Source organism: Lithobates pipiens, unplaced genomic scaffold (genome assembly GCF_037356315.1).
Source record: "Lithobates pipiens isolate NorthernLeopardFrog02 unplaced genomic scaffold, aLitPip1_a1.2 Scaffold_27, whole genome shotgun sequence".
NCBI lineage: Eukaryota > Metazoa > Chordata > Amphibia > Anura > Ranidae > Lithobates > Lithobates pipiens.
In genome coordinates this window covers 131,625,644-131,769,822 of record NW_027507788.1, presented here as the reverse complement: position 1 = coordinate 131,769,822, position 144,179 = coordinate 131,625,644, and the positions used below count along the sequence as shown (strand labels likewise).

Sequence of the window (144,179 nt, the reverse complement as noted above, 5' to 3'; positions counted from 1 at the left end):
GGTTGTTATCCAGAACTCGGTTGATCAATTACCCTCCTGTCAGAGAACTCACATTGCTAATGCCCGTCTTCGTGCAGCAGTGGCTAATTCCTATTCCGCTAAAGCCAATGGACATGCGCCCCAACGAACACGATCGAGTTTGTTTCTGTCGGAGACCCTTTCGTTGCCCCAGCACTCCCTGTCCCCACTACCAGGGGTGTTGGGACCGGAACCAAGAGGCCACCCTCAGCATTTCGGACTCTGCTGTAAGGTACGTGACACTTCCTTTGTATATAAATACCCCACTGCTTGCTCCAGTAAAAGCTGAGGTAATATAAACATATTTGACGTCTGTGACTTGTTGTTTAAAAGGTGCTTGCAAAAGATGTCTGAACCCAGAGTGTCAGGTGGGTTGGAATGTTCCCAGAGTCATGGCAATGCAGATGAACAGGTAAATCCAAGCAGTCCTCAAGGGGGCCGTGCTACATATTTATATCTATATTTTATGTAAAAAAAGCAATTTTGGTGCACAAACACAAAATGAGCTCTGAGTTGGGCATTGTTAATACATTACAAGAGTTAATAAATACAACAGCAGAAAACTACCTAACACTGAAAATAGGTGACACATTTAAAGCTTTTACAGTTCATCAATTCAGATGTAAACAAACAGAATGACCCTAAAATAATTATTTTACTTTTGACGGAGACACTCCAGGGCCAATCAGCTGCAGTTATTTGCTTCATTAGCAATTACATGCGAGCGGCCGCAAATGGCATTAGCACCCTAATAGCATGTGTGCACAGTAGGCAAATTTAGTGGGGCTGCTGCTGTAGGCAGAGAAGCCAAGGTTCATTTGTTGAGAGTTAGGTTGGCAGAGCACCAAGCATAAAAGAAGGCAGACCAGCAGAGCTGCCTAAGGACCATGAATATGAGCCACCGGGGTATGGATACTAATGCAAGAAACTGCAAGATTGTCTAGAAAAAATATAACATTTTATTGGTAAAAATCACAACAATATAATGGAAAAGCAAACCATCATCACCAGTAAAAAAGACAACATTTTCTAATATTCACAAAAATTGCGCCAGGCGCCACACTCACGCGTAGACAGTTCAGACATATCCAATAAAGCTAACAATAGCAATAGACTGGGAGGAACAGTGTATACACAAGCCTACCTGCCATGACTCAGAGATATAGCAGTACGGCAAAGACAAGATCATAGGGAGTAAGGCCCAAGGACACATTGAACAAGTCAGCATGGGGCTAATATATTGTCCATAGATGCCGCAGTGCCAATATCAAGAGTCTCCGGGTGCATAAAAAGTCTAAGTGGGGAATGCACCACAGAGGTGGGGTACACTAAAACAATGTAAAACACTATGTAAAACAATTCAGGGGAGGATATCCCAAACAAGCTGAACAATGATGGCTATATTCCTAAGTGGATGGATCCCCATTGGACATTACTGATGCCACACATATCCAGTGGACTGGGCTGATGACCCACTATGAAGGGCTGTGATATTCCCATGGAGGAGAAATCCTCTGTGATAGGAATAAACCATGGAACAGTGTGCAAACTGGGCTATGCAGCAGATGATTCAAGTAGCAAACATAGTGTAAGCAGCAGATGGCGTGTAGATATGCAGCGTAGAATGCAGCACCTATTAGAGAAAGGAGCAGAGGATATAGGCAAAGTTAATGGCCAGTAGAGAAACCTGTAATAACAGTCTACATTCAGCCTCTACGCTCCGTGAGTGGATCACTTAAAAAACAGGCACCAAACATAGTCCTTGTCATCAGTGTGTTGCCAGTAGATCTAACCTGATGATGAGACGATCACATAGTATCAGGACGTGCTGTTCAGTGCCACTCCATGTGAGATGTCAGCAGAAGGTAACTGCACACTACTGTTTAGGATAGCCGTGCTCCATGCGTCTGTGTACTGGCCACGGTGTCAGGAGTCCCACCGTGGCTTCCCGGACAGATGGAAGAGGTGGGAGGCATGTCTGGAGATGTCTGGTGCAGACCAGTGGCATCAACGCGTTTCACAGGAGATCCAGCTTCTTCAGAGCGTAGCGCCCCCTAGCTGAAATGTGCTAAAATACACCCTTTAGCCCTAAACATACTTAAGGGGGAAAAAAAAAATAACAATTTTGAAAAGGTCAATAAATTTAAATAAGTATAGCTCTCAACATCCAATCAATCGTATTTGACAGATGTATGTGCGCATACAGTAAACCACCATTATAATTAAAGCAGAACTCTGGGCAAATTTTTTTTTCAATGTCCTTGTTGCTGATCTCCTACCTTCACCAAGTTTGCCATCCATGTTTTTCTGAGCTCTGTAGTTCCTCTGTATTAGGCTGCTGAACTTGCTGAAAAACCTTTATTGCCTGCTGACTTCCTGTTTGTAAGACTGCTGGCTTCTTTCCCTCTCCCCAGCTCAGCCAGCAGTCTGGCACGCCCCCTTGTAGTCCCCTGAAAGTCGAGCAAGGAGGAATCGGATATGTTGTGGGTGGAGGGTGTCTCACAGCCCCCCAGTCTGTGCCGCCCATGGAAGAGGTATCCTCCTTCTCCTCTCTCCTCCTCCGCCCTGCCAGCGATCTACTCTCACACCGCACCACCCCACCCGCTATCTCTGTGCAAAGTGGGGATTATTATTAGCAATCAGTTGTATGACACAGCGGGCATGTCAGGTATAGTATACAAGAACACTGCTCGCTGATGTCCCGCCTCCCTCTGGTACTGGCACAGTGTGCTGTCAATCACAATACTGGGACATCAGTGCTTGGTGTTCTTGTATACAATACCTGACACCGCGGGATATCCTCGCTGTGTCATACGACGATTGCTCATAATAATCCCCGCTCTGCATTGGTGATGGTCCCTGACAAGCTGCACTGGTGGGATAGACATGCTGCACTTGTGGTCCCTGACATTCAGCTCTGGTGGTCCCAGACATTTGGCTCAGGTGGTCCCAGACATTTGGCTTGGGTGGTCCCAGACATTTGGCTTGGGTGGTCCCACAATTGCCACTGGTGGTCCCTGACAATTGCCACTGGTGGTCCCTGACAATTGCCACTGGTGGTCCCTGACAATTGCCACTGGTGGTCCCTGACATTCGGCTCTGGTGGTCCCTGACATTTGGATCTGGTGGTCTGTGACATTCGGCACTGGTGGTAGTCCCTGACATACGGCACTGGTGGACACTTGACACGTTGCACTGGTTTGCAGTTATAAGGCTGTAACCTATCACACCGTGTGTTATGTATGGCTTGCTGGCTGCAGAAGGAGGGGTGTAATTTATGTTGAAGTGGGTGAATTTGCATGTACAAGCCTAGTGTACCTCCCACATTCACTCCCATTCCAAGGATTCATGGGAAATGTAGGTTGATTACATTTAGAGAGAAGAGGATATGATGCAATCACTGTTCTAACACCTCCTACCTGCCAGAAAAGATGATGCATTTTTTGAATCACAAAACTTACTTCCTGAAAATTCAATCAGACATATCTCTTAAACGGTAAGAAATTTCACATATTTAATAACTGTTTAGTGTTTTGTGTGTGTGGGTGTGTGTGTGTGTGTGGTACTAATGGAGGATTTTTCGAAAATCCCAGAGTTCTACTTTAAAGCGGGAGTCCGCCGGGACTCCGCGTTTTATTTTTTTAAAAGCCAGCAGCTACAAATACTGCAGCTGCTGACTTTTAAAATAGTGACACTTACCTGTCCAGCGCGCCCGCGATGTCGGCACCCGAAGCCGATCTCTAGATCGTCTCTCGGGTGCTGCCGCCGCCATCTTGGGTATGGGAATCAGGAAATGGAGCCTTTCGGCTTCATTTCCCGGTTCCCTACTGCGCATGCGCGAGTCGCGCTGCGCAATAAGGACGGTCCCCGCTGCCTCTGGGATCTGTGTGTTTCCCAGCAGGCAGCGGGGCACTTGCGGAAAGGGGCGGGCAATTGCGGAAAGGGGCATAATCTATGCCCCTTTCCACAGAGAGCTATCCCGGAAGTGGGTGCAGATACCTGTACAGGTATCTGCACCCCCCTCCCCCCTGAAAGGTGCCAATTGTGGAGCCGGAGGGGGGAGGGTTCCAATGAGCGGAAGGTCCACTTTAGGGTGGACCTCCGCTTTAAGGATGGGCCTTATCCAAAGGCCCGACCGCATTAACTTGGTAAATGCAAAAGGGTAGGTACAGAGAAAAGAAGAAAGAGAGGCATATCAGAAGGTCATCATTTAAGCCAAAAAGGGGACCCACTTAATCAGGAAAAACCTGTAGGTTCTATTCTTTGTTCAAGCCTACAGGTATAGGAGTATTTCATTTGTAAATTCAGAACTTTTCCTTCTCTAAAAGGATCCTATCAAAGTCTGTTACTTAATTAATTTGAGGGCATAAATGCTTTTCACTTTAAGTCCATTGGTACTTGCTTGATGGTATTGAAGGAAATGATGTGCTAGAGGGCTTTGTCGCCTCCCCCTGGCTTCTATAAACTCCTGGAGAGTTCTAGAACTTAGAGGGTGGAGGGGCAGTGGTTATGCCTGAATATCTATTTGGTCTCTTTCAATCTCTGGCTGAGGACGGCCCAGAAGGTGGAAAGATAGCCCTTGAGAAGTTTAGGTGTTTTTTTTTTTTTTTTGAGAAATCATACTTAGGTGGATGCAGCATCAGTCCAATGTTGCATCTGTCCCCCGACGGCTTTAAGGCTGGCCATACATTATACAATTTTCCTTTAGATTTACCAAATCCATATAAAACAAGGTCAAATGCAAACTCTTTCAATATGTGTGCAATCAGGGGGGCCCTTGCACTGCACAGTTGAAGGTAAATCTAAATAAAATTGAATAAGAAAATTGTATAATGTATGGCCAGCTTTAGGCTGAGAACTGAGCGATCAAAGACCACTGATCACTCCGTTCTCAGTGTCTTCTGAGCAGAGACCTGGTGACTGTCACTCACCGAATCTCTGCTCTGCCCCCTGTGCTAACTGAGGTGCTGGGCTGTGGAGGGAGCGGGAGTGGCTGGCTCGGGCTCTCCTTGGCTTGCTGAGAAGCTGAGCCGGGTGCCGGTTCGGGCATCTGGGTGGATCCCAACCATATGGTTGCAATCTTTCCCCAGCCTAGACCGACTCTGTGACGTCAGCCTAAAGCGGGCTTTAGCCCACTGTCTGCTGAAAACTGGTCACAGGTGTGCAGAACAAACTGCACTCCTGTGATCCACAGGAGAAGAACAGCCAAATGAAGTGTACTTCTCCTTTTAAGTATTTTGAAGCCTGGCCATGTGGGAGCAGCGTCCGGGGTCCAGTAGCCTTGGAGGGGACCCCTGTGCTGGGGGGCCTCTGCCTCCAGGCAGAAGGAGCCAGAGAGGAAGCCTCGCACCCTTTCAGCCTCAGCTAGGCTTAGCTGAGTCACCCTGGGAGCCATTGGGACCTGTCCAGCAAGAGGCTTGTTCAGCAGTCACCACATGAGATACATCTTTACAAGGGCCTGAGTGAGTAGCTTTAATTCTACAGTACTTCCCACAGCCTATAAGAGGAGAAGTGGCCAGGTGCAATACCCTGCTAGCCATCTACAAGGGACAGCTTAGAGCCATCAAAGCCCATACAGCTTCCCTGGAACTCTTGCTTGGGAATCCTAAAGAGAAGCCAGGTGCATGCATTATTCTACGGAGATAGATTGCCTGCATTCAGAAGTTGGAATTGTCTTTAACCAGTTGGGCTGTTCATTTTGTCCCACAGGAACATAGCCTTGTGATCTTTATAGAAGCCAGAGACAGTTTGTTTTCTCGAGTCAAGTTCAAATACAATTTTGGGCATCCCATTTCATCCCATCCCCATCTAATATTATTCCCCCAATAAACGTAAAACAAAACAAAGCCCTTGAACTGGTTCTTGTCTACTGAGTGCATGCTGAAAAGTTCTGGCAGTGCATATAAAGGGAAACCCAAAAATCCAGCGGCTCCTATGAGGAGTTGCACTACGCATGGATCACTGCTTAGTTTCCAATAGCCAAACATCCTCATTTGCAAGTGTGATTGGGACCTAGTACTGATTTAAAACTGACCTAGGATCTCAGTACACTTCACTTTTTTTACACCCATAACCTGCTCTAAGGTGCAAAATTCTAAAATAGGTTGCCGGAGGAGATATATATTTTAGTTTTTAAATATGATAGCTCTGGGCGTGTCAGCTTCATCCTTGACTGAGTATGTATTCCACTGACCTGGAACTAGTATATGCCTTTTAAAAAGATCATCCAAAAGTAATTTTTCAGTTTTTGGTGGATGCTGGCAATTCCTTATACCTCATAGGCGTTCTATTTGTGAGATATCTTCTCTGGGTTTCTGTGTCTGCACAACTGCGATGGTCATTATCAGAGTCTCCCACTCTTGCTGTTTGATTTTCTATTTGTTTTGGAGAATGCAACAGGAGTAGCTGGAACCAAACAAGATGGGCTGCAACACTCCAAACATCCAGGTTCCCCAAGTTGGGAATAATAGCAGTTGGAGCATCTAAAGATGACCATACACTAGTACATTTTCAAACAAACGTTTGTACGAACATTCATGTGAAAATTCATGTGAACATCAAAATTTCAGTACAATGAATGACTTGACAAATGTCATTTGAAAGTACTTCAACATTTTGTTTGGTTTTACCATTCAATTTTGGCATAAATGTACTTTCCCAAATGAAAACCACATACACTTAGAAATTTGTTTAAGAAAACATTTTCTTCCCACTCTTTTAGAATTTTCTCATCACTACAAACATTTATTTGTCCCCACTAATGATTACAAAATCAAATTAATGTCCTAAAATGAAAAATATTGAACAAAATTGTACAAGTATATGACCAGCTTAAAGCGGAGGTCCACCCTAAAATGGACCTCCGCTCATCGGAATCCCCCCCCCCCCTCCGGCGCCACAATCGGCACCTTTCAGGGGGGAGGGGGGTGCAGTTACCTGGATAATCCAGGTAACTGCACCCACTTCCGGGCTAGCTCTCTGCGGAACGGGGCGTACGTTATGCCCCGTTCCGCAAGCACCCGCCCCCTTCAGCAAGTGCCCCGCTGCCTGCTGGGAAACACACAGCTCCCAGAGGCAGCGGGGACCGTCCGGATTGCGCCGCGCGGCTCGCGCATGCGCAGTAGGGAACCGGGAAATGAAGCCGAAAGGCTCCATTTCCTGATTCCCATACCCAAGATGGCGGCGGGACCCGGCAGCCGAGCGAGCGATCGGCTTCGGGTGCCGACATCGCGGGCGCGCTGGACAGGTAAGTGTCACTATTTAAAAGTCAGCAGCTGCAGTATTTGTAGCTGCTGGCTTTTAAAAAAAAAAAAAAAAACGCGGAGTCCCGGTGGACTCCCGCTTTAAGACTTACCTGAAGCCAGGGTCTTCGCCTATAACTAAGATATTACTTTGGGATACACAGACCCTTCAAGTCTTGCAACAGTACAAGACCCTGCCACTATGAAAATGTAGGAGAAAATGACACAGGATTTGCATTAAGGCTTAATTTGATGTTCCAGACTATCGTTTCTAAGTGGAGCAAGCTGTATTTTTAGTTTTCTCTGGATTCTGTAGTCCTGGATTTGGGCCTGGATCTTGAAGGTTCCAAAGTGTATTGGGTAGGATGGAACCTTCAATCCTGTGTCTGGATTTTACTGGATGCCTGCAGCCTGTCTGAGTAGAGAATTGTACGGGGTCATTATATATTCAAGCCTGAAGATTGCAGGCTCAGTTTGGTGACAGCTTCCATATTGGAGACAGAAGGTCTCAACAAGGGGTCAGAGGTGCTCCCAGCCAGGAGACAGGAGGTCTTGTCCTAGGAGTCAGGTGGGCTCCTATAGGGGTGTCAGGATAACCCCTATCCAGAGGCCAGAAGTGGTCCACAAGTGGGGCTGCAAGGTGAGGCTGCATTGATAGGCACAGGTGAGGCTGCGTTGAGGGACACAGGTGAGGCTGAGTTGAGGAGCACAGGTGAGGCTGCACTGATACACACTGATAAAGTTGTTAATATTTATTTTTGTAACTTAAAGAGGAGTTTCCCTTAAAAAAAATTAAATAAAAGTCAGCAGCTACAAATACTGCAGCTGCTGACTTTTAATAACCGGGCACTTACCTGTCCCAGGGTCCAGCGATGTGGGGGAACGAAACCCCACTCGCCCCCCCTCCTCTCGGCGGTGACGGCATTGCAACTGTGGGCAACCGGCTGTGGCTTCACAGCCGGGCACCCACTGCGTATGCGCGAGCGGCGCCGTGCGCCGTGATTGGCCGCGCAATCATCTGGGACCTGTCAAGTGTCCCAGATGACTGACAGGAGGGAAGGGGCAGAGCTGAGCCCTTCCTGCACCAATGGGAAGTGACGTCAGGAGCCCAGACACTGAAGGAGGCAGACTGAGGGACCCCCTAGCAACAGGCATTTAGAGGTGAGTTAAAAAAAAATCCACTTTTTTTTTTTTTAGGAATTTTAAGAATTTTTTTTTTTGTGTTTGTGTGTGGAACACCACTTTAATTCTGCATAAAACTTTTAAGCGTCATTTCATGAGATAATTTATGAGCACGTGTTTAGGGGCGGGATAAGGGTTAGGTGGGGCAACTGGTGGCGAATAACCCTCAAGACCTAGCTAGTAGCTCAGGACTTGAAAATTTGAGCCCTGAAATAGATTATGTGAATAGCGGCAAGGAGGCTTAAAATCCAGAGTTCGTGCCACACAGTGTATATGTAGGATTACTGACCACTGAAAGTGGTTATTTACAGTTTGTAAGTCTGCACATGGGGTGCCTAAATCCAGATTGTGTACTTTTGTTACTATATTTATACAGATTATATATATATATATATATATATATATATATATAAATTGTAATTACTATATAGATTAACCAGTGCCTGTTGGCTGGTGTTTTCTAAGTACTGGCATGCTAGGTGAGCATCTGTAAATCTTTAAAGGAAATCTGAGAACCCAGATATAATGGAGCTGACCATGCTGGCATGGCTTTAAAACACCACTGGTTGGATGTCCTATAACATTTGATTAATAAAATCGATATTAATATCGATCTACAGAAATATTTCCACTCTTTATTTATTCCTATCTCCCATACCAAACTTGTTTTGCTACAATCTGTAGCTGAAGCTGGCCATAAATTAGTGTGTTTTTTTTTTTTCGTTCAACTAGCGGGTTGAATGAAATATTTGACCCAATTCACACCCCCACACCCCCCCCCCCCCACACACACACACACACATTTGAGATGGATGGGGGAATCCTCCCTGCTGTGTTATTGCATTTTGACAGCAGGGAGAGGTCCCCACTGTCAAAATACACCGATCAGCACTGCGGTGCTGATTAAGTGTCTTTTTTTCTAAGTGGGAGGTTGAACAGAAGTCAATCGGTAGATCAACTTCTGTTTAACCATGGTGGCCATACATGGATCGAAATTCGGTCAGTCCCTGCTGAACCAGGAGAAGTTCGATCCATGTATGGCTGGCTTTTGTCAACCTATTGTCACTGCTGTAGCACAATGTGAAGGGCACAGTTATTGTTTACACTATACTGTATGCTGCCCCCTCTCACCCAAAGAGGCTTTGTACTGTAGAAAACAATGTGCATATATTATACATAGGAATGGTTCAAAAGAAGATGTTAGAAAAACATTACTCGGAAGTGGCAGTTCATTTATGACATTCTGGTTGCACACTAATTTATTGTCCATTATCCCTTATTCCCTACCCCACATCTACCTTTTTGTTTTCTTTAATTACACCTTTTTAAGAATGAATATGAAGGAAGTGAATTTGTTTTTTTGAATAATAGATTGATGATGTTGCGCTGTCAAGTATCAATATATCAAGAAAGGTGAATAAAGTAAATATGTATAAATAAACATCCAATAGCATATAATATAAATACACATAGAATTGAATAGGTGCAAAAATAAATAGCAACAAAGTGACCACACTCGTGCCAACCAAAAAAATGTGAAGTAGTTAATATATAACACGATATAGTCCAAGTGCAGACAGTGTCAAATGAGGTGAAGGGATAGGTAAACCATCTCTTCCAACCAATAAATAAGGTAACTGGTGTCTATTCCTCATAGTTGTTGTGACACCTCAGTGCTCTCTAGCAGCTCACCTTACTGCTGTAAGGTAATAGCATTAGATAAATGGGTCTTTCTCTAGGGGTCCTGGTATCTCCGCCTGCCTCTAGAGGTGTAATACACACAGCCGGTGGATCTCTTGGATCAGGAAAAATTTCTTTATAGGAATCCTGGGAGTCCTAGCCGATAATCTCCTTGATATCTCCTCGGTAATAATATATAAGGAAGAAATCTCCAATAGTGTAGTATGTTTTTTTAAAAAGATTTATTAAAAAAAGGCAAATTTATTACTCACATTTGTTTGGTGAAAACAAACATAAAATCCACGAGCGCCAAGCTTGTCCTCCTGTGTCACTTCCTGAATGCCAGTCGCCAAATCCCCAGTTTTCAATCCCAGGGATCGGGCAACAGGCATAAGAGAAAAACCTATTCATCTAATGCTGTTACCTTACAGCAGTAAGGTGAACTGCTAAAGAGCACTGAGGTGTCACAACAACTATAAGGAATAGACACCAGTCGCCTTATTTATTGGTTGGAAGAGATGGTTTACCTATCCCTTCACCTCATTTGCCACTGCTGTGTCTGCACTTGGACTATATTGTGTTATATATGAATTACTTCATTTATTTGGTTGGCACGAGTGTGGTCACTTTGCACATTGTTGCTATTTATCTTTGCCCCTATTCAATTCTATGTGTATTTATATTATATGCTATTGGATGTTTTTTTATACATATTTACTTTATTCACCTTTCTTGATATATTGATACTTGACAGCGCAACATCATCCCTCTATTAGGCCCCTTTCACACATGTGGGCCGTATGTCCGTATTTCATCCATCCGTTCGCGAATGAAATCTGGACATACATGCATCCCTATGGGATAGCGGGTGTCTGCGGATGAACATCCGCAGACACCCGATATCACCCACCTCCGCTATTGTCCGATTCTGCAGACGGAGGAAAATCCTATTTTTCTATCCGTCTGCAGAGCGGATCGGATGAACATGGACAGACGGTCCGTGCTTATCCGATCCCCATAGAGGAGAGCGGAGAGCTGACAGGGCGGTCCTTGCACAGTGTGCCAGGACCGCCCTGTTATTCGCCGGCTCAGCGGGGACAACGGAGCGATCCCCACTGAGTGAGCGGATCATCACGGGATGGATCATTACTGATCCGTCCCGTGTGAAAGGGGCCTTATTCATTGCACATTTTTAGTCACAAATTTAGTAACTGGTGTCTGCAGCAGTTATGTTACATTATTTAAGTGTACAATGAATTTGGTTTTTACTTTCTATGTCCTCAAACTGATTTTTTTTATGCTATTTATTTGTAGTTTTTTTTTTTTTTTTTAAATCCATAAATAAAAAAGCCTTTGGGACAATGTGCATGTTTTATAAGGATTCAACCATATTTTCAGAGACAAATTTCAAAAAGTTTAAACGTATGAACTTTTAAAATGTTTTTTTTTTTTTCCGCTGTACATATTCATACAAAAGTAACTGTCAATATAATAGCGTATAGTACAAAGGCACATAAGTACTCCAATAAGGTTTAAGCTATTACAAAAAAATTATGTTAACAAGCATCCATAAAACAATAGGTGTACATTGACAAGTATTCCATTGTATACTCATTGCCTTCTTATCATCATATAGCAATTTTTTTTACTATTACAAGTACATTTAAAGCGGAGGTCCACCCTAAAGTGGACCTCCGCTCATCGGAACCCTCCCCCCCTCCGGCGCCACAATTGGCACCTTTCAGGGGGGAGGGGGGTGCAGATACCTGTACAGTACAGGTATCTGCACCCACTTCCGGGATAGCTCTCTGCGGAAAGGGGCGTATATTACGCCCCTTTCCGCAAGTGCCCGCCCCTTTCCGCAAGTGCCCCGCTGCCTGCTGGGAAACACACAGATCCCAGAGGCAGCGGGGACCGTCCTTATTGCGCAGCGCGATTCGCGCATGCGCAGTAGGGAACCGGGAAATGAAGCCGAAAGGCTCCATTTCCTGATTCCCATACCCAAGATGGCGGCGGCAGCACCCGAGAGACGATCTAGAGATCGGCTTCGGGTGCCGACATCGCGGGCGCGCTGGACAGGTAAGTGTCACTATTTTAAAAGTCAGCAGCTGCAGTATTTGTAGCTGCTGGCTTTTAAAAAAAAAAAAAAAAAAAAAAAAAACGCGGAGTCCCGGTGGACTCCCGCTTTAACATACTAAAACAATCCCTAAAAAAAAAAAAACTCTAAAAGTAACATCTTGGAGTGTCTTGCATCTAAGCTTCATCAATGCCCCCCGTTCCCAATTCTCATTTATGTGTCATCAATATGCTCGCCTATATTGGCAAACTTTTCATTACTGTGATCCTCAAAAGATTCACTGGATCTTTGATTTTGAAATGTTACTAAACCCACAACAGTAAAATCAGTCTGTATATGCAGTGAAGCATGCTTGTTACACTCTCTGTGGAACCTAAGGGGTTAATCCTCTGCATTGTGTAAAAAGGCTGTATGATCCTGTCTTCTCTGATCCTCCCCTTATTCCAAGGTTCCCAATCTACCTGCTGATAGAACAGAGCTTTAGGAACAAGCTACATATGCTCAGTTTGGTGTGTATTGCTAGAGAGGTTTTTTCTCTTGGAAGAGTGCATGTGATTAGCACAGGGCTAATCAGCACTGTCCAGACAGAGGGTCAGGGGTCCTACAGCTTCATAGGACAATCAGGGGATAATGAAAACTCCTCCTACAAGCTTTAATCAGACACTGGTAGAGGTCCCAAGACTGCTCTAACTGCTGATGAGAAAAGGTATTTAGCAGTTTATATTTAATAAAATAATTGCATTTCCATGTTCTGTGTAAGGTGGGAGACCAGACATAGTAAATGCTGGATCCTTTGTTTAGTAACACTTTAAGTAATTACACTGTCCTCTTCTGATATGTCCACTAATGTTTCATGGGAGTTCATCTAAACCAGATGTTTGTAATTTTTTTAAATCCTTCAAAATAGAACTATAGGCAACCTATTTTTATTTTTTTTATTTTGGCTAGAGTAAGGGAGAGTTATAACTCTTGTAAGGTTTATTTCCTGACAGACTCCATGGCAGCCAACGTGTGGGTTTAGTCCCGCCTCCATTACCCTATAGGACGATACTCCCATAAATCTTTGCTTCCTGCCAGAGGCCGTGTTCTTTTTATTTTTAATTTTTTTTTTGTCCTCCTCCAAAGGACCTAGCATGTGTCTTTTTGTACCCTGAAGACTTGCATTTTTTTCTGCGATGCGGACCGGCCGAGCGACTTGGAGTCGCATATTTCCAATAAGCTCTAGCTACTAGCGGAGTATGGAAAGGGGCATATGGAAGAGGCGCTGAAGAGGTGTATTCCTGGTCACTGACAGGTTAAACCGCATTTTAGTCGTGAGCCTAGCTACTAGCAGGTGACTATCGCCCCCCTCAGAAGTCCGGCATGTGTTTGGGGACCTACCTCGGCTGGTGTACGTATACAGGAGTGGTGAGCTTTATGTTTTCTTCCATGGCAGCCATTCTATGTTGTTTCTGTACCTGTTATTGTTTTCTGTGTTTTCCCCATACACCACTCGTGCGGTGTGTCTGGCAAGCTGGGCGGCTGGTTTCCTTGCGTTCCAGCCGCCCAGCTACTTCCTCGTTCGCCGCTCGGTCGTTCTGCGCATGCACGCGACCGGCGCAAGGACGAGGCTTGGTTCGCGCACTGCATTGCGGGCCTTGCGCATGCGCGCTAGCATTGTTATGGCGTTATTGATGACGTCATTTAGGCGGCAGTTTTAAAAACAGAGAACAGCTTGCAGAGCCTCTGGGATGCTTGTAAAGCCTGCAGTGCCATTCCTGAGTCCTGATTACTTCAGCAATAGGTATGTGTCTATGGGGGAAAGGACATTCTATCTGTTTTTTTTTCCCTAGCTGTTCTCTGTGTTTAATTGGGGCTATTTTATTCTAGCCCTGATGGATCCTTCCAGAATTTTGGATGCCTCGCCGCCTGCTAGTGGCCAGCCCTCTCGAAGCAGGTATTTTGTTCCTGGGTTACCTGCCGGGGGGGGGACAGTGGAACACTAGTGTATGTTCCGCTAACACAGTTGGTTTTTTCCTTTTCAGCCCTTCTAGGTCTACCCAAAGCCGGAGTTCTCACCGAGGAAGTGATTAGTCTAAGTCCCACCGCCGGCATTCCTCTTCCAGATCCAGACGTCATGATTCTCTTGCGAGAACTAGTCACCGTAGCCGGGAACCATCCCGCCCTTCCATGGCTTGCTCCAGTCATGCAGCTGAAGGATTATGTTGGGGGTGTAGGACGCATGTTCCTGCTGACAAATCCCTTTGTGATGCCTGCTATGTCAAGGCGACGGGTGAAAGGAGTGACTCTGACCAACAACTGAAGTCTCTGGTTGAGAAGTTAGTCAAGGACAGTTTAAAGAAATTTGAAGCCCCCCAGTTGTCTCCTATAGAGTCTCCAAGGTCTCCAGGGAGGGATGTTCAGGCCCAGGACACATGGGATTCCTCTTTGCCTAGCCATCCGTCTGCTGTCCTCTCAGATGGTGAATCTGAGGAAGAAGAGACTGGTTCTGGTTTTGACTTTTCCTTGCTCCCTCCTTTGGTCAAAGCCATCAAGGAAACGCTGAACTGGGAAGAGCCGGTAGTGGCTCCGGCGAAGCAAAGAACGTTTTTAAAAAAACTAAAGAAGGAGCGTATTAGCTTTCCTTTCCTCTCAGAGTTGGGGGAAGTGATCTCGGATGAGTGGAGCAAAGTAGAGAAAAAGAATTCTCTTCTATCCAAGATTCAGAGGCTTTACCTTTTCAAGGAGGAAGAAGTTAAACATTTGGAGTCTTCCCCTCTGGTAGACGCAGCAATAATGAGACTGGTCAGACACGTGACCCTTCCTCTAGAGGATACAGTCTCTTTTTAAGGATGCTCTGGATAGGAGAATTGATTGTGACCTGAAGAGGATCTACCTTACGGCTGGCATGGCCTGTAAATCAGCTCTGGCCTTAGCGGCTCTATCTAGAGCAATGGAAGTTTGGTCTGATAGTGTTGATGAGACACTTAGAAACGTCTCAGAAGACCTTGGCAAGGGTTCTCCCATTCAAGAACTGAGGCTGGCTTCGGCTTTCTTGGGGGGGCCTCGATTGACATTATCCAGCTGGTGGCTCGAGTTATGCTCTCCTCTGTAACTGCCAAGCGTGCCCTGTGGCTCCGTCCTTGGCTAGTTGATCCCGCTTCTAAGCAGGTTTGGTGCCGTATTCCCTTTGATGGTTCTTCCCTTTTCGGCAATAAGCTGGATAGTGCTATAACTCAGGCCACTGGGGGTAAGTCGGGGTTTCTCCCCCAGGATAGGCGTCTGCAGAGTCAAAGGAGATTGTTTCCAAGAAAGCAGGGTCAAGACCGTGCCAGGGAGGCACGCAGTTACAGGCCTGGATGGGAATTCTCCAGATCTTGGAGGTCCAGACAGACATCTACAAAAAAATCTGCAAAGGGCAGTTCGATGGGGGAAAAGGAGCCTACCAAGTCCTTTTGAGATCGGGCCCGCCCATACGGTCGGGGTAGGAGCTCGTTTGTTCCACTTTCGGCACGTCTGGGCAGCCTCGATCCAGGATTTTTAGACCGTCAGGATGGTCTCTTTTGGGCACACTTGGACGTTCAGCAGTGTCCCCAAACTCAAATCCCCACATCCATTCCAAGGTCAGAAGAAAAAAGGCAAATTCTGTTAGCCTACATAAAATCTTTGTTGGATCAAGGCACCGCTATTCCCATTCCAAACATCCAACGCGGCATGGGAATGTATTCCCCTCTTTTCTTGGTCCAGAAGAAGAACGGTGCATGGAGACCTGTAATAGACTTGACGCATCTAAATCGCTTCATAAGAAAGGAGAAGTTCAAGAAACTCTGTCCACGATCCAACAGTCAGTGCAGCCAGGGGACTGGCTTGTCTCAATAGATCTCAAAGACGCCTATTTCCACGTCCCGGTGGCAACAGAGTTCCAACAATTTCTTTGTTTCTCCATAGGCCAGCTTCATTTGCAGTTTACATGCCTTCCCTTCGGTGTCAACTTCTCCTCGTACATTCTCGAAGGTCCTGCTAGCAGTTGTGGCATTATTAAGAATCGGGAAAATCCGAATTCATCATTACCTGGACGATTTGCTTCTTCTGGCTCAGGACAGAGATTGTCTCTTGGAACACAGGGATCAGGTCATTGCAACCCTCAAGGAATTCGGGTGGCTCCTGAATTTGGAGAAAAGCCAGTTAGTTCCTGCGCAGTCTCTCGTGTTCCTTGGAGCTCTTTTCGACACGGCAAGAGGTACAATCTCTCTGCCCGAGGAGAAGGTTGCAGTAATGCGGGACAGGATTCGCCTGGCTCTTTCTTCTCATCTCAGTGCTCTTCATTGCCTAAAGATCATAGGCACCATGGTGTCCACCATACCGATGGTGAAGTGGGCACAATGGAGGATGCACCCCTTTCAGATGGGTTTCCTTCGCCAATGGTCGGGAGAGAAAGTCCAGTCCATTGATATCACTCAGACCATGAGAGGTTCCCTCCTCTGGTGGCTTCGTCAGGAGAACCTGCTGAATTGCCACTCCCTTCTTCCAATCAAATGGATCACAGTGACGTCAGATGCCAGCAACAAGGGTTGGGGGGCGCATTGTCTGTCAGAAGTGGCCCAGGGCATTTGGGACTTTCCCTCTGTGTCAAATGTTCTAGAATTACGTGCAGCCTTCCTAGCGTTGTTGGCTTTCCTGCATCTGATAGTGGGAACATCCGTAGTCCTCAGGCTGGACAATACGACTGCGGTAGCCTACATAAGGAAGCAAGGGGGCACCAGAAGTCTCTGCTGCGGGAAGTAGATCCAATCATGTGTTGGGCCCAGAAGAATCTGGCCAACTTAACGGCAGCCTATGTGCCTGGAGTTCTCAATGTCCAAGCGGACTTTCTCTCACGAGTCTACTTGGACAACAACGAGTGGGCCCTTCACGAAGATTTCTTTCAGTGGGTTCTAACCCTGGGGATTTCTCCAGCAGTGGATCTCTTCGCCTCCCATTACAACAGGAAGCTAACAAAGTTCTATTCGAAGTTCAAGGATCCGCAAGCCTACGGGATAGATGCCCTAACAGAGCAGTGGTGGTTCCACAAGGCATACGCCTTCCCTCCAATTCCAATTGTTTTTCAGTTTCTGAGGAGACTCAGATGGGAAGAAGTGGAGGTATTAGCAATAATTCCGCATTGGCCCAACAGGCCTTGGTTTCCTCTCCTATCTTTCCTCAGCTTCCGGGACCCGGTTCCTCTCCCATCCAGACGGGATCTGCTCTCCTAGGGCTCGATTCTCCATCCATGTCCAGCTCACCTACAGTTGAGGGCCTGGTTCTTGAGAGGGGAAGGCTGGAAGCACTAGGGTGTCCTAAGGAGGCCATTCCTACTCTCAAGTGCAAGGAGACGAAGCACTAATAAAGTATATGAATGCATCTGGGCTAAGTTTGTATCCTATATGTCCTCCAGAACTAATTCCTATGCATCACCTGCAGTTCAAGACGTCTTGGGTTTTCTGCAATTAGGCTTGGACTTGCCCTTGTCAGTTAGTTCCCTTCCTGTTCAAGTTTCTGCTATCTCCGCATTTACAGGGGTTTCGTGGGCCAAGCATGCCCTTATCCAACAGTTCTTCAAGGGCGCGGTGAGACTGAGATCCCAGAGGAAACCCAGGTTCCCTAAATGGGACCTATCATTAGTTCTGGACTTTTTTTCTCATTTTAATAAGTCTCTTTCCATCAGAGAACTCACCTTGAAAACTGCCTTTCTGGTGGCGGTCACCTCGGCAAAGGGGGTATCAGAGATCCAGGTTCTAGGAGTCAAAGAACCCTTTCTAACATTTTTCCCGGACAGAGTGGTACTAGTTCCAATGTTGGGGTCAAACCCTAAGGTCACCTCGGTTTTTCAAGACAATCAGGAAATCTCTCTGCCCACATTCAGGTCCTCGGGTTCCTCGGAGGTTCATCCGCTTGATGTTGGTCACTCATTAAAGCTATACTTGGAAGCTACAGCTCCATTCCGTCAGTCGGATTTCCTGTTCGTTCGGTTCTGTGGGAAGAACAAGGGCACCAGGGCATCAGTCAGATCAATTGCGGCATGGATAGTTCAAGCAATCCAGTGGGCATACAGAGAAAAGGGCTTGGCTCCCCCTCAGGCAGTAATGGTGCACTCAACCAGAAGTCTTTCTACCTCGTGGGCGGCCTCTCGCCATGTGGCTCCTGACGTTATATGCAGGGCGACTTCCTGGTCTTCAATACACACCTTTATGTCTCATTATTGTGTTGAGCCGGCGGCTCTATCCTCAGTTGACTTTGGTGTTAAAGTTTTGTCTATTGACGGTGTCAAATAAATCTTTGTTTATTCAGCATTTTGCCCACCCGGGTGTGTTTTGGCGAGTTATTTCCCACACATTGGCTGCCATGGAGTCTGTCAGGAAAACTAAAAATTTCTGTCAAAATACTTGCCGTCATTTTCCTTTCCTGATGGACTCCATGGCAGCAGGAGTTCCCTCCCAAATGGATGGAGTAGGATAGTTACCGAACACGGCCTCTGGCAGGGAGCAAAGATTTATGGGACTATCGTCCTATAGGGTAATGGAGGCGGGACTAAACCCACACGTTGGCTGCCATGGAGTCCATCAGGAAAGGAAAATTACGGTAAGTATTTTGACATAAATTTTCTGTTTTTTGCCATATGAGTCCCATTGGGGAGATTTCCCTTCACTTCCTGTCCAGTAGCCAAACAGGAAGTGAGAGGAAATCCCTGCAAATTATGGGAATTTCTTGGGGACCGCCAGGTTACCAGAACTAATATCCCCATTGGAAGATTTCCCCTCAATTACTTTTCTGGGGTCAGCCTGTAATTTGGGGATTTTCTTTTTCTTTTACTTTCAATGATAATGGTAAACAGGACAAATAGAGAGGGTATATCTCCCATCTGGGGCACGGACAACAATACAAACTGAGAGGTGTTCTAATCCCTCTCCACTCTAAAACTAAAAAATATACAGTATATACAGTGCATACGGAAGGTATTCACAGTGCTTCACTTTTTCCGGCATTTTGTTATGTTACAGCCTTATTCCAAAATGAATTAAATTCATAATTTTCCTCAAAATTCTACAAACAATATGAAATAATTAGAATGTGAAAGAAGTTTGTTTTAAATGTTTGCAAATTTATTTAAAATAAAAAAAATATGTACATAAGTATTCACAGCCTTTGCTCAATACTTTGTTGAAGCACCTTTGGCACCAATTACAGCCTCAAGTCTTTGAGAATGCTACTACAAGCTTGGCACACTTATTTTAGGCTTTTTCTGCCATTCTTCTTTGCTGGACCTCTTAAGCTCTATCAGGCTGGATCGGGAGCATCTGTGCACAGCCATTTTGAGATCTCTCCAGAGATGTTCAATTAGGTTCAGGTCTGGGCTCTGGCTAGGCGACAACATTTACAGAGATGTGCCATAGTCACTCCTTTGCTATCTTGTTTGTGTGCTTAGGGTCGTTGTCCTGTTAAAGAAGAATCTTCGCCCCAGTCTGAGGTGCAGAGCATTGTCTTCATCAAGGATGTCTCTGTACATTGCTGCATTCATCTTTCCCTCGAGCCTGACTAGTCTACCAGTTCCTGCCGCTGAAAACCGCCCCCACATCATGCTTCACTGTAGGGATGGTATTGACCAGGTGGTAAGCAGTGCCTGGTTTCCTCCAGACATGATGCTTGCCTGCCATTCAGGCCAAAGAGTTCAATCTTTGTTTCATCAGACTGTAGAATTTTGTTTCTCATGGTCTGAGAGTCCTTCAGGTACCTTTTGGAAAACTCCAGCTGGGCTGTCATGTGCTCTTTACTAAGAAGTGGCTCCCATCTGGCCACTCTACCATACATGCCTAATTGGTGGAGTGCTGCAGAGATGGTTGTTCTGGAAAGTTCTCCTCTCTCCACAAAGAAATGCTGGAGCTCTGTCAGAATAATCATCAGGTTCTTGGTCACCTCCCTGACTATGGCCCTTCTTCCCCGATCGCTCAGTTTGGCCGGATGGTCTGCTCTAGGAAGAGTCCGGGTCATTCCAAACTTCTTCCATTTATGGATGATGGAGGCCACTGTGTTCCTTAAGCCCCATACACACTATCAGATTGTCTGCAGACTTTTGTCTTCAGATTTACCAAAACCATGTAGTGGAAGGGCCTGCCTGATTGCATACACATTGAAACTCTTGAGGTTTGACCTCATATTATATGGTTTTGGTAAATCTGAAGACAAAAGTCTGCAGACAATCTGATAGTGTGTATGGGGCTTTAGACTTCATGGCTTGGTATGTGCTCTGGCATGCACTGTTAACTGTGGGACCTTATATAGACAGGTGTGCCTTTCCAAATCATGTCCAGTCAACTGAATTTACCACAGGTGGATTCCAATCAAGTTGCAGAAATATCTCAAGGATGATCAGTAGAAACAGGATACACCTGAGCTCAATTTTGAGTGTCATGGGAAAGGCTGTGAATACTTAGACCCCCTTCACACTGCGTTGGCCCATAGCGCTGGCGGCAAAATGCCTCTGTTTTTAGCTGCGTTTTAACCTTTGGATTTGCAGCTCAAAGGGTTAAAACCACCAGCAATGTGCTGCAATAGTGCAGTTTTCCCGCGGTATAGCCACGCTGCCCCATTGATGTCAATGGGGAGCAGCGGTGGAGGAGCTGTAAACACATCGCTCCTTCACTGCTCCAAAGAAGCTGCTGGCAGGACTGTTCCTGAGGCCCTGCCAGAGCACCTCCCTCAGGCTTTCACACTGGAGACAATGGAGCAGCTGTTTGAGGGCGGATTGCAGGCGCTATTTTTAACAATATAGCGCCCTCAGTGTGAAAGGGAATTTATGCACATGTCATTTTTTCATTTTTTTATTTTTAATAAAAAATTTTTGCAAACATTTAAAACAAACGTCTTTCACATTGTCATTATGGGGTGTTTTTTTGTAGAATTTGAAGAAAATAATAAATTTAATCCATTTGGGAATAAGGCTGTAACATAACAAAATGTGGAAAAAGTGAAGCACTGTGAAAACGTTCTGGATGCACTGTATAAATGTGCTTCATTTAAAAAAATGCTGCAGTTTAAAAGATTCAAGTGTTACTAAACCCAGGACCCTGTATTCACTATATTTGCTCTCTCACAGTACACATAACACGCAAATGCAATTATTTTAGTATATATAAACTGCTAAATACGTTTTCTCATCAGCAGTATATCGCAGTCTTGTGACTTCTCTCAGTGCCTGGTAAAATTTGTGAGTTGTGGAAAAAGTGAAGCACTGTGAATACTTTCCAGATGCACTGTAGTGTATAATGGAATAGCAGCAATAACAATTGTTTTCATGCCCAAATATACTAATAGGTCCTGTGCATATCCATTGTAGCAAGCTCCCTGCATAGAAAAAGAGTAATCAATACATTTTTTGATGGCATTGTTCATTTTCTTGTCCTCAATAACCCCCACTAGACACAATAAAGGATTAGTAAAATTTGGGAGTTCAAAATGATCTGCTGTCAACTCAGACACCTGTGATCACAGGGGTCAAATCTTGCTGCAAATCATATACAATAGGTAGGAAAAATGTATGAACTTTAGATTATACAGTACATATATAACATTACCTGCAATATCCAAAAGTGTGTTTTAACAAAATGTATTTACAGTTTAAAGTGGAGGGCCACCCTGAAAAAAGAGAATACATTAAAAATTTGAAAAAAATCATTAAAAAAAATGAAAAAAATTTATTTTTTTTTACTTACCAGAAATGCCTGTTGCTAGGCACATCATCCTAATCTGCCTCTGCCTCCTCCGCAGAGATCTTCTTTCTTCTCTCCTCCGTGCGGCGTCTTCTGGGTAATGGGTTGCGCTGTGTTCTGGGAACTGTGTGTCCCAGAACACAGCGTGTCCCATTCACAAAGCGCTGCGCGACTCACAAATGCGCAGTAGGAAACGGGCACTGCCTGTTTCCCTTACCCAAAATGGCGGGGCCGGAACCCGAGGCCGAGGGACGGGTCAGCCTCGGGCGGCCGACATCGCGGGCGCCCTGGACAGGTAAGTCTACTTATTAAAAGTCAGCAGCTACAGTGTTTGCAGCTGCTGACTTTTAAATGTATTTTTTCAAATTTTTTCGGCCCTCCTCTTTAAAGGGGTTGTAGAGGCTCGTGTTTTTTCACCTTAACGCATCCTATGCAGATTTATAGCAAAGCAGCCATTGGCTCCTGCCACTGTCAATCAAATCCAATGACTCAGGCGCCGTTGCAGGACCGATTCCTGCAATCGGCCTCTAAGGACTCCAAATGCTGGACTCAGGAATGCGGAGAGGAGCCACAAGAGTCGCTGAGGGACCCCAGAAATGGATGTTCGGGGGCACTCTGTGCAAAATGAGCTGCACAGTGGAGGTAAGTATGACATGTATGTTATTTAAAAAAAACTAAAAAAAAAAAAAAAAAAAAAAAAAAAAACGATTCTTTAGTATCACTTTAAGCTATTAAATAGATAAACCTGTTTTAGCACATAGTACTTCACCCTAAGTTTTACCGATACGTTCCCCTGGAACACAGTTTCATTCTAGGGCTGCTGTAAAACAAAACATATGCTGCCTGCTTTGTATTACTTTCTTAAATAGAACCTGTTAGAGCTAAAACAATGAAGCTGCAATGCTGACTTTTTTTGTTTTTAAGCGATTCAGGTTTCATAGCTGTCATTTAATCCTTCCTTCACTACTTAATCTGTCAAAGCTAAGCCAGTGACCCGGAACAAGTCCACAGCCACTAAAGGTCTAATCGGCCAGTGCACATACTTATTCCACACCAGTAAGTGATTAGGTAGTGTATACAGGTTTAGAATGACAGCCCTGGAGCCTGCACCTTTCACAAGGTATATTTTTATTGATTTTTTATAAAAGTATACAGCAGTTCAGTGCAACAGCACTGAAAAAAAACAAGCAGTAAAACATCTGAAATGGGGAAAAAGATAAGTAACCGGTGTGCTTTAGTAAACTAAACAAACCAACCAATAGCATTACATATAGAAGTAAAAGAGGAACAATCAGTCAGTATCCTTTACAGCATTGGTCTCCAAACTGCGGCCCTTTGCTAGCCTTTATCTAGCCCTTGGGGTACTATTCCTCCCACTGACCCCAACAAGGAGGCACTATTTCTTCCACTGATACCAATGATGGGATACTATTCCTCATACTATTAGGGGCAATACTCCTCCTTATACTGACCATGAACCGTGAGGCCATATTTATTCTCACTGATGCTGGGTCCGGGACATTTTCTGCCCACGCTGGCCACAATCCGGCCCTTCTAAAATCTGAAGGACAATAAACTGGTCCATTGTTTGAAAGGTTTGTGGACCCCTGCTTTACAGCAATATATGGATGAACTCATATGTGCATATAGGCCCAGGTTGATAGTGCAGGCAACGTATAAAACAGTAAGTATCTGAAGCCTCACAACAAGAGGGTGCTACCATGAATTGGAAAGCTTTGGAGAGGAGGGTTCAGCACATCAGAGATAAGCTATTGCTGAGCTACCCAGCCTGAAAATACATGTCTAGCAAGTCAAGCTGCATTGTCAGCGTTTTGGAGCATGCACCCTTAAAAAGAAGTAAGCAATTTATTCAGATTAAACGAGATCATGTGTTCTGGCATGAAAGAAGATACCTGAACCAGAGACTGCACAAAGGATACAATGGAATTTTACAAAAAAAAAGTAAATAAAAATCTATGTAACATTTTATAAAATATTTATTCCCTTTTTCATGTTGAAATTGTAATTATTAAACAAAAATAAAAAAAGTAACAGTATATTTTTTTAATGTGATAATACCACAAGCTTCAAGCAATTATCAAGTGGTGCCAGTGTTTAATAAAACTTGTTTTTATGTATAATTCTGCAAATTGGTTAGCTATATTGGCTCACAATATATGGAGGTTGTGCTTCCTCATTAGTATCGTAACACAAAGATTGTCCTTTGCCTTCACTACTTAATCAGTCAAAGCCGGTGTACTATCACATAGTGTCCCCCATCAGATAGTGTCCGCTGTGTACTGCGCATGCGCAGTATACAGGACACACAGATTCCGAAAATAGCCGAAGATGAACGGCGCCTGCGCCGTGAGTCCAGGTTCTAGCCCCACCATCCAAGTGGACATAGAGTTAGAATAAAAACAGCCGAGCACAGCGAGGCCCTGCCCAAAGCGTGGTGAGCGAAGCAAGCCCTATGTCCACTTGGATGGTGGGGCTTGCACCTCGACTCACGGCGCAGGCACCGTTCATCTTTCCGAATCTCCTTCTGCTCTGTACTGCGCAAGCGCTGTGCCTGCGCAGTTCGGGGTGGACACTATCCAATGGCCGGACGCTATATGGCAGAACACCAGCTCAGTGAACTGGAACTACTATAGGGCCACTTCCATTAAATTTGATTATACCATGCATACCTGCTATTGTCTACATTCTGACACAAACTAGCATTAGATAGGAGGCATACACAGATTACAGTGGACGGCAATTTGTGATATATTCAGAAAAAACGCTCCCAAAACTGGAAATAATGTAACAGTGACAGTGCAACCAGCTACATGTTTGCTTTCATTTTGTAAACTTTCCAAAAAAAAATGTACAACGAGAATATGATTGGATGCTATAGGTCACACCCTATTTTCCTGGCCTTTGGTTTTCATACATCAGTTGTCCCATGGACACTTAGTTCTAAATGCTGTTTTGGGTCTTCTGTTGATTCTTACTGCCGTAATTCAGTTCAGCTCCACCGGTAAGGAGAAGATCAATTCCGGTGCAGAATGTGGCTTCTGCTGCCAGGTAAAGTACAGCTTTTGCACACTCTTCCGCTGTGCCTATACGACCAAGTAACTGAAAGAAAAAAAAGATCAAAGGAATACAAGAATTGGGAGAGGAAAACAAATGTTAAGTCACAAATGCAGATTAGTGTAAGGTAAATCAAGGTAAGCAGGTATTGTGCAAGTCAGCTGATATTGTAAAAGACCAGGATTGATAGGCACAAACAGCATTATCTCTACATAAAGTATACTGGTGATTTTTCTTTTTAGTGGAAAGATACTGTACATATAAAAACCTGAAACACAGACAGTAAATAGTGATGGACAAACTTCCGACAGGACGTTTCGCGAACGTGGACCGCGAACGCGGCTGATAGTTCGCGAACCGGAACGTTCGCGGCGGGCCCCATTGACTTCAATGGGAGGCGAACTTCGCAAACTTACAGGTCAAATTTGCAGCCACAAAATAATTACTAGCTGTGCAAACATAGTCCCACCACATGGCCAATGACATAACACATGTATGAGGTGAATCTGGGATCGACAACTACAAGCATTCTTTTTTTTATATGGGAAATTGTTGTGACAATTCAGGACTGTGGAGCGCATGAAGGCAATGGAGGAGAGGGAAGGTCAGGGTAGGCAAAGAGGGTGCAGGAGATGATCACCAGCAGTGTGACATACAGCAATGACACCTGCACTGTGATAGAGTCATCTGACAACAGCACCGTGATAGAGAGCACTGACATCAGCAGCGTGACATAAAGCACTAACACCAGCACCGTGATATACAGCACTGACAGCAGCACCACGATAGAGAGCACTGACATCAGCAGCGTGACATACAGCAATGACACCTGCACCGTGATAGAGTCATCTGACAACAGCACCATGATAGACAGCACTGACATCAGCAGCGTGACATAAAGCACTAACACCAGCACCGTGACATACAGCACTGACAGCAGCACCGTGACATAAAGCACTAACACCAGCACCGTGATATACAGCACTGACAGCAGCACCGTGATAGAGAATACTGACATCAGCACCGTGATATACAGCACTGACACCTGCACCGTAAGCAGCCCCAGGAGGAAGTCAGCATAGCACAGGGATGGTGGGAGCCCCTCGTAATGAGCATAGCACAGGGATGGTGGGAGCCCCTCATAATGAGCATAGCACAGGGATGGTGGGAGCCCCTCATAATGAGCATAGCACAGGGATGGTGGGAGCCCCTCATAATAAGCAGCCCCAGGAGGATGTCAGCATAGCACATGGATGGTGGGAGCCCCTCATAATAAGCAGCCCCAGGAGGATGTCAGCAGAGCACAGGGATGGTGGGAGCCCCTCATAATAAGCAGCCCCAGGAGGATGTCAGCATAGCACAGGGATGGTGGGAGCCCCTCATAATATGCACAGCAGAGGTACAGCCCCAGGAGGATGTCAGCACAGCACAGGGATGGTGGGAGCCCCTCATAATAAGCAGCCCCAGTAGAAATATGACACCACTCAACCTCTTCAAAGAGGAGGGTACGGGCATATAGTACGGTGTGCTTTTTTTGGACAAGGAAGTGAGCCAAATGAAGAAAGAAGGTCTCACCCAGTAGTCCAGGGGTTCATTACTCTTTAGAGCGTCCACATCGGTCGTTAACCCGATGTAGTCGGACACCTGACGGTCTAGGCGTTCCCTGATGCTGGATCCGGATGACACCTGTCAATGGGTCGGCTGAAAGAATGACCTCATATCCGAAGTCACCAACACATCTTCAAACCGGCCTCTTCTTGCAGGCGCTGTTGGATTGGTACCCGCAATTCCTTCTCTGGGAGTGGGAATTGCTCCTCTGCCAGCGCACGCAAAGGCAGAATGCAGCATTTCTCGAAGCAAGGCCTGGAAGTGCTCCATTCTGCCAGCCCTCTGTGACGGCGGTAACATTTCCGCCATTTTGTGTTTGTACCGGGGGTCTAAGTACGTTGCCACCCAGTACTGGTCCTTGACCCTTATGCTTTTTATACGGGGGTCCCTATTAAAACACTGGAGCATGAAGGCCCCCATTTGCACTAAAGTGGAAGCGGTGTGGTGGCCTGGCTCCTGCTCATCATCCAGGATAATGTCGTCCTCTTCATTCTCCTCTCCCCATCCACGCACAACAGGGATCCCAGAAAGGTTTAAAGCATGCTCTTCTTGCTCCTCCTCATCCGCCCCGGCACCATCCTCCTCTGACTCCTCTTCAGACTCCTGTTGTTCACTTGTCTCAGATAGAGTAGCCCCCCTGGGAATTCATCCAGCATTGTGACTTCCTCATCTTCCCGCTCCTACTCCTCCACAGCTTGATCAATGACACGACGCAATGCATGCTCCATAAAGAAGGCATAAGGTACCATGTCACTGATGGCGCCATGGCTGCGACTGACCAGTTTGGTGATCTCCTCAAATGGGCGCATTAGTCTGCATGCATCGCGCATGAGCAGCCACTGGCGCGGTGAAAAAAACCCAGCTCCCCAGAACCTGTTCTGCCGCAGAGTTCATACAGGTAGACGTTAACTGCACGTTTCTGCTGGAGCAGCCTATCAAGCATATAGAAGGTTGAGTTCCATCGCGTCGGGCAATCGCAAATAAGACGTCTGACCGGCAGATTGTGTCGCCGCTGAATGTCAGCAAGGCGAGCCATGGCCGTGTAAGATCTTCTGAAATGGGCCGAGATTTTCCTTGCCTGCCGCAAGATGTCCTGGACCCCAGGGTATTTGACAAGGAATCGCTGCACGACCAAGTTTAAGACGTGTGCCATGCATGGCACGTGCGTGATTTTGCCCTGTTTCAATGCGCTAAGCAGATTGGCACCGTTGTCACACACCACTTTACCAACTGTCAAATTGAGCGGTGTTAGCCACTGATCTGCCTGTGAACGCAAAGCTGAAAGGAGTGCCGGGCCAGTGTGGCTCTTGGCTTCCAGGCACAACAGACGCAGCACGGCATGGCAACGTCTCACCTGGCATGTCGAATAGGTTCTGGGGAGCTTGGGCGGCTCAGCGGAAGAGACGCTAGCAGCGGAAAAGGAGGAGTCAGGGGAGGAGGATGGAGTAGGAGGAGGAGGAGAAGAAGAGTCAGGCCTGCATGCAATCCGTGGCGGTAAAACCAAATCTACACGGGTGCTACGGGTTACATGCTTGATGGCCGTCAGAAGGTTCACCCAGTGGGCAGTAAAAGTGATATACCTTCCCTGCCCGTGTTTGCTAGACCACGTGTCTGTAGTCAGATGTATCTTGGCACCGACACTGTGTGCCAGAGATACATTCACTTGCCGCTGAACATGGCCATATAGCTCTGGGATGCCCTTCTCTGAGAAATACTTCCTTCCTGGGACCTTCCATTGTGGTGTTCCAATGGCCACAAATTTGCGAAAGGCCTCCGAGTCCACCAGTTTATATGGCAGTAGTTGGTGGGCTATGAGTTCTGACAAGCCAGCCGTCAACCGTTGGGCAAGAGGGTTATCCGGTGTCATCATTTTTTTACGCTCGAACATTAGGCCCACGGAAGCCTGCCTTTTTGCAGAAAAACGTGAGCTTGGCGTGATGGTAGGTGGAGTGGAGGACAATTGTGAGGAGAGAGGAGAAGTAGAAGACGAGGCTGGACGGTGAGAGCCTGGAGTGTGGCTTTGTGTGTTCCGTTGCTCCCACTCGGCTCGGTGATGGCTGCTCATGTGCCTTCTTAAGGCGGTCGTCCCTAGGTGAGTGTTGGGCTTACCGCAACTAATGTGTTGACTGCAAAGATTGCAGATGGCAACGCTATTGTCAGCAGCGGACACGTTAAAAAAAAGCCCACACTGCGGAGCCATGTGCCGGTGTCCTGGGAGCGCCAGATATGACCGTACATGGTCGATGACTCGCTCCTGATACATTTGCAGTCTGCTTTGTCCCTCCTGTGCAATGTAAGTTATTCCTGCTTCTCCTCCCTATCTGCTGGTCCATATCTCCCTCTGAACTCCCCTCCTCTTCCTCTCTTGTGGGCACCCACGTGACATTACTAGACACGTCATCGTCGACGTCGACGTCACCTTCCCCACCGCTATAAGTAGAGATCTCGGAGTAGGCAGCAACACCGGGGACCAACCTCCTCCTTGGGCTGATCTGGGTACTGTCGTCAGACTGCTGAGTAGCGGTTGTTGCTACCTCCTCTTCCTGATCCAATACCAAGAGTGGCTGCGCATCAAAAATGTCTTGATATGGATCGGAAAATAATTCCTGTGACTCAAGTGGAAGGTATGTGGTGGTGGTGTTGTTGGTGGTAGTGTCTTTGGGGGTGCACATAGCAGAGAGTGAAGAAGAGGGTGCAGATCGAGAGGATGAGGAGGGTGAAGAAGAGTAAGGCTGAGTGAGCCACTCAACCAAGTCTGGTGCGTCCTTTAAAGTAATTGAACGCACCTTCTGCAACTTCCCACTTTGGCTCAAGCCTGTTGCTCCTGCCCTACCCCTACCACCCCTGTGGAAGGGCCTACCTCTTCCTCCACCTGTCATTTTTTAAATGACCCTGTGACAAAACTCTCAGTCCCTATACCGATGAAGGACTGCTGCAGTATAGGGCAGCGGTCAGCAGTAGTGCACCTCAACCCTATGTATTGTGGACCTATACCAGTCCTTATAGAATAGCAGACTGTACCTCACTCAACCCTATGTACTGTAGTACCCTATACCTTACCAGTCCTTATAAGGACCTTTGTGGAACAAGTAGGTTGTGTGTGACTGATTAGCAGACTGTACGTCAGTCCCTATACCGATGAAGGACTGCTGCAGTATAGGGCAGCGGTCAGCAGTAGTGCACCTCAACCCTATGTATTGTGGACCTATACCAGTCCTTATAGAATAGCAGACTGTACCTCACTCAACCCTATGTACTGTAGTACCCTATACCTTACCAGTCCTTATAAGGACCTTTGTGGAACAAGTAGGTTGTGTGTGAGTGATTAGCAGACTGCACGTCAGTCCCTATACCGATGAAGGACTGCTGCAGTATAGGGCAGCGGTCAGCAGTAGTGCACCTCAACCCTATGTATTGTGGACCTATACCAGTCCTTATAGAATGGCAGACTGTACCTCACTCAACCCTATGTACTGTAGCACCCTAGACAGACCAAGTTACCAGTCCTTATAAGGACCTTTGTGGAACAAGTAGGTTGTGTGTGAGTGATTAGCAGACTGCAGCAGAAGGGCAGCAGTCAAGTATAATATTCTTTCTATATTTGGAAGAAAGAATATTATACGTGCACAAGCCTATTACCATACCACTGATACCAGTCCTGAAAAGAACCTTTATGGACCTAATATAGTAACAGCTACTGATTAAACTGACCCTCACTGCCTCACACACTGCTTCCTGCCTGTCCCTATATAAACTAACAAAACAGGGGCTACTGGAACAATAACTGGAATAGCACTTTTGTGGACCTGATAGTAACAGCTAATGACTAAACTGACTGTCCCTACAGCAGACACACCGTCCTGTCCCTTTCTCTAAACTGACAAAAGACACTCAGGCTGCTGCAACAATCAGTAGCACAGCAAACCTATATCCTGAACTGTGAACTACACCTAACACCTATACCAGTCCTGAAAAGAACTTTTGTGTACCAAATAGCTAGCGATTTGGGTCACTGCAATCTCTCCCTGCTCCACACAGCAACCTCTCACTATAGTGACAGAAGAAAGAATGTAAAATGGCCGCGGGATCGGGTCTATTTATAAGTTAGGGGGAATGTCCAAGTGTCCATGTGCTATAATGTCTCAATTGGCTGTCCTGTACCCCATGATGGATGTGTCATCATAGGTCAAAGTTCTTTTACACAGTAAACACGGAAGTCCGCCGGGCGAACGGCGCCAATAGTCCACCAAACAGGCGGACCGCGAACAGCCGAAATTTGCTGCAAAACGACCGCCGGGCGAACCGTTTGGCCATCACTAACAGTAAACAGTGAACTACAGTTCTGTGCAACAACAGGGTTTGTTCATATATTAGGGACTGCTCACAAGTAAGAAGGCTGGCCAGAGGCTAGCCTGTATTTGTAGGAGGTATCTGGGGGTTATATCTCCCTTCACCTCTGTCTGATCCCGCGTCGGCTCATCTTTAGGGTTACAGTTGGCGTAATTTTCGGGTTCACAGGGCATCCGTGTCACTTTTGGTTTCCCATCTCCTGCCCTACATTCCTGCAGTTGCGTTCGGCACCTGGTTTTGTCAAGCCTTCTGGTTCAATATGTCTGAGCCATGTTATGTTTTTTTGATAGGGGCTGTGTAGGTATCTCCCATCCCAGTCCCAAAAATCATCATTATTTTGGGTTTCACTCTCGGCTCTAATCTCTTGTTTGCGAGGTTGCCTGGAGAACTGGTCGGATACGTCAGACCATTCATCTTTGGTCTGATCCCCAGCCTGTTCCAAGGGGGCTCTCAATCACTTTTGGGTATGCTGAATCAAGCCATGAGAATTACTCCACAGGATGAAGTCTAGCCTCCTTTCCCATTTTAGGACTCCGACTCGGTTGTCGGGTTACGAGCAGAAGCGCGACTCGACTTGAATCATATGGGACCAGTTTTCTGTGTGTCTGGAATCATATCTCCATGTTTATTCCAAAACCATGAGCAGGGCTCTCGGAGTGTTTCAGTCACCGCTGACTCAGTTAATTTTGGCCCTCCGGAAATTTTTGTTTGCCCTAATGTGCGCAAATTTTTTTTTGTTATTTGCCCAATACTGGCAGTTACAGTCACATGGGGACCAGTTGGTCAAGGAGCTCAGTGTTATGGATGGTTTGGCCATAGCCTAATTTTAATAAGGTGGATCAGGGGGTTGGAAGATTTCTAAGGTTCCTGACTCTGGCTTTCGATGCATATTGCCACAGCATATTGGCCTTATCCGTCAACTCTATCAAGCATATCTATCAGGTATGGAAAAAATGTGTAAACTGCGCTTGGATGCAGGATGATTAAAATAAACAATAATACTAAAAATAAATAAATAATAGGCAGCGGCTCAAAGTGAGATACAGACACTCAAATGCAAATATAAAAAATAAAAAAGAGCAGCGCCAATAGTGCTAAATAAATGATGAGAAAATAAATGACATAAATAACTATAATAAAAAATAAATAAAAATAAATGACCATACATATAGTGTTCACAAAGAAAGTATCACCAATCTCTAAAAGATAGGGACCTTATATCTAATAAAATAAACATAACTAAAAATTAATATAACTAAAGTCCATTAAGATGATCCGAAAATCCAGGCGTTCAACATATCACCACCGTGATCACACACAATTCTTGGAAAATCTTGTGCCCGTCACCAGATAAGTGATGCGCTTACCAGATGAATGGATAATTAAAGCCTTGGAAATATTTAAATCGAAGTAGAAAGACTAGAGCTCCAATCAAGCCTCCTGTATCCAGATACCCTCAATATGGAGAAATAGCCAAATCCCAATCTCTGGAGCTCCAATGGGTAAATCATCAGCAACACCGTTTTTAGAAAAAAAGAAATGCCTCCATAGCGTAAAATCGTCAAACAAATTTATTTAAAAAAGAAGAATCACACTTACAAATAGCAGCTTTCTATCAAGCGTTGAGACAGAGTAAAAGCACGCCGGCCGGCATACAAACAAACAAGCGTCCCGTCCTCCCCTCGTAGAGCGTGGTGGCGTCACTGTGTACCTTCCCTTGTTTTGTTATTTGCCCAATACTGGCAGTTACAGTCCATGGGGACCGGTTGGTCAAGGAGCTCAGTGTTATGGATGGTTTGGCCATAGCCTAATTTTAATAAGGTGGATCAGGGGGTTGGAAGATTTCTAAGGTTCCTGACTCTGGCTTTCGATGCATATTGCCACAGCATATTGGCCTTATCCGTCAACTCTATCAAGCATATCTATCAGGTGTCCAGCACTTCAGACCCCTGCAAACTCCTGTCAGTTCGTCCATTTTTGCAGCTCAACCTCTAAAAACGTCCCTATACCAAGAAAAGGGCTTTCGTGGGAATTTTACAGAGCTACTTAACTGGTGCTCATTTTGAAGTGTTCGATCTTCTCTGCAATTATTTCGCAGGGTCTCCTCGGGTCAGCCCTTGCTCCCTTTACCCCACATATCCTCCCACAACAAGCAGTTTGTTCTCATGTCTGTGTTTTCTCAGAAATTAGACTTAATCCAAATCATTTACAAACATTTATTTGGGATCTGGGCAGTTTTGCATGTTCCAAACAGGGGGTCCCTTCTTATCATCAATTCATGGGACGCTGGAATTCCTCCTGTTATAGCTGATACATACTGGATTTGTATACTGAAGCCATCCGGGTGTTCGCTACTCTACTAGACGCATTGTTACCTATCCTTCATCAAGCTTTCTTATCACACCTACTTTCGTGTCTTTTTGCCCTCTTTTAGACATACTGACCAGCTAGGTCAATGCACACCTCAGGTCTTGGCAGCTTGAGGATCACATTTCCAAGTGAAGACTCTGATTACAAGTAAGAAGGCTGGCCGGAGGCTAGACTGTATTTGTAGGAGGAGTCTGGGGGATATATAGCCCTCCTCCTCTGTCTGATCCTGCTTCGGCTCATCTTCAGGGTTCCCACCCATTTCCCCCAAACCTTCATATATAAAAGAAAAGTTTCCTCAAAAAACGTGACTTTGAAGGACCATGAACACTCAAAAAGAATTTCCAATTCTTTTTGAATAATCATGGTCCTTCAAAGTCCAGTTTTGTGAGGAAACTTTTCTTTTACATGTTGTATAAGGGATGTGGACCTGAACCTTGACTTTCCCATCCAATTAGTCTTATCCACTTGTTGTCCAAACTTTCATATATACCTATACACATCTTACATTTTTCATATTCATACATTCCGGGTATGCCCTCTTTGAGGCGTACTGACCAGCTAGGCCAAGGCACACCTCAGATCTTGGTAGTTAGGGTATTGCATTTCCAAATGAAGACTCTGAGTACAAATAAAGATTTTTGTTTTATGTCAATACAGAGTGGGAGTCATTTTTTGGGACAGGGTGTTAATGTCACATATGGAATGACTGTAGCCATAGAGATCAAGATCTGATCAACATAGGGGGGAGCATAATATAGAGATCTGGTATTCACAAGTATTGGGACAAGAACCCCAGTCACACCAGATTGTGTTAAATTTAGCAGGACATCCCCTACCCTCATGGGTTATTCAAAAAAGAGGAAGCAATTTATTCACTAAACCTTTCCAGGCACTGATATCTAGAACTTCAGTATATGTAAAATTTAGGACTATAGTTTTCCTTCAATTAAAAAAGCAACAATTGTATGAAAGCTATTTTAGCAAAACACAAATCTATATCACCAAAATACCAAAAAAGTCACCAGTTTGGGTAAGGGAAAGTTTTTACAGTTTTACTTATATTTTTATAGCGTGCTACATAATAGACTATTATTTTTCTAATAAAAAATACTTTGCCCCTAGGGGCACCTCCAGCCCCTTTCCTACTCCTGTAATCACCTTCTCCCAATCCAGCAAAATATCAATGGCTAGATCACCCATCTGCTTGTCAAAAATCTATCCAGCTAGGTCCAGGATCAGTGGAATTGTAGAGTGCATCCAAGATTTTGAACAAGTGGCTGGGCAATATAATGCATAATATCTCACTGGATCAGTGAACGGTGACTAAGCCCGGGGAAAGGGGCTGGGTTTGGGATGATAGAAGTGCAAATTTGTATATACATTAGGCAAGAATTGAATAATGCCAAAGGTTTGGATGATTACTGGTTCATTAATTATGCACAAATGATCTCTGAAAACGTAGAGACCATTTACATCAGATAATCTGATCAATTGGTTGGAAAGTTATGTTTAATTGTCCTATTATCTCTGCTGGTAATATTGCTGTTTCAATAGTGATCATGGGGAGATTTCCCTACATGTGCTATACACCAGATTTGCAGGTTGGAAAAAAGAAAATGTTTAACTGTGCTCAAACAAAAATAACTAACCTGAGCACAGAAATTAAATGTAGACATCCCAAGATGCCCCCATATACATTGTTATCTTCGAAGGTCTACAGAAGCACAGTACCCTGTGCCTTATAATGCAGATATCAATCCCTTCAAGTCAGCACTTGGCCTCCCTCTTCTGTCCCCTGTGCCTTGATGTTGTCCATTGAAGCTACCAACTACATTTGTAGACCAATAGTGAACACATGAGATTTTGTTTCAGAACAGTGGGCCCATGCACTACTTACTATTGTAACTTACGTCTAAGACACTCTCATTTGCAATGGCATTGTATGAAGCAATGATACGGGCAAGGGGGATCAATACAGATAATATAAACATATAAAACCATTATTATAATAGGTACACGCGGTTGTATAGCACAGCTGCCCAACAGTCACAAGGTAGAACAGAGAAGACAGCTCTGGCCATGTCATCCTATTGAGGGTTATGTGAAAAAAACACACAAATTGAAATAGATCAAGGTTGTCTTTTTTAAGTGGGTGGCAGTGGTTGCAGTTGCCCCAATGGTATCCTCAACAGGCTAAACCAAATATGCAATAAAATCTAGGCTTTACTCCAAAAAATGCTGCAATGCCTCTATGCCATGAAAGCAATCACTCTTGTATTCATGCTTGTATGCCCTCTAATAAAAATATGATCACAGCTGTGAATTGTGGAATGCAGCTGACAATGGTTAGTGGTTAGCTGTCAAAACTCATGATGTCATTGCACAATGCACTCCACAGCCATGTTTGTATTAGGTGGCACACCAATGGAGTTTACATGGACTATATGATCTTGACCCTATAAACACATGCAATACAGAAATAAAAAAATTAAAATAAACTACAGTTTATCAATCCTATAAGACACCGAAGGTCAAGGGAAATATAATTTGGATAGATAACATCTGTATGAATTACCCACTGGCTTTTATCTTTTCCTGACACCAGTACTGACATCTCATCTATGAGTTCTTCTGCTTCCTTTGATTTTTTATTTTGCATCCAGTGGGTACCTAATATCCTGTGCACAGTTGTCAGCCCTGCTCTGTTCTTTTTTGTGGGCTACAGAACACCTCCCTCTTCCAATATGGAGATGAGGAGGAGAGGTTTTCTGTAGTACACAGAAGAGAACTGGATAGGGCTGACAACACTGCTTAGGATTTCAGTGCAGCGGAGGCACGGTGTTGTCAGCTCTCAAAGGAAATTAGGATCACATAACATTTTTGAAAGATCAATGGGTATTTTTCTGTACTTGCAGCATTTTTAAATAGAGAATACCGGTATGTGGGAAACGTTTCTGTATTGCTCAAATGTATTAAAACAAGCTTTTTTTTTTTCACCCTCAGTATATATTTTAAGGCAGAGATACACCTAACTTTTGTAAAACTGCAAGCAGGATTTTTTTTATTGCAGAAAAGACATGCTATGTCTCTTTTGCAATAATACAAACTTTGTTATTTTTTGACAAGTGTTGGCCTTCCATGTTCTCCTTGCTACAAAGGCCACTTATAGGTTGGGGTGGTTTCCATGTGTTTGTATTTTTGGTGAATTGGTGAGGGTGTAGCGGTCAGAGGTATAGGAGACCGCAATGCAGGTTTCAAGTACGGGACAGCAGACAAGGAGGCTGAAACAAAAACCGGCTTTATTAAACAGTAAGATATAATGGCCGGAGGAGGAGGATAACAGTATTAACAATTCACAGTAGTTTACAGTAAGGCTAACTGGAATGTGGTACACAAAATGGCTTTCCCGCCAACACATGCACAGTGATACAGGCTACCCTCTTCTAATATGTCCTGCCTGATTCCCGCTTATCGGGACACGTTTCTACAACGTACTATCTCAGTAGGGACTGTACTATTCCCTATCACAATCCAGCACCGGTGCTCACTCACAGTTTGTTAGACAGCTGGAGGGTCCCTTGTCTTGGCCTCCTTCATGAGGCAGGTGAAGTCCAGTTCCTAGTGCTGCAGCTTGCCCGTCTGGGACGGATGGATGAACACAGATGCGGCCCAAAATCACCACAGCTCTCTCTCTCTGCCCGAGGTGCCCGATCTTTAGCTGGATACTGCGACTCTTTATCCACACAAAGTCTCCCTCTCCTCAGGGCAGACTTGACTTTTCCTCAGCTCCGCACAGGAATTCCTCAGCTGCCCACACACTCCTCACAGTTCTCTCTCACTGCCACTTCCTGTTTCCTCTCCTCTGAAGGGTCGGCAGCAACAGTGACATCTTGTGGCTAAACTGGAAATAGCAGGCTGTATATATTATAGATGGAACACAGTGCAATATAGTTCAGTAATCCTAGGGGCTGACCCCTACATGCCTCCCCGCTTAAAGGTGGCCGTCCTCGGCCTTGCTATATAGTCCATGGGGAAGAAAAGGGTTAAATCAATCTTTAACGGCAGCACAACATTGTTCATAATACATACAGTTAGACCAAATAAACTGATCAGCATTGTACCTGTTTGGTGGAACCCCTGCAGTAGACCTACTAGATCTCCGAAGGTCTTGTCTTTCTGTTAGGACTTGTCCTTCCTCCCTTGGAGCTGGTACTGGTTCTATAACAGGGGCTTCATCACGTGCAGAGTCAGGAACAATCCACCAGTCTTCAATATTATTCCCATCGGAAATGACAAATTCTGAGGAAGGGGCAGGGAGTGGTGTCCTCTGTGCAGGTATCCGATCTTCTGACCGACATGGCCGTAGCATATTCCTATGTAGAACCCTTGAAGCCGACTCCCCATTCTCAACACGAACTTCGTAAACTGGACCATTGGGATACACTCTCTTGATCACTTTGTACGGCTGTACCTCCCAACGCTCACTCAACTTGCCTCTGGGCCGTTTCTCTCGAACCAGCACCCGGTCTCCAGGTTGCAACGGAATCTCTTGGATGGGAGGACGGTCAGTATAAGTCTTTTCTTGCAATCTCTGGCCTACTAACCGGCAGATGGTCTGGAGTCGCTTGCGGTGTTCTTTCACCCATGAGGTGGTTGATCGCTCTATCACATCTTCTGGCTGTTCCAAATTCAATTCGACAATTTCTCGTCCGGCTCTACCGAACAGTAGCATGTATGGGGTATAGCCGGTGGTAGTGTGGACACGATTATTGTAGGCCCAGACTAATTCAGGCAGATAGTCTGGCCAGTGCGTCTTTTTGTCCTCCTCTAAGGTCCTCAGCATCTGAAGCAGAGTCCGATTAAAGCGCTCACAGGCCCCATTCCCTTGGGGATGATATGGAGTTGTCCTGGATTTTCCAATGCCATACAGTCGGTGTAACTCCTCCATCACTTTCCCTTGAAAGCATGCTCCTTGATCTGAGTGAATCCGTTTCGGGCATCCATAGACCCGGATGAAATCTTGACAGATGGCCCGAGCTGCAGACTCAGCCGTCTGGTCCCGAGTTGGAGTGACCACTGCAAACTTGGAGAAGTGGTCAATCATGACCAGGCAGTATTGTGGGCCTCTGGCTGACTGTCCCACGAGGAGATAATCTATCAGCAATACCTCCAGCGGTTCCTTGGTCTGTATGGGCTGTATGGGTGCCCTCTGCTCTGTGCTTTTAGTAAGCTCACACACTCTACACTGTCGGCAGACTTCTTCAACTACGACCTCCAGTCGTGGACAATACACATAACGCTGCAGCCACTGGTAAGTTTTGACTGGCCCGAAATGAGCTCCAAATTCATGAGCTTCCCTGGCTATCTCTAGTGCCAGACTCCTTGGTATGACAACCTGCCATCTTGCCTCCAGATCGGCAGGCTGCTGCCACTTGCGGTATAGAACAGCTCCATGAACCTCTAGTCTGTCCCATTGATGTAGAATTGACTTCATCTCAGCATCAAGATCAGCCCTTTCCTCTCTGTCTGGTTTTCTTTGCCGAGCCACCCAACCTTTTATCTGTCGCAGTCCAATGTCTTCATCTTGTATTCGCCCCCATTCCTCATTAGTTCTTGCTAATGCCTTAGGCAGGGACCGGGCCTCCCCGCTTGTCTGTGCTGCGACTGCTGGAGGTGTAAACTTGCGGAAGTCTTGAATTTCATCCTCTTCCTTTTGTTCATCAAGCTCTCCCAATGGAGTTTCAAAAGTAACCCTCGACAGACCATCAGCATTGGTATTCTCTGTAGCAGAGCGATAGCGAATTGAGAAGTCATACTTTGCAAGGCGAGCTGCCCAACGTTGCTCCAGGGCTCCCAGTCTAGCAGTATCCAGATGGGCCAGGGGATTGTTATCAGTCCGTACAAAGATTTTAGCCCCTGTAAGGTAACCGGCAAACTTCTCTGTCATGGCCCACACCAGGGCAAGGAGCTCTAGCCGGAAGGAACTATAGTTATGAGGGTTTCGCTCCGTATCCCGCAGGGACCTACTGGCATAGGCAATCACTCTTTCGTGTCCGTCCTGCATCTGTGACAACACTGCCCCGAGTCCGTAGAGACTACCGTCAGTAGATAAGAAGAATGGTTTGTCAAAATCAGCATAAGCCAAGATGGGGGCCGATGTCAGAGCCTCTTTCAAGGTCAGGAAGGCCTCCTCTTGCTTCTGTCCCCAGGGAACACTTTGACTCTTGGATTGCCCAGCAGTTCCTCTCAAAATCTCATTCAGAGGGCCCGCTATCTTTGCATAGTCTTTGATGAACCGCCGGTAGTAACCAGTCAGACCAAGGAAGGCCTTCAACTCACGCAGCGTTCTAGGCTCCGGCCATTGTTGAATGGCAGCCACTTTATTTTGGGATGGCAGCACCCCGTCTTTGGACACCGTATGGCCTAAGTACTCGATCTCCTTCTTGAAGAGATGACACTTCTTTGGCTTTATCTTCAGGCCATGGGCCCGCAGTCGCTCAAGTACCTGTCCTAATCGGGCCAAGTGTTCTTCAAAAGTAGCAGAGTACACTATAATATCATCCAAGTATATCAGGGTAGCTTCAAAATTTAGATCTCCCAGACATTTTTCCATCAGCCTCTGAAAGGTTCCTGGGGCATTAGACAGCCCAAATGGCATCCTATTAAATTCAAACAGACCCATGGGAAGTATGAATGCTGTCTTTTCCTTGTCTTGTTCAGCCACCGGTACCTGCCAGTATCCACTTGCTAAATCCAAGGTGGAGAAGTATTTAGCCCGCCCTAGGGCTGTTAGGGACTCTTCGATGCGAGGCAGAGGATATGAGTCCCGCACTGTGCACGCATTCAATCTCCGGTAATCCACACAAAATCGAATGGTGCCATCCTTCTTCTTGACAAGCACCACTGGGGCTGCCCAGGGACTTTGACTACCCCGAACCACTCCTGAATCGATCATCTGTTTCAGCAATGTCTTCACCTCTTGATACAACTTGGGTGGAATCTGTCGATATCTCTCTCGGCTTGGGGGAGTGTCCCCCGTCGGTATCTCATGTGTGATAGCATCTGTGCAACCAAAGTCATTGGCATTGCGGGCAAACGCAGCTTGATTCTCCCACAGCATGGTTTCAACTGCTCGTAAATGATCCGGACTTAGAGCTTTCACATCTATCTCCATTTGTTCCAAGATGACTGTCCCATTCCATTCTGGGGTCGGTGCCTCTGCAGGCTTTGCAGTAACTGCCAAGGTCCAAGCAGAATTGCCTATCGGAGCTAGAGTCACTTCTCCCTGACTCAGCACTTCTCCCCGATGTAGGTACACGCGAGCCAGTTCCACTCCTGGCACCAGAGAGACTTCCCGTTGTCCAACGTTTACAGCTCTTATGGGTACTCGTCCATTTTGGACTACTGCCAGTGTCCGGGCCACTAGGACATCCTGACCTAACTCTCCCAGGCCTGCAGGCTCAATGATCACCTCCATACCTTCAAGGTTGCGGGAGGTTCCCACGGGCAAAGTCAGTATAGTCTCCCGATCAGGAGGGAGGGTAAGGGTAGCCCTTCCCGGCACTCGAATATTTCCTACAGACTGATGTACTGGGACACTCTTCTGTGTCCCACAAAACCGGATTAACCGTTGAAATGCCTTTTGCGTTGGTTTGTGTGGAGTGGCATTCTTCCAATAGCCCGGCCCCCTTTTAGTGAACATAATTTGATCCAACTCTCGCAGGATATTCATGCCCATTATCACCGGTACATCTTCTTTGAAGGTTTCAGGGACCAGCAGGATACCTTTTTTCCCAACTTCCTGTCCACACAGACGTACATTCATCCATACGACACCTGTGACAGGGATTTGTTGCTGGTTAGCTGCTGTGACCTGGATCAATGTCCCCTGTTCTGGCTTGGCCAGTGCTTGAAAGTAACGGTTGAAATATGACTCAGGCATGGTCGTTACCTGTGATCCGGTGTCCACTAAACAGTTGACTGGAATGCCTTCAAACTCGGCTCTTATGGTGGGACATCCTGCAACCAGGTGTTCGGAGCTGTGCTGAGTGGCCTGACACTCTACTTCCCCCGCAGTGTGCCTCATTACTGCGGGGGCCTGAAGTTTAACGCCGGCTCTGGGCGTCTAGGCAGGTCCCTCCGGCATTCTCTAGCGAAGTGTCCTTTTTCTCCACACCGCCAGCACTGAGCCTCTCTGCGTTGTTCTCTCTGTCTGTGTGCGGGAGGCGCCCGTAGGCCTGGACTGGCCGAGCTCACTGGAGGATATTGAGGGACTCGGTAGGTGGGAATACGTGGGTAAGGATGCTCTGGTGCAGGAACCATCGAGGCAGTCTGATAAGGTTGTTGTTGCCCCAGATATGCAACCTCAGGGGGGTAGCTCAAATCCATCCGTCTCTCTATTTGCGTCAACTTCTCATGCATGAGACCCAGGGAGCTTTGTAGGTCCTGCACCACTCTAACCAGGACCTCCTCATTCTTCGCAACCCCGAGGGAGGCGGTCTGGGTCCGTATCACTCCAGAGGCATAAATTTCTTCTTTACTTCGCTCCACGGCCTCAGCCAATATTTGCCGAAAATTCAGTGTAGGGTCCACTCTGACTCGTTCCCGTAGGGCTTGTCTCAGGTGAGAGCTGTAGAGTCCCAGGATCAATTGTTCCCTCAGTATCCGGTCTGCGGATCCCATGGCGGTTATCCCGTCTGCCTCTTTTTTCTGTATCTCAGCCAGTACTTCCTGTAGAGCCGTTGCATATTGTGAGACCCCTTCATTTTCCTGCTGTACCCGGTAGAAGAACTTTGCCCGGAGGTGGCCCGCACTAGCTGTTTCACCGTATATTTCTTCTAGAAAGCGCACAATCTCTTTCAAGGTACTGCGCGTAGCTTCCGGTTGTAAGCAAACAGTTTTCCGCGCTTCACCCTCCAGGGCAGCCAAAGCAATTTCCACCTGTAGCTCTGGGCTGACATTGTAAATTCTAGCAACGCTCTGTAATCTCGTCACCCAGTCTGACAGTGACATGTTCTGGCCATCAAATTTTGGCAACAAGTTAAAAAGCATGCCCATAGGGAGGGTCCTTGTAGGGGTTCCACCATTACCTAAGGCATTCACATCAACATCAGGTACGTTGCCTTCAGCCGCCTCCATCTCTGTAACCGTACCCTGCTCGCAGCGCCACTTGTAGCGGTCAGAGGTATAGGAGACCGCAATGCAGGTTTCAAGTACGGGACAGCAGACAAGGAGGCTGAAACAAAAACCGGCTTTATTAAACAGTAAGATATAATGGCCGGAGGAGGAGGATAACAGTATTAACAATTCACAGTAGTTTACAGTAAGGCTAACTGGAATGTGGTACACAAAATGGCTTTCCCGCCAACACATGCACAGTGATACAGGCTACCCTCTTCTAATATGTCCTGCCTGATTCCCGCTTATCGGGACACGTTTCTACAACGTACTATCTCAGTAGGGACTGTACTATTCCCTATCACAATCCAGCACCGGTGCTCACTCACAGTTTGTTAGACAGCTGGAGGGTCCCTTGTCTTGGCCTCCTTCATGAGGCAGGTGAAGTCCAGTTCCTAGTGCTGCAGCTTGCCCGTCTGGGACGGATGGATGAACACAGATGCGGCCCAAAATCACCACAGCTCTCTCTCTCTGCCCGAGGTGCCCGATCTTTAGCTGGATACTGCGACTCTTTATCCACACAAAGTCTCCCTCTCCTCAGGGCAGACTTGACTTTTCCTCAGCTCCGCACAGGAATTCCTCAGCTGCCCACACACTCCTCACAGTTCTCTCTCACTGCCACTTCCTGTTTCCTCTCCTCTGAAGGGTCGGCAGCAACAGTGACATCTTGTGGCTAAACTGGAAATAGCAGGCTGTATATATTATAGATGGAACACAGTGCAATATAGTTCAGTAATCCTAGGGGCTGACCCCTACAAGGGGATGCACTGGATACCTTTGCTGCCATTGTGCTATTGCTGGGTGTCCAGTGCATCCCTATACTTTTAAGGAGGGGTGGGTTCCCTCTAGGCATACCTGCCATCAATCTATCCTTTATTATGTATGTGCTCCATCTTTGGAGACTCTCAAAATTATAGTTAGGACTGCAGTACACTGGGGTGCCATGAAGTGGCCCTGCAGCTTATGCATACATTTGCTAATGTGTGCAAAATAAAGCTCTTAGTTTTAACCTGGATGGTTAGACAGGACAATTCAGATTGTTGAAGGCTGGCTGGTAAGTGAGCTGGAAATTTCTCTTTGTTATTTTTTGACATGCATCACCCTTCCATGTGCTCCTTGCTGCAAAGGCCAGTTATAGGATAGGGTGGTTGCCATTTGTTTGTAATACAAACTTACCTGAATGCTTGCAGCTAAGTCTGCATTCCTGGCACCCTTTGGCTGTGCCAGAATGACTGATTCCAGGGATGATGTCTTCCACTGCTGGCCAATCAAGAGGCCAAAAATAGGGCACCCGGAAGAAGATGACCGTGAGGGATGTAACCACCGCATCAATGGAAGGTAGAGTTGAGTACACTGGGGAAATTTAGTTCCACTTTAACCAGCTAAGTGTGTGCGGCTTTCCTCCTCAAAAGACCCCAATGGAATGACCAGAAGCTGCCAGTAGAGGAACCATAACTGACAGAAGCCACAAATGTAAGCACCATAATTGTCAGATACTCTCCAAAGAAGGACCCATAACTGGTAAAAGCCCCCCAATGCAGGGGCCAAACCTGTAAGAATCCTACCAATAAAAGGTGAAATAACTGTCAGAAGACTGTCAGAATACCCCCCAATGCAGGGGCCATAACTGTTGGAAGCCCATATACAGGAGAATAAATCACTGCTCAAGGTGTGTGATGAGAGACTAGGGAGTCTCATGGAGTGCCAGCCCCGGCCCGCCTCCCTGGGAAACTTGGAAAGAAGAAAAAAATGGCTGCACACCCAGAACTCCCAGTTGCCTTTTTATTAATCACAAGGATAACACCAACAAATGGACACAGGGACGCGTTGCACACATACATCTTGTGCTTAATCATTAACAAATGATTAAGCACAAGATGTATGTGTGAAACGCCTGTACGTGACCATTTTTTGGTGTATATGGTGTTATCCTTGTGATCAATAAACAGGCAACCGGGAGTTCTGAATGTGCAGCCATTTCTTTCCACTATAAGAAGCCTGACAATGAAGGTAATTTAACTGTCAGAAGCCCCTTAATGAGGGGGTCATAACTTTTAGAAGCCCACAATATAGCGGCCATAATTGTAAGATGCCTCCCAGTGAATAGCACATAACTATTTTTAAACTTTGGGCTTCATAGGTTCTGATCGGCAATGCTATTTGGCGGGGATGCACATTTTTTATTGGTTACCCCCTCACCTGGGCATCTTTTCCTCCTAGAATCATAACATCTGGATTAGCAGCATGACTGGAGAGTTCCTTCCAAAGTGGTGTCCATATGTTTCCTGGGGATATGCTGAAAAATATGCACATTTTGTATCATAAAGTTAATTGTGTGCACCATATTATCTGATAAATTCTCTGATAACAGCAAATTCTATTACTGGATTGTAATAGTCACGTAGGTAATCAGAAAATGAACTCTCGATTTATAAAGGGACACTTTTCTCTGGCCAGCTGTTGATGTTGTTACAATCTCTATGATCCATATCTACTAAATATAGCTATACAGGAACTCCATTAGCTGTAAAGATCAATTGCAGGCAACAAGGGAAAGTAATAAGTGAGCTACTAATACTGTACTATCCAGCAAACACTACAGCTGTGTGAAAATCAAAATGTTCATTCAGTTTGCCTTAATGTGAATTCTTTGTAATATAATGGAGCCACAGTCCAGGAAGCAGGTCACCGAGTCATTTGAAGTGCACTCTCCCATCTGCATCACAAGAAAGAGATAACCTATCACTGGATTACCGACACAGGGGGTCTTATAGACCGGTATGCAGTACCTGGATGGAGAACGTCGGGACTGACCAGGTAAATTGTGTTCCCTGTATACATCCCAATGTTTAAAACAAAACATCAGGCAGATATAAAAGTCCTATATCAATGAAGGTTTATGTGCAATTATACATGTAACTGCTACTAGTAAATGTACCTTAATTAATAAGATCCTCTTGCAATCCCCTCTAGCACAGCACTCAAAGAGGGAGAGGAAGCAGCAGCCAAAATATTGCTGCATGCAAATACAGTGACAAGGAAAAATGCTGAGAGGAGGAGATAGAGTGAACAGAGAGATGACCTCACCAGTCTGCTGCTGCTCTGTCATTGTCCAATCAGCAAGCTGGGGATGGATGACACCACTATGTTCCCTAACTATAAATAAGAAAGTGGAGTTATCTGCCTGGCTGTATTATCTGGCAGTGTGGACAATGGTGACTGACCACTGTACTCTCTTCTGAGGTCTCGATTATGAATGGATTTGCTAACAAACACAAATCCATATATAAATGTAAAAGAAAAAAAAAAGTAATGATAAAAACATAAAAATAACTTTTACAATCTTTAGGGTACATTCACACCAGTGACTGCACAAGAATGCAGCGGCTGGCGTGTGGTGGGATGACAGCAGTGCCAATGTGCCAATTGCAGCACATCACACTGTTCATTTATTTTATTTTTTCTTAATATACTATTGAAATGTCATGGAGTGACATGGCTGCAGTGCAATGAACAGCAGTGGATTGCCTCACACTGCCCTGCATTGAAAAAAGTAATACTTTTTTCAGCACACACCATCACAATGTTGTGGTGTGAACCAGCCAGCTCTTCCTTTTGTTTTGGTTCTGGCACAAGGAGACCAACAGACTCAGAGAACACAGCAGGAAGGTCCCACCACCTCACTGCGCGCTTCCAGGTCCATGCAAAACCTGATTGACAGATCTGGAGCTGTACAGTGATTTTGACAAGGGGGTGACTGCTGGGGGTAGGATCTCTAAGCTCGCATATAATGAAGGGGGGCGTAATTATGGAATCTTTGCCCTGGGTGCTGGATGACTTTGTCCTGGCACTGGGTAGTGGGCTCAGAAAGATAGTCAATTTCAACCAAAGTGATAAAAATTCAAAGGAACGGGAAGCAAGATTTTTCTTGAACAAACGAAATTTGAACTGTGAATGTGGTTTTCATTCAGATAAAATTATACATAATGTTATGCGCAAGTGGTTAAGTGGTATGAAACCCAAAAGGCAAATATTTATTATATTGCAGCTCCCCAATTCTTAAATGTGAAGGCTGTTTTCGTTTTCTCTTTTAGGCTTTCTTTCCTTTATGATTTAGCCAGTAAAGCCTCGTACACACGGTACAAATGTTGGCCAACCGAGCGTCTGATTTTTGTCCAAAGGGCGTGTGCCAGGAACTTGTCTTGCATACTAACGGTACACAATTGTCGGGCAACAAACACGAATGTAGTGACGTACTACGAGGAATTTCAGCTCTTGAGTGCCACCCTTTGGGCACCTTCTTCTAATTTTGTGTTTGGTGAGCATTGATTCCGAGCATGCGTGTTTGTACTTTGGACTTTTGTGTGAGCACGATATGAAAATCTGACAACAGACCGTTGTCAGATTTTGACCGATTTGTCTGCCGAAAATCTATTAGCCTGCCTCCAACATTTGTTGGCCGAAAGTTGGACAACAATTGTCTGAAAAAGCATACTAACGGTCAGATTTTAGGACAAGTCTGTCAACAGACAATCCCCTGCCAACAATCTAAATGTGTGTACGAGGCTTAAGTCTTTTGTCTTTTTAAAAGAACCAGCTGTCCTGCACATGTAGCAGTTAGAGTTGAGACAAACCATTTAAAACTGACAGGGGTGTGTACAATTATCAGCTTTATTTATTTATGTGAAACTTTAACTCAAAAGGATCAAAACTGTTGCTGTAACTGTTTAACCACTTGCAGATCAGCCGCCGTCATTATACTGTGGCAGGCTGGCTCGTTCCCGCAAATCGCCGTAGGTGTACATTGGTTCCTGCACAGCGAGGCCCCCGATGCGCGATGTGTAGCCACCTGCAATCGCAGGAAAGAAAGCTAGAACGGGGATCTCTCCGTAAGATCCCTGTTCTGACAGGGGAGGAGAGAAAGAGATCTGCTGTTCCTAGTGATTAGGAACAGCGATCCTCCTCCAGTTAGAAACACTTCCCAGGGAACACATTTAACCCCTTAATCGCTCCCTAATGTTAACCCCTTCCCTGCCAGTGACATTTATACAGCAATCAGTGCATTTTTATAGCAATGATCGCTGTATAAATGTCAATGGTCCCAAAAAAAGTGTCCGCTAAAAATCACAAATCGCTGCCATCACTAGCAAAAAATAAATAAAATAATAAAAATGACTTACATCTATCCCCTACTTTGTAGACACTATAACTTTTGCGTAAACCAATGAATATACGAGTATTGCAAAAAAATGTTTTAACAAAAATCTGTAGAAGAATACATATTGGCCTAAACTTTTTTTATTTATTATAGCAAAAAATATATATATATTTTTTTCGAATGGTCGCTCTTTTTTTGTTTATCGCTCAAAATATAAAAACAGCAGAGGTGATCAAATACCACGAAAAGAAAGCTCTATTTGTGGGGAAAAAAAAGACGTCCATTCATTTTGGGTACAGAGTTGCATGATCGCGCAATTGTCAGTTAAAGCGACCCAGTGCCATAGCGCAAAAAATGGCCTGGTCATTAAGGGGTCTGTAAGTGGTTAAAGAGTGTTAGCTGGAGTCTTGCTTGAATCTGTTAGTGTATCTAAATCCGCGAGTACCTCTAACACTCCTCTCCTCACGGACTGACAATGCTGCTATCCTAAGGTGTCTTTGTTGCTCCTTCATCCAGAGTGTAGGGACACTAAGGTTGAACTGGATGGACTGGTGTCTTTATTCAACCTTACTAACTATGTAAATATCTACTGATTTGTAAGCTGCAATATATTACGTTTTGGGATTATAGTAGAAGTTCACTCTAAAACTAAAATCTGTAAATCTACTGGCAGGCACATTCTAAGACTAACCTATCTAACCCTGTACAGAGGAAATCGCTATATATACCTTTTCTGAAGCCGCTCTGGTAGGGTTGCCACCTCATCCCTTTAAAACTGAACTCATATGAATTACACAGGTTCTGAGGCTAATTTAATGCAGATAGGGCACCAAGTGTGTTTAATTACCACCTCAATCAGCCACAGAACCTGTGTAATTCATATGTGTTTGGGTTTAAAGGGATGAGGTGGCAACCCTACACTCCGGTATGGTCTCCATCAGCAGAAGCTTTGTGCAGGAGGTAGCCGACAACGGCTGTGAAATGCTTGGGAAGTGACATCACCCATAGAGTTACTACGGGACTTCTGTTGTCGGACGTGTCCTCTGCACCCACCCATACAACAAAGCCACGACTGACAGCTCAGTGGGGACTGGTCCAGCTTCAGAAAAGGTATGTATAGTGATTTTGTCTTTACAGGGCTAGATAGGTTAGGTCTAATGCCCCATACACATGATCGGACTTTCCGACAACAAAACCGTGAAATTTTGTTGAAAGGGGGTTGGCTCCAACTTGTCTTGCATAGATACAGTCACACAAATGTTGGCCAACAATTACGAATGTAGTGACATACAAGACGTACAGCGAGCCAATAAAAAGGAAGTTCAATAGTCATGTGATATTTCCATTACGAACACTAGTTTTACCAGACTTCCGGCTCATCCTTGCTTCCGAGCATGCGTGTTTGTACGTTGGACTTTTGTCTACAAACAGACATTTGTTGCCGGAAAATTTGAGAGCATGCTAGCCAACATTCGTTGGCGGAAAGTCGGAGAACAACTGTCCGATGGAGCATACACGCGGTCGGACAACAAGCTCACATCCAACATTTCCCGTTGGAAAATCCGATCGTGTGTACGTGGAATTAGAGTGTGGATGCCTGTAGAGTTATAGATTTTCATTTTAGGATGAACTTCCACTTTAATACTGCTTTAACCACTTGCTTACTGGGCACTTAAACCCCCCTCAGTCCCAGACCAATTTTCAGCTTTCAGCGCTGATGCACTTTGAATGACAATTGCGCGGGCATACAACACTGTACCCAAATGAAATTTTTATCATTTTTTTCCCACAAATAGAGCTTTCTTTTGGTGGTATTTAGTTACAGCTCGGAGTTTTATTTTTTGCTAAACAAACAAAAAAAGATGCAAAAAAATAAAAAAATAAAATCATGTTTTAATAGTTTGTTATAAAATTTTGCAAACGGGTCATTTTTCTCCTTCATTGAAGTGCGCTGATTAGGCGGCACTGATAGGCTGCATTGGTGGGCACTGATGGGCTGCATTGGTGGGCACTGATGGGCTGCATTGGTGGGCACTGATAGGCTGCACTGGTGGGCACTGATAGGCATAGTTAAGGCGGCACTAATAGGCACAGATAAGGCGGCACCGATGGGCACAGATAAGGCGGCACTGATGGGCAAAGATGGGCACAGATAAGATGGCACGGATGGGTGGCACGGATAAGTGGCACGGATGGGTGGCACGGATGGGCACTGATAGGTACCACAGATAGATGGGACTGATGGGCACTGATAGGTGGCACTGATAGGTGGCTCTGATAGGTGGCACTGCTGGGCACTGATGGGCGGCACTGCTGGGCACTGATGGGCGGCACTGCTGGGCACTGATGGGCGGCACTGGGGTGCAGCACCTTTGAGGCAGATTGGGTGGCACTGTGGGTGGCACTGTGGGGTGGCACTGTGGGTGGCACTGTGGGCACTATGGGCACTGACGGGGGGCACTTACTTTTGCGTTTTATTTTACTTCAGGATGGCACTGCGGGAGGCAGGTGGGCACTGGCAGGTGGCAGGTGGTCCCTTGTATTGATGGCCGTGATCGAGACTGATGTCCCGATCACGGCCGCCGGTGATCGGCTTTTTTTTTCTCCTCGCGCTGTCAGCGCGAGGAGGAATAATAACCGATTACCGGCTCCGTTCTATCACATGATCAGCTGTCATTGGCTGACAGCTGATCACGTGATAAGGGGTCGGGATCGACCCCTTGCACGGATCGGTGATCAGGCGAGTCTCATGGACTCGCCGATCACAGAGCGCGCCGCGCGCGCCCCTCAGGGGGCGCGCAGGCCGCTCGTAACCGGGACGACGTCAATAGACGTAGTCCCGGAAATGTAGGTCCGCGCTAATGCCGTCATTTGGCAATAGCGCGGATCTCAAGTGGTTAATATGTCTGGGATTCTATTCAAGTAGCAGGTCAAATAAGGCTTTTGAATTAAATCAGTTCACCTAATGAATGCTAGATCAAATACTCTGATGTAATCACTGAAGTATTTCTATACACATGTACGAATGAAATTGGTGTTTGGCCAGCTTTAGTGCCTAATATGGCCAAGAACACAAAACAAGCTGTACTTGCAAATAAGTGCAATCCAATGCCAAAAATCCAACCTACACCTCCTGTATGCAAAACCTTTGTAAAAATATGATATTTACTGTACTTTGTAAAAGAACATAACAATAAAGTAACAAATACAGTAACTTTTGTGCATGTATTTTTTAAATTAAACTATTAGTTCTCTTACAATGATAATGTTATTCCCATCATCCCAGTTACACCCATTTGTTCTTTGTACACAGCCGCACCCTTGTCCAAACCTTCAGATCTGCTATTAGTTCTCTGTACTGTAGAGTTTTCCATGGCTCTTTGTTTTGGTATCGGGATCTGTGAGATCTCTGCACAGATTCTGTGTGATCTTGGCACAAAAAGGATCTCAATGTTGGTAGTAAGCATGCACAGCCAGAGGATGATTTGGCATTTTACAAATGTATACTAGTTTTGTACACATTTTCATGTATATATATATATATATATATATATATATATATATATACCGTATTTATTGGCGTATAACATGCACCCCAAGTTTAGGAGGGAATTTAAAAGAATTTTTTTTTTGGGGGGAAGTTTTAAGGAAAAAAAACTTACATTTAAATGCCCATTAATGCAGCCTTGTCAGTGTCATTTGCAGCCTTGTCAGTCGTTTGCAGCCTTGCATTTGCAGCCTAGTCAGTCGTTTGCAGCCTTGTCAGTCGTATGCAGCCTTGCATTTGTCAGTCGTATGCAGCCTTGTCAGTCGTTTGCAGCCTTGCATTTGCAGCCTTGTCAGTCGTATGCAGCCTTGCATTTGCAGCCTTGTCAGTCGTATGCAGCCTTGCATTTGCAGCCTTGTCAGTCGTTTGCAGCCTTGCATTTGCAGCCTAGTCAGTCGTTTGCAGCCTTGTCAGTCGTATGCAGCCTTGCATTTGTCAGTCTTATGCAGCCTTGTCAGTCGTTTGCAGCCTTGCATTTGCAGCCTTGTCAGTCGTTTGCAGCCTTGCATTTGCAGCCTTGTCAGTCGTATGCAGCCTTGCATTTGCAGCCTTGTCAGTCGTATGCAGCCTTGCATTTGCAGCTTTGTCAGTCGTTTGCAGCCTTGCATTTGCAGCCTTGTCAGTTGTTTACAGCCTTGCATTTGCAGCCTTGTCAGTCTTTTGCAGGCTTGTCAGTCCTATGCAGCCTTGCATTTGCAGCCTTGTCAGTCATTTGGCGTTTAAAAAATGGGGCCGGTAGTTCTCGGCCGTTTTCGGCGGCTTTCGGGTATTTTCGGCCACACTCGTCCACAGCCGTTCTCGGAAAGCCGAAAGCCGTTGAGAACAGCCGAGTGCGGCAAAGATAGCCGAGAACGGCCGAAGATAGCCGAGAACGGCCGAGTGCGGCCGAAAATACACGGAAGCAGCAGATAGCAGCAGAAAGCCCTAACAACAGCGGGGGATCGGCATATATCACGCACCCCCGATTTCCCCCTGATTTTGGTGGGATAAATACAGTATATATATATATTTTCTCAGAGAATAAGTGCAGGAACTCCTCCCTTCTGAGCCACCCCTTGCCCCCTTCCCTACCTACAGTTACTTGCTTCCACCCCCTACCCACTTCCCAGTAATGCCTCTTTTAGAGATTACAGAGCCAAGTATCATTTTGTGGTGCTAAGTAATTTGAATGGGATTTGTTATTAACAAGAAAAGTAGTAAAACAGATTCAACAGCAACAATAGATTCATCCAAAAATAATAGACGCCCCCCAGCAACAATGGACTCTGACAAATAAATACCACCCCAGCAGCAACAGACCTCCCAGCAGCCAGCATCAATAGACTCTCCAGCAGCCAGCAACAATAGACTCCCTCCCTCAACCATAGATCTCTTCCAGCAACAATTGACCCCCCCAGAAACAGCATATCCCCCACCAGCAACAATAGATCTCCACAGCAACAATAGACCACCATGCAAAAATAGATCCCCTCCAGCAACAATAGATCCTCCAGCAGCCAGCATGGATAGACCCTCCAACACACCCCAGCACTCCTTGCCATTACATACATTCAGTGCTGGAGGTGTGGAATTGCATTCCCGCTGAAAAAAAAAGCCCTTTACTTATACATAAAATATTTTTTAGTTATGATCACAGCTTTTCAGAACCTATAGGTCTAGCTCACCAAGGGGTTTTACTCTATCTCTGTAGAGAGACGAGCGTCTCCATACAGAGAGAAGGGGTCCTTCTGTACAACTTTTCCACTGAAGCTTTGGCTGATTTCTAATGGAAAAGAATTGTAAGATTTTGTACAATTTTTACGGACGTGCAATGTAAATACCTGATTTAAACTGAAAGGTTTGGCTTTAAATATTGCAGCAACTAATATGATCCAGGTATACATATACACACCAAGAAAGATATAAATAGTAGGCCATGGTTTAGAAAGAGGCAGTCCTTGTTGCCTCAAAACGCGTAACCACCCCCCACGACTTCCATGTCATCCTCCTGTTGTTCTTGCAACTCTGCTCTGGTCCTTGCTTAAACCAATGGCATGGTTCATCTTGGACATGGATAGCACTTGATAGTGGGGGTGCTACAAATGAATTGCCGACCCCAGCACCATTTCAAGTCAGGCTCAGCTCTGTTGACCCAGCCGCAACCCTGCAAAGCTATGCTTTTTGCTATAGTAGATTTCTATGCTTTTATTTGTTCAATAAATGTGAGTGCATTTTTTATTTATCTTATTCCTTGCATTATAATCTACACTTTGGCAGCACTCCTTGTGTTTTTTCTATATTGCAGACCATAGAGTGATATCCATAACTCTCCAAGGATGTTGCAGCCATGACATAGTGAGGTTTCCATTTGAACTTAGTGGCCATTATGGATTTTAAGTGACCATGCTTGTAAGAATTTTTATAGACTTTATTGTATCAATTTTTTTCCTTGCTTATTTTTAGAGTCCATATTTGGCACCCCAGCCACTTTAGCACCATATATTACTTTTTTGCATAAATAGTGCATAATTACATCATTTTCTTTAAACCAGGGTTCCACTTTAATGGCTTTAGCCCTGGAAGATTTTACCCCTTCCTGACCAAAGCACTTATAAATTGGCACTGCGTGGCTTTAACTGACAATTGCGTAGTCTTTCTTTTGGTGGCATTTGATCACCTCTGTGGCTTTTATTTTTTTGCACCATAAACAAAAAAAGAGCAACAAATTTAAAAAACATATATTTTTTTTACTTTTTGCTATAATAAATATCTCCAAAAATGTTTTTAAAAAACAAATTTCTTCATCAGTTTAGGCCAACATATATTCTTCTACATATTTTTGGTAAAAAAATAAAATAAAAATCGCAATAAGCGTATATTGATTGGTTTGCGCAAAAGTTATAGCGTCTGCAAACTACGGGAAACATTTATAGCATTTTTATTATTATTTTTTACTAGTACTAGAGGCGATCTGTGATTTTTAGCGGTACTGCAAAATTGTGGTGGAGCGAAAAGGACACTTTTGATATTTCAGATCGGACAATTTTGACATTTTTGGGACCATTGACATTTATACAGCGATCGGTGCTATAAAAATGCACTGATTACTGTGTAAATGTCACTGGTAGGAAAGGGGTTAACACTATCGATGTGGGTGATCAAGGGGTTAAACGACTTCCCTAGTTAGTGTTTCTAACTGTATGGGGATAGGACTGACTGGGGGAGGAGACATACTGGGTGTTCCTACTTAGGAACACCTGATATGTCTCCACTCCCCTGACAGAACAAGGATTTGTGTGTTTACACACACAAATCCCCTTGCTGTCTCTCGTGCCCGTGATCACCCCCGCCGGCCATCGGGTCCCCTGGGGACTCTAGCGGCTCTTAAAGGTTACAACGTACCCATACGTTGTTTTGCGCAGCCGTGCCATTCTGCCGACGTATATCGGCGTGAGCCGGTCGGCAAGTGGGTAAAGGGAAACTCAGCCTATAGAAACAAAGGCACTATTTAAAAAAATTAAAGGAATAAAAAGTAATTACCAAATTATAATTTTTTTCGTTTCAGGGGCTGGAAGATTTGACTGGATGAAACCCAAATCAACGACTGGACCCCAAAGTAGGAACAGTTGTTGAATTTCTGACCTCAACCCAGAGAGGTCAGACACTGCACCCTCAACTACTTTAACAGGCTGGTTGTGATTCAACCAAAGCGTTAAACCCTCATAACAGTGTAGGGTTATGAGTTACAAATCAGCACACAGTTATGAATTCCTGGAATCTAAAGACGCCTATGAAAATCCCTATCAGAGCCAAGGGACTCCAATCATTAACACCTCTCCATAATCCAAGATTTACACAACCTTTTTGCATTCATTGGAATCACTCCATACAACCAAGCTTTTGAGGTAATTATTTCTAACCATGTACTTCAAGGTTACAGTTTTTTTTTTTTTTTTTTTATGATTTTCTTTTATTGAGGAGCAAACAACCACATAAAGTACACTATACATGGATGACAGATAGTTCAAGTCAATACAGTACAAGGTATTGATGACAAGGAATCCCTCTAATAAAGGAATTGTAACTTTTGTATCTTATCAATGATAAGTGAAAACCAAATTAGCACATTATGAACAGATCCAAAATATTCACTGTATAATCTCTTTACAAATTTAAAAATAAAATAAAAAATAAAGTCTAAAAAAAAGGAAACCGGGTGTCATGTGTTTTATTCCATAATTATTTTTTTACTAAATAAAGGTCTAAATAAGTTTCTGGACTCAGGAAATATGGCTATGGAGTAGAAGCGTGACAGGTGTCAATAGTATTTGACCATTTCCCCATAAACATGTTGAATTCTAAGGGGACATCCTCTAACTTCATATGTTAGCTTATATAAAAGGGAGGATTTGGTAACACAAATTGAGTCTGAGGGGTCGGTATAAATCCATTGGAGGGCCACAGTTTTCCTTTCATAGAACAAAAGTAAGCATAAAAATGTTTCTTTCAGAGGCAGGAATATCTCAATCTCCAAATATGCCCAAGAGACACAATTTTGGATATATTGGGAATGCCAAAATGAAAGGAAATAAAAGCAGGAATCTGGGACAAGAATGGGCTAATCCACAGTGGAGAAGGATCTGGGGGTTTTGATAAATCATGAGCCTAATAGCATGCAATGCCAAGTTGTGGTTTCCAAAGCGAGTAAAGTCCTTTCTTGTATTAAGGTATGGACTCCAGAGAGAGAGAGATATATCATTTTTCCCCTGTAAAAATCATTAGTAAGACCTCATCTGGAAGGCCTGGATTCTTTCCTAGGTGTACATAATATAACTGGGTACTAACATTTATAGATAAAGTTGAGCCAGGGAATATACGATTGCCTCTTGGGAGATCAGGAAGGAAGTTTTCACCCTGCTGTAGCAAATTGGATCATGCTTTGCTGGGGTTTTTCGCCTTCCTCTGGATCAACTGTGGGTATAGTATTGTGTATATGGAATTGTATGGGTTTTTTTTTTTGGTTGAACTAGATGGACTTTGTGTCTTTTTTCAGCCTAACTATGGAACGATGTCACAGGTCTGAATCATAGGGAGAGGGTCACCCTGAAACTTTTGACATTTACAGATGGAGTTATGTATATTAAATTCAAGGAAAATATCAGAATTGTATAATTTATCTGAATATCTATCATTTTGAAGAGTTTCTGCCACTCCTTTTCCAAAATATCTCTGTGCCATTTCTCTTGAATCTTGGTAATGATGAGGGATTCAGTCTCGAAGTGTGTTATAATAGCTAGAGATGATACGGGAGTGAATTGGTCAAAGCAAAAGATGTTCTAACTTAGAATTATTGAACTGAACTCCTAATAACCCCAAATGTCTGAGCTGAAGTAGTTTTTAGATACCATATATCAGTAATACCCAACATTTGTTTTGGTGTATTGAATGTTTTAAAGGTATCCTGCACAAATAATTGATGAATATACTTCACATCTATTTTCACCCATTGCAAATGAAAGTCCAAGAGTACTGGATTAAATTAAATAGGTTGTTTTTCAGATATGCATCGTATAGAGCTAGGTCACAGAGATATGCATTGTGTATAGATTTTTAGACAAACACTTAGGCCGCGTACACACGGGCGGACTGTTCGTCCAACTTTGTCCGCTGAACAGTGTCACGCTAGTGTGGGGGCTTCAGCGGACAGTTTCAGCGGACAGTCTGACGAACAAAGTTTTTCGGAATTTCCGTAAGACTGTCCGCTGAAACTTGGTTTGAGCGGACAGTCCTTGTGTAGGCTTGTTCGGCAAACTAAGTCTCGCGCATGCTCAGAAAGAATTTACACGGCGAAGGTTGCATTGCAGTGTATCGGACACCGAATTTCTCGTCCCGTCGTACGTGCCGTTCACGTCATCGCGCAAGTTTTCAGTGGACTGTTCGTTCGTCGTGTGTGGTCAAGTCCGTTCATGCTAATTTTGAACGGACTGTTTGTCAAACTGTTTGACGAACCTAGTTGGGCGGACAGTCCGCCCGTGTGTACGCGGCCTTAGAGCCGGTTCACACAGGGGCGACACGACTTCCAGGACGACTTTGTGAGGCAACTTGGAGACGACTTGAACATGACTTAGACACGACCTGGGGCGACTTACAACACGACTTTAAGTCGCCCCAGGCCAGGCGACTTTTGCCGTGGCCAATCAGAGAATGAGCTCTGAAGGGGAACTCCACGCCAATTTTTTTTAAAAAATGGCATGGGTTCCCCCTCCAAGAGCATACAAGGCCCTTAGGTCTGGTATGGATTCAAAGGGGAACCCCCTACGCCGAAAAAAACGGCGTGGGGGTCCCCCCAGATCCATACCAGACCCTTATCTGAGCACGCTACCCGGCCGGCCAGGAAAGGGGGTGGGGATGAGCGAGCGCTCCCCCCTCCTGAGCCGTACCAGGCCGCGTGCCCTCAACATGGGGGGGGTGCTTGGGGAAGGGGGCCGCGCGGCCCCCGCAGCCCAAAGCACCTTGTCCCCATGTTGATGAGGACAAGGGCCTCTTCCCGACAACCCTGGCCGTTGGTTGTCGGGGTCTACGGGCGGGGGGCTTATCGGAATCTGGGAGCCCCCTTTAAGAAGGGGGCCCCGGATACCGGCTCCCCACCCTATGTGAATGAGTTTGGGGTACAATGTACCCCTACCCATTCACCTGTGAAAAAAGTAAAAAAAAAAAACACACAACACACAAGGGTTAAAATAGTTTATTGCACAGCTCCGGGGGTCTTCCGTCTTCGGGGGTCTTCTCGTCGGACTCCTCCGCTATCTTCTGCTAGCTCTTTTACTAGCGGAGGAGCCCGGCTTTCTTCTTCGCCGCCGCCCTCTTCTTCTGACTTCGGGGGTCTTGTCCCCCTCTTTGGTTCTTCTTGCCGGGCCACCGCGCCTTCTTCTAGCTTTTACAAGCGCCGCTGTCGTCGTCTTCTGTTCTTCTGTTCAGATGTTGCCACGTCGCTGCCTCCAGTCACAATGACAGGGATGCGGCGCGCGGCGACTTATATAGGGACATCACCGGATGATGTCCCCGCCCATCATGATGTCACAGTCCCAGAGGATGCTGGGACTGTGACATCATAATGGGCGGGGACATCATCCGGTGATGTCCCTATATAAGTCGCCGCGCGCCACGTCCCTGTCACTGTGACCGGAGGCAGCGACGTGGCAACATCTGAAGAGAAGAACAAAAGAACAGAAGACAGCGACAGCTGCGACAGAAGACCGGGCCACCGCTTGTAAAAGAGCTAGAAGAAGGCGCGTTGGCCCGGCAAGAAGAACCGAAGAGGGGGACAAGACCCCAGAAATTAGAAGAAGAAGAGTGCGGCGGCGAAGAAGAAAGCCGGGCTCCTCCGCTAGTAAAAGAGCTAGCAGAACATAGCGGAGGAGTCCGGCGAGAAGACCCCCGAAGACGGAAGACCCCCGTAGCTGTGCAATAAACTATTTTAACGCTTGTGTGTTGTGTGTTTTTTTTTAACTTTTTTTCACAGGTGAATGGGTAGGGGTACATTGTACCCCATACTCATTCACATAGGGTGGGGGTCCGGTATCTGGGGGCCCCCTTCTTAAAGGGGGCTCCCAGATTCCGATAAGCCCCCCGCCCATAGACCCCGACAACCAACGGGCAGGGTTGTCGGGAAGAGGCCCTTGTCCTCATCAAACTGGGGACAAGGTGCTTTGGGGTGGGGGGGGCGCACGGCCCCCCTTCCCCAATGCACCCCCTCATGTTTATTACATTATTTAATTGGGGGGAAAGCCACTAATGTAGATATACCAAGAGGTGGTTGCCTCTCCCCAGCAAAGGCGGTCATGCGGCCACAGGTACCAGACCTGAGGGCCCGAAGCCTGAAAGCTACAACCCAGGGTTCCTGTGCAAGCTGACTGAGGGAGGAAGTCTATGGATCTGGTCTTATGTCACTGGTATAGAGTGTCGCTTGGAAGTTGGAAGGAGGCTACCAGCTGTCCCTGGACATTTTGTGAGTACAGACCCTGAAGAGATCCTTGAGACTGAGTGTGTGTTCCTGCAATTCCCCCTCTGGTTTCAGAAGTCAGCATACTGGGTGTGTGAGCTAAAGGAGACACTGGCTAGTGTCTTGAAGACTTAAGTTTTATGATAAAGGCCACAGAGTCTCATCTGCTACAGAGGGACTTATTCTTCCATACAGACACTGTATGATTCAGCAGATCATCTAGTTCTAAAGCGATAGAGTTGTGCTAACCTGTGAATAGTTAATTTAGAGTATCCTACTAATCCCCTTCTCCTATCCCAGTTCTCCAAATATAACATAAAAACAAATCTCCTAGACTGGTCATTGAAGACAATGAGCGGAAGAGTGTGTGCACCTGGCTGTGCGATAATACGTGTAACTGGCTGCAGGATAATCAGTGGGAAGCCCGGGTACAAGTATTCCAGCAGTTCCTGTGGGAGCAGTGCTACAACTGTATATATACACTGAGCAAAACTATAAACGCAACACTTTTGTGTTTGCCCCTATTTATCATGAGTTAAATGCCAAGATCTATGACTTTAGCAAATCATCTCTTGCTGTGAGCAAATCCTCATTAAGCACAGTGATTCTGCAACTGATTCCAAATCACCAAGTGTGAATGGGGCCTAATGGATTTCTAGATCTTTAAAATTAGCGTATTTACCGGTGTATAACACACACTTTTTCCCCTTAAAATCAGGGGAAAATCATGGGTGCGTGTTATACGCCGATCCCCACTGATCTCCGCTGACTGTGAGCGGAGCGGATCGATGGCCGCCGAGATACACATAGCCGAGTGTACTCGGCTCCACTCACAGTCATGCCCAGTCTCGCCATTGGACCTGCGTTATGTCCATCATAGGACAGGACTGAGCGTGACTGTGAGCGGATCCGAGAAGAGCTGAGTACACTCGGCTATGTGTATCTCAGCTCCGCCCAGTCCCTGCGATCTCAGGGGCGTTCGCTCCACTGAGTCTCGGCGCGCCAATTTTAATTTCATCCAAGCGATAGACACTGGCGGCAAGGCTGCACTGGGACAAGGCTGCACTGGCAAGGCTGCACTGGGACAAGGCTGCACTGGCAAGGTTGCACTGGGACAAGGCTGCACTGGCAAGGTTGCACTGGCACAAGGCTGCACTGGCAAGGTTGCACTGGGACAAGGCTGCACTGGGACAAGGCTGCACTGGGACAAGGCTGCACTGGGACAAGGCTGCACTGACAAGGCTGCAATGGACACTGATAAGGCTGCATTGATGGGCATTTAAATGTAAGTTTTTTTTTCCTTAAACTTCCCTCCTAAAAGTTTTTTCCCTTAAAATTCCCTCCTAAACGTGTTATACGCCTATAGATACTGTATTCAAATATCATTGCTGAGCCACTTAGTAGCTTAAATTCAATAGCATACCTGTTCACTCTCACACTGTACTGGCTTTCATCTATCGCCATTGCCTTGGTCATTGCAGTTACTGCTCCCTGGAATAGAAATAATCAGCCCATCAGGCACAAGGTAAATACAATAAATTATAGTTGGAGCATAATTGCAGTATCTCTCACCATATTCCATAAGACACTAGAGAAAGGACATTCCTAAAATATATGGAAAAGCTTACCAGGAATTTTTTTACATCTTCACCATAGGGAAGGATTTAGGGACTGTGCGCACCCTATACCATCTACAAGCGATTCCTGATATCTATTAGAGACAGACTATAGGTATGCAAAGTTAAAGTGGAAGTCCAGGCTTTTCCTAACTAAGCTTATAACCTGCACCCACCCCCACTCTAACTCCTTTTCTAAATAACCTGTGAAAGGAAGATGTGTATACTTCGCTATTCTGAGGGCCCTGAGGGCCGATTACATGATCGGCTCCCAGCGGCGACTTCAGGGGAGAGGAGTGACAATCAACAACAGATGCCCTATAGCAGTGATGGTGAACCTCGGCACCCCAGATGTTTTGGAACTACATTTCCCATAATGCTCATGCACTCTGCAGTGTAGTGGAGCATCGTGGGAAATGTAGCTCCAAAATATCTGGGTGCCAAGGTTTGCCATCACTGCCCTATAGTTAACCTATGTGTGATGTAACTGCCCAGGCATTTCAGCTGTTGTTGGTGATCTCTCCTCTCCCCTGAACTAAGCCGCTGGGGAGATCATGGGACCGGTCCGCAGAGCCCTAAGAATAGGTAAGTATACACATCTTTCTTTCACAGGGTAATTAGAATAGGAGTTAGAATGGGAGTGGGAACAGGTTTAACTATTTGTTCTCCAACCTTACTTTTACAATGCTCCTCAACTTTAATTTTCGTACACATACATTTTTATTTTGGTGTGTGTTGTCCGTCCCACCTTCATCTTATTGATGAGCAAATCTGTTCCAGGGAAAAAGTTACATTCCCACAAGGCATTAGAAGCCTCCCTTTGTTCAAATGTTTGAATGATTCAGGTACTGTACTACAAAAACTGCCTTCCCATAGTAACGAAACAAGGTAGAGGTAGAGAACCATGCTGAATACGTACGTGGTCAACTGAGTTCTGTGCAGACCATAATATACACTATATTACCAAAAGTATTGGGACACCTGCCTTTACATGCAAATGAAATTTAATGGCACCCCAGTCTTATTCCGTAGGGTTCAATATTGAGTTGGCCCACTCTTTGCAGCTATAACAGCTTCAATTCTTGGGAAGGCTGTTCACAAGGTTTAGGAGTGTGTCTATGGGAATGTTTGACCATTTTTCCAGAAGTGCATTTGTGAGGTCAGACACTGATGTAGATGAGAAGGCCTGGCTCGCAGTCTCTGCTCTAATTCATCCCAAAGGTGTTCTATTGGGTTAAGGTCAGGACTCTCTGCAGGCCAGTCAAGATCCTCCACCCCAAACTCACTGATCCATTTTCAACATTTTGTCATGTTACAACCAAAAACTTAAATGTATTTTATTGAGATTTTATGTTATAGTCCAACACAAAGTGGCACATAATTGTTAAGTGGAAGGAAAATGATAAATGATTTTCAAAATGCTTTACAAATAAATATCTGGAAAGTGTTGTGTGCATTTGTATTCAGCCCCCTTTACTCTGATACCCCTAACTAAAATCTAGTGGAACCAATTGCCTTCAGAAGTCACCTAATTAGTAAATAGTCCACCTGTGTATAATATTATCTCAGTATAAATACAGCTGTTCTGTTAAAGCGGAGGTCCACCCTAAAGTGGACCTTCCGCTCATTGGAATCCTCCCCCCCTCCGGCGCCACAATTGGCACCTTTCAGGGGGGAGGGGGGTGCAGGTACCTGTACAGTACAGGTATCTGCACCCACTTCCGGGATAGCTCTCTGCGGAAAGGGGCGTAGATTACGCCCCTTTCCGAAAGTCCCCCGCTGCCTGCTGGGAAACACACAGATCCCAGAGGCAGCGGGTCCATCCTTATTGCGCAGTGCGACTCGCGCATGCGCAGTAGGGAACTGGGAAATGAAGCCGAAATGGCTCCACTTCCTGATTCCCATACCCAAGATGGCGGCGGCAGCACCCGAGAGACGATCGAGAGATCGGCTTCGGGTGCCGACATCGCGGGCGCGCTGGGCAGGTAAGTGTCACTATTTTAAAAGTCAGCAGCTGCAGTATTTGTAGCTGCTGTCTTTTAAAAAAAAAAAAAATGCGGACTCCCGGCGGACTCCCGCTTTAAGGTTAGGTTATAAAAAATATCTCAAGCTTTGAACATCTCACGGGTCACTGTTCAATCCATCATCTGAAAATGGAAAGAGTATGGCACAACGGCAAACCTACCAAGACATGGTCGTCCACCTAAACTAACAGGCTGGGCAAGGAGAGCATTAATCAGTGAAGCAGTCAAGAGGCTCATGGTAACTCTGGAGGAGCTGCAGAAATCCACAGCTCAGGTGGGAGAATCTGTCCACAGGACAACTATTAGTCATGCACTCCACAAATCTGGCCTTTATGGAAGAGTGGCAAGAAGAAAACCATTGTTGAAAGAAAGCCATAAGAAGTACTGTTTGCAGTTTGCGAGAAGCCATGTGGGGGACACAGCAAACACGTGGAAGAAGGTGCTCTGGTCAGATGAGACCAAAATGTACTTTTTGGCCTAAAAGCAAAACTCTGTGTGGCGGAAAACTAACACTGCACATCACCCTAAACACACCATAGTGGTGGCGGCGGCATCATGTTGTGGGGATGCTTTTCTTCAGCAGGGACAGGAAAGCTGGTCAGAGATGATGGGAAGATGGATGGAGCCAAATACAGGGCAATCTTAGAAGAAAACCTGTTAGAGTCTGCAAAGATTTGAGACTGAGGCCTTGGACTTGGCAGGACAACATCCCTAAACATACAGCCAGAGCTACAACGGAATGGTTTAGATCAAAGCATATTCATGTCATGTGTTAAAATGGCCCAAAGTCCAGACCTAAATCCAATCTAAATCCAATTAATAATCTGTGGCAAGACTTGAAAGTTGCTGTTCACAGACGCTCCCCATCCAATCTGACAGAGCTTGAGCTATTTTTCAAATTAGAATGGGCAAAAATGTCACTCTCTAGATGTGCAAAACTGGTAGAGACATAACCAAAAAGAATTGCATCTTTAATTGCAGCAAAAGGTGGTTCTACAAAGTATTGACTTGGGGCCTGAAAACAAATGCACACCACACTTTCAGATATTTATTTGTAAACAAATTTAAAAACCATTTATCATTTTCCTTCCACTTCATAATTATGTGCCACTTTGTTTCCCAATAAAATAAATTTACATTTTTGGTTGTAACATGACAAAATGAGGTATGAATACTTTTTCAAGGCACTCTACACCCATATTCAGGGTGTAACATGTAACATGGTACTTAAGCTGGCCATAGACGGAGTGATTTTTTTTCCTGCAACCATGGGTTGTGTTGATAGGGAAATCCTTCCCGCGGAGCTATTGTGTTCACCTGGCAATGGGGGCAGCGAGAACCATCCAGGCCAGCAAAACACACAGTGATTATTGCTAGCGGCTATAGCTGCTGACAATAATTGCATGAAAAATCTGAGAGGCTGGTTGTACCCCAGTTGATTGAGTTGATTAACTTGGGTACAAGTCAGGTAGTGTGTGTCTATGGACACACAGAGCCTGGCTCAGGGGTGAACCTGCAGATCTGACCTCATAGCATGTGCTTGCTATGGGGGCAGACACAGAAGATGAGGAGCCTAGAGCACTGGTGTGGGACCCCAGAAAGGATGGTTTGACGATGCTCTTTGGAAAACCATTGCAAAGAACAGTTGAAACTCCCAACTCCCAACCCTCCATAAAGAGAGGCCATTGTATATATATATATATATATATATATATATATATATATATATATATATATATATATATGTATATATATATATGTGTGTGTTTCTAAGGGCAGGGTGATGGGGGGGTCATCATGCTCCCCATGTTTCCATGTAGAGCCTACCTCGGGGTTGGTTCTTCTGGGCATTTTGTACAGGGTCACTGCCATACACATGGGGCACCTTTACTTCAACCACGATCATGACTCAGTAGATGACAAACATGAACAAACTCTTTAGGAGGGACATGCAGAGCCAATGCCTTCTACACCTGTCCAGCGTATCACCCCTACTTCATTCCCAATAACAGAATGGGGTCCCGCCGTGCACCTAGTGCTGACTCCATGTGTGCACTTGACTGCACTTAACTTTTTCTGTTCCGTAATGGTGTACAAGAGGAGGGTCCCGGAGGTGCATATCTGCTCCCATTGCTATGGGAAATCGCGGTCACACTAGTGCCAACAACATTTCGCTGCCAGACTCTATCTCACCTGTCACATGTACACGCTTAACAAGCTGCTTAGTGAACTTCTATTACCCTAGGTAACCACAAGCTTGTACGCCACACTGTATTAATTCTTACAGAGTTGTCTTCATACCCCAATGTTCTTAATGACCCAAGCCGTAGACTATTTGTGCCAGTTACTTGCATTACACCCCTTGAGTTACTTCAGACCAGGTGGGAACAAAGTTTCAAAGCTTTACTTGCAAAGGTGCAAGAACATCACAAAGTCCAACATGCACGGACAGTATTTCTCCTCTAACACTAATCCTAATGTACTGCCACGGCATACCTGCAGAGGAAGAGTCCATGTATAAAGAAGGGATCCATTCGTGACACTTCCCATTGATGGAATCTTCAGGGACGAGCCCAAGGTAGACCTTCTATGTTACAGCAGTAGCATGCAACATTCTATTACCTCTCCCAGGTGCGACATGCCAATCTTCTCCCTTACGGCGTTTTCTCATGGGCTCTGGACCTCTCTGCTTAGGGTTCCCTGTTCCAGACCACTGTCCTTCTTTTATAGCACAGGACCAGTGGGTTGGCCCTAAAGATAACCCAACAAAACCAAAGAACCGAGAAAGGCAATAACCCTTACCCTCTCATCCGGGACAGCACCTAACTAACATGATTTGAACCCCCTTACACTCACCTTACATAAATTTGGAACCGATAGCTCTTTTTAGATGCTCTTAGATAACTCTAACTTCTGAAAACCTGCTTAATCATTTTAAAAGTCGTTGAACACCTGTCCAAGCTGTAATTATCCTTCCATAAATGAGACAGGGTGTCCCCCTTGCATTTACAGTCGCACATTAAGCAATATTTATTAGGCAGCATATGGATATGTCTAAATCAAAGTTGAGTAATGGAAATACAAACTAAAAGCAATTTACTTATATAATGGTCACCTCAGTATGTATGTAAATGTAGATCATACCTTAAATGTAGACAAATCTGAGGCCCTATACTGTAGTACACCTACTCCTTGGCAAACCAAATTATCCTGGGGCTTTGGCTTTTAACTACATTCATTTACATAACCTTGGTATAATGCTCACAAACAAACTCAATCGATGTACCTATAGAACAATACTCCTTTACTATGTGAGTGGAATATGCCAGCTATCTTCGAGGTGAGCAGGATTTACTAAAAATTATTATCCTAAAACACAAACAGATGCCACAGCTACTAGGGATTAGGGAATTGGCCTTAGGGAACCACAATGCCGCCTGCTCACTGTCCTCCCGCTTGTCAGACTGTGTATCCAAGCAAATACTGAAATAGAGTTCACAAACAGGTTAAAGCACCAGTTGGCTTTATTCAATCAGCACACTGAAGCTGGAAAAAGCCTTAGGATTTTGCTGCTGTATTGTGTTGCCTTAAATAAAGCCCCCCAGTGCGGTTTCCTGTTCATGAACTCTATTTCTGTATATTCATTTCATCCCTAGGGTATTCCAGGACATTCTTAAAACCCATCAAAATATATTTCATACAGAATGCCATCTCTTAATTTATATGATCAAAAAAGAAATCTTACATAATGAAGGCAGACATGACTGTTACAATACAATTCAATACAAGAGGAATCAGAGGGCCCTGCTCCTTAGAGCCTACAATCTAAGAGGGAGGGTCAAGTGATACAAAATGTAATACATGTGAGAGATGAGCTGATGGCAGGTAAAAAAAGACAGTGTATTAGAAGGTGGATAAAGTATGGAGATAGTCGGACAGATTGAAGTAAGGTTTTCCAGAGGATGGGGGAGGCTCGGGAGGTCCTGGAGGCGAGCATAGGAGGAGGAGATGAAGGAACCATAGAGTAGGAAAACCTGTGAGGACTGAAGAGAACGGTTCGGTTGGCATTTTGAGACTAGGTTAGTGATGTAGCTGGAGGGAAGAGTTTTGGATGGCTTTCTAAGCTGTTAGTATTTTGAATTTTATTTGTTGGATGAGCGGAAGCCAATGGAGGGATCGGCAGAAAGAGATAGCAAACACTGGTTAATAAGATGGATGAGTCTGGCAGTGGCATTCATGATGGACTGAAAAGGGTTAGCATATGTAAAGGTAAGCCAATGAGGAGGGGGTTGAATGAATGAATGAATGAATGAAATACTTGTATAGCGCACAATGCGAACTGAATCGCCTCTAGGCGCTGTGGCGAGCTTTGATCATCTGCTAAAAGAGGAAGGTCTTGAGTTTTTTCCTAAAAGCCAGGTGATTTTCTTCCAGGCGGATGTTGATTGGTAGAGAATTCCATAGCCGAGGCCCTTGGACAGTGAATCTCCGATCACCCTTGGATTTATACCGGGCTTTGGGCACGAGGAGGAGGTTTTTGTTGGCTGATCCAAGACTGCGGTTTGGTGTGTAATGATTTATTTTCTCCATTAGGTATTGCGGAGCTTCTCTATGCACGCATTTGTGGGTGAGGCACAGGGTCTTGAACGTGATCCGATTTTTTACGGTTAGCCAATGTAAGCTCCTCAGTGAAGGAGAAATGGATTCCCAGGGTTTTTTTCCTGTTATCAGCCTTGCCGCCGTGTTTTGGATCAGTTGTAATCGCGCAAGTTGATATTGTGGTAATCCTATGTCAAGCGAGTTTGCGTAGTCCAGTCGTGAATTAATGATTGTTCCAACTACCACTGCTTTGTCATTCTTTGGGATAAAAGGGATGAGTCTGCGAAGCATGCGCAGCAGATGGTGAGATCGACTGACTACAGATCCTATTTGCGCATCCATTGACATTTGTGCGTCTAAAATAACCCCGAGACTCTTCGCTTTGGTCTTTGGGGAGATAGTCTACCCAAAGACGGTTGGTGGAGACCAGGAGGTTTTGGTTGAGGGCTTATGATTTGGGTGTAAGATAAGAAGCTCTGTCTTTGATTCGTTCAGCTGGAGGGAGTTGGTGGTCATCCAGTCCTCTATTGATTTGAGGCAGTTTTCAAGTTGTTGTTGGTGATCTTTTTTTCCATTGATCCGGAAATAAAGTTGCGTGTCGTCAGCGTAAGAGTGGAAGCAGAGATCTGAGCATCTGATGATTTGAAGGAGTGGGCGAATGTAAATGTTGAAGAGAATGGGTGACAACGGAGAGCCTTGAGGGACTCCGCAGGTGACTGCCCGAGTTTCGGAGAGGAATTTTCCTAGTTTCACTGTCTGTGACCGATTTCCTAGGAAGGATGCGAACCATTGGAGATCTATGTCTTGGACTCCGGCTACTTCTGTGAGGCGGACGAGTAGAGTATTGTGATCTACTGTATCAAACGCTGCACTTAGGTCTAGCAGTACGAGGAGACACAGCTCTCCGTCATCTGCTGCTTCGAGGGCGTCATCCCAAATCTTGAGGAGAGCTGTTTCTGTTCCATGACCCGATCGGAAGCCTGATTGCAGCGGGTCCAGGAGTTTGTGAGTATCCAGGTGAAGTTGTAGCTGATGTACTACAGCTTTCTCCATGATCTTAGAAATGGTGTTGAGGCTTGTAATTGGCCTACAGTTGTTTGGATCCTGAGGGTCCAGGTTTGGTTTCTTGAGTAGAGGTTTGACGATGCCTTGTTTGAGGATGCTGGGAACAATCCCTTCGTGGAATGATCGGTTTATGAGGTGGGTTATGGTTGGAGTCACGATGTCGGAGCATTCTTTCAGTAGTTTTGTGGGGATGATGTCAATAGGTGAAGTACTGTCACGCAGTTTATTAATGATGTTTTTTGCGGTGTCTGCGGTAATTGGGGATAGTGAAAATGTTGGCAGTTGCGGTATGTTGGTGCAGACATCCTCTTTATGTATTTGCTGGCTGAGGTTGGATGTTTTCTTCTGACAAATTGTTTCCCTGATGGTTTTGACTTTATCGATGAAAAAATCCGACAGTTTGTCACAGTAATCCTAGGATTCGCTTTCTAGGGGTTCCAGGCACACCGGATTCATTGATTGATTAACCAGTTTAAACAGTTCCCGTGGTTGGTTTGCGGCCGTTGAGATTGTATATGAGAAGTGGTCCTTTTTGGCTTTGAAGATTGCTTTCCGATAATTCTCTGTGAGACCTTTGTAGTTAAATAGGTTTTCCTCGGTGGGATTTCTTCTCCATGTTCTTTCCGCTCTTCTGCGTTCTTGCTTTAGTACGGAGAGGGAGCTATTAAACCATCCAGCATTTTTCTTCCTGATGAGTGCCCTGCGTTTTGGTGCTACCGAGTCTGCTGATTGCAGTAATGCCTTGTTCAGGGAGTTGAGTGTTTCCTCCGTAGAGTTGCATTAGTTAAGGCGAGAGAGATAACCTGGGAGTGAATCAGAAGCTTTGTGGTGTATTTAGTGAACAAAGGGCTGTATTTTGGAGATGTTGAGGAGGTTGAGGTGGCAATATTTAAACAGCTCAACCTCCAAAGGGTTACCCTTAGCACCCAGGCATGTGGGGATACCCCGAGCACCCAGGCATGCGGGGATGAACGGATAGTTGTGGCATCAATCTTGATGGAGAAGTCAGGGGAAGAAGCACGTGGGGGAGGAAATATTATGAACTCAGTTTTAGATTTAGACTGAGTTTGAGGAAGTGGTCTGACAGGCATATTGATATGTCTGTTAGTAAATCAGTGATGCCTGAGGAGACTGATGGGGTGAACTGAGAGGTAGCAAAATAGATTTGGGTGTCGTTAGCATAGAAATCATCAACAATCCAAAGACATGCAGGCAGGTTAATTGGCTTCTGTCAAAAAAATTGGCCCTAGTATATGAATGGGGACCTTGGATTGTGGGCTCCTTAAGGGCATGGACCGATGTGAGTGTGCAATGTACAGGGATAGGGACAATTGTAGACACTCAGGTTGAACTTGATGGACTGGTGTCTTTATTCAACCTAACTAACTATGAAACTATGAAACTAACTATATAAAGATATCAGCTGACCCAGAGAGGAGGTGCAGATCGAGGATAAGAGAAGTCCAAGGACAGAACCTTAGGGGACCCCAACAGAAAAAGGAAGGGAAGAGTAGGAGGTAGAGTTGGAAGTGACACTGAAGGTGTGGTGAGATAAGTAAGATGAGAACCAATGAACAGCGCAGTCATGGAGACCAAGGGAAAATAGTTTTTTTTGAGGACGAAGGGGTGGCCAACTGTATCAAAGGCAGCAGAGAGGTCAATCAGGGCAGCCATCAGAAATGTTTGGGTCCCTTACACAGCTTTAGGCATGGGCCCCCCCAAGCCTCACCACAAACATTCCACAGGGCCTGCCCATGGGCCATCCCACAGAATTTGCATTCTCACACCTGTATTTTTCAGCTCCCCTCACACCTGTACATACATCAGCCCCCCCACACACCTGCATATGTCAGCCCCCCTCACACCTGTATATACGTCGGCCCCCCCACATACCTGAATATATGTCAGCCCCCCACATACCTGTATATATGTCAGCCCCCCTCACACCTGTATATATGTCAGCCCCCCCCCCACACATGTATATATGTCAGCCCCCCCACATGTATATATGTCAGCCCCCCTCACACCTGTATATATAGTGCCTTGAAAAAGTATTTATACCCCTTGAGATTTTCCACATTTTGTCATGTTAGAACCAAAAACATAAATGTGTTTTATTGGGATTTTATGTGATAAACTAACACAAAGTGGCACATAATTGTGAAATTGTAAAGTGGAAGGAAAATGATAAATGGTTTTGAACATTTTTTTACAAATAAATATGTGAAAAGTGTGGCGTGCATTTGTATTCAGCCCCCTTTACTCTGATACCCCTAACTAAAATCTAGTGGAACCAATTGCCTTCCGAAGTCACCTAATTAGTAAATAGAGTCCACCTGTGTGTAATTTAATCTTGGTATAATTGCAGCTGTTCTGTGAAGCCCTCAGAGGTTTGTTAAAGAACCTTAGTGAATAATCAGCATCATGAAGGCCAAGGAACACACCAGACAGGTCAGGGATAAAGTTGTGGAGAAGTTTAAAGCAGGGTTTAGTTATATATATATATATAAAAAAAAATCACACCTGTATATGTCAGCCCCCCTCACATCTGTATATATGTCAGCCCCCCTCACACCTGTATATACGTCAGCCCCCCTTCACACCTGTATATATATCGCCCCCCCTTCACACCTGTATATATATATATCGGCCCCCCTTCACACCTGTATATATATCGGCCCCCCTTCACACCTGTATATATATCGGTCCCCCCCTTCACACCTGTATATACCTCATCCCCCTTCACACCTGTATATACCTCAGCCCCCCCTTCACACCTGTATATATCTCAGCCCCCCTTCACACTTGTATATACGTTAGCCCCCCTTCACACCTGTATATACATCAGCCCCCCTTCACACCTGTATATACGTCAGTCCCCCCTTCACACCTGTATATATGTCAGCCCCCCTCACACCTCTATATATGTCAGCCCCCCTTCACACCTGCATTTATGTCAGCCCCCCTCCCTCACACATGTATATACACGTCAGCCCCCCTCACATCTGTATATACTTCAGCCCCCCTAAAACCTGTATATGTCAGCCCCCTCACACCTGTATATATGTCAGCCCTCTCACACCTGTATATATGTCAGCCCCCCTCACACCTGTATATGTCAGCCCTCCCTCAAACCTGTATATGTCAGCCCCCCTCAAACCTATATATGTCAGCCCTCCTCACATCTGTATATATGTCAGCCCCCCTCACATCTGTATATATGTCAGCCCCCCCACACCTGTATTTGTCAGCCCCCCACACATGTATATATGTCAGCCCCCCACATAAACACATCTGTAAACACACAAAGCTCTGGCCCCTCCCTGTACACAAACAGCTCCCTCCCTTTCCTTCACAGCTTCTACTTGTAAAGGAGGTCTTCCTACCTAGTCCCAGCTCTTGTTTCCACAAAAATTACACAATTTGCGAAGACACAGAGGAGCTGTAGCTTATCGCACTACATGACAATGTACAAGCAGCTCACACGAGGGGTGCACATGCATATAGACATCAAGCTCATTACTGCCACCAGAAGTGGCAGTAATGAGCTTGATCTCTAAGTTCAGTGGCACAGAGCAGCAGAAGCTGCCGAGTTAGTTTCTGCAGTACACAACACGGTTCCCCTTCACCCGCTCCTGCCTTCTCATGGTGAGGCCGGATCCCCCGGACTCCTGGGTCCCTTACATTTGTATCAGCTGTCCCCCCCTTGATGCCGGCTCTGTTCTCAATGAAATGGCAGGTAAGGTGGCTGTGGACTAGGCATTCAAGGAGTTTGGAGGTAAAAGGGAGCAAGAGTATGAGTCTTAGGTTGTTAAACTTGGTGGGCTTTTTAAGTATGGGGTTACCCAACGTTGTATACTGGCCCAGGCCTAGGGCAGCACTTTGCAGGGGGGCAACACCTAAAGGGTCCCTGCTGGCTTGCACTGTTAGTGTAACTCCAGTCTTATGGGGCGGACTGGGCTGAGAGGCAAATTAGGCACTGCTTCCAGTATGCAGATGGCTGGTAATCCGCAACTGTGGTGGTGGGGGGGGGGGTGTTTCTACTTTTGACTGTCCTATCATCCTGGACCACAAACCTTCCCCACTGTGCTATATGTTTTCTGCTGTACCATTGGCATTGTTATATCTTCTTAGTCCTCTCCATAAAATTATCAGAAATTTGTGCTTAAATTAGAACTATGAGCAACACTTTTTTTTTCATTATGGAAAAATAATTTGCATAGATTTCCTCTCGCTTCCTATTGGCCCCATAGCCAAATAGGAAGTGAGAGGAAAGCTATGCAAATTAAAGGAATCCATTACCCCCCCCCCCCCCCCCCCCAGCCCTCAGAACTAGTGTCTCTACTCGAAAATTTTAGGGCGGGTCTTAAACAGCAAGGGTGTGGCCTTGACAGGAAGGGGTGCGTCATATTTAAATTAGGGATGCACGAGTTTAGTCAGGCCTAGTGCAGCACAAAACCTAAATACACTACTGGGGTGACCACTGCATATTTTAGAGGGTTGATACCAAAGTATTACAGTAATGCCTAGATGGTAAAGTTGGCCTGGTTTATTTCCATAGCATTTGCAAGTAATCTTCATGCACTTGGTGCTATATATAGCATAACTGACCCCCCAAAATTAAAAACATTTAAAAAATAAAAATACTAGCCATACATATGCATTTAAAATAAAATAAAATGTAAACCGTTTTACTTTGTAAAGGGGCTGTAATGTATTTACAAATTGTACATAAAAGCAAATAAGTACCACATATTGGGGCTCTACTTCTTGAAATGTGCAAATTGATTATTTTTTATTTCTATACTCCCAATGCATATTTATTAGTATGCTTAGGCTGATTGAAAATCATGTCTGCATGGCTTATCCTGCAATTGCTCAGCTTTTGTTCTAGAGGGATAACTTCCAAACTGACACAGAAAACACAAATATGAGAATTCCTATTGTAATATATAACTCAAATTATTATTACGTATAATGTACATATATATATATATATATATATATATATATATATATATATGTTTGCTGAAGCAGATTTGGGTTACTGAATTCCATAAAAAAGATTTTAGAATTTTCTTGCACAATGTGTATTTCATTACAGTCGCTAAAGCATACCATACATTAGTACGTTTTTTTTTTTGTTCAACCAGTGGGTTGAACAAAAAATTGAAATGTCCCTGTAGCCACACATTTGAGTTGGAGGGAGGAATCCTTTGCGCTGAGCTATTATATTCTGACAGCAAGGAGACTACAATGGGCCCGTTTTACAGAAGCTGATCGGCAGACTGACTTCTGTATAACTACAGTGTTCATACATGGATTGAGATACAGCCAGTCCCTGCTGGGATAAATGTTTTTTAAAAAGATGGCATCCACCACAAAAGAATGAGTTTCTCTATACATGGAAATACAGAGCACATAGGACACATTACCTTTGTGGCAACGTAGGGTATGGCATGTTTCTGACCAATGATTCCAACTAAGCTTGAGACATTGATGATGTTTCCCTTGGTTTTTCTTAGGTGGGGCAAAGCATACTAAAATAGAGATGTACGAAAACACAAACTATAGTAAAATGTTTTATTACGATTGAATATTTAAATGCAATAAAAAAAAAAAAACAATGAACTTTTATACTTTGGTGGAATCCAACTAATACTACTCTAGAGATCAAACTAAATTTACACAGAATGTGTCCAATAAGAGATGCTCGAATGATGACCAAAATACAATCTCTGGCTTTATCCATTTGACAGAATGAAAATGAGTCTCTATATGTGAACTACAGTATGATTATACCAAAGTGGTGTACTACACTTTTCTGTGCATCTCACCAATGCCACACTAAAATATAAGTCTTATTTAATTTATTAAAATAATGTCCGAAGCATTTTTACACACACCCAAAATAGGGGTTGATTTACTAATACTATAGAGTGCAAAATTTGGTGCAGCTGTGCATGGTAGCCAATCGGCATCTAACTTCAGGTTGTTGAGTTATGCCTTACTTAAAAAACAAAACAGAAGCTGATTGGTTTCTGAACCACATTTTGCGCTCTCCACTTTTAGTAAATCAACCCCATAGTGTCTCCTTCAGTAGCCGCCAAGTATATACACATATCTACAGTATATTTGTATCTACAGCAAAAATCTGTCTTTGACTCGTTAAATAAGCTTTTTCCATTACAAATTATAGTTACATTTTATTATTAAATAGAAGGTATTCTGATGCACCACCTTGCACAAGATTAGAGAGATTTGAGTAAAGAGTTTGAGTAAAGACAAGAGATGGGAGATAGCAGAGCATTTACAAGGTCTTCGAAAATAGAGAGAAAGAGATAAAGATAGAAAGTGCTATAAAAAAGTGAAAGACCAATAGGATGATCTGAAAAATATTAGAGCAATGACAAAAACTTCAGGGATTAGAAGTAGAAAAATATAACATTTTTTAAAGGCGAATAGTTTGTTTAGAGTCAAAGACAGGTCTTTGGCTATAGGTGCAAGTATAGATGAGTGTATATATTTGTACATTTCTGAAGGAGACACTAATATAAGGCTCTATGCACACTGGAGCTCATAAACTGCCATTTTTTGGAGTTTGTTCGTTTTTTTTAACAGCCCATGAACTCCACTCTATGTTATCCTATAAAAGGCAAAAGAGGATACCACGCTAAATAATAATTAGTAATGAACAGAACATGTAAATAAACAAACAGCAGCATACAGTGTGATATACACAGAAAACAAATTAAAGTGAAAAAAGCTGCGCTAGAAAAGTCTCAATCAATGAGTCCAAAGAAACTTTGCAAAGAGACAAAATCAATATAGGCCACTTGATATCACCGCAGTGTGCACACACAAACAAGAAAGTGCCCGACCATCGTAGCTGTAAAATCTGCTTACCAGATGGCAAGCATAAAGGGTGGATGACTATAGCCCAGCTTAGGCCTTTAGCTTGCAGGTGAACGCAGTGTTAGCAGTAAACCGGATTGTGCAGATCGCTCCCTCTATCCAGCTAGAGTGTCGGTTTAAACTCAAAAGGATGCCCAGAAAAAGAGAAAACTGGCCATAGCGTAATATAGTCTAGATATCAATTTATTTAAAACAAAGTACTGCACTTACATTTAGGAAGAAATAAATATGCGTAAAAAGAAATGCCGGATCAGGAGTAAATGTTTTTTTATATTTAGTGGACCGGGACTGGGTCAAGTGGCTAACAATCAATCCCCATGCTATTATAGCGTTACATATCATCCTAAACTCTGCACTCCCAAGCATAAATATGAGACCCATATAGTGAGAGGAGCCCATAAATCTGCACCAAAATGTTTGTCTTCGCCATGTATAGTTTACAGGGTATTTCTTTTTCAAATGGCGTAATCAAGAATTTCCAGTCCCAGAGAACTTGATATTTAGGTTCTCAAGGCGTAATTAACCTGTGGCTAAAAGTTGAAAACTACTGTTATTTTCTAACATCCAATTACTTAACAAGAGCTTGATTATTGTGATCAGATAGCGATTAATATACCGCAACTAGTCCATGTGATGTGATATTTACCTTTGCAGTCAGGAAGTAGCCAATAAGATTCAAGCTTAAAAGGTTTTGAAAATCCTGTGCACTTGTGTCATCAATTATCTGCTCTGGAGGATCTAAAATGAAATGACGAACAAAGAACTTTGTCACATGCAATGTACCATTGTGAATCCAGTATATTTGCAAGTCACCAGATCTGATGTATAAGAGAAGAAATTGTAATCAGCAAAGAGGAATAAAGGAAGAACAAAAAACTGCAAAATCAATATATGGGTGTTAAACTGTTAATAGTTGGTAAATGTTAGTAATAAAAGACTTTCACAAGCTTAATAGAATCCTGCAATGTGACAGTTATTAATATAGTCAAGCAACAACGGTATTGTTGTAGTCAAGCAACAATTTTATTACTGTAGCCAAGCATTGCATTTTAGATCACTTAAAGGTCAACACAATGCAAAACTAACATTACAGCTTTTAGTCTGGCACTAATGAGCTAAATTAACCAGTAGCTTTTTACTAAGTTATGGAAAAAAGGGATGTTACTCTTCTTGATTACCTTTGGTACTATTTTCTATTATTGTCTAACCAGTAGCTGATATTCAATGTAAAACAGAAATGTCAACATATGGAATTCATTAAAAAATCTTGTTTCTTTTGCCTTTTATTAATAAATTCCCCCTGCTTTAATAAAGCAGGGCAGAATTAGAACCCCTCTTATGTGTTTACTCTAATGGAATCTGTGGTTTCTCTCCCTTACTGTCTATTGACAACGGTTTCATCAGAAAAACTGCAACAGGGACAAGACAACACAGAGAGGGCTTCTATAGATGTGCAATAATCCAGCTTTTAAAGTGATTTTTGTGGAAGGTTATTGGGGGCAAAGACTGGGCTTTAGCTAGCATGGTTTCTGGAAGTGACAGAAAGCAACTGTATGAGCTGGTTGGTTGGTGAGTTGGGTGTTCTGACTCTGCAAAGCAAAAGAGTGAGCTCCCGTTGTAGTGCAGGCAGGATTTGGTTCCCTAGATCAGTGGTCATCAACCCTGTCCTCAGGGCCCACTAACAGGCCAGGTTTTATGTATTACCTTGGGGAGATGCAGACTAGAATATTGCAATCACTGAGCAGCAAATTGTGATGTATTTCAGTTATCTTGCAAACCTGGCCTGTTAGTGGGCCCTGAGGACAGGGTTGATGACGAGAGAGAGAGAGGGGGAGAGAGAGAGAGAGAGAGAGAGAGAGAGAGATCCCACTGCCCTGTCTAGTAAAAAACACACATCAATGTGGTCTTATTAGTATAGTATCAACAAATGTATTGTAAATGAACACATAACGAATCAGATGTTGGATGGGGACACTGAAACAGATTAAAGCGTAAATGTGAATTCTACATAGTATACACTATATGAGCTTTTAGGCCTCATGTACACTTGGCATTTTTACAGCCGCTCCTAGGGGCATCAGGCATTTTACAGCTTAAAGAGGAAGTAAACCCTGATGGGTTTACTTCTTCTTTGTCTCCCTGCAAAGGTAAAGCATCGCATAGTAGCCCATTATGTGTCACTTACCTGACACAGACGCCAGCAATGTCACCACTGTCCCCTGTAGTATGGAGCATCCATCTTCTTCCGGGTATTCTTCCTGCTCCGACCACTCACAGCGCCGGAGCAGCGATGAAGACACTCGCGCACATGCGCATGGGAGCCGCCACCAACAGCATATCGCCGTTAGCAGCAGCGCGCTGCTAACAGCGATAGTGCGCCTGCGCGGTGCTGTCCATGGTATCTAAGTAAGTAACTCATCTAAGTAAGAAACGCTGCTAAATGCTAATGCGGCTGAACATGCATTAACACCAATGCAAATGCTTCTAAAATTGCGTTGTTACAGACGCTTTTTCCTGACACCGATACTGGCTTTGCAGCTGATTTTTTTTAAATGCCCTGTGCGCATGAAGCATTAGTATGTTTTAACTTTTTAACAATATTTTGATTTTATACTATTGATTTTATATTATTTTATACTAAACTTCCTCTGATTGGCTGAGGCAGACGTTTGACATTGCAATCCGACTCAGCCAGTCAGTACAAGTATTCATTCATAAAATACAAAGCTGCCTGTGAATGGGTGAGTGTTAGTGCAGTAAATTGTTTGATTGGGCCAGCTTGGCCCAAACTAACTATTTAAAGGGACATTAAAGTAGTTGTTAAGCCACTTTATCCACTTTATATCATCCTGTCTGTTTAATACGCATATGTGCCCCTGTGTCTGTTTTATAAAAATAAGCCCTTCTTTGCCAATTTTCAGAGCACCGATCGCCGCTCACGTGACCCACCGGATCTCTCCTCTCCGTCTGACAGCTGCAGTAGGCAGGCCGAGGATTGCCCGCTGACGTCAGTCAAGAGGGGAGGAGAAGGGCAGGAAGAGAGCCATCCGGTCATGTGAGGGGCGCTCTGAGAACTGGTAAAGAATGGCTTATTATTATAAAACACACAGGCACATAGGAGTATTAAACAGTCAGGATCGTATAAAAAAAATGTAATGAAACTTCAGCAACAGGAGGAAAGGGGGGCAGGCACTGACACAAGGAGCAGACAGGCAGGGAGGGGAGGGGGGAGAGGAAGGAGGAGAGCGCAGGAGAGACAGGAGAGGGCTGCGGAGGCACATAAACTGACCACAATGTCAGGGCTCAGCAGCCATTATATATCATGGTCAGTTTACAGAGGAGAGGGCAGAACCAGACAGGATCAGCCAGGTATTTCAGATGTTACAGGGGGCCAAATTACACAGCACAAGCACTGTGCTGTATAACATGCTTTAACCTCTTGCCGCCCGCCATCTGTCATATGACGGCCAGGCGGCGCGGCTCTCGTTCTGGGAGGGCGTCATATGATGCGCTGACCTTTAAACAGGGAATGCACGCGATCGTGTGCGTGCATCCCTGTACCTATGGTGGCGCCGTGTCATGGAGACACCGCTCGCCACCGAGGGGGGTGAACAGCCATTGGGCATGACTGTTTACCACGTGATCGGCCGTGATGAAGGGCCAATCACAGATGGTACCCCCCCACTGTGCACGGCGCATGTGCGCGATCACGCTGCGCGTGCACGTCGGTGGCGGCGCGTTTCCGGGAACACTGCTCATCACCGACGATGGTAAACAGCCATTGGCCGGTGGCTGTTTACCACGTGATTGGCTGTGATCCTTTCACAGCTGATCACTAAATGTGAACACAGAGCGGTAACTAACTGTTACCAGCTCTTCTCTCCTCACACACCGTTTCCAGTGTGAGGAGAGAAGAGCCAGGAGCAGTGAGTTACCGATCTGTGTTCTGTAGTATCTGCACCTACACCACACTTGTCCCATCATCCCCCCAATTGCCATCTGTCACCCAACAGTCACCACAGTCACCCCATAAAGTGCACCTGTCACATAAGAGACTGCCATCAGTGACTGTCAGCAGTGCACCTGTCAGCGATCACCCGTTACCCATCAGTGACCGTCAGCCACCACCCGTCACTGACTGTCAGCCATCGCCCGTCACCCATCAGTGACCCTCAGCCATTACCCGTCACCCATCAGTGACGTCATCCATTAACCGTCACCCATCAGTGATTGTCAGTCATCACCGGTCAGCCATCTCCCGTCATCCATCAGTGACATCATCCATTAACCGTCACCCATCAGTGATTGTCAGTTATCACCCGTCAGCCATCTCCTGTCATCCATCAGTGACGTCAGCCATTACCCGTCATCCATCAGTGACGTCAGCCATTACCCGTCACCCATCAGTGACCGTCAGCCGTCACCCATCAGTGACCGTCAGCTATCCCGTTACCCATCAGTTAACGTCCGCCATCACCCATCAGTGACTGGCAGCCATCCCCCGTCACCCATCAGTGACTGGCAGCCATCACCCGTCACCCATCAGTGACTGGCAGCCATCACCCATCACCCATCAGTGACCGTCAGCCATCACCCGTCCCCCATCAGTTAACGTCAGCCATCACCCATCACCCATCAGTGACTGGCAGCCATCACCCGTCACCCATCAGTGACTGGCAGCCATCACCCGTCACCCATCAGTGACTGGCAGCCATCACCCGTCACCCATCAGTGACTGGCAGCCATCACCCATCACCCATCAGTGACCGTCAGCCATCACCCATAAGTGACCGTCAGCGGTGCACCCATCAGCGACCGTGGCCTGTCACTCATCTGTGACATCACCTGTCAGTGACCATCACCCGTCACCGTCTGTGGACTGTCACCCATCAGTGACCATCGCCTGGCACACCGTCATCACATGTCAGCGAACGTCACCTGCCACCCAGCCATCAGCGTCATGAGTATACAACAGTGAGGAGGCGTTACAGATCCTCTCCATGACTGATGAGAGCAACGGGAGTTCTCATCAGATTCCAATTCTGATTCCGAATCAAATTCGAAATTTGAACAGATTGAGTATAGTGAAACAGCAAATGATGATTCGGAGAAAAAATGGGTCCCTCCTAAAAGGGCACGGCACTCTGGAAACCAGGAATATATTCTCAGGCCCAGTACCAGCACAGCTGCCAGCAATAGGCCCCGGGAACAAATGCCCAGCACCAGCACTTCCGTCGGCAATAGGCCCCAGGAACAACTGCTCAGACCCAGTACCAGTGCTGCTACATCACGCCTGAGTACCAGCACAGGAAATTAAAATCCCCCAACTACTGGAGTGTCACATCCCCAAGAGCCAGTACCTCTACATACATGCCAGGTGGTCTTGCCAACCCAACATGGCTGTAAATCCAACTCGGGATCACCAATTATTCCCCCTTTCACAGCACAGCCAGGCATGCAGGCCAACACCCAAAATTTCTCAGAGATGGGTTGCCTTCATCTGTTTTTGCCTGACACTTTTTTTTTTTTTTTAATTATTAAAGTTTTATTACTGTATATGGTAGAACATAAGCAGAACAAGCAATTCATCATTTAAGGTATGGACCTTAACATCAATACAGTCTATTGTGGTGTGTCAGAGGCATATCTAGAACCTTTAGAGTCCCTGTGCAAGAAACCATGAATGTCCCCCCTGACCGCTTGTTTACTCTGATCCCAGGGGCCCCCATCACTGATCCCGGGGCCCTTAACTCCCATCACAGCACCCTTTTTTACAGTCTTGCAGTGGGGCCCTTTCACATGTTCTGCAACGGGGCCCCTCACTCCTGCTGTCTTAAATAATTCATCTTTATTGAGAAGATTTTTCGGTACAAAATAACAATATGTCCCACATTTCACAGAGAACATCATTTCATACATATATAATACAATGGCGAGGGCGTACCCATACTCACGCCGGGTTTGCCCTACACCCCAATCCCTCCCCAACCCCCCCCCCCCCCCTCCCACTTCGAGCACACGCTGCTAATACCAACCCTTCCTATAATGGTTGGCTGGTTGGGGTGTAATAAGCACTCATTGGGACACAAGGCAATGAACCGGGGAAGCCGGAGATAGAAATCCGACGCCCCCAGCCCATCAGGCATACACTAACCCACCCTCTCAGTGGGCTCCCCTACGGGATATCCCATGTCGATCAGCCAAGGATTCCATATTGCTCCAAATTTTTTAAGATTGTTTTGTTTAATATACGTTGCTCTCTCACACCAAATGGTGGCGTTAATTGTGTTGACCCATTGTTCGATTGCTGGGGGGTGTTTGGCTTGCCAATTTATGGCTATCAGCCGTCTGGCCTGGTACAGACATCTCAGGACAGGTAACTTGATTAGAGGGGGGATACCATCCTCTTCAAAAATCCCCAATAGACATATCCTAGCCTCTGATTTCAAGTTGATCTTGTAAATCATGTTTATTCTGAGTACTATTTCTAACCAGTACCCATACAGTTTTGGGCATTTCCATACCATATGAAGAAGGTCCCCCGTTGCCCCACATCTGGGGCAGCTATCGCTGGGTTTCCTACCCATTTTCCACAATTTCTGGGGAGTGTAATATACCCTATTTATAAGAAACAGATGTGATACCTGCTGCGATGGAGATATAGAGACCAATCTCCCCTGTGCAAGAATCTTGTCCCATTGTACCTGGGTAATCGGGCCCACATCTCCTGTCCACCCCCTCCTGCTTTTATCTAGGCCCTCTCCCTTCAGGATCCTAGCCCTAATCTTTGTATAAAATCTGGAGATCTGGCCTTTTACTTGCCTATGGTCCATGAGTCCCTGTAGCAGGGGGATTTCAGTCCTTTCAATCTCAAGCGATCCAAATTGGGCTTGAATACCATGCCTCAGCTGTAGATATTTATAGAACGTCTTGTTAGAGACATCGAATTCCAGTCTAAGAGTTTCAAAGGTTTTCATTACATTCCCTTCGTATAATTGCACCAACCTGTTGATGCCCTGGCTGTCCCATTCTAGAGATCTATCTATTTTATTTAGTTCGAATAGATAGCGGTTATGCCATAAGGGCGTATAGTTAGTTACTCCCACATATCCCATGCTTTGTTTTACCTTATGCCACACCTTCCTCATTAGTATGTTAATAGGGCCACTATGGGCAAATGAGTTAGCCTCCAGGGCTTCAAGCAATAACTTGTGGGGTGTCCCAACCATCATCAATTTATGGTTTGGCGACCCTCCCTCTTGGAGCCCTGCCCCCTCTAAGTGCTGGAGTTGTGCCGCTAAGAAATATGCTCTCAGGTGGGGTATGGCCAATCCTCCCTCCGCTACGGGAAGCTGCATCGTCTGAAGCCCGATCCGGGCATGCCCCTTTTTCCAAATTAGGTCTCGAATAAGAGAATCCATTTTTTGGAACCATTTCTGGTTAATCCAGATTGGGGAATTATGTAGGATATATAGTATTTGGGGCTGCCAGATCATTTTTATTAAATTGCAGCGTCCCGCCACGGAGAGAGGGAGACCACACCACCTATTAAGTTTCTGCTTCAGTTTCGTTAGTAATGGTACTAAGTTCTCATTAAGATATTGGTTCACTTCCCCCGAGATCCAAATGCCTAGGTACTTCAGTCTAGGCACTATCTCTAGACCAATAACGGTCGGTGACGCCCATTGGACCCCAGATCTGGATAACGGCAGAAGGGCTGATTTACTCCAATTAATTACGAGACCGGATTGTTGACCAAACTCCCCCATCATCTGCACTACCCTGTTCAGGGTTGAATCCACGTCTCCAATAAAGAACAGGACATCATCCGCGAACAGGGCAATTTTATCTTCCTCTACTCCGCGCTGGAATCCCCGGATGTCCGGGCTTGATCTGGCCAGGACAGCCAGGGGCTCCATGGCTAGTACAAACAAGAGGTGAGACAGTGGGCACCCCTGTCTTGTACCTCTCTCCAGCTGGAAAACCTCGGAAAACTCAGTTCCCATCTTAATTTTTGCCCTGGGTCTATTGTATAGTAATTTTATCCATTGGATAAAATGAGGGCCAAAACCAAACCTCTCCAACACTCCCCACAGATAGTCCCATTCCAGGCTATCAAAAGCCTTAGTCGCATCCAAGGCCAGGATGGCTCCTGACCCATCGTTGTCCCTGGGAGTTTGGATATTTAGGAAGACTCTTCTGATGTTAGTGCTGGTTGACCTGCCCGGAATGAAACCTGACTGGTCTGGGTGTATTAATTTGTGGATGTATTTATTTAGGCGGGTTGCTAGGGCCTTGGCTAGGATTTTAATATCTGAGCACAGCAGAGATATTGGCCGATATGATGAGACCTCCTGTTGATCCTTCCCCTCCTTGAGTATTAGAATTATATTAGCTTCCAGCATCGAGGGGGGAAGTTCACCCACCTCGAATGCATGGTTCAATGTTTCCAAGAGTTCTGGCAGTAGCACTTCACCGTAGCGCTTGTATATTTCTGCCGGCAACCCATCTGGGCCTGGAGATTTATAATTAGGCATTGCGGCCACTGCTTCTTTTAACTCCTCCAGCGTAAGTGGTAGATCAAGACTCAATTTGTCCTGTTCTGATAGTGTTGGAATTGCTGCTTGGAGTAAAAAGTCAGTGGCAGAGCTGCCTTGACCCCGCGATGCTGATTTATATAAGTCGTTGTAGTAGTCATGGAGTACTCCCATGATTGCAGGGGGGCTAGAAATGAGATCGCCATTTGGTGACTTAATCACCTGAACTATTGTAGGCGAACTATTGGTTTGGACCAAAAGGGAGAGGGCTCGTCCCACCCTCTCTCCTTCGCCAAAATAGTGCTGGCGTTGAAAAATTCGCCTATTCTCTGATTTTTTTAACCACTTCAGCTCCGGACCAATAAACACCTTAAGGACCAGAGGTCTTTTTGCAATTTCGCACTGCGCTGCTTTAACTGGTAATTGCGCGGTCATGCAATATTGCACCCAAACGAAATTTGCGTCCTTTTCTTCCCACAAATAGAGCTTTCTTTTGATGGTATTTGATTGCCTCTGCGATTTTTTTTTTTTGCGATATAAATGGAAAAAGAGCGAAAATTTTGAAAAAAAAAGATATTTTCTTCTTTTTGTTATAAGAAAAATCGAATAAACTAAATTTTAGTCATACATTGAGGGCAAAATTTATTCAGCCACATGTCTTTAGTAAAAAAAATGTCAATAAGCGTATATTTTTTGGTTTGCGCAAAAGTTATAGCGTCTACAAACTAGAGTACATTTTCTGGAATTTACACAGCTTTTAATTTATGACTGCCGATCTCATTTCTTGAGGTGCTAAAATGGCAGGGCAGTACAAATCCCCCCCAAATGACCCCATTTTGGAAAGTAGACACCCCAAGGAAATTGCTGATGGGTATGTTGAGCCCATTGAATATTTATTTTTTTTGTCCTAAGGGATTGAATAATGACAAAAAAAATAAAATAAATTTTTTTTTACAAAAAGTTGTCACTAAATGATATATTGCTCACACATGCCATGGTTATATGTGAAATGACACCCCAAAATACATTCTGCTGCTTCTCCCGAGTACGGGGATACCACATGTGTGGGACTTTTTGGGAGTCTAGTCGCGCACGGCACCCCGAAAACCAATCACCACCTTCAGGATTTCTAAGGGTGCAAATTTTTGATTTAACTCCTCACTACCTATCACAGTTTCGAAGGCCATAAAATGCCAAAATAGCACAAAACCCCCCCAAATGACCCCATTTTGGAAAGTAGACACCCCAAGCTATTTACTGAGAGGCATGTTGAGTCCATGGAATATTTTATATTTTGCCAAAAGTTGCGGGAATATTACAAACTTTTTTTTTTTTGCACAAAGTTGTCACTAAATGATATATTGCTCACACATGCTATGGGCAAAAGTCAAATTACACCCCAAAATAAATTCTGCTGCTTCTCCCGAGTACGGGGATACCACATGTGGGGGACTTTTTGGGAGCCTAGTTAACTAGCTACCTAGCGACACTAGCGACACTGATGCAGCGTTCAGAAAAATTATCGCTTAGTGACACTGGCAAAAGGGGGTGAAAGGGTTAACTAGCGGAAATCAGGGGGTTAAAACCATTATTGGGTAGTATATCGGGGTACCTAGCGCTATAAAAACCTGGCGGTGAACCTAAAAAAATAACTAGCTACCTAGCGACTGTAGCGACACTAATGCAGCGATCAGAAAAACGATCGCTTAGTGACACTGGCAAAAGGGGGTGAAAGGGTTAACTAGCGGCAATCAGGGGGTTAAAAACATTATTGGGTAGTATATCGGGGTACCTAGCGATATAAAAACCTGGCGGTGAACCTAAAAAAATAACTAGCTACCTAGCGACACATGCAGCGATCAGAAAAATTATCGCTTAGTGACACTGGCAAAAGGGGGTGAAAGGGTTAACTAGCGGCAATCAGGGGGTTAAAAACATTATTGGGTAGTATATCGGGGTACCTAGCGCTATAAAAACCTGGCGGTGAACCTAAAAAAATAACTAGCTACCTAGCGACTGTAGCGACACTAATGCAGCGATCAGAAAAACGATCGCTTAGTGACACTGGCAAAAGGGGGTGAAAGGGTTAACTAGTGGCAATCAGGGGGTTAAAAACATTATTGGGTAGTATATCGGGGTACCTAGCGATATAAAAACCTGGCGGTGAACCTAAAAAAATAACTAGCTACCTAGCGACACTAGCGACACATGCAGCGATCAGAAAAATGATCGCTTAGTGACACTGGCAAAAGGGGGTGAAAGGGTTAACTCTAGGGGCAATCAGGGGGTTAAATCTTTATTGGGGGGTGATAGGGGGCTACCCTGGACCTAACACTAACTGTCCTGACAGTTTTTACTGTCACAACTGACACTGAATGCATTGATCAGTAAAGAAATGATCAATGCAATCAGTGACACTGTGACTGGGGGGGGAGGGGGGGCGGGGGGGGGGGATCGGGGGGCGATCGGGGGGGGGATCGGGGGGGGTTTGTGTGCCTGTGTGTACCTACATGTCAGTGTAGTGTTCGTGCAGACTTACTTTTACTCTTCTCCTCGTAGTCCGGTCAAAAAGACCGCCCCGAGGAGAATGACATCACTTCCTCCTTCCTGTGTAAACAATACACAGGGGAGGAAGCTTCTCATTGGCCAGGAGCGATCCAGAGGGGGTGGCCGAAAACGAACGGCCATCCCCTCATCACGGAGCGCTCCTGGACCGAATCGGACCGCCGTAACCAGCGGGAGGGGGTCCGATGGGACCCCCCACCCGCTGGAAGGCAATCACGTAGATGTACGTGATTATGCCTGCCTGTGCCATTGTGCTGACGTACAATGGCAATACGGCGGTCCTCAAGTGGTTAAGAGGGACATTTTATAGACTTGTTGGCTATCAAGCCACACCTTCTGACTTACAGGGGATGGAGCTTCTATATATGCCCTCTCCGCCAGGGCAACTCTATTTCGTATTACTGACTCCTGTTCTCGGGCTTTCCTTTTAATTATTGCAATTTGTTGAATTAGTGTGCCTCTAATATAGGCTTTTAGGGAGTCCCAGACCATTCCAGATGAAGCTGAGCCCTTGTTTATTTGAATATATTCCCCTATCTTATCTAGGAAGGGGGAGGAACCATCCATTAACTCCAACCAACCAGGATTTATCCTCCACTCCCCTGAGCCTATTCTGGTTCCCAGGATCACAGTCATGGACAGGGGGGAATGATCTGAAACCCCCCTTGCCCCATATTCTATTTCCTGTACCACCTCTGCTGCCTCTTTATTGCCCAATGCCATGTCAATTCTTGATAATGTATGATAGGTCCTAGAAAAGCAGGAGTATTGTCTCTCCTGAGGGTGTCGTGTTCGCCATAGGTCGCACAATCCTATTTCGGACAAGAATCCCTGCAATCGCCCTGCTCTAGCCCCATCGGGTTTGGGAAACCTATCCAGGCTCCCATCTAGTATTTCGTTAAAGTCGCCTAATACTATCCACGGGACTCCCGGCTTATTCAGGCAAAACACCAACAGTTTATACATAACCTCCAGCTTAAAGGGCGGGGGGATGTAAATGTTGGCTAGAATATAGTGTTGCCCTCTCATGAGACCATATAGAAAGACAAATCTCCCCTCCTCATCAATAGAGGACTCTTTACACAGGAAATCCGTACCCTTCCTAACTAAAACGCTCACACCTCTTGAATAAGATGTATGGAAGGAGTGGTAATAAGACTGGAATTTACGATTGTTTAACTGTAGTGCTGTGCTGGGGGTTAAGTGTGTCTCTTGTAAAAAGAGTAAACCAGGGCCGTCTCTCTCTGTTTCGATCATGACCGCTGCTCTTTTCTTTAAATCTCCCAGCCCCCTCACATTCCATGAAACAATGCTTACACTATTCATAAACCTTGGTGATTGCCAGGTTAATTGGGGGCAGGGGGGGAGAAGGGGAGGCCCACAACAGGCCCCTTCCCCTCTCCCACCCATATTCCCCCTCAGCCCCCCATACCCACAGCGTGTGCTCGAAGTTCCCCCCATCCCTCCCTCCCCCCCTCCCACCCCTGCCCACCCAACACCCTCCCCCCTCCCCCCTACCCCCACTCCTATTCCCATCAGGGCATCCCCTAGGGGTTCCTACCGTGGCCCTCTTATACATTCACCCCGGAGCTCAGGGCGCCCAACCCCGCCTCCCCACCCCTCTATTGCACCTAGAAACCCGTCTTGTCTGTTTCCGCCCCTAATATTTACCCAGCACAGTCTAGACCCATCGTTCGGTTAAGCCCATCTCCTAAAACCGCAAAGAGGAAAATAAAAAAAAAGGGGGGGAGGAGGAGAAGGAGGGGGCCGGCATCGAGAAAATCTCTAGCAGGTAACCCGTCCATACACCTCCTACCCTATTTCAACCTAGATAAACCCTAATCAAAACAACAGCAAGTTATACCATTTCACCTAGTAGCAATATTTAGTGCTTCTTATCACCTAAAACCTTTACACTTACTAAACTAGTGACACTATTGTTCATTTCACTCACATGTGGTGAGGGAAAGAAAGAAAAAAAAAAAGAAAAAGAGGGGGAAGGGGGGGACCAAACATAGCCTCCACCTATCTAATAAATATCACATTAATTAATTAGTGTCCCTAGTGTCCCCTAAGTTGCTAAATACGCCGACTCTAATCTATAAATCCATTTGTGCTTATAATAATATACATATAGTGTCATTTTTCCTTCATGTCAATCTCATATTTACTCTCCATATAACAATATCCCAAATTGCATTAAAATGCCACTACTAAGCTTGTGATTCTGTTTGTGCATTCAATCCTATTAATTAGTTGCTACTACCTATAAATCACAACTTAAACTCGAAGAAGGAAAAAAAAAAAAAAAAAAGAAAAAAAGAAACAAGAGGGGAAGAAGAGGCAGGAGGAAGAGGGGACCAAGAGGGATCCCCAGCTGGACGAACCCAATAACGCTGGGGAGCACTAAAGGTCCCCTTTATGTTCCTCGAGCCACCGCCTCGCCTCATTTGGGGTACTAAAGAAAAAGGTTGAACCCAGGGCGGTCATACGTAATCGGGCCGGGTATAACAAAGCATAAGGTATATTGTGTTCTTGAAGGGTTCGCTTAATAGGGATAAATTCTGCCCTCTGCTTCTGTAGGTCTGGTGAAAAGTCCGGGTAGAATGACACTCTAGTCCCCTTATAGAGAATGTCCCTTAATTCTCTGACCCTTCTCATCAAAATAAGTCGATCATTGTAGTTCACGATTTTCAGTATCAGCGGCCTAGTGCGGCCCTCTAGTGGCTTAGCTCTAATTGGCACTCTATGTGCCCTTTCTATAGCAAAGAGTGCTGAAAAAGAGTCATCTCCCAGAAGTTCTCTAAACCAGTTTTCCAAGAAGGCTATAGGGTTAGAGCCCTCACTCCCCTCTGGTAGGCCAATCAGGCGTATGTTGTTCCTGCGGTTTCTATTCTCTATTTCATCTATTTTTAATGACTGGCTAGTAATCTGCTTCTGTAGCCCAATTATTTTTTGCTGAAGTGGATGAAACTCGTCCTCAATCGTGCTTAGTCTTTCCTCAAGTACTGTGGTTCTCTCCACGGTATTGCTCAACAATTGACCCATGGAGTGTAAGTCCATCTTAATGCTGGTTAGCTGATTATCCAGGCCACGGATAGAGTCTTTACATTCATTGACTGCCGCCAATATATCACGCAGCGTAGGTTCACCTTCCCCTATTGATGGAGATATTGCTGGGCCTATTGCGTTGTGTATTGCCGTGTCCTCTGCTAACGCCGGATTACTTACTTTATTTCCGATAGGTGAAGCGATAGGATTTGATGCTAGTTGATTAATGCTTCTCCTATCCGAGGGCGCCCCTTGTGACCTTGCTTGCCCAGCTATCTGATGGTGTCCTTTCCTGGTTGGTGAAGTTGTATGAGCATAACGTTCGAGTTTTGCAGCGGCTGCCGCAGAGGCCTGGCTAGCTTTTTCTTTGCCCACGCGGGTTTTTAAATTCCCGTCACTATGTAGTGTGTCCTCCGTAGCCCTTTTACTAAGCATGGTCTTCCCCTAGAAGCGGTTTAGCTAGTAATATAGCGGTAATATAGAGATTGTATACCAAAGGTAGGTAGGGCCTTTAAGTCTCTCTGGTCTCTGTGTGGTTTCGATGGAATACAATGCAAATGACACAGCGCCCTTGGTCCAAGTGCTCACCCGCCTCCGGATCAATGTGATCACAGACCTTGGTTCAATGTGGTGCCGTGTAATACCAAGTAGCCTGGATTATACAGTGCCTTTAATCCCTTGCGTCCTTATTTCGACCTTCAACAACCTTCAACAATCCGAGCCAATAATTAGGGTTTTGCTGGTCAGGGAACAGATAAGGGGGAGGAGGGGGGGTGTTAACTGCATATAGACTTGATTGTTACCAGTGCTCATACCAAATACCAAATAAGCCTTGCCACCTGCGTTTTGACTTATGTTGCTCTCTCCTCACCCCCCCCCTTGTTGCCCGTGTTACCGCTTAGCCTGGGCCGTTGCCACAGGCTACTGAAGTGCTTCACTTCGTTGCTCCGGCTTCCGAGGTCTCCGGTCTTTAGGCAGGTTTCAAAACGCCCGCCGCCGCACTGCGCTGCGTGTACAATCTCGCGATGACTCGAACCAGCGGCGTGGCTTCCCTTCGAGTCCTCTCGGCTACCCTCGGCAACCTTCGGTCACCGTCGGGGACCTTCGGGGACGCTGTTTGCTCTGCGCTGCTCCACGGAAGACGCTGTAGAGAGATCTCGCGATAGCTCGACCCGCCGCGAGATCTTCCCCCGCCAGCCTCAGGAACACGGGTACCACTCCTCTTCAGGCAGCCACCGCTGATTGTTGCGGGAGAAGAAGAGACAAAACGGGCATGATATATGTTGCTTCTTACTCGAAGTTGAGCATTGCCTCTAGGCTTCTAGCGAGGGAGCAGAGGGAGACGAGGCCCGGGCGTCCGCTCACTCACTCACTCACTCTCTCATCCGACCACGCCCCCCTCCCCGCGAATTCCGATCGGCGTTTTTGCCTGACACTTTACTGCAATTCATTGTGGACCAGACAAATTTATATGCCCAGCAGTATATTGCCAAAAACCCCCCAATCATCGTATGCCCGTCCGTGGAGTGGAGAGATCTGAATTTGGAGCAGATCAAGTTGTTTATGGGCCTCACCCTAAACATGGGGCTTACAAAAAAAAGAAGGACATACCTATTGGTCCACCAACCCTATCCACCACATTTTCATTTATTCTGCCGTAATGGGCAAACCCCTATACGAAATGATAATGGGCTTTCTTTACTTCAGTGACAACACCCAGGGCCCTCCCCACAATCTTCCATATTACGACAAGTTATATAAACTTCGCCCACTGATAAATTTCTTTTCCCAACAATTTGCAGAACTCTATGTCCCCGATCAGAATATATGTGTCGATGAGTCCCTGGTATCCTTTTCAGCCAGGCTAGGAATAAAGCAATATATTCCTAGCAAAAGGGCCAGATACAGAGTAAAATTATACAAGCTCTGTGAGAGAACCACGGCATATCTGTATGTTTTTTCCGGATATATGAAGGAAGAGATTCCCAGCTCCAGCCCCCTGAGTGCCGGCCTACATGGGCACAACTGGAAAGATTGTATGGGACCTGGCATACCCACTTCTGAACAAAGGATATCACATATACCTTGACAACTTCTATACCAGCATGCCCCTTTTCAAACACTTATACACTGCAAAAACCCTGGCCTGCGGAACCTCCAGAAAAAATATGTAGCGCCGGCTCCTAAAGAGCACATGCTATATGTTTTGAAATTTAAAGTTACACCTAAACTGCAATTTGGTTTGGGCATAATTGTTCCAAATTTTGACCTCAGCATCAGTCTGACTGGACTGTAGGGTGTTCGGCCTGGCCATAGGGGGCACTGTATCTTCTGGCAGTCATGGAACCAAGGTCTGGTTGGGTGCTTTAAGGTTACTTTCTCTAGGAGCCAGCCCAGTGGGAGTGTCACTCTTGCTGTGCTTTCTGGGAGAGGGTACTTAAGATGCGGATGTCATGTGGTTTGGTGTTCCGGTCCAGAAGTATGTTCTGACTCCATGATCCTGGTCCTCATGACCAACCCCCAGGAAGGCTATGGCCTGGGGTGCGGATCCACCCGACTTCATGTCTCGGGGCTGGCTAGCCCGTGGCAAGGAAATGAAAGAAAGGATTCTGAGGTGGTCCGGTGCTGTCTCCGGACGTGGAGAGGCCCAGAAACTTCGTAGCTATCCAGGGGAGGACTCTTCAGAAGAAGGCCACGTACGGGTTGGCTTCTTAGCAAGAGCCTGGTGAGGCTGAAGTACCTAAGTGAATCCAATCTCGTGGGTATCGCCAAACTGGCTGAGAGATCCAGGTATCACAGGAGTGTTCTACAAGTCTTAGTTTCCTACAGGTTCTACAATAACGTCTGTGGCAGAGACTTATTCCTGATTTAAGCACCTTGTTGGCTGCTAGGTCTTGTGAGAGAGGGACTATCCAACTTGAGTGAACATCCAGTTGTGAATGGCTATTCTCTGGATTTAGTCGAAGTAAGCAAGTTCTTTATTATTGACTTTGACACTAAGAGTACCTGAACTTTCTTCCTAACCCTCTTATCCTATACTAAGAGACTGTTTGTTATCTACGTTTTTGCAAATAAAAATCCCTTTAAGCGGATCTGTCGTCAGTCTCTAAAGTTTCTGGGCCATCTACCATGGGAAACCCCTAGACGCAAATCGAGGAGAAGAAGGTAACGGTAAGCCCAATCAAACCAGCAGCTCCTTCGTGGATTAGTGCTACAATAGGAAGGGCTTCCCACAATTTCTAGCAAACAAAAAGTTGCAAAGGGGGGGGGGGGGGAAGAGCAATGAAGTGCTGGCCTTGAGGTGGAAGGATAAAAGGGACGTGCACATGATGTCCCCCCTCCATGACGACACTACAATTGAAGTTGGATTTCAATGATCAAATGATTCAGCCCTATTTGTCGATAAGGAGGTCTCGATTCTGGTACAAGAAGGTAGCAATTTTTCTCATCCATTTGGTCGGTTATTTAATCCTACGTAGTCTACACCAAATTCACAGAAAGCCCTGCCCCCTTCCTACAATTCATAGAAGAAGTTTTCACGTCCCTCATCTATCACCAAAGACCCCCCCCCCCCGCAGAAGACCTTCGCTCTAAGGCTGTTTGCTGACTTCATGAGCGCCACTTCCCCTTCAACATTCCACCATCTGAAGCAGGCTGAAGACGGCAAAAAAAATGTACCAGTATAAATTTTGGGCAAAATTTATGAAAAAAAATTACTAATTTGCAAAATTTTATGATGAAAAAAAGAAAAAGGCATTTTTTTCACAAAATGTATGGTCTTTTTTATTTATAGCACAAAAATAAAAAACCCACTAGTGATTAGTTACCACCTAAAGACAGCTCTATTTGTGTGAAAAAAAGGACGCAAATTTCATATGGTTACAGTGTTGCATGACTGAATAATTGTCATTCAAAGTGTGAGAGCCCTCAAAGCTTAAAATTGGTCTGGGCAGGAAGGGGATATAAGTGCATTGTATTGAGGTGGTTAAGGAAACAGGGTCAATAAATATATATATATTTTTTTTTTAGGTTAACAAAATGCTTTAAAAATGTCTGTCCATGACTTAAACCCTACTAATGTTTCTGGATGTCATCAATTCTGCAGAGTGCGCTAAATTTTCACCAAAATAAAGCCCGATACAGAGTCATATGAGAAAAAAAAAAGGAGCCCTCTCGCTCAATACTCTGAGATCCAATATCTCTTGGAAAATTTCCCTTATGCATGGCAAACGTATGTCATTAAATATTTAGAGGTATACCTCACCTCACCCCCCCCCCCCCCCGATATGAGTCCCTATATAATGCAAACTTTAAATCTCTCTTTGCGTCTATCAGATCCCTCCTGGCTAAATGGAGACACTATTAAATTTCATGGTTGGGATGTATATCATCAGTCAAAATTATGATTTTGCCCAAGATCCTGTACTGTTTCCTGACCTTTCCAGTGCCCATGCCCTCTATACAGATTAGGAAACTTCAAGCGGAACTTTTAAACTTCAAATGGAACTATAAGCATCATAGAATAGCAAGTTCAACACTTTATGCTTCTCGCAATGAGGGGGGTCTGGCTTTTCCGCTTTTATTCGGCTACTACTATGCTACTATGCTGCTACTATGCTACCCAATTGCGGGCCCTAGCGTCATGGGTTATCCCCTTCCAGCATATAATCACTGGACCCAAATTGATGAATTAAAGATAGCTCCACTCCACCTGAACAATTTATTAAGGAACACTGATGCAGATGTCCCCTCTGCCTCTTTGTTACACACCATGAACCTGGTCCACAATATCTGGCGACAGCTAAAACGTACTCAATCTCAAGCCTCTCTACTGACAGCTTTCCTTTATAATCCTAAACTTCCAGATAGCCTTATTCGTCAAATGATTTCTCCTTGGTCAGAGAAACCTCTTCCACATACTGAACCTGGTAACGAGAGTATTACTACCTTTTGCAGATCTCAGGGAAAAACATGACTTACCTCATAGTACCTTTTGTGGCTACCTTTAAATTAGGCACTACGCCCTTACTTTCACATCCAACCTGCAATTTTCTAAACTATCCCCATAAAAGTGCTTAGCTTTGTCTGGCCCTTCACAAAAGGGATTAACTTCAGATATATATAAAATTCTAAATTCTTAAACATGGATTCTCAGGGGAAACATATTTACATGCTTAACTGGGAGAGAGCCCTTGGAGAGGAAATCTCCCCAGAACAGTGGCAATCTATATGGTCCTGGGCAGCCAAAAGCTTTATTTGTACACTTTATAGGTATTATTTTCTTAGTACATGACGCCATCCCATTTGCATACTATATATCCATTGGCCTTGGATTGCCGCTGGAGATGTTTTAGAGATTGTGGGACTTTACTTCATGTTTATTGGCAATGCCTGTCCTTGCAGCCTTATTGGCACTCAGTCCAGGATCTCTATTTAAGGCTGATGTTCCCCTTCACCCAAAACTTTACCTACTGGGACTTCTCCCCCCTAAATTATCCAGATTAGCCAAAAGAGTTGCCACCCAAATCCTTACGGTGGCTAGATGTATGGTAGCACTTAATTGGAAAAAATGGACTCCACCATACTTAACTAATATTTATACTAGGATCAAAGATGTGGAGATTATGGAATTCATGACAGCCCGATTAGCTGATAGGGTGGACTGCCATAATGCGATATGGGAACTCTGGTACCTCACAATAGATATTTTATGATTACTTAAGGCCTTTTTCTGACCGAAAGGTGAAGCCCTCTGACACAGGAGTGATGAGCCTGATTGACCAACCTACTTTTTCAACTTTTTCTTTTGTTTTTGTTTCTCAATATACTACCCTTTTCCCCCCTTTTTTTTCTTATTCACTGGTTCACTAATACAAGATATCAGTTCATTATTAGTATGTTATTGACTGTGGTTCCTATTTTCTATCTAACACAGTACTTTGTAACCATCGTTTGGGCCACACGTCAGCCTTGTGTGTTGATTTGACTATTTGACTTCTCTCTCAGTTTTGTATTGAAAGCTTGCATGCTATCCAGTGAAAGTCATTTTCTATTTCCCTTCTTTTTACTTTTGAATCGTAAAATATTACATTTGAAACTACTTTATTAAGTTAAAACTTATTAAAGATTTAGTAGCTGTCAGGGGATAAGCCAGAGAAGATCTGGCACACTTACCAATTTGCAGCATGGTCGGGAACAAACGAGCAAACATTTGTTCATGGAGCACTGATGCACACCACATGCAATAGATTTTAACGCCCTCTGGCTTTTGTAAGGAGGACAGATCATTGACTTTTCTGACTGGTCTTTAGCTCCCGGTTACCCTTGTTTGCTGTGTGCTTATACTTCTGACTTCCTGCTATCAACTCGGTTAGCTCCTGGATTACCCGTGCTCTCTTCTGTCTCTGACCTCAGCTTGCTTCATGGATCTGCCCCTAAATACTTCTTGTGCATGACCAGTGCTAGCCCCTGACTATGCTTCTGGTCACTCTTTTGCTGACTACAGTGTTCTGACCCTGGCACTCATACTTAACTTTGTTTCCTGCCTTGCCCTGCCAGCTGTTACCTGCTTGCTGTAATCTGCCCTCTACTGTGCCTGACTGCATGATCCTGTATTCACCTGAAGGACCAGCTGCCCTCAATATATAGTTTCCATATGCAGAGGTCACACCGCTACAGTACTACTTGTCTTCAGTACAGCTGGCAATCCCTGCTTCTTTGGGCTCAGCATCTCCTGTTACCAATAATAAGCATATTCCTGCTGGGATTTTCTCTGTGGCAAAATGCTTATGCAAATGTAGCCTTAGTGTTATGAAATATGCAGTAACAGAGGAAATCATGAATGGGGGGTAAAGCCTTTTTAGGGCTCATGCATGTGGGCAATTTTACATATGGCCTTAAAACCACGTACTGATCAGAACGAATTGTAGTGCCTGAGAAATATAAGAAGCTTGCATGTGATTCAATTTAAAATTAGCCAGAGAAGAATAAAATCTTTTTTGGAAGAAGGTGTTCTTTAATTTAGCAAACACATCTGGCTGTTGGGTTATACGTTAATTTAGTACTTACGCCATCCAGCGTTGTTGACCAGACAGTCTATTTGTCCAAACGTTTTTACAGCTACTTCAATCAGCCTCTGTGTTAAATGGAATCTGGTGGTTAATTTTATTTATTATTATTGTTTTTTTTATCCTTTACATCAATATTTCTTTACTCAAGCAGATGAGTTAAAAAAAAGTTAGCAAAGTGTTAACATGATCACGAGAAGCAGCTAACACCTTGTGTATGCAAGTACCTGGTTGCAAGGCGTTTCCATCATGTGCACCTGTTATGATCTGTGAAATTTGCTATTCACTATTAAAATGAACACGTTTTGGTGCCCAATTTAAAAAAAAAAATGTTCTGCTATGTTTAATGTAGATAATTCCTTTTTTTTTAGCAATAATGCCAGGCTCAAAAATGCCATGCAAAAAAAGTAGAGAATATAAATATATAACTGTATTAAATGAACACTCCAGTCATCATTGACAATTAGACCTCGGGATGCATATAGGTAGCACAGCCTACCTGGTCAGAGCTAAAAGAGGAAATTCTGCCCCCCCCCCCCCCCCCCCATTCATATTTGGTATTTGGAATGGAGGGAAAGTGGGTACCTACCTTGAACAGGTACCCGTTCCCCACTTTTTCTCACCTTATTCACCTATTATTTTGATAAGATTTTCCCTATACACCTAACATTTTTATAGGATTCAGCTTATTCACCTATTGATTTCAAGAAGGATTCACCCCATTCACCTATCACTTTAATAGGATTCACCTTATTCACCTATCATTTCCATAAGATCCGTCCTATTCAGGTATTATTTTCATATGATTCACCTCTCATTTTCTGTCACCTTATTCACCTATCCTACCCTGGTCACCAATGATTTTCAAAGAGGATTTGCCCATCAGCATAATAATATATATATATATATATATATATATATATATATATACACACACACACACACGCACACACACACACACAAATTCCAAACGAGATTCACAGTTAAAATTTACCAAGATTCACCATCAGCCACCACAGTACACATACGTCAAATCCTCTTTGAAAATGATAGTCAAATGCTCTAAAACACCAACAGATGAATCTTGCAAATATTCGCCATGTGATTTGCATAGAGTATCCATTATAAATTGAACCTTAAGGCTCGGTTTTCACTATTGCAACCCCAAAGTTGTGCGATTTCGCCGCAATTTTACTGTGTTTTTTTGCCACGACTTGAAGCAATGCCTGTGTATTCTTGAGGTCTATGGACTTCAAGTCGCATCAAAGTGGGACCAAAGTAGTGCAGAGACTACTTTGAAGTCACACAGATATGAACGGTACTCATTGGAAATCATGGGCTATGACTTGTCATGCGACTTTTCAGTCTCAAGTCGCATGAAAAGTCACACTAGTGGAAACCGAGCCTAAGGCCGCGTACACACGCGGGGACTGTTCGCCCAAATTTGTCCGCTGAACAGTGTTTCGGCGGACAGTCCGCCCGTGTGTGGGCTTTCAGCGGACAGTTTCAGCGAACAGTCTGCTGAACAAAGTTTTTCGGAAATTCCGAAAAACTGTCCGCTGAAACTTGGTTTCAGCGAACAGTCCCCTCGTGTGTAGGCTTGTTCGTCAAACTAAGTTCCGCGCATGCTCAGAAAGGATTTACACGCCGAAAGTTGTAATGCAGTGTATAGGACGTCGTATTTTCCGTCCCGTCGTACGTGCCGTTCACGTCATCGCGCACGGTTTCAGCAAACTGTTCGTTCGTCGTGTGTGGGCAAGTCCGTCCATGCTAATTTTGAGCGGACTGTTCGCTGAAACTGTTTGACGGACAAAGTTGAGCGAACAGTCCCCGCGTGTGTACGCGGCCTTAGTGTTAAGCACTGCCCTAAGTATAGTTTATAAATTTTTTATTTTCTAACATTTTGCTTAGGTACATTATTTACACTGGTTCTTCTCCACACCCTGACCCTTGTGGTGAAAACTACCAGAACCACGCTTTATGACTGTTACAGCAAACATACGAACTGGATAATGGAAACTATTTCCCTACAGTTTCCAAGGCACAAGAAGAATTTACAAGGCATTTCAAGGATGAACTGCAAAGTTTTTCTGCAAAGACAAAGGTCTATTTAATAAAAGAGAAATAGAAAATGGGTACCTTGATATCATCCTCTCTTGTTACATCACAAGGCACATAGACAGCAGATCCTGGTCCACATTCAGAAAGCTCATTCTCAAGGTCACTTGCTGTATCTTCTGCAAATTATAACAAAGATATTTTGTAAGACAGCATTGACAGTATAGTATTGACAGTCATTGACATATTATATATTAGTATAGACAGTATTGACACAGTATAGATGAACACCACCTGATACTGTATCTACAGGATAGGGCAACAAACCTGGGCAATTCAAACTAAAAATATGATGAGCAATAAATGATGACTAAAACTGACATTAGAGCCAGAGATAAAAGTCAAACTTGGCCCTGTCTAAACTGCAACCTAAGCCCACTTTGATGTGATAGGTATTTTCACTAAGACCCAATTCATGCCTGAGCATTTTGTAGCATGGAGCTTAAATCTCCAAAACGATCAGGGAGAAAAAAAAAAATGAATGCATATCTGTGGTGGTGGTTCACATCTTCACTCCAGAAATCCTGAGGCCAAACTCCTATAGCTCAAAAAAAATTTGGGAGCTACTGTTGTGATTTAATTCAGGCAGATTGCTGTGTTTTGAGCCCCATAGAACTGCATTGGCATACACAAAAAAGTGCAATAAGTGCATTTTATTGCACCTTTTTAAGCCCATATGTCCACAGAGCAACAGGTGATGTCCCAGAAGATACTGTTCTCTAAAGACTAAAATAAAAACAGCTGAAGCTCAAACGCTGTAACAAAACATGCAAATGCGCGCATAAAATTGCATGACAACATGTACAGGAAAATGCACAAGAACGCAACGCTCAGATGTAAGTGCAACCTAAATAGGGAGATAGGAGGGTTAAAACAAGCTTGACACTTTCACACCCAAGGAAGAACTGCAAACACTAATATTTATATTTGAACATGAGGAGATATCAATCTCCTTTTCCAGGATAATATAACTTCCTCATGATGTCTTCTAGGTTATCTTTCTGAAAGGCGTGGGTATCAATAGACCCTGGCACCTGGGACATAAGCCAAAAGACTACTGCATAAAGTCCTGAGACTAGCAACCCACATTTGAAGCCCACAACATCATTCAGCAGAAACAGACCAGGCAGGGTGGGAACAGCAAAGTTTATCTTCTCTTGGGTAAGTATATAGGCAGGTGCAGTTAGTTTGTCTGCCACTAGGTGGCTCTGTTCGAAAATAGTATGGTAAAAAGAAAAATAATTCCGTAAGCAATTGATAGCTCCCCTTTTTAAAAAGTCCTCCCTGTAGTGATGTCATGGGTGAGTTAGAGCCCATAAATAAGTCAGGTGGGGAAGGGCTTTAGGCAGATGGGATGTGGGAGGCAAGTATCGCACAGCCAAGGCCCTGCTCAGGGCAGAAGTACAGAATTCAGTAGGAGCAGGTGCAGCAATCCTGTCTATAAGGAATAAAGGAGAGTCATGCGATGGATGCCTAAAGACTAATAGGCAAGTCAGAGCCCCTTGAATAAGTACTAATGACTCTGGGATCAGGAGAGTAACTGAAATGATTTATTTATACTCAGTACATACAGTATATGGTTAAATATTTGTGACCTTCCAGGGCACGTATAGTTCTCTTTTCTCTGGCTTTATCAAGCCCCTGTGTTCTCAGTTGATTTTAATTATGACTGTACTGCCCCTAGTTGTTAGGAGATGAGTTATTCTATATAAGCTATTTTAATTTTGTATGCTATGAGGAAGGCTACGGCCAAAACACGTTAGCATTTCAAGATGTTCTGATGGCTGTAAAGTGCTGGAATAAAGTAAAGAAGAAGCATTCGTGTTGCCGGCTTTTTGATCTTATGGACGTGTATGAGATGTGACATCCTGAGCACCGACACCCATTACCTTCTCGTATTGTGGTAGAGCTTGGGTGAGTTTCTGTGCACTTCAATCGACTTTGTCCCCACACCCGCTCCCGCCAAAGAAATTTTGGGAATAAAGTTTTGGGCTTGAGTGTAGCTTAATACTACTATCTTCCATAACATTAGCACACAGCATGATGCCAACATCAAAGGGGATGATCAGCCAGAGACTATACACACGATCCTTACCATTCTGAATTGATGTATGAAGACATCTCAAGTTTTTACAAGAGATGAGAATGTTCTAACATGTGAGGCCTCATGTAAATCCGTTTTTGAGAGATTAAAGACACAGATGTGAAGGGAAATGAGACTCTGGTGGGACTATACGGGACTACAGAGATGTACAGTATCTCACAAAAGTGAGTACACCCCTCACATTTTTGTAAATATTTTATTATATCTTTTCATGTGACTACACTGAAGAAATTACACTTTGCTACAATGTAAAGTAGTGAGTGTACAGCTTTCATAACACACACACAGCCATTAGGGTCCAAACTGCTGGCAACAAAAGTGAGAACACCCAATAGTGAAAATGTCAAAATTGGGCCAAATTAGCAATTTTCCCTCTTCGATGTCATGTGACTCATTAGTGTTACAAGGTCTCAGATGTGAATGGGAAGCAGGTGTGTTAAATTTGGTGTTATTGCTCTCACTCTCTCATACTGGTCACTGGAAGTTCAACATGGTACCTCATAGCAAAGAACTCTGAGGATTTAAAAAAAAAAAGAATTGTTGCTCTATATAAAGATGGCCTAGGCTATAAGAAGATTGCCAAGACCCTGAAACTGAGCTGCAGCACAATGACCAAGACCATACAGCAGTTTAATTGGACAGGTTTCACTCAGAACAGGCCTCGCCATGGTCGATCAAAGAAGTTGAGTGCACGTGCTCAGTGTCATATCCAGAGATTGTCTTTAGTAAATAGACATATGAGTGCTGCCTCATTACATGAATTACCGGGAAGTGCATATGATGTGATGTACGGGGGTGTGGTTGTTAGCTAACGCCAACGCTTCAAAAGCGCTTCAAAAATGCCTTAAAATGCCTGGGCGGTGTGCTATTATTAGCGCTAGCGCGGCAAAAATGTGGCAATAGTGCTGGCCCTTTTTTTTTAGGCATTTTTCCAGCGCCTCGGTGTGACAGGGGTCTTAGCCCTTGAAGCAGTTAAAAATCGTCTCGCACGGTATAGTAGCTTTAATCAGGTAGTGTGTGAGTTCTTGTACCTGGCTATCAAATTTTTGTTAAAACATAACTACTTCATGTTTGATTGTTTGATTCTAAGTTTTATTTACAGTGCCGTGGTGCCTCAAGAGCTCTAGATTTTCTCCCTCACTGGCGAATTTATATATGAGTTGGTGGGAGGAGATTTTTCTCTTTTCCCAAAACAATCCATATAGGATACAAATTGATTGGTATTGTCGCTTTATAGATGATTTGATGTTTGTGTGGAGTGGTCCAGTTCATTTGATAGATCTTTTTGTATATCATCTTATTGTCAATTATTTGAACTTGGAGTTCACGTATAATTTTCATCCTGTTAGGATTGACTATTAAGATGTCATTCTGACAGGATGTGTGGAAAAGGGAACGGTCTCTACAAAAATATATAGGAAACAATGTGCTGGAAACTCACCCCTACTGGCTTCGGGCTGTCACCCTACAGACACAGTTCGGACTTTGTCAGTGGGAGAGCAAGGAGGAATTGTTCCTCACAAGAAGATTTTAAACAGAAATGCAACATTGTCTCAGATAGGTTACGTGAGCGGGACTATAACAAACATCTTATAAACAGAGGCAGAGTTTGAGGAAAAAAATTGTGATGCTCTGATCGGCAACTCCTCTGCCTCAAAAGCTAAAAAATAGTCCCGTTACAGATGGGTCAACTTTGTGTCCACCTAGTCTATGCATTATGATCAAGTTGTAAAGACACTTTTTATGATATTTTACAATAGGGGTGCAAGTTTTCTAGTAGAAAAGCCCCTACTAGGTGCCATGTTTTCTCCTTAATTTTTTCGTTCCCACAACCCTCATTCCTCTCGTTCATGGTTGGGAGCAGTGGAATCTTACCCCTGTGGTTTCACTACATGTAAGCAATGCAAAAGACATAAAAAAAGTAAAAGTGTTAACTCCTTTTCCACAGGTAAATTCAATTCCCTTAAAAGTTATACAAATTGCAATTTGAGGATGGTTGTTTACACAATAGATTGCAGCCGCTGTCAAATCCAGTACGTTGGGTGTACCATTAGAATATCAGAACATTTTAATGATACACTCAATGTTAATAAAATATTTCTAATGTGTCTAAACATTTTAGAATGGTGCATGTAGGTAGCCGTGGTTCTTTCTCTTTCTTCGGCTTCAAACAGATTAAAAGACCTATCAGAGGGGGTGACACACACACCATATTTATTTATACTCAGTACATATACGGGCTTCCACAGTATCTATACTCCTCTTTACTCTGGCTTTATCATCACCATGTGTTTCTAATTGATTTTAATTAAGAATATAACGCCTCTAGTTGTTAAGAGATAAGTGTTTCTTTATAAGTGTAGCCATGCCCCCGTAGGGGTTGCTGAATGTTGTGGTTCACCTGTCACCCTGCCTTGCCCAGCATCCATCTCTCAGGCACTCAGACACAGAGCAGTCCATAAGCTTTATTTTTGTTTTTTTTATTTGAGGGGATTGAACTTGGATAGAAAAGGGAAATTATGGGATGCCCAGAAAATTCGGTGTAACTTGCTTGGAACTTCTATATACACTACTATATACATTCCCTAGACATTAGGCTTGTACAATTCATTTTGTAACTAATCAAAATTCGGCCGAATCTTGCATCTTTCGGACATTCGGATGCATCCGAATGTTCCAATGAAAAAATAACGAATTTCGACTAATACAAAAGAAATTATACAAGATATAACTAATGAATTCTACATGATTCAGTATTTTCTTAAATATTTCATGAAACAAAAGGTCAACTCAAAGTAAATCTTACAGTCCAATCAGCTGATTAATTTTGTGCTGGAGGTTGGATTACTGGCAAAGTGCATTCCTGAGAACTGAGTGAGAAGGGTGTTGTATTGTATTTGAGCAGAGGAGAAGAGATATTGTCATTGTGTGTGTTAATAGATTCAATAAACAAACAACTTTCCAAACTACGAATCGTTATCACGAATCACTATACATACATAAATATTGAATTTCAACTAATACAAAAGAAATTATAGCGGATACAAATGAATTTGACATGATTCGGTAATTTGTTAAAGATCTAATGAAACAAAAGGTCAACTCAAAGTAAATCAGCTGATTAATTTTGTGCTGGAGGTTGGATTACTGGCAAAGTGCATTTTTTTTATTTATTTACGCATGCGCCGTAGACAGCGGTGACTGTCTTTTGGCAAATATCTCCTAAACCGTGAAGGTTTAGGAGATATTTCTTGGACCTACAGGTAAGCCTTAATCTAGGCTTACCTGTAGGTCAAAGTGGTTTGTAAGGGTTTACAACCACTTTAAGGCCTCTTTTCCTTCACTTCTCCAGCACTTCCCTTGCTGCAGACTGTTACTCCTCCAGACTAGTTAGCACCACATAGTTAAGCCTGACACTAACTCAGCCAGGCCTCAATGGATTGCCTTTTACGGGCAGGGGCCCCAGGCACCTATGGTGCAGAAATAGTTCCGGTGCTAACTGTCTTCTATTCAGCTATCAATCCAAGATAGCTCTCTTTAGGCTCTGCCAGCCAGCCTGGCTCCAATGACCCCTTTCCACTGCCCTTCCCACAGTACTCTCTTTTGATTCTGCACCCATCTTAAACTGCAAACTCCCAGTTCTCTAAGGCGGGCCTTCCCAGTCTTCCCGAGTGTGCCTCACTCACCAGCCCTCCAGGCTGTGGCCAGTTGTCCTTCCTGGAGTGTTCTCTCCTGTTGTCCTCTCCTTGCTCTGTCATATGCCTCTCCTCCTGAATGCACCTGAGCCCCAGCCCAAGGTCACCCCCCCAGCCCCCGACAGCCTCCACACTCTCTCACTCCAGCTCTTCCACCCGACAACTCCTCCTCAGCTGGGCAGACCCTAGGTATTTGAGGATGACTGCCCCCTGCCAATCCAAATTGGGGATTGGTCAAGGCTCCTCAAAATACGGCAGGCAGCTCCGCCTCTCCTCTCCTCCTCTCTTTCTAGTACCTTCTCGAAAGACGAGGGTGGTGACAGTGATGCTACCTGTGAGTCACCCAGCTCTGCCCTGAGCCACTCCCAGCCCAGAATTAAAATCAGTTAGGCCTGCCTAAATGTTCATACTCAACATACGAAACATCTTCACTCTAGCACCTACCTAACTAGAGGGTGCTACATAGGTTTTATTTAAATTTTGTATGCTGTAAGGAAACTACGGCCGAAACCCGTTAACATTTCAAGATGGTGTCATTGCTGTAAATTGCTGGAAAAAAGTTTTGTAAAGAAGAAGCATTATGCCGCGTACACACGCTCGGACATTCCGACAACAAAATCCTGGATTTTTTCAGACGGATGTTGGCTCAAACTTGTTTTACCTACACACGGTCACACAAATGTTGGTGGAAATTTCGAATGTCAAGAACGCGGTGACATACAAGACGTTTGACAAGCCCAGAAAAATGAAGTTCAATAGCCAGTGCAGCTCTTCTGCTTGATTCCAAGCATTTGTGGAATTTTGTGTGTCGAAATTGTGTATACACGATCGGAATTTCTGACAAGAAGTTTTGTTGTTGGAAAATTTGAGAACCAGCTCTCAAATTTTTGTTTTTGGAGATTTCGATAGCAAATGTCCGATGGAGCCTACACATGGTTGGAATTTCCAACAACAAGCTCCCATCGAACAGTTGTTGTCGTAAATTCCGACCGTGTGTACGCCGCATTAGTGTTTCTGGCTTTTTTGATCTTATGGATGTAACAGCCTGAGCACCAACACTCAGCCCATTGCCTTCAGATATTGCGGTATAGGTTGGGCGAGTTTCTGTGCACTCCAATTAAACTTTTACTTTAAACCAGCCAATGATATTCCAGGTGCATCCAAGCAAATGGTGTGCTTACAGTGTTTTAAAAAAAAAAAATTATTACAGCCTGAGCGGAAAAGTCTCTGTTCTGCCAGCATGCTGCAGAGTACGACCTTGCCCTCTGTGCAGAAGCAGTAATCTCTTTGTCCAACACTCCTCCCCTTGCTGAGTCAAAGCTAGAGCTATCCAATGAGCGGGGAGCAAGAACTTTGCTAACTGTTGAGCTATAGTTCTTACTTAGCAGGGCGCATGTTGGACCTCTGCCGGGAGACCACTGCTTCCCCGCAAAGAGTTATTTAGAGGGAAACCTGTGACACACTAGTACTGGGTGCCGGCAGGAGTGTAGGACTGCATTGATCTTAGTGTTGTGGAGGATCTTAGCGTATATTGATGTGTTACCCATGCCTGCCTGGCCCTGCTACACTTAGTGTAGTCCCACTTGCAGGCAAGATTGCTGGAAGCTGGGAGAAGGGGGAGTGGATCAACACAGAGCTACCCCACACACAGAAGCTTCCAATTCAAGTTGACCTGCAATGTATCAGGTAGGTTGGCAGGAAAGAATGCAATATGCTGGCGGTATGTGCTGTGTGTGTGGGGGGTGGTTCACTTTCACATTCTCCTCCTGAGTATCTATTGCTGGAGCTGTACACTGACCCCTGACTGAAAACTCTCTGCCAGGCTCAGTGCTGCTCCAGTGATCACTCCTTTTATTGATTGATGGACTGAAGTTACCTGTTGCAAGTTTGTACCCATTTGCATTAATGCGAAAATTCTAAATACTGACTGTGTTGCTATGCCCAATTGTATTCACTTTAAGAATAATATAGAACATTTTAAGAGCATATCCTTCCAGGTTAGCCAAGCACCCCCCCCCCCCCCCCCCTCAATTAGTATGTAAATAAACCAGTTGGATAGGTTTTGGAGCTGACACAGGAAGTTCTTTGCAGGATGTGATGTAAGCAGGAGTTAGGGGGAGGAGATTTAGCTTTTGAAAGAAACGTGTTCGGACAACAGTTGTGTTTGGAAGGACAATGGAGTAACACATGGCTGCCAGAAGCTGGATGACTTTGGAGACATTTTAAGTTGGACTGAGCGAGGAACCATGAAGGACATTACATTTTGACCCTTAAGTTGGGTAACTGCTTAGTTTACTTAATGCGTACATATTTATATTTGTAGGCATATTTTGTAAGCTATAAATTGTGTTGTATTTTGTATGTGCAGTTTTTCCTGTTTAGTAAAGCATTGATACACTACAGAAGTCTAAGCTTCCTTGGTTTTACCTCAAGAACTTAAGAGATAGACCCAAAGCATAACACTGAAACCATGCAAAAATGTCTGATCCCAGGCCTTTTATATTAAATTAAAAATGTGAATTGAAAATAAGCAAAGAACTGGAGTTGTGACTAATAGTAACCAATCAAATTTCACCTTTTATTTTGGGGAATCATTAAACAAGAATTCTAATCGGTTGTAGTAGGACGCAACTGTTCTCTTCAATTTAAATGGATTAGCCCGAGCTTCCTATGATTATAAGTTATAAATTGAAAGTGTATTTATAGTCAAAACTTTTTTTTAATGGACTGAGTAGGGAAGGTTTTGAATCGATTTGGCAACAGGTCCATCGACATCTACCAAATGATCGTTGCCATGTTGGGGCATGGAAGGTTTCAGGAGAATTTGTCAGACCCTGGTCTCCCTAAAAATAATTCAAATGTTATCAAGCAATACATCATACACCAATGACCGGAGGTATTGGGGGAAAAATATACACCAGGAGAACAGTACAGTCAATGTTTTTTGTGACAAAGTTCATGGCATGTGACTAGACCTCATCAAACCCTCAAACCCCTCCTCTTGCTCCACACAATTAACAAGGAACTGAAAGTGGAACTCCACCTAAAAAGGGAAGTCCTGATCATACACCACTAAAAGAAATCTTTATTTGTTTTAAAATATATATATATAAATTCCGTTTGAGTACAGTGCTGCATGACTACCCAATCACCAGCTAAAGTAGGACAGTGCCAAATAGCAAAAAATGGCCTGGTCATGAAAGGGGTAAAATCTTTTGGAGCTCAAGTGGTTATCACACAAGGTAACACACATTATAACACACACACACACACACACACACACACACACACACACATTATCACACACAATAATTCCCCCTATTCTTCCAGTCAGAATACACTGATCAGCACTGCAGCAGCTGATCAAATGCTGGTTTTCCAGTGGAATCATTCAACAGAAGCCTGTCATTAGACTGACTTCTGTTGAACAGAGATGGGAACACATATATTGAGGTTCAGCCTGTGACCCGGCTAAATTTTGTTACGTATATACCATGGTTAATGACTTATGCACACCGGGTGTTTAGTGGAAGGCACAGGAGCACTGACAGCAGCCTATAAAGCTCTACAGGAGGCTGAAAGCTGCTGCGACTGAATGGTGCACTGAGTGCTACTAACTCTATAGTTTTGAAAGTCTCCAATTTGGAGCACATATAGCATTGGATAAATTAAGGGTAGATTTGCCTGGAGGTAGCCTATTCCTCCTTAAAGGCACAGGGACACATTGGAAACCCAGCAAGAGCACAAATGCAGCTGAAAGTATCCAACGTGTCCCTTAGTCAGCCAAGCTGTACAGATATGTGGCAACCATCACAATCTCTAACCAGTTTTTACAGTAAAGCCTAGTACACACTGGCAAATGTCGGGCAACATCAGCTGCTTAAACAGAAGCCATCTGACATTCGGCCTGTGTGTACTGCAGTCGACAGAAAGCCGCCGAATGGAGTCATGACTGAAAAAGTCTGCTGCCGGGTGTCCACTAAACACCCAGTGTACATAAGGCCAGTGGCTGAGGAGCGTTGACCATAGTGTTCTTGCGGGGGGGGGGGGGGTTGGCCCTCTATCATAACACAAAAGCACAGCAGAGGAGATCGCTGTACTAATGTCAGATAGTTAGTACAGCGGCTCCTCCCGAGATGTCTGTTTTTTTTGTTCAGTCCTGCTGGGTTGAATGAAAAAAAAAAAATGAATAATGTGTACTAGGCTTAAAGGGCACATGGAAGGGGCTTTACACATTACAAACAACAGAACATTTCCCAGCACGCCCACCAGCTTGTCTGCAACCAAACCAAATTGGCCCTGTCTAGTATTAATGTGTGGACCTGTCCAGCATGTTGGGGGCTGTGGACATTTGCTCACCCCAAACAGCAGTGTTTGTATGTATGCCTAATTCATGCCATGTTTGTATATGCACAATGATGTGTAATACCATTTCTTACTCTTCCTTTTTTTTTTTTTTTATCAATTGGGTTAATAAAAAGACAAGCTCTATTTTCACAGGAAATCCATATCTACATGTATTTTCAGCTGTCTATAGCTCTGGATCTACTGATGGTTGTGGAAACACAGTTTTCACTGAAAGAACCCACTGATCATGTTTCGTTCATCATATTCCCAGTCTGAATTGGCCCAAATTTGTGACAGGTATTTCTTAAAAATGCACTTACACTTCTTGTGGTATGACCTCCCTCCAAGTCATTTATCTGTCTCCATTGTATTGAAATCTTGGATGTGGCATCTTCTCAACACAGCACAGCTTCTTCACCCAGGCCTGTGCATGTTGGTCACCATCTCCATTCAGTTCTGTAGAGACTACAAAGTACTAACTGATCAAAGGACTGAATGGAGATCGTAGCATACATGCACAGGACCTGACCAGAAGATTTGGAGAATCCGTGTGGCCTCCTCAGTAGACCCAGAACAGATGGGAATTTGACTTGAAGGGGATCGGTGAGCAGCTTCCCCCTACTCCTGGAGGTACACTTTAATACAGCCATTATGTATGTCAGAATTGTACACCATGGACAGGGATCATTATAATTGGAGCATTCTACTTGCCAGTCAAAGGAAGTATATGTGTGGTAACAATCATGTCTTTTCTTGTTCGATATTTTTTAATCAAACTGATACAGTAGAAAAGCTTAGAAATACAAGCAAATACAAAAAACATTTTGGTTTGTGAAGAATTGGGTTAATAAAGATTACAAAATAATAAAAGAGCACAATACAACCCTGAACATAGAGTCGTAATACATTATGTTAGTGTTCAACAGTATAACAAAAGTGCGTAAGATCAAGGGTGGATATGGGGGGCATTAAGGAGATGTGTAAAGAGGGGAATATCAGTAGTGGGTAGGGAAGGGAGAGTGAAGGTAGGGGACATGGAGTGGGTTCCAGTTGGCGTATTAGGGAGGATAAGTAGCATACTTCAAGAAGATATACTATACTCAAGGTTCTAGCAAGGACTAATAGAAGCCAGGAGGAAGGAATGGGTGAACCATGGTGAACTTAGGAAAGCAATCATACCTTTTGAACAAAACACCACTGAAGCTCCATTCTTCACTGTGGTACCATCCCGGAGAAATCAGAAAGAGATAAAAATAACAGGTTACTAAAACATAAAGGATGCTTTTTACTAATATCTGTCATATCAGCCAGATCAGGCCACAGTTGTTAAAGTGACACTGAACTCTGAATTAAAAAGAAATTATATTTAAGTATGTATTCTTAAAGGTTAACTCCACTTTTGTGGGAAAGAAAAATAATATAGCATATACAATTGCGACTCAAGTCACAGTGTAATTGAATGTTATTAAAAATGACCTATCCTTTTCAATCTGCAGCTCTGTCATTTTCTGTAAAATACAATGCAATATGGCTTCCTGGAGGCGTCCTGTGTACAGAATGTGTACAGAATGCCGCTCAGAAACATTTCCTGCTTGTGTGATTGGCTCACTGATTTTCCCAGAAGTCTACACCAAGATACAATCAAGATATCAGGCATCCCCTGCAACAAAAATTGTATTTTTGGTGAGATACTCCCAATCATTACCTATTGTGTTTTTCTGCCTCATTGTAATGTCCCCTGTGACCTCCTGAACCTCTCCTTTTCTACCCTCTGTTTGTTTTGGAATGAGCATTGCATGTTAGTTGCAGACATAGTCCATAGTCCTTAGTCCATATCAGGAGCGAGCAAGAGAGGGTGACCACGTTCCTACCTAATACTCAATTATTTTTTTTTGAACAGAGTTTAGTGCCACTTTAAGTGCACAGGTGATCATTTTGTTGAGTGTATGTTATTTTTTCTACAATGTTGAAAATATATGTGCAGGTGAAAGGAAAAAGGTTTAACAACGCCACAGCCCTTAAATTGATTGTAAAGTCTCGGGTTTTTTTTCTTTACCAATAAGAAACATGTTATACTTACCTGCTCTGTGCAGTTGGTTTTCCACAGAGCAGCCCGGATCCTCCTCTTCTCGGGTCCCTCTTTGCAGCTCCTGCCCCCCCCCCCTTCTATTGCTAGCTAAGGGGGCACCTGAGCCATGCTGCAGCTCTGTGTATCCATTCAGACAGGGAGCCGTGGTTTGGCCCCGCCCCTCTCTCCCCCCTTATTGGCTAACTGACTTTGACAGCAGCGGGAGCCAGTAGCACCACTGCTGTGTCTTAGCCAATCGGGAGGAAGTGTCCTGGATGGCCGAGGCACCATGGATATCGTGGGTCGAGAGGGGGCTCAGGTATCAGGGGTGCTGGGGGGGGGGGCTGCTGCACACAGAAGGCCTTTTATCTTAATGCATAAAGATAAAAAAAAAAACTCATGCTTTTAGAACCACTTTAAGTAGTACAAAAATAAACATTGGATAGGAGTGGGATTTTAAAGGTGCTACATCAATTAGCCAGACATAACAGTTAAAATTGAATGACATTTATTACAAATCCTTATTAAAATCCATAGTTAGTTTCACAAAAAATGTTTTTGTCAATAACCTCTGTAATTATTGTGATAGTATTAACAGTGTCCTCTATACCAATGGTTCTCAACCTCAGTTCTCAAGTACCCAGGGTACCTGAGGACTGAGGTTGAGAACCACTGCTCTATGCATTTTCTTCTACATGTTTCTCCGCATGGCTTCTTCAGGAAGTGTGCATACAGGTGTAGCAATGTCTCCGGACTCCTTCAGTCTGATAAGAACCTCCAGGGGCAGAGATAGCTGACATCCTTCTGTATGTGGTGGGTTTTGAGGCATAGTGGGTGCAAGGTGAAAGTTATTGGGCGTCAGATACTTCTTGAATGCAAAAGCGATGTTTCTTTCTCTTACAAACTTTTATTGGGGGAAAGATGGCTAGGGCCAGGACATCCTTGAATAGTTGCAAGTTCAGTTAGCAGACTCGGAGACTTCAATAGGACAGCGGAGCAGGGAAAGGCCTTCAGCAAGAAGTCATATCTGCACGTGCAGGAATGCTGTCTCCTATGGCAACAGTCTTTAACAGTTCCTTTTCCTTCTCTACAACTTCTCCTTGTAGTTCTTCAGCACACTGAGCTCCCAGTCTCTCACTAGACCCTCTGATTCACTGTCACTGAATCCCTTGAGCTCCTGCAATCTTCACGGTGGTATCTTCCTCAAGCGTCACGCTGGGTCCCTAGCTTGGCACTCCCGCTAATTCTCAAGCTTCACCCCTGCTGGCCTACTTGGTCCCTAGCTTGACACACAAGGCCGCTCTGCAAGCGTCACCTCCGTCCCTGACTTGATCACCGTCTAAAGTTTCCTGATTCTCCACCGTGCCCGTTTGGTGAGAATAATATTCCGGTACTTACCTCAGTTACTCACTGTGGTCCCTGGTAATAAGGCGTATGGTCACTTTGTGGCGACAGCTCCTCCTCTATTTCCGAACATGACAGGTTCTCCGGCTGGCAGAACATCACTTCTGGTTGGTCTGCAAGCCGCAATCCCTACCCTGCACTGCTCTCTTGCTTCTAGATAGGCCCTCAGACAGCCTAGCAGCCAGATGCCCCCAAGATAGGCCCAATCTCCGGCCTAGCAACCTGGGGCACATGACACATGTCCATCCAGACAGCCGTCCAGGTGCCACAGAACATAGATCAGCTTTCTCCACCGAAATATATAGGTTCTCCAGCAGGCCAGTGGATTAAAGAAAACCCCTGCCCATTGGCTGAGATACCCCTTATACCCATAACCTGACATTGGGTTGCCCTTCTCATATCTAGTACCACCATGGCCACCTAGTGGTAGAAGAGAAAAGTGCAACAATTCCAAACCTAGGGAGAAATCAATGGATCGCTAAGAATCAATCAGGATAACTACTCCTGGCAAGTAAATTTGTGATAAGCATCCCTGCCTAATAATAGAAAACTAACAAGGGGGTTGCCTCTAATGAGAATTGACTGAATAGATCAGAACGAGAAGCTGGTATTGCCCCATTGTGGAGGAAAGTTGCCAAGCAATTAAAGGTTGTCTCTAAACTCAGGTACAGTTTGCCCCCTGGCACCTGTTTCTGGCAGTGCAAAAGACATTTCTTCTTCCCGCTTATACAGTTTTGTGAAAATGATATAGAAAAGAACTGCAATGATAAGAGATGTTATGACTTATAATGAATATTTTCATATATAAAATATACACATGATGTTTGCTATGAAGACAAGTGGGAATATGTTTGCACATCCAATAAAAACTTAGCAACAAGTTCTTACCGAATCCCCTGACAGTCGCTTCCCCGATGCCTTTTGTCCCTCCAGTCACTATGACCACCTTGTTGTGGTACCTGAGGCTGGGGTCTGCTCCTCTGTCAGCCATGGTGCCTGTCCTGACATACACTGCACACACACAAGTGTTGTTTCAGCAGTCTAGCAATCACGTTACTGTCATCTGATCTGAAACCAACCAGGAAGGAAATGGGCATGCTCCAGAAGCAAGGCATGATAGGAAATGTAGTTTTTCAGGAATTCAAGTTTAGGAAGCTTGATGCAGCTGAGTGATGCTCAGTGCCAATGTTTTCAGTTTTCACACAATTATATATATATATTTTGCTTACATTACAATATAGCACAATATATGACAGGACTTTTGATATGTATATTCACTATATTACCAAAAGTATTAGGATGCCTGCCTTTACACGCACATGAACATTAATGGCATTCCAGTCTTATTCCGTAGGGTTCAATATTGAGTTGGCCCACCCTTTGCAGCTATAACAGCTTCAGCTCTTCTGGGAAAGCTGTCCACAAAGTTTAGGAGTGTGTCTATGGAAATGTTTGATCATCCTTCCAGAAGCGCATTTGTGAGGTCAGGCACTGATGTTGGACAAGAAGGCCTGGCTCGCAGTCTCTGCTCTAATTCACCCCAAAGGTGTTCTATTGGGTTGAGGTCAGGACTCTGTGCAGGCCAGTCAAGTTCCTCCACCCTAAACCCACTCATCCATGTCTTCATGGACCTTATTTGTGCACTGGTGCAAAATCATGTTGGAACAGGAAGGGGCCATCCCCAAACTGTTCCCACAAAGTTGGGAGCATGAAATTATCCAAAATGTCTTGGTATGCTGACGCCTTAAGAGTTCCCTTCACTGGAACTAACAGGCCAAGCCCAACCCCTGAAAAAAAACTCCACATCATAATTCCCCCGCCACCAAACGGATTTGGACCAGTGCACAAAGCAAGGTCCATAAAGACATGAATGAGCGAGTTTGAGGTGGAGAAACTTGGTTGGCCTATACAGAGTCCTGACCTCAACCTGATTGAACACCTTGGGATGAATTAGAGGGGAGACTGCGAGCCAGGCCTTCTTGTCCACAGCAGCAGCTGACCTCACAAAATGCACTTCTAGAAGAATGGTCAAACATTCCCATAGACACACTCCTAAACCTTGTCGACAGCCTTCCCAGAAGAGTTGAAGCTGTTATAGCTCCAAAGGGTGGGCCAACTTAATATTGAACCCTACGGACGAAGACTGGGATGCCATTAAAGTTCATGTGCATGTAAAGGCAGTCATCACAATACAATACTTTTGGAAATATAGTGTATATAAACACACAGTATATATATCATAGCATGCGCTATGTGTTTTTCAAATTTAAGGTTACACCTGAACCACAGTTTGGTTTGGGTACATTTGTCTAAATTTGGACTTCAGCATCAGTCTGACTGGACTATGAGATGTTCAGCCTGACCACGGGGGGCACTGTCTCTTCTGGCAGGCATGGAACTATGGTCTGGTTGGGTGCTTAAGCTACTCTCTCTCTCGGAGCCCGCCCAGTGGGAGTGACGCTCTTGCTGTGCTTTCTGGGAGAGGGTATTTGACCACTTCAGCCCCGGACCATTTTGCTGGCCAAAGACCAGACCACTTTTTGCGATTCGGCACTGCGTCTCTTTAACTGACAATTGCGCGGTCGTGCGACGTGGCTCCCAAACAAAATTGACGTCCTTTTTTTCCCCACAAATAGAGCTTTCTTTTGGTGGCATTTGATCACCCCTGCGGTTTTTATTTTTTGCGCTATAAACAAAAATAGAGCGACAATTTTGAAAAAAAAACGCATTATTTTTTACTTTTTGTTATAATAAATATCCCCCAAAAATCTATAGAAAAAAAAAATTTCCCCTCAGTTTAGGCCAATACGTATTCTTCTTCTTTTGGTTAAAAAAAAATCGCAATAAGCAATTGATTGGTTTGCGCAAAAGTTATAGCGTTTACAAAATAGGGGATAGTTTTATGGCATTTTTATTAATAATTTTTTACTAGTAATGGCGGCAATCAGCGATTTTTATTGTGACTGTGACATTATGGTGGACACATTGGACATTTTTGACACATTTTTGGGACCATTGTCATTTATACAGCAATCACTGCTATATAAATACAGTGATTCGTGTGTAAATGGCACTGGCAGTGAAGGGGTTAACCAGTGGGTGGCAGTGTAGGGGTTAAGTGTTCCTAGTGGTGTGTTACTTACTGTGGGGGGCTTGGCTTTCATTTAGTGAACACTGATCTCTGCTCCAATCACATGGAGCAGAGATCAGCGTCACTAGTTGCTAGGCAGAACGGGGAGATGCTGTTTACAACGGCATCTCTCCGTTCAGCCGCCCTGTGAGACGATCGCAGGTATTCCTGTGGCGATAGAGTCCGTGGGACCCGCAACCGGACTCGCGATGGCAGGGCGGCATTAAAGATTGGACGTGCCTGTACGCCATTCTGCCGACGTACATCAGCGTGCACTGGTCGGGAACTGGTTAAGATGCGGATGTCACGTGGTTCGGGGTTCCGGTCTAGCAGGATGTACTGACTTTGTGGTCCTGGTCCTCCTGACCATCCTCCAGGAAGGCTATGGCCTGGGGTGCGGATCCACCCGATCTTGTTGTCTCGGGGCTGGCTAGCCGAGGCAAGGAAACTAAAGGAGGATTCTGAGGTTTTTGGGTGCCGTCTCGGGTTTGGGAGAGACCCAGTGACTTCATGCTATCCAGGGAAGGACTCTTCAGAAGAAGGCCACGTACGGGTTGGTTTCTTAGCAAGAGCCTGGAGGAGCTGAAGTACCCAAGGTAATCAGGTCTCATGGATATCGCCAAGCTGGCTGAAAGATCCAGGTATTACACAAGTGTTCTACAAGTTTAGTTTTCCTACGTGTTCTACAACAACGTCTGTGGCAGAGACTTATCCTTGTATGTTCTACAACATCTGTGGCAGAAACTTGTTCCTGAGTAAGCACCTTGTTGGCTATTAGACCTTGTGAGAGAGGGACTGTCCAACTTGAGTGAACATCCAGTTGCGAATGGCTATTCTCTGGATGCAGTCAAAGTAAGTAAGTTCTTCAACATTGACTTTGACGCTAAGAGTACCTGAACTTCCTTCCCAACCCTCTGATCCCATTTTATGAGACTGTTCATTGTCTAAGCTTTTTTGCAAATAAAATCCATTTAAAATCCATTTAAGTGGATTTGTCATCAATCTCATAAGTTACTGGGCCATCTACCACAGGACACCCTAGACGTGAAGTGAGGATAAAGAAGGTAACGGTAAGCCCAATCTAACCAGCAGCTCCTTAGGGGGTTAGTGCTACATATATATATATACACATACATACACACACACACACACACACATATACATATATATATATATATATATATATATATATACATACACACACACACACACACACACACACACATATACCTGTATATACATATGCTCACCAGCCACTTTATTAGGTGCACCTTGCACTAGTACTGGGTTGGACGCACTTTTGCCTTCAGAACTGCCTTAATTCTTCATGGCATAGATTTTATAAGGTGATGGAAACATTCCTCAGAGATTTTGGTCCATATTGACATGATAGCATCATACAGTTGCTGCAGATTTGTCGGCTGCACATCAATGAGGAGGATATCCCATGCCACCACATCCTAAAGGTGCTCTATTGAATTGAGATCTGGTTACTGTGGAGGCCATTGGAGTCCAGTGACCTCATTGTCATGTTCAAAAAAACAGTTTGAGATGATTTGAGCTTTGTGACATGGTGCATTATCCTGCTGTAAGTAGCCATCAGAAGATGGGTACACTGTAGTCATAAAGGGATGGACATGGTCAGCAACAATACTCCGGTAGGCCGTCGTAGAGTTAAGATGATGCTCAAATGGTACTAAGGAGCCCAAAGTGTGCCAAGAAAAAAACACCATTACACCACCACCACCAGCCTGAACCATTGATACAAGGCAGGATGGATCCTTGCTTTCATATTGTTTACTCCAAATTCTGACCCTACCGTCTCAATGTTGCAGCTGAAACGCATAAGACCAGGCAACATTTTTCCAATCTTCTATTGTCTAAAGCCGCGTACACACGGGCGGATTGTCTGTCCAACTTAGTCCGCCGAAACACATTTCAGCGGACAGTCCACCCGTGTGTGGGCTTCAGCGGACTTTTTCAGCGTGCAGTCTGGCGGACTAAGTATTTCGGAATTTCCGTAATATTGTCCGTCCAACTTTGGTTTCAGCGGACAGTCCGCTCGTGAGTAGGCTAGTTGGACGGACTAAGTATGGCGCATGCTCAGAAAGGATTTACACGGTGGAAGGTTGCATTGCTGTGTATTGGACGTCCTATTTCTAGTCCCGTCGTACGTGCTATACACGTCATCGCGCAAGCTTTCAACGGACTGTTTGTTCATCGTGTGTCAAGTCCGTTCATTCAAAAGTAGAACGGACTGTCCGTCGGATTGTCTGACGGACTTAGTTGGCCAGACAGTCCGCCCGTGTGTACGCGGCTTAATGTTGGTGAGCCTGTGCTAATTGTAGCCTCAGTTTCCTGTTCTTAGCCGATTGGCACCCGGTGTGGTCTTCAGCTGCTGTAGCCCATCTACTTCAAGGTTAGAAGTATTGTGCGTTCAGAGATGGTATTCTGCATACCTTGGTTGTAACAAGTGGTTATTTGAGTTACTTTTGCCTTTCTATCATCTCAAACCAGTCTGCCCATGCTCCTCTGACATCCATAAGGCATTTTCCTCCATACAGCTGCCACTCACTGGACATTTTCTCTTTTTTGGACCATTCTCTGTAAACGCTAGAGATAGTTGTGCGTGAAAATCCCAGTAGATCAGCTGTTTTTGAAACACTCAGACCAGCCTGTCTGGCACCAACAATCATGTCACATTCAAAGTCACTTAAATCCCCTTTCTTCCCCATTCTGATGCTTGGTTTGAACTTCAGCGAGTCGTCTTCACCACTTCTAGATGCCTAAATGCATTGAGTTGCTGCCAGGTGATTTTCAATTTGTGTTGCCAAGCAATTAAACAGGGGTACCTAATAAAGTGGGTGGTGAGTGTAAATACAGTGCCTTAAAAAAGTATTCCTACCCCTTGAAATTTTCCACATTTTGTATTTTGTTGGGATTTTATGTGATAGACCAACACAAAGTGGCACATTATTGTGAAGTGGGAGGAAAATTATATATGGTTTTAAATTTTTTCTACAAATATATATGTGAAAAGTGTGGCGTGCATTTGTATTGAAACCCCCCCCAGTGTATACTTTATAGAACCACCTTTCGCTGCAATTACAGCTGCAAGTCATTTTTGGGGATGTCTCCACCAGCTTTGCACATCTAGAGATTGACATTTTTGCCCTTTCTTTGCAAAACAGCTCAAGCGCTGTCAGATTGGATGGAGAACATCTGTAAACTGCATATTTCAAGTCATGCCACAGATTCTCAACTGGATTTAGGTTCTGGCCTTTGATTGGGCCATTCTAATACATGAATAGGGATGAGCTTCGTGTTCGAGTCGAACGTACGTTCGACTCGAACATTGGCTGTTCGTCCGTTCGGCGAAATCCGAACACTTGGTCCGTTCGCGTCAAAATTCGCATGGCGCTCACGGCCCACAATGCACTGCGATGGCGCAGTGCATTGCTGGCTCATGATTGGCCAAGCATGCACTGTGACCCCGCATGCTTGGCCAATCGCAGCGCCAGCAGCGAGGAGAGCCATGATTGGCCACAGGCAGGATGCCTGTGGCCAATCATAGCTGAGGCTGTGTAGTGCACGCCCCACACTATATAAGGCCGCCATTGAGGCGGCCTCGTGTAGTGTGTTAGCATCTGAAGCAGTGGGTGTTCTGTGTACCTTCAACACAGTACACACCGATCGTTTTTGGCTGATTTCCTATCTTGCTGTTGTGTAGTGGTTATTGTCTGTGCCCTGACCGCAGTATACACCGCTATATTCACTATTCACTTCACTATATTTATATATCTTTAATAATAGAGCTTGCAGTCAGTAGTGTTAGGAGATAGTGAGTGCTGTCTGCGTGCTCTGTACCCAGTACATACCGCTATAATCCACCTACATAGCTGTTCTCTATTTGAGCCCAATTGCCATCTGCAGGAGTTATTGGAAGTTGTGTGTGCCTCCAGCACAGCACAGTATACATCTGTATATACCCCTTTATCTCTGCTGTTTTCTGGTTATTGTCTGCGTGCCCTGACCGCAGTATACACCGCGATATTCACCTAACCTATATAGCTAGTGATCTATCGTTAATAATAGAGCTTGCAGTCAGTAGTGTTAGGAGATAGTGCGTGCTGTCTGCGTGCTCTGTACCCAGTACATCCCGCTATAATCCCCCTACATAGCTGTTCTCTATTTGAGCCCAATTGCCATCTGCAGGAGTTATTGGAAGTTGTGTGTGCCTCCAGCACAGCACAGTATACATCTGTATATACCCCTTTATCTCTGCTGTTTTCTGGTTATTGTCTGCGTGCCCTGACCGCAGTATACACCGCGATATTCACCTAACCTATATAGCTAGTGATCTATCGTTAATAATAGAGCTTGCAGTCAGTAGTGTTAGGAGATAGTGCGTGCTGTCTGCGTGCTCTGTACCCAGTACATACCGCTATAATCCACCTACATAGCTGTTCTCTATTTGAGCCCAATTGCCATCTGCAGGAGTTATTGGAAGTTGTGTTTGCCTCCAGCACAATATAAACTACCCAACTGCTGTTTTACCCAACTCCCTTCAGGCCATTACCATGTCTGGAAGGCCAGCAAGGAGAGGCAGACAGGCGCGAGCCGATAAAAGAGGGCAAGCAGGCTCTGTGTCTAGAGACAACAGTGCTGGTAGTGGACGCGGTGCATTGTCATTAGCACGTGGCCATGGGACATGCTTGTCCTTCTTTTCGGCAGCTGGACATGTTGAACCGCAACATGCCAACGACTTGGTAGAGTGGATGACCAAGCCCTCTTCATCCTCCTCCTCCTCTCTCACCCAGTCTCAGGGTAGTCGCAAAGCAGCTGCCAACGCATCGTCTTCCCTCCTCTCAATGTCATCATCAGTGACTCCTTCCCTAGACCCACCACGTCCTCCTGAGGAGTTTCCTGAACTCTTTGAGCACAGTGTTGGGTACATGCTCCAGGAGGATGCCCAGTGTTTGGTGGGCTCTGATGATGACACTCAGCTAGAGGAAGGCAGTAGCGTGAGCGCAGAGAGAGGGGATGCTCAAGAAGGACAGCAATCTGGCAGTCATGTTCCACAAGCTGCAGCATACTGCCAGGTTTGCTACAGCGATGAAGAGGGAGGGGATGATGAGGGCACTGACTCCACGTGGGTGCCTGGAAGGAGGGAGGAGGAGGAGGAGGAGGAGGAGGCACATGTCCAACGAGGCAGGATGCCCTCCGGGGGCCAGCTTAGGGGCAGCACACCGACTGAATCACACCGCAGAGCTCCGCCTGTGCAGAGCGCTGCCTCTGCGCGTTATTCTAAAAGTTCTTTGGTGTGGGCCTTTTTTGAGACGAGTGCATCAGATCGCACCGCTGCTATTTGCAACATATGTCTCAAGCGTATCTCACGTGGCCAAAACATCAGCCGCTTGGGCACCACATGCTTGACCAGACATATGTTGACCTGCCATGCAGCTCGTTGGCAAGCGTACCTCAAAGACCCACACCAAAGAACAAAGCGGACCTCTCCTTGCTCCTCATCAGCTGGCATCTCCAACCCCACTAGACCTTCAGTCCTCTCTGAAACCTGCTCTGAGAGGAATGAAGGTGTAGAATTAGGTGTGTCACAGCCAAGTGCTTCCGGGAACTCTGCTAGCGGTACACCCACGTCCGATTATAGCAGGCAAATGTCCCTGCCCCAGCTGCTGGACCGGCGGAAGAAGTTTACTCCCAGCCATCCACATGCCCATCGGTTGAATGCTAGCTTGGCTAAATTGCTAGCACTTCAACTGCTGCCTTTTCAGTTGGTAGACTCGGCCCCCTTCCGTGAGTTTGTACAATGTGCGGTTCCTCAGTGGCAGGTCCCCAAACGCCACTTTTTCTCACGGAAGGCAATTCCGGCTCTCTACCGGCATGTGGAAGGCAATGTCCTTGCCTCGCTGGACAGGGCGGTCAGCGGTAAGGTGCATATTACCGCTGACTCATGGTCCAGCAGGCATGGACAGGGACGTTACCTGTCTTTCACAGCCCATTGGGTCACTCTTCTGGCTGCTGGGAAGGATGCAGGACAAGGTGCAGTAGTGTTGGAGGTTGTTCCGCCACCACGCCTCCAAAATGCTACTATTGGTTGTGACACACCTCTCTCCTCCACCCCCTCCTCTTCTTCTTCCTCCATGGCCTCTTCCAGTGCTCTGTCTTCAGAACCAGCGGTGCTCCGTAGGCGTTGCAGGGGCTACGCAAGTACGCAGGCAAAACGATGCCATGCCGTGCTTGCGCTGGTTTGTTTGGGGGACAGGAGCCATACTGGGGCGGATGTTTTGTCAGCTCTGCAGGGGCAGGCCGAGAGGTGGTTGACGCCACGCCAGCTTAAGCCAGGAATGGTGGTTTGCGACAATGGCACCAACCTCCTCTCCGCCCTCCGACAGGGACAACTGACCCATGTGCCCTGTGTAGCTCACGTCCTTAACCTGGTGGTGCAGCGGTTCTTGGGCAGGTACCCCGGCTTACAGGATGTCCTGAAGCAGGCCAGGAAAGTCTGTGTGCATTTCCGCCGATCATTTAATGCCAGTGCTCGGCCTGCTGAGCTCCAAAAGGAGTTGAACCTGCCCAAGAACCGCCTTATATGTGACATGCCCACCAGATGGAACTCAACATTGGCCATGCTGCAGCGGCTGCACACGCAGCAGAGGGCCATCAATGAGTACCTGTGCGACTACGGCACCAGGACAGGGTCAGGGGAGCTTGGTTTTTTCTCACCACGCCAGTGGGGCATGATCAGGGATGCATGCACTGTCCTGTCACCGTTTGAGGAGGCCACAAGGATGGTGAGCAGTGACAGTGCATGCATCAGTGACACTGTACCTCTTGTCCACCTCTTGGAGCATACGCTGCGTGGAATAATGGACAGGGCACTTGAGGCAGAACAGAGGCAGGAAGAGGAGGACTTCCTTGCCTCTCAAGGCCCCCTTTATCCAGACAGTGTTCCTGCTGTGCCACCCATCACACAGGAAGAGGATGAGGAGGAGGAAGAGGAGGAGGAGGATGATTGTGTCAGCATGGAGGTGGAGGCTGGCACTCAGCATCAGCAGCAGCAGCAGCAGTCTTATAGGGATGATTTACAGTCCCAAGAAACACGTGGACTTGTACGTGGCTGGGAGGAGGTAGCTGCGGATCATGTTGTCCTTAGTGACCCAGAGGACTCCGGACCGAATGCCTCAGCTAACCTACGCTGCATGGCCTCCCTGATCCTGCAAAGCCTGCGGAAGGATCCTCGTATTCTTCGGATCAAGGAGAGGGACCATTACTGGCTGGCCACTCTCCTTGATCCACGGTACAAGGGTAAGGTTGCCGACCTTATCTTGCCATCGCAGAGGGAGCAGAGGATGAGACATCTCCGGGAGGCCTTGCAGAAAGCTCTGTGCAACGCGTTCCCAGAGACTGGGAGGTTACAAACTCCTGGTCCTGGACAACGTGTTGCTGAGGCATCGGTCAGAAGGAGCGGTGGAGAAGGTGGCCGTCTGACTGATGCTTTCAGACAATTTTTTAGTCCGCAGCCCCAAGGTATGATTGGTTCCAGCACCCATCGCCAGCGTCTGATTTACATGGTGCAGGAATACCTAGGGGCAAGGTCAGACTTGGACACCTTTCCCACCGAAAATCCTCTGGCTTACTGGGTCTTGAGGATGGATCACTGGCCAGAGCTTGCACAGTATGCAATTGAGCTACTGGCCTGTCCTGCATCCAGCGTTCTTTCGGAACGCACCTTCAGTGCTGCTGGTGGCTTTGTTACCGATCACAGGGTGCGCCTGTCCACCGAATCAGTTGATCGACTGACCTTCATCAAGATGAATCAGTCTTGGATCACCCACAGCTACCAAGCACCTGAAGCTGATGTAACCGAATAATTTTTTTTGAAATACCACATCCCTTCAAGACTGCCTATGCTGATGCTGAGTGACTGTCCTGTTATGTTGATTGTCTATCCTCTTCCTCCTCCGCTGATATGTTGGAAGAACATTTTTGGTTCTGGGTGATGCCAGCAGCCCAATTTTTCTGCCCCTGTTTAACAGGGGCGTTTAATTACAATTTTTGATGCAATGCTTTGCAGCAGGGCTAATTCCTGCAATAAAACTAGAGTATATGGCAGAGGTTGCAGTGTGGTGGCACCAGCACCAGTGCCTAAGGCCCAATTTTTCTGCCCCTGTTTAACAGGGACATGTAATTACAATTCTTGATATAATATTTCACAGGAGGGCCCCTTCCTGTGCCCACCCAGAGTAACGGTGAGGACTTATAGTGTTGTGGCACCAGCACCACAACCACCAAAGGTCAATTTTTCTACCACTGTTCAACAATGGCATGTAATTACAATTCTTGATATAATCGTTCACAGCAGGGCGCTCCAGCGCCCACCAAGAGTCACTTTGAGGGCTTACAATGTTGTGGCAAAACCAACACCTTGTTCCGCCATTTCTGCAGAGCATATAGGGCAGGCCCCTACTTTCAAACATCCAACTTACAAACATCTCCTACTTGCAAACGCAAGGAGACAGCAGCAAGTGAGATGAAAAAAGATGGACGACAAAACAAATTATACAGGGGTGATAACCCTTCCCTATGTTTTCCAAAAAGCTTAAAAATAGTTTTTTTGACTGGAGCTACACTTTAAAAATGTACCAGTTGAAAATTACAAACAGATTCAACTTAACACAACAAACCTACACAGTCCCTGTCTTGTTTGCACCGCCTGTATACTGCTGTTCTGAGTATATAGGGCCTGGGGGCCACACGCATTTCCTTTTTTTAATATGGGTACAGGGTTCCCCTTAATATGTGTACAAGACCCAAATAGGCTGGTAATGGGCAGGGAGGGCTACCCATGCCATTTTTCTGAATGATTTTCAACCATATTGCAGGAACTAGATATAACATTAAAACCGCAAGCAGTTTTAAATGGTGTTATTTCCGTTAAATGTCATTTTGTGCAGGGACTGTTCTAAACACGGGAAACACGTGGCACTTCACAGGCATACTACAGACACCCCCCAGACACCATATTTAAAGGAATATTTCACTTTTTTTTTTCACTTTAATCGTCATTAAAATCAGTGCTCCCGCAAAAACGGCCGTTTTTAAAACTTTTTTTTGCATTGACCCATGTCCCCTGGGGCAGGAGCCAGGTCTCTAAACCCTTTTTAGGACAGTATCTTGCACATTAGCCGTTAAAATTAGCACTTTCCATTTCGAACATTCGAGTCCCATAGACTTCAATGGGGTTCTAACGTTCGAAAGTTCTGGTGCGAACCGAACCGGGGGGTGTTCGGCTCATCCCTATACATGAATATGCTTTGATCTAAACCAGGGATATGCAATTAGCGGACCTCCAGCTGTTGCAAAACTACAAGTCCCATCATGCCTCTGCCTCTGGGTGTCATGATTGTGGCTGTAAGAGTCTTGCTATGCCTCATGGGACTTGTAGTTCTGCAACAGCTGGAGGTCCGCTAATTGCATATCCCTGATCTAAACCATTCCATTGTAGCTTTGGCTGTATATTTAGAGTCATTGTTCTGCTGGAAGGTCAACCTCCACCCCTGTCTCAAGTCTTTTGCAGACTCTAACAGGTTTTATTCTAAGATTGACCTGTATTTGGCTCCATTCATCTGTCCATCAACTCTGATTAGCTTCCCTGTCCCTCCTGAAGAAAAGAATGCCTGCAACATGATGCTTTCACCACCATGTTTCAAGGTGGGGATGATCTATTCAGGGTTATGTACAGTGTTAGTTTTCTGCCACCCATAGCATTTTGCTTTTAGGCAAAATGTAAAATTTTGGTCTCATCTGACCAGAGCACCTTCTTCCGCATGTTTGCTGTGTCCTCCACATGGCTTCTTGCAAACTGCAAATGGGACTTCTTATGGCATTCTTTGAACAATGGCTTCCTTCTTGCCACTCTTCCATAAAGGTCAGATTTGTGGAGTGCACGACTAATAGTTGTCCTGTGGGCAGATTCTCCCACCTGAGCTGTGGATCTCTGCAGCTCCTCCAGAGTTACCATGGGCCTCTTGGCTGCTTCTCTGATTAATGCTCTTGTTGCCCAGCCTGTCAGTTTAGGTAGACTGCCATGTCTTGGTAGGTTTGCAGTTGTGCCATACTCTTTCCATTTTCAGATGATGGATTGAACAGTCCTCAGTGAGATGTTCAAAGCTTGGGATATTTCTTTTACAACCTAACCCTGCTTTAGACTTGTGGAGACAACTTTATCCCTGAACTGCTTGGTGTGCACCTTGGCCTTCATGATGCTGTTTGTTCACTAGGGTTCTCTAACAAACCTAGGAGGAATTCACAGAATGTCTATATTTATACGGAGATTAAATTACACACAGGTGGACTCTATTTACTAAATAGGTGACTTCTGAAGGCAATTGGTTCCACTGTATTTTAGTTAGGGGTATCATAGTAAAGGGGGCTGAATACAAATGCACCCACACTTTTCAGATATTTATTTGTAAAAAAATTTGAAAACCATTTATTATTTTCCTTCCACTTCACAATTTAGTGTTGGTCTATCACATAAAATCGAAATAAAATACACTTACGTTTTTGATTGTAACATGGTAAAATGTAGATGATTTTGAAGCTGTGGGAATAAAAAATGTTTTTTCCTATTTTTTTTCAGGGAAAAATTTACATTTTTGAAAAATTTGGAAAAAAATTCAGTGCAGTAGTTTTACAAATTGAAAGTCCTTTTGTTACACTGTGAAGGTGAAATACAGTACATATAAAAGTGTTATACTTGAAATAAGAGTACAGCTTATTCAGTAAAAAAAACTAAACTTGCTTTTTAAAATTGTAATTGTTATTACAAATGGAATAACAAAGACTGTATAAAGTATGTAAAGAACATTTCACATATACATGAGAACAGATGACCACCCCCCTTTCCCCTATAACAATTTAAAAGCTTCCCCAATATGCATTTTCAGTTATTGACAATGCTGATCCAGAAGCATATATTTCAAGCTTGATGAATGTTCTCCCGATTTTCAGGTGTCATTTTCTCTATAAATGAACGGATTGTGCATTTTTGGGAGGCTGTGGTTTGTAGCACTTTCTTACTTGAAGATGCTGCTGAAGAAACTCTTTGTGATGATCCAGAAGCAGCAGAGTGTTTCCGGAATGAGATCTCTGGAGGGAAGCTACTTGCACTCTCATTCTTGTCATCATTTAATTTCTATAAAGTATTTTTTGTGTCTTTAGGGCACTCTGGTATGCCAGGATGTGTTTTGTCATCCTTGTAGCATTTGGAAAAGAATATTTCTTCTCACAATATTTACAAATTGCAGATTTGCTCTCAGCAGAATTTGCACTGTGGAAATGTCTCCAAACTCTAGATGTTGGTCTCACAATTTTACTGAGGAGGAAGAACCACCAATTTACTGGCCAGGCTATAGGGAAACATTATGATGCGACGGTGGAAAACACTAATAGGAATCATTCAAAGTTATACAGATAAACTAATTTGTTAGACAGATTTCCCCTTTTCCTGTCCATTAAGGGCTGAAAGGACAGAAACCATCATCTATTGTATCCCAACAATCATCCAAAGAAGTACAAAATGGAGCCCACAAGCAAACTAAACTGGAGCATCTCCCCTACAGTGCCCCCTAGTTGCAGAAATGCATATCTCTCGTGCTTGAGAACTGCATTGAGAAGAACAGTGTTACTTGAATTATATTCCAGGATTTGCTTATCTTCAGCTGAGAGAACTTGCAATAAAGTCTCAGAAATCTTTCATTAAGCTCTTCATGTTGTACAGAGTGACCCCAAACTCACTCATACATGTCTTTATGGACCTTGTTTTGTGCACCGGTGTGCAGTCGTGTTCTAACAGGAAGGGGCCACCCCCAAACTGTTCCAACAAAGCTGGGAGCATGGAATTGTCCAAAATGTCTTGGTATGGTGATGCATTAAGAGTTCCCTTCACTGGAACTAAGGTTGCCAAGCCCAGCCCCTGAAAAACAACCCCACATTATAATCCCCCTCCACCAAATGATTTGGACCAGTGCACAGAGCAAGGTCCATAAAGACATGAATGAGCGAGTTTGGGGTGGAGAACTTGACTGGCCTGCACAGAGTCCTGAACTCAACCCAATAGAACACCTTTGGGATGACTGGAGTGGAGACTGTGAGGCAGGCCTTCTCATCCACATTAGTGCCTTACCTCACAAATGGGCTTCTGGAAGAATGGTCAAACATTCCCATAGACACACTCCTAAACCTTGTGGACAGCCTTCCCAGAAGAGTTGAAGCTGTTATAGCTACAAAGGATGGGCCAACTCAATATTGAACCCTACAGACCAAGGCTGGGATGCCATTCAATTTCAAGTGCGTGTAAAGGTAGGTAATATAGTGTACAAGATACAGTACTGTGCAAACGTTTTAGGCAGGTGTGAAAAAAAAATGCTGTAAATTAGGAATGCTTTCAGAAACAGAAGTGTTAGAAGTTTATTTTTATCAGTTAAAAAAATGGAAAGTAAATGAACAGAAGAGAAATCCAAATCAAATGAATATTTGGTGTGACCACCCTTTGCCTTAAAAACAGCATCAGTTCTTCTAGGAACACAGTTTTTGGAGGAACTCGGCAGGTAGGTTGTTCCAAACATCTTGGAGAACTAAATCACAGGTCTTCTGTGGATGTAGACTGCCTCAAATCCTTCTGTCTCTTCATGTAATCCCAGACAGACTTGATGATGTTGACCCTTGATGATGGTTTTGGCGGGCCAAACCATCACTTCCAGGACTCCTTGTTCTTCTTTATGCGAAATATCTTTCTAACTGACATTGGCTGTATGTTTGGGGTCGTTGTCCTGCTGCAGAATAAATTAGGGGCCAATCACAGGCCTCCTTGTATTTCTCTGTATTGAGGACACCATTGATATTGACCAAATCTCAAACTCCATTTGGAGAAATGTAACACCAAATCTGCAATGAATCTCCACCATGCTCCGCTGTTGCCTGCAGACTCTCATTATTTTAGCACTCTCCAGCACTTTGGCGAACAAACTGCCTCCTGTTACAACCAAATATAATTCACCAGTCCAGAGCACCTGCTGCCACTTTTCTGCACCCCAATTTCTATGTTTTCGTGTATAGTTGAGTTGCTTATCTTTGTTTCCATGTTGGAGGTATAGCTTTTTGGCTGCAATTTTTCCATGAAGACCATTTCTGGACAGTACTGTGGATGGATGTACCTGGGTCCCACTGGTTTCTGCCAGTTCTGTGCTGATAGCACTGCTGAATATCTTCCGATGTCAAAGGGAAGTAAGCATGATGTGCCTTTCATCTGCTGCATTAAAGGGGTTGTAAAGGCAGAAGGTTTTTTTTATCTTGATGCATTCTATACATTAAGATAAAAAGCCTTCTGTGTGCAGCAGTCCCCTGCCCCCCCAATACTTACCTGAGCCCCATCTCTATCCAGCGATGATCACGAGTCCCTCTGCCATCTGGGGCTCTCCCTCATGATTGGCTGACCCATTGGCTCCCACAGCTGTCAAACTCAGTTAGCCACACAGGAGAGAGAGGAGCAGGGTGGGGCCAGGCTGCAGCTTCCTGTTTGAATGGATACATGGAGGTAGGCAGTTTCAAACATCGTGGAGAACTAACCACAGATCTTTGGTGGCTTTTAGGCCACCTCAAATCCTGCTCTTCATGAAATCGTAGACAGACTCCATGAAGTTAACATCAGGGCTCTGTGGGAGCCAAACCATCACTTCTAAAACCCCGATAGGTTTACTTCCTCTTTGATTCCCTGCAAAGGTAAAGCATAATGGACTACTATGCATCGCATAGTAGTCCATTATGTGTCACTTACCTGACACAGGAGCCAGCGAAGTCACCGCTGTCCCCTTGTGTACGGAGCCTCCATCTTCTTGGTGGGTCTCGTTGCTCCGGCGCTGTCATTCGGCGGAGCCACGGTGACGTCACTCCCGCGCATGCGCACGGGGCGCCACTCGCGGCATATCGCCGCTAACTGCGTCGCTCTCAGTGCGCCTGTGCACCGCTGTCTACGGCGCATGCGCCATAGACAGCGGTGCCTGTCTTTCGGCAAATATCTCCTAAACCGTGTAGGTTTAAGAGATACTTCTTGGACCTACAGGTAAGCCTTAACCACTTAAGGATCGCCGCATGGCAATGTACGTCGGTGCAATGGCACCGACAGGCACAAGCACGTACATGTACGTGCTTGCCTTCCAGCGAGTGGGGGGTCCGATCGGACCCCCTCCCGCTGGATGCGGCGGTCCGTTTCGCTGCAGGAGCGATCCGGGATGAGGGGATGACCGTTGGTTTCTGGCCATCCCCTCTCGATCACTCCTGGGGAATGAGAAGCTTCCCCCGCTGTGTATAGTAAACACAGGCAGGGAGGAAGTGATGTCATTCTCCTCGGGGCGGTCTTTTTGACCGGACTACGAGGAGAACAATGAAAGTAAGTGTGCACCAACACTACACTGTCATGTGGGCACACAAATCACCCCCCCCCCCCCCCCGATCACCCCCCGCCCCCTCCCAGTCACAGTGTCACTGATTGCAGTGATCATTTATTTACTGATCACTGCATTTAGTGTCAGTTGTGACAGTAAAAAGTGTCAGGGCAGTTAGTGTTAGGTCCAGGGTAACCCCCTACCACCCCCAATAAAGGTTTAACCCCCTGATTTCCCCTAGAGTTAACCCTTTCACCCCCTTTTGCCAGTGTCACTAAGCAATCGTTTTTCTGATCGCTGCATTAGTGTCACTGGTGCCGCTAAGTAGCTAGTTATTTTTTTAGGTTCACCGCCAGGTTTTTATAGCGCTAGGTACCCCGATATACTACCCAATAACGGTTTAACCCCCTGATTGCCCCTAGTTAACCCTTTCACCCCCTTTTGTCAGTGTCACTAAGCGATCGTTTTTCTGATCGCTGCATTAGTGTTACTGGTGCCGTTAGGTAGCTAGTTATTTTTTTATGTTCACCACCAGGTTTTTTTTTTTGTAATTCTTTTATTTATTTAATGCGGAAGAAATAACAGGCACATGGACAATCATAATAAAACATACAGAATTTCAAACATAGAGCTTACAGTATCACTCAGGTGGGACATATATAGAGACCACCCCCAACACAGGCTTAAAACGAAACAAGAAAAACATTCCCAGACCGGGGGCTAGAGTCCTTCTCCAGACCTCCAACATCAATTAGCAAACCAATCCCACCTAGGTGAGCAGCAATCATCGCATGGCCATGTATTACAGTGAGATGGACACATTTTTTGTGTTATAAAGAAAGGGAAAAGGAGGGAGATGGGCGATGAGCCGGGCCCCAGGCGGACAGAACAAACACTCGTTGAAAACCGGTCAGTCCCAGGGAAGCCCACAACCCACTACTGTCCGCCAGGGCTAACCGGCAGGATATAAGCATGAAAAATAAAGGCAGAGAAAGCAAAACGGTAAGGGGAAAGGGGGGTACGGAAGGAAGAGACTACAGGGGGAAACAGAGAGAAAGGGGAGCCAGGGAGAAGGAAGGGGTATCAGAACAGAGAGACAGACCACGTAGAAGAAACACAGAGAAGGCTCCAGGCGAGCGAAAGCGAGGAAGGCAAACAGAAAAGAGCGAAACAGGGACCGTGAGTACCACCGGACCGCGGGGGGGGGGGGGGGGGGAGCGAAGCCAGCCGACAGAGACCCTCTCTCAACGGGCATTTAAAGCTACCCACCACCAGGTTTTTATAGCGCTAGGTACCCTGATATACTACCCAATAATGGTTTTAACCCCCTGATTGCCCCTAGTTAACCCTTTCACCCCCTTTTGCCAGTGTCACTAAGCGATCATTTTTCTGATCGCTGCATTAGTGTCACTAGTGTCACTAGGTAGCTAGTTATTTTTTTAGGTTCACCGCCAGGTTTTTATAGCGCTAGGTACCCCCATATACTACCCAATAATGGTTTTAACCCCCTGATTGACCCTAGTTAACCCTTTCACCCCCTTTTGCCAGTGTCACTAAGCGATCGTTTTTCTGATCGCTGCATTAGTGTCACTAGTGTCGCTAGGTAGCTAGTTATTTTTTTTAGGTTCACCGCCAGGTTTTATAGCGCTAGGTACCCCCATATACTACCCAATAATGGTTTTAACCCCCTGGATTGCCCCTAGTTAACCCTTTCACCAGCGATCACCGTATAAGTGTCACTGGTGACGCTGGTTAGCCAGTTAGTTATTTAGGTTCCCCGTCAGGTTTTTATATAGCGCCAGGGACCCCCATATACTACCTAATAAAAATTTGAACCCCCTGATTGCCCCTAGTTAACCCTTTCACCAGTGATCACCGTATAAGTGTTACGGGTGACTCTGGTTATTTAGTTTGCTTTTTATAGCATCAGGGCACCGACCATTTATTACCCAATAAAGGTTTAACCCCCTGATCACCCGGCGGGTGATATCAATTAGGTTTTAGGGTCAGGGTCTGCGTCGCCCCAGGCAGCGCTAGGTTAGTGCCAGTACTGCTAACACCCACACGCAAAGCATAAACCTCCCGTAGTGGTATAGAATCTGATCAATATCTGACTGATCAGATCTATACTAGCGTCCCCAGCAGTTTAGGGTTCCAAAAAAACGCATGGTTAGCGGGATCAGCCCAGATACCTGCTAGCACCTGCGTTTTGCCCCTCCACCCAACCCACCCAAGTGCAGTATCGATCGATCACTGTCACTTACAAAACACTAAACACATAACTGCAGCGTTCGCAGAGTCAGGCCTGATCGCTGCGATCGCTAACAGTTTTTTTTGGTAGCGTTTTATATTTAAATCCGGAAGGCAGTGCTTGGCTTTCGGGGTCCCGTACATGGCTAGGCTCCCAAAAAGTCCCCCACATGTGGTATCCCCGTACTCGGGAGAAGCAGAATTTATTTTGGGGTGTAATTTGACTTATGCCCATAGCATGTGTGAGCAATATATCATTTAGTGACAACTTTGTGCAAAAAAAATAAATAAAAAAAAATGTTTAATATTCCTGCAACTTGTGGCAAAATATAAAATATTTCATGGACTCAACATGCCTCTCAGTAAATAGCTTGGGGTGTCTACTTTCCAAAATGGGGTCATTTGGGGGGGTTTTGTGCTATTTTGGCATTTTATGGCCTTCGAAACTGTGATAGGTAGTGAGGAGTGAAATCAAAAATTTGCACCCTTAGAAATCCTGAAGGCTATTTTTTTCTCAAAATTTTCGGTCTTTTTCCATTTATATCGCAAAAAATAAAAATCGCAGAGGCAATCAAATACCATCAAAAGAAAGCTCTATTTGTGGGAAGAAAAGGACGCAAATTTTGTTTGGGTACAACATTGCATAACCGCGCAATTACCAGTTAAAGCAGTGCAGTGCGAAATTGTAAAAAGACCTCTGGTCCTTAGGCTGACAATTGGTCCGGGGCTGAAGTGGTTAATGTAGGCTTACCTGTAGGTCAAAGTGATTTGTAAGGGTTTACAACCACTTTAAGCTGAAGATAGTTATTAATGACATTGGCTGTATGTTGTGGTCGTCCTGCTGCAGAATAAATTGGGGCCAATCACATGCCTCCTTGATGGTATGGCATGATGGATAAATATCTGCCTGTATTTCTCAGCATTGAGGACACCATTGATTGGGTAATGTTGAGGACTGTAGACACAATAGATGGCCAAGGAAACAAAGTGATTGTAAAGTCTTGTTTCATTTTCTATTAAAATAACAAACATGTTATACTTATCTGCTCTGTGCAGTTTGTTTTGCCCAGAGCAGCCCGGATCTTCCTTTTCTCGGGTCCCTAGCTGGAGCTCCTGGCTCCTCCCTCCTGTTGAGTGCCCCCATAGCAAGTAGCATGCCTACTACCTAAACACTTAAAATTTTTATTCAATCAGGCAGGCCCTTGCACTACCTAGTTGACAGTAAATATAAAAGAAATTGAATAAGAAAATTGTATAATGTATTGCCAGCATAATGCTTCCGTAGCATAATGAAGCGCATTGAGAGATTGTTGAATGAAAGCCTTGCAACTTTGGAGTTTGAGGAGGCACTACGGATAAAATCTGCACTCCTGAGAAACGTCTCAGAATGAGCAATATGCTGAATGGTTTTATACAACTTAGGCTTCATTCACATTGCAGAGCATCCAATGCAGAATTTTAGATGTGGCATCCTACAAGCCACAATATTCAATAAGCAGCCACATTCCCATAGCAGCAGTGTACAGTCCACGTGATATTTGCACACACTGTACTTAAATTATATACTGTATGCTTTTATGAAGTAATATACATGAGTTGTTACAGTAGTTTAAGCAGAACTAAAATTTTGTAAACCCGGAGGCAGCTATAGTGGGGTCTCTGGAGGCCTTGAAAGGGTTGATATTCAGGGGGCTAAAAACAGCTCATTGCCTCACCCCTTCCATGCGCACCACTATGAGAGCATGGAGGGTGGGGGAGGCGCTGAGAGCATCCCCGCCGAACACCTGGTCTCCTCACACCCCCCTGTGGCTGAATCCTAACCTACCACAGTTCACCACTATCCCGGATCCTCAGGCCTGGGCCAGATACAAAATACTGACTCTGGAGCATGTTATCACCAATGGGGAGCTTGCTCCCTTTCATGTATTGTGTACAAAGTTTAACGTGCCAGCACGGGCTCATTTCAGGTATCTCCAGATCGCCCATGCTCATAGATGTCAGTTCTTAGGTCAACCAGTCATAATGGAATACTCGGAGCTCGAGTCCACCCTTCGGGTGAAAGATTTGGAGAAACCCACTTCTCAGATTTACGGGTCCCTGTTGGTTGCTGCCATCCCCGAACTGTCCTCCCTACGCAGGAAGTGGGTGGGGGACATACCGGAACTAGATGACGAAGATTGGAGGGAAATTTGGGTGTTCCCGTTCTCTCCACTGGTCTTGGCCAGGGACAAACTTGTTCAGTATAAAATTATACACAGAGCGCACTACACACCTCATAGAATGCACCAGATGTCGCCGACACATTCCCCGGCGTGCTGGAGATGCTCGTATCAGCCAGGGGAGTTTTTTCACATTTTCTGGGCTTGTCCAGCAATTGGGCATTACTGGAAGGAAGTTCTCCAGGTGATAGTTAACATTACTAAGATTAGTATTCCTTATGATCCTAAATGTTGTCTGCTGGGGCTGGTGGAGCAGCTAATAATCCACAGAGCTAGGAAAATACTCATATCCTTATTACTATACTATGCACGTAAGGCCATCACGATGAATTGGAAGCAATCATCTCCCCCCTCTGTCAAGTTCTGGAAGGGTCTAGTGAATGCCAGTTTGCCCCTTTATAGAGCCACCTACGAGGGCAGGGGATGCCCAAAAAAATTTGAAAAGGTGTGGACTTGTTGGTTAGCTGATAGCACTACGGCGACTGATGCAGTAACTAACCCTTAGACCAACATTAAGGTCATGATATGGTAATAGACTGACCCAGGTATTACTTGTATTTCTATGCTATGACATTGTATACTTATGCTTTTGAGCACGGATTCTCCTGCTGTTAACCTCTCCCCACATGGGGGTTTAGATCTGTTTAGTTTTGTTTGTATCGGTCTGCCTGGTTGAGGCCTGTTGCTTCGGAGGCAGACCGATCATGTTGTGTTAACTGATATGCCCTGCTGCGGTCTGTAGCCGCAGCAGAGATTTTGTCCCTGCGTGGGTACTGTTGGCCCATGTGTGGGCAATTTTCTATGCTATTGAAAAACTCAATAAAAAAAGATTTTACAAAAATTTTGTAAACCCTTATGTAGGCACACCCCTCCCAGGACCCTGCAACGTGGTTCTAAATTTTAAAGAGACAAAATTATAATTGCACAACCAAAACATTGAAGAGGAAATATATACATCTATTCTGGGGTTGTTTTATATACCTTGAGCTCCTTGCTTGAATTTTAGCCTTGTTCTGAAGAGGAATACATGCATTGAATATTTCTAAAGTGACTGTGTTATTATCACATTTCACATTTCTGTCACAATAGACAATTTGTGCACTTGCATTATTCTGTTTATTTACAGACAATGTACTGTCGTTCACTCTAGGTGGTGAATAGTGGACAGTTTTTTCTTTGTTATTTGGCTGTGATATGTCGTTTTTGATTTCTTCGTATGTTTTGGGATAGCACATGATTCCATTTACACTTATTTAGGATTTTTTATGTGGCTATTCCCCCTAGTAGGTTTTTCTCTTGAGAGCATATCCTGGTAGCGCTTCATTTTTTATTTATATATTTGTGATTCTAAAGTTGCCAACTGATCTCTTATTTTTACTGATTTTTATAAAGGTTCCCATAGATGGCTCAAATTTTAGCAACATCCTCCTGAATCAGATGAAATTCAAGCTGCGGGTGGCCCTTTCTAGTAGACTATAGCTTTTAGGTACACTCTGATGGCTCTGACCATGTCCAGGCAGTGAAGATCAACCTCCACTGTGTGCTTAGGAGCACAGATAGGCAAGGACTTCATGGTAGGCTGACATCACCTTAGGAAGAAAGGAGGGTTGTGGGTTCAACTTTATCCTCGTGAAGGAGGAATGGCTCATAAAAGAGAGCTGCTCTCATTACACATCTCACAAGACATGACAGCCACAAAGAAGGCTACTTTACAGGAGAGATCATTCAAGGGGAGATCCCTGATAGGTTCAAAGGGTGGTTTCTGCAGGACAGAAAGAACCAAATTGAGGTCCCAAGGAAGCGCAGGTTGCTGCAATAGTGGTTTGATCTGAGCACCTTGAATAAAGGATTTTACAAGAGAAAGCAAAGCCAGTGATTTTTGGAAAAGAAAGGTTAAGTTATAAACCTGTCCCTTAAAAGTACTTAAAGCCAAGTTCTGGTCAAATCCCAATTGTAGGAAGGAATCCAGTGTCGTAAATTTTTATCACTCTCATAACTCCAAGATGTTGATGAGGAGCTTTGCTTTCTTTGGTGAACATATTCCCTAAACTGTAGAAAGATTGGTACATTCCTCCCCAACCTGAGATGCTGGTGTCTTATCACATTTCAGGGTAAAAAGGACTCCCCCTGGGGCTGGGCTGGAAATTCACCAAGCTGGGGCATTTCTTACTTGATAGAAGCACAGGGCTTTACAGAGACAGAGCAATTTTCTATGCCAACATGTTGGGCTTTTGAGAAATCTTGAATGGAATTGGGCCAATCAAACTAACAGTGTTGAAAGAAGCCACCATGAGGCCCAGAACTCCGATAGAGGGATGTCTGACAAACTGGAATCCTGGGTGTCTACAGATGCTAGGCATTCCCTTTGTCTCTGAGGGGGTGACAACCGACCTTAGGCTGCTTTCACACTGGGGCATTGGCGGTAAAACGCCGCTATTTTTAGCTGCGCTTTACCGTTGTTTTTTCTGAAGTTTTCAGGCGCTAGAGGGGCACTTTTAACCACTGCTTGCGGCCACAACAGGGTTAAAACAACCCACAAAGCGCTGCTGCTGCGGCGGTGCTACCCATTCAATTGAATGGGCAAGAGTGGTGTGTATACACCTCTCCAAAGATGCTGCTTGCAGGAGTTTTTTTTAATGTCCTGCCAGCGCATCACCTCAGTGTGAAAGCACCCGGACTTTCACACCGAGACTGCAGGGGAACAGTTTTTGAGGAGCTTTTCAGGTGCCATTTTTAGCCCAAAAGCACCTGAAAAACACCTCAGTGTGAAAGGAGTCTAAAATTTGAAGGTATTTGTTTAAGGATTTTAGATCCAGGACAGGACAAATGCCTCCATTTGGGTTTTGGTACTATGAACAAATTTCAATAGAATCCATTGAACCTGTCTTCCAGAGGTATTGGAACAACCATTCTGTAAACCTGACCTGTCCAGATTTTGGTTGGTTTGAGCAAAGAAAGTGGTGAAGGGATAAAATTTAGAACCCTTTTGTACCTCTTTGAAACCACAAGTCTAGGACATCTGACCGAGAGAAAGGCAAAACTAACAGACTTCACCCAATCTTAAGAGTGAGGGTGCTTGGTCATTGAGAAGAGGGCTTTGGGGTAGGCTTGGTGGATTTTATGCTCCAAGTTTTGCGCTGAAATGAAATGCTCAATTGTGAAGCCTGGGTAGAGCATTGAGATGCTCTTCATTTTGAGGAAATAGAACCTACCAAGGAGTGGTATTTTTGAACCTTCCGCTCTGTTTAGCATACGTGTAAGGTGTCTTTTACAGGTGGCTTCAGGACAGAAATTAGAGCCATTCAGGAGATTTGGATCATGACTTGGCCTAGGCTAGGGCATCAACACATAAGAGTAAAGAAGAGGGTAAGGTAAGGCTTGTAATTGCCAAAGTGAAATTCTAACAGACAGGACCCTATTGGTTGTTCATTCCCCTAGTCCAATTAGCTGCGGTTTGACAGAATTTGTAGCAACAGTTTGTTGCAGAGATGGGCCAGAGAGCCCTTAAAGTGGTTCTTTTTACCTTCATGCAGGTTTAAAAAAATAAAAACAACCTGTATCCAGTTCCCACAGCTGTCAAATTCCACGATTGAGCCAACAGGGGCAAATCTTCTGGCCTGAAATGATTGTGCAAAAAAAAAAAAAACTGCAAAAATGGCTCTGGCAGCAAAAGGGTTAAAAAGGCAATTGTACCAGCACACAGGATTTATGCACTGCAAAATGTGAGTATATTTCCTTCAGATTTTTTTAATGTTTTAATAAATGTATGGTGTTTTAAATACTGCACAATGATTCTTAATTATTTTTGAGCACCATTTTCACTGGAAATACTGTAATTGCTTTGATCCTAGGTTCGCATTGATGCGATGTGAGAACCAGCGCTTCTTCCCGCATCGCATATCTCCCGCAGGCAGTCCACACTGCCTTCTGCGAACCTCTGCAAATGTCATTACATGTGCACCATACAACTGTATGGCTGAGCTTGCATCTCACCGCTGGTGCCAATAACATGCGATGTCTATGATCGCAGTAGTGTGAACCTGGGCTGAGTGTGGAGATGAAATTCCTGAGCACATCTAGATCTAGGTCTAGAGAGCTATTGCAGCCCAGTTAAAGGGCGAGGCCTTTGTTTATACATGATTAAGGTGAGCAGCTAATGTAATTGGTGGTGGATTACATTGGATCTACATGGTGATTTATCTTCAGCCATTATCACTGAAGATTATTTTTGGACACTGAGCACCTTTGGGAGTGCATCAACTAATTGTACATAGTATAGTTTATTCACATTTATATATGCACTTTACATTGGGATATTTTTGATGTGATTTTTGATACATGGTAATGCATGCCAATTGTTTACATGCAAATTCATATAATTTCACCCTAAACTATTAGGTTACATTGAATTGAAGTTGGATTTGCACATTATCACATGCCAGTGCATTTCTTTTGATAAGATTGTGCTGCACCTTTTCAAGGAATAATATTGCTATAAAGCTGTCAAAAATTTTCTCTTGTGCAACCAAGCTCTTGCTTCTTACGATTATCAGACTTTTGAAGATTAAAAAGTACAAATTTGTGTGAAAGGCTAGCTGATACCCTTTACCTCTAAAGGGTACTAATTGGGGTGCAGATGCGTGGTCTAGAGCGATCTCCAAACTGCAGCCCTTTGCTATCCTTTAGCCAGCCCTTGGGGCACCATTCCTCCCATTGACACCAACAAGGGGGCACCATTTCTTCCACTGATACCAATGATGGGAAACTATTCCTCCTACTAATAGGGGCACCACTACATCTACTGACAACCAACCCTGAGGCCATATTTGTTCTCACTGATGCTGGGCCCGGGACAATTTCTGCCCCTGCTATCCACACCCTTGTCCTCCTAAAGTCTGAAGCAGCGGTCATCAACCCTGTTTTCAGGGCCCACTAACAGGCCAGGTTTTAGGTATTACCCTGGGGAGATGCAGACTAGAATACTGCAATCACTGAGCGGCAAATGATATCACCTGTGACGTATTTCAGTTATCTTGCAAACCTGGCCTGTTAGTGGGCCCTGAGGACAGGGTTGATGACCACTAGTCTGAAGGACAATAAACTGGCAGTTTGTTGAAAAAAATTGGAGATCACTGGTCTAGAGCATCCAGTAACAAACTGTGCTAATGGGGATGTAATCAAATATTCCAGATTGTCCAGTGAGGAACACACAGGATCTAAATGTATCCCTGTTGTATAGGCACACAAATCAAACAATTGGTCTCTACTGAAGATTGTTTGGAGCCCTAACAGCACTTTTCTGGTAATAGTTTCCTTAAGAACTACCTGCGCCTAATTAAGACAAGCATCCATGCCAGTGCGCGCCGCTGTCTACGGCACATGCGCCTTAGACAGCGGTGCCTGTCTTTTGGAAAATATCTCCTAAACCGTATAGGTTTAGGAGATATTTCTTGGACCTACAGGTAAGCCTTAATCTAGGCTTACCTGTAGGTCAAAGTGGTTTGTAAGGGTTTACAACCACTGTAACAGACAAGAAAACAGGAAGTGGGCTGCATAAGCTATTTACTGGCAGAAAAAAAAAAAAACAACATGTTTTTGTATACAAAAGTTAAGAGCAAGGGCACAAGATTTAATAGATGGAAAGTTGGAAAAAAAAAAAATAAAAAAAAAATAAAAAAGACTGAAGGTCCGCTTTAAGAATTACGGCCAGGTCTCTGTTTAGGAAACTGGTGGTAAAGACCAGCTCTGCGCTGCAGTACAGAGGTACACAAAACCGCAGACTGGGCCTTGCCCACAGAGAGCTGTATTCCCTATTTAACCACTTGCCAACTGGGCACTTTTATGCCCTTCCTGCTCAGGCCAATTTTCAGCTTTCAGCGCTGTTGCACTTTGAATGACAATTGCGGTCATAGAACACTGTACCCAAATTACATTTTTATCATTTTTTTCACACAAATAGAGCTGGGTTTTTTAATTTTTTGCTAAACAAATGAAAAAAAATGAAAATCTTGGGGGAAAAGCAAAAAAAAAAAAAAAAAAACTCAGTTTTCTTAGTTTGTTATAAAATTTTGCAAACAGGTAATTTTTCTCCTTCACTGATGTGCGCTGATGGGCACTACTAAGCAGCACCGATAATCAGGACACTGAAAATCAGTGCCCCAATTACCAGTGCAGATGTCGCCTTTCACAGTAGCTGGTTTCTGGCTCCCTACTCTCCTCACGCTGTGCCAGCAGGAGGAAGGGAATGGCGATAATCGGAAAGAGTGTTTACATCAAGATCAGCTGTGATTGGACACAGCTGATCACAAGGTAAAGAGCTGTTGTAATTGGCTTTTTACCCTGATCTGTGATCAGCTGTGTATGGAAGAGACAGCAATCACAGAGCGGGCACGATAATAGGACGTATACATATGGATGCCATTTTGCTATAGCTCAGGCTGCCAATGGTTAAATGCCAGCTTGGAGATTTCCTGGCCAAATGCTAGATGTAAAATTGGGATACAGGTGATGTCATAACTTCTAATAAGGGAAATGACCATATTTGGCAAGTGACTTGTCACTGGTCAGACAGAGCACGATGGGGAACTGAGAGACTAGTTCCCTATCAGGTAAGCTTTACTTTTGATGATGGCATGTGACAGTGGGCAGATTCGAAAGCCATTATTGGACTGAACAGCAGCTATGGATCCGCCCCATTCCCATGCACTGTCAATCAAAATTGAAGCAGACCTGATGGGGAACTAGTCTTAGTTCCCCATCAGACTCCACCCAACCCAGCACAAAGCTTCTCAGCCATACAACTATTAGAGTGACAGGTGCAGAAGCCAGAAAGCGAAGACAGGAGGGGGTGCACTGAGGTAGGAGAGAGTGCCCAGTGTGAACACCCCTTTACCAGTGACACGGACAGAATTATGTACCGGTCTATAGGGATACATGAATTGCACTGAGAATCTGGGTGCTGCGTCCATATGGAATTCTAAAGAGTCTTTACCAGCCTCTCTCAACCAGAATCCTGCCTGAGGTCATCAGGGGTGATATGTCATTCTGAAAAAAAAAAAAAAAAGAAAGGCATTCAGTTGAGGCCGAGCATCTGCTCCTCCAACCCACTGTAGATGGTCACAGCAGAAGCTCGGTCAGAGCAGTGACAAGCAGTTAGGAAAGTGGCGGTGGCTTCCTGAGCTCTCTGCATCACCCAACAGTACAGTACTTGGCAGTATAAATGAAGGGAAAGTACTGCCGATTTTTAAAAAGGTTGCCTGTGCAGGTTTCTGTGCTTTTAGTCTTCTGCTGGTCACATGTTCAAAAAACAAAACAGCCCTTAGAATACAGAGCAAAAATAATAAACTAATATCGATAAATGGTTTTAAATTGTCATAAAAATATATATTCAAAATCAAATCTTTATTTTTTGGCATTAACCTCTTAGCGCATGGCACAAGTTTGTTTACACTTTGTTCCACAAATAAGGCCCACCGAAAGTGGCATATTTGTGCACCAAAATGTAAACAAACATATGCCAAGCACAGTGCTCCCGGTGGAGTTACCAGCACCCAACGGATCGCAAGTAACAATTGGGAGCTTTCTAAATATGTGACCGCTGTGGCAACCAATCACATCGGTCACATGATCACAAACCCCATCCTGCTTCCCAGTATCAGAAAGCCCTTAAAGGGCCAATAGGCATCGGCGTTCAGGGGTTAACATGATTGATAGAGGTGAAGCCTCCATCAATCAAAATGTAATATGTAATAAAAAGTTGAAACACTGGTCTAGATCAACACCAGGCAGCGCATTTAGAATGCTTGATACTACACGTGTTCCCCATACAGGACTCGGTGGAAGACTAACACTAGGGAAATATATAGCGATAGCTGCTCCATAAATTTCTGTACCAGCAGAGGTAGAAAGGCCGAGGGTGATAAATCGATGTACAATTTGTGTTTTTAATCCATGTCTAGAATAAGAACAGAAAACAAAGCAGATCCATATTTTGTTGCTTTATTTGCATATTACAGTCTTGCATAGAACAGCTTAAAGCTTTAGAGCCATCCTGCTGCATGTTTCAATATTCTCCTTTCAATAGAAGCAAGCAATGGTCATCACAGCTCTGCATGTGTTCCAAAATAACAAATCAAGGAGAATTCTACAAGGAATGGCTACAGCACAGTTATTATTAGACATGCTAATAAGGCAGCAACTGTCCTAATTATGTTTAGTGACAAGTATAAAAAAATAATAGTATACAACCCTATGTAAAAAGGCAAGTCCAGAAGGGCTCAATGAAAATAGGGCATGACTTCATATGCAACTTATACAAGCCCTTATTAGAATGAGATGAAAATATAAAAAAAGGTCACTGGTTAATACACTGCAATAGAAATAAAAACAAAAGTTTTTAAAAAAACAAAAAAAAGGTATTCTCATATGTATAAAAAAACATGTTTAAAAAGATAACAGGTTATGTCATGTTGGTCTACTAACTAGAAAGAAAACTGTCCCTGTAACAAGACACTCTGGGCCAGTTCCATGTGGACTTCTGCCATGTCCCTTTCAGCCTTGTAATTACAGTAAAAGTGAGCATGTACGAAAAAAATAATAATCCAAGCCTGCTGCATAGCAAGAACTACTCGATGTCTGCTTGAGTACTACTTCTTCCCCTTGTTACTGGAGGCCCATATAACAGTTTTTAAACTTTCACAGAGCTAACAAAGGTTCTTGCTTCCCCCCCCCATGTTTTCCATAATGCAGGATTGGGTGCCACAGCATTTGGACAATCTGGTGCCAAGCCCTGAATAATGGGTGGCAGAAAGTTGTAGCGGGGTGTGAGGCAAAAGTAAATACAAGCACCTTACAGCATCTGCTATTCTGCGGTAAGATGATTTTGTAGTTTTAGCTATATAAATTGGGTCAAACAGGACAGACCAATATTACACAGTTAATAAGCCAAATTCAACTGGGTTTATTTTATGTACACAGAAGCAAAGTGGAGCTGTTACCCCCAGCAACCAGTCAAGTTAAGTCCTTCATTATCAATCCTTTGAAAGGCATATAAAATAAGTCCGATTAATCACAGTTGCTATGGACAACTCCTCCACTTTTTCTCCAGTATAAATAAACCAGCCCTATAGGCCAACTTTAACTTTGCTGCCTCCACAAGAACAAGTGCCTTCTGTACCCTTCGCTAGATAACATGACAACCCAGATGAAATAACCAGGACACACAATGAATTAACCAGAAATGTTCCAACATAGCCTTCTACTCTATATAACAGAGTGTCTAAGATATATATATATATTTTTTTTTTTAAAGTAAATGGAATCTTGACAGTTAAATTAAAACAGTTAAACTATCTGCCAGTTTAACCAACTGAAACAAGTTTCAGTGACAAACATAAAATTCTCTTTTAATTCTGTGTGCCCACTTCACAGTGTCACCTTCTACATACACATGCCTTTTTTTTCTTTTATCAAATAGAAGGTGTTGCCCAAAGCAGCCAATCAAACAGAACTGCCAGTTTTCTGGACCAGGTGTGACATTTTATATAAAAGAATCTGGTGGCTCAACACTTCCAATTTTCTTGCTTTTACTTGTCTAGTGTAACCCAATCAGTTAGTGCAAAAATCCCTACGGGAGGTTATAAAATAATTCACAACTCTGTACTATTTATACTAGGGTTGGCATAAAAACATTTTCTGACACTTGGCAAGTGCTGGTTTCTTTCTTTCACCTCCTTTCTTCATTCAGCAGCACATT

The 144,179-nt window shown here is 44.7% G+C and overlaps 2 protein-coding genes across 3 annotated transcripts in view; both read right to left on the bottom strand.

Moving 5' to 3' along the window:
• Window positions 1-23,899: 23,899 nt before the first annotated feature.
• HSD17B14 (hydroxysteroid 17-beta dehydrogenase 14) lies at window positions 23,900-113,429 on the bottom strand. The gene is made up of 9 exons (XM_077457457.1): window positions 113,250-113,429; window positions 110,069-110,104; window positions 98,765-98,862; window positions 96,627-96,693; window positions 76,052-76,143; window positions 73,926-74,030; window positions 60,610-60,677; window positions 44,700-44,796; window positions 23,900-25,040 (listed from the first exon to the last, which is right to left on the bottom strand). Exons 1-9 carry the CDS (start codon window positions 113,350-113,352, stop codon window positions 24,882-24,884), a joined length of 825 nt encoding a protein of 274 aa, XP_077313583.1. The 5' UTR covers window positions 113,353-113,429; the 3' UTR covers window positions 23,900-24,881.
• A 28,978-nt stretch (window positions 113,430-142,407) lies between these two features.
• PLEKHA4 (pleckstrin homology domain containing A4) overlaps window positions 142,408-144,179 on the bottom strand; it is a 100,745-nt gene continuing 98,973 nt past the window's right edge. For both annotated transcript variants that reach the window (XM_077457451.1, XM_077457453.1), the window contains one exon: window positions 142,408-144,179. This exon is cut by the window's right edge and continues 801 nt beyond it. The gene's annotated coding sequence lies outside the window, so the exon portion shown is untranslated.

Excerpts from the sequence above, each read along its gene's own strand:
- HSD17B14 (XM_077457457.1), bottom strand. The coding sequence starts at position 113,352 with ATGGCTGACAGAGGAGCAGACCCCAGCCTCAGGTACCACAACAAGGTG. Across the intron at positions 76,144-96,626 it reads GGTCAACAACGCTGGATGGC|ATCCTCCAGAGCAGATAATT; the intron begins GTAAGTACTAAA and ends ATTTCATTTTAG. Across the intron at positions 44,797-60,609 it reads TACAGTGTGAGAGTGAACAG|CATATCCCCAGGAAACATAT; the intron begins GTATGCTATTGA and ends CATATTTTTCAG.